The sequence below is a fragment of the Syngnathus scovelli genome, unplaced genomic scaffold, assembly GCF_024217435.2.
Source record: "Syngnathus scovelli strain Florida unplaced genomic scaffold, RoL_Ssco_1.2 HiC_scaffold_23, whole genome shotgun sequence".
NCBI classification, from domain to species: Eukaryota; Metazoa; Chordata; class Actinopteri; order Syngnathiformes; family Syngnathidae; genus Syngnathus; species Syngnathus scovelli.
Genome location: NW_026061323.1, coordinates 1,048,797 through 1,192,975, shown reverse-complemented (window position 1 = coordinate 1,192,975; position 144,179 = coordinate 1,048,797). Strand labels below are relative to the sequence as shown.

The following is a 144,179-nucleotide window of genomic DNA, read 5'->3' as shown; positions in this document are numbered from 1 at the left end:
AGCTCTTGGCAGCTAGAGAGTGCCGCGTTGACCACTGCGCATGAAGAAATAACCACCTGCAACGTTTGGTTTAGGTTTTGGGTGCATTTTTAATTTTATTGCTTAAATCGCATTTTCTCGACGAGCTGAGCACGTTTTCTGAAATGCGCTCCTCCCGTCACTCTGGATGGGTGTGCATAGTAAAAAGTGCTCTTGGCAGCTAGAGAGTGCCGCGTTGACCACTGCACATGAAGAAATGACCATCTGCAACGTTTGGTTTAGGTTTTGGGTGCATTTTTAATTTTATTGCTTAAATCGCATTTTCTCCACGAGCTGAGCACGTTTTCTGAAATGTGCTCCTCCCGTCACTCTGGTTGGGTGCGCATAGTAAAAAGTGCTCTTGGCAGCTAGAGAGTGCCGTGTTGACTGCTGCGCATGAAGAAATAACCACCTGCAACTTTTGGTTTAGGTTTTAGGTGCATTTTTAATTTTATTGCTTAAATCGCATTTTCTCGACGAGCTGAGCACGTTTTCTGAAATGCGCTCCTCCCGTCACTCTGGTTGGGTGCGCATAGTAAAAAGTGCTCTTTGCAGCTAGAGAGTTCCGCGTTGACCACTGCGCATGAAGAAATAACCACCTGCAACGTTTGGTTTAGGTTTTGGGTGCATTTTTAATTTTATTGCTTAAATCGCATTTTCTCGACGAGCTGAGCACGTTTTCTGAAATGTGCTCCTCCCGTCACTCTGGTTGGGTGCGCATAGTAAAAAGTGCTCTTGGCAGCTAGAGAGTGCCGCGTTGACCACTGCGCATGAAGAAATAACCACCTGCAACGTTTGGTTTAGGTTTTAGGTGCATTTTTTATTTTATTGCTTAAATCGCATTTTCTCGACGAGCTGAGCACGTTTTCTGAAATGTGCTCCTCCCGTCCCTCTGGTTGGGTGCGCATAGTAAAAAGTGCTCTTGGCAGCTAGAGAGTGCCGCGTTGACTGCTGCGCATGAAGAAATAACCACCTGCAACGTTTGGTTTAGGTTTTGGGTGCATTTTTAATTTTATTGCTTAAATCGCATTTTCTCGACGAGCTGAGCACGTTTTCTGGAATGTGCTCCTCCCGTCACTCTAGTTGGGTGTGTATAGTAAAAAGTGCTCTTGGCAGCTAGAGAGTGCCGCGTTGACCACTGCGCATGAAAAAATAACCACCTGCAACGTTTGGTTTAGGTTTTGGGTGCATTTTTAATTTTATTGCTTAAATCGCATTTTCTCGTCGAGCTGAGCACGTTTTCTGAAATGCGCTCCTCCCGTCACTCTGGTTGGGTGTGCATAGTAAAAAGTGCTCTTGGCAGCTAGAGAGTGCCGCGTTGACCACTGCGCATGAAGAAATGACCATCTGCAACGTTTGGTTTAGGTTTTGGGTGCATTTTTAATTTTATTGCTTAAATCGCATTTTCTCGACGAGCTGAGCACGTTTTCTGAAATGTGCTCCTCCCGTCACTCTGGTTGGGTGCGCATAGTAAAAAGTGCTCTTGGCAGCTAGAGAGTGCCGCGTTGACCACTGCGCATGAAGAAATAACCACCTGCAACGTTTGGTTTAGGTTTTGGGTGCATTTTTAATTTTATTGCTTAAATCGCATTTTCTCGACGAGCTGAGCACGTTTTCTGAAATGTGCTCCTCCCGTCACTCTGGTTGGGTGCGCATAGTAAAAAGTGCTCTTGGCAGCTAGAGAGTGCCGCGTTGACCACTGCGCATGAAGAAATAACCACCTGCAACGTTTGGTTTAGGTTTTAGGTGCATTTTTAATTTTATTGCTTAAATCGCATTTTCTCGACGAGCTGAGCACGTTTTCTGAAATGTGCTCCTCCCGTCACTCTGGTTGGGTGCGCATAGTAAAAAGTGTTCTTGGCAGCTAGAGAGTGCCGCGTTGACTGCTGCGCACGAAGAAATAACCACCTGCAACGTTCGGTTTAGGTTTTGGGTGCATTTTTAATTTTATTGCTTAAATCGCATGTTCTCGTCGAGCTGAGCACGTTTTCTGAAATGCGCTCCTCCCGTCACTCTTGTTGGGTGTGCATATTAAAAAGTGCTCTTGGCAGCTAGAGAGTGCCGCGTTGACTGCTGCGCACTAAGAAATAACCACCTGCAACGTTTGGTTTAGGTTTTGGGTGCATTTTTAATTTTATTGCTTAAATCGCATTTTCTCGACGAGCTGAGCACGTTTTCTGAAATGTGCTCCTCCCGTCACTCTGGTTGGGTGCGCATAGTAAAAAGTGCTCTTGGCAGCTAGAGAGTGCCGCGTTGACCACTGCGCATGAAGAAATGACCACCTGCAACGTTTGGTTTAGGTTTTGGGTGCATTTTTTATTTTATTGCTTAAATCGCATTTTCTCGACGAGCTGAGCACGTTTTCTGAAATGTGCTCCTCCCGTCACTCTGGTTGGGTGCGCATAGTAAAAAGTGCTCTTGGCAGCTAGAGAGTGCCGCGTTGACTGCTGCATATGAAGAAATAACCACCTGCAACGTTTGGTTTAGGTTTTGGGTGCATTTTTAATTTTATTGCTTAAATCGCATTTTCTCGACGAGCTGAGCACGTTTTCTGAAATGTGCTCCTCCCGTCACTCTGGTTGGGTGCGCATAGTAAAAAGTGCTCTTGGCAGCTAGAGAGTGCCGCGTTGACCACTGCGCATGAAGAAATAACCACCTGCAACGTTTGGTTTAGGTTTTGGGTGCATTTTTAATTTTATTGCTTAAATCGCATTTTCTCGACGAGCTGAGCACGTTTTCTGAAATGCGCTCCTCCCGTCACTCTGGTTGGGTGTGCATAGTAAAAAGTGCTCTTGGCAGCTAGAGAGTGCCGCGTTGACCACTGCACATGAAGAAATGACCATCTGCAACGTTTGGTTTAGGTTTTGGGTGCATTTTTAATTTTATTGCTTAAATCGCATTTTCTCGACGAGCTGAGCACGTTTTCTGGAATGTGCTCCTCCCGTCACTCTGGTTGGGTGTGTATAGTAAAAAGAGCTCTTGGCAGCTAGAGAGTGCCGCGTTGACCACTGCGCATGAAGAAATAACCACCTGCAACGTTTGGTTTAGGTTTTGGGTGCATTTTTAATTTTATTGCTTAAATCGCATTTTCTCGACGAGCTGAGCACGTTTTCTGAAATGCGCTCCTCCCGTCACTCTGGATGGGTGTGCATAGTAAAAAGTGCTCTTGGCAGCTAGAGAGTGCCGCGTTGACCACTGCACATGAAGAAATGACCATCTGCAACGTTTGGTTTAGGTTTTGGGTGCATTTTTAATTTTATTGCTTAAATCGCATTTTCTCCACGAGCTGAGCACGTTTTCTGAAATGTGCTCCTCCCGTCACTCTGGTTGGGTGCGCATAGTAAAAAGTGCTCTTGGCAGCTAGAGAGTGCCGTGTTGACTGCTGCGCATGAAGAAATAACCACCTGCAACTTTTGGTTTAGGTTTTAGGTGCATTTTTAATTTTATTGCTTAAATCGCATTTTCTCGACGAGCTGAGCACGTTTTCTGAAATGCGCTCCTCCCGTCACTCTGGTTGGGTGCGCATAGTAAAAAGTGCTCTTTGCAGCTAGAGAGTTCCGCGTTGACCACTGCGCATGAAGAAATAACCACCTGCAACGTTTGGTTTAGGTTTTGGGTGCATTTTTAATTTTATTGCTTAAATCGCATTGTCTGGACGAGCTGAGCACGTTTTCTGAAATGTGCTCCTCCCGTCACTCTGGTTGGGTGCGCATAGTAAAAAGTGCTCTTGGCAGCTAGAGAGTGCCGCGTTGACCACTGCGCATGAAGAAATGACCATCTGCAACGTTCGGTTTAGGTTTTAGGTGCATTTTTAATTTTATTGCTTAAATCGCATTTTCTCGACGAGCTGAGCACGTTTTCTGAAATGTGCTCCTCCCGTCACTCTGGTTGGGTGCGCATAGTAAAAAGTGCTCTTGGCAGCTAGAGAGTGCCGCGTTGACCACTGCGCATGAAGAAATAACCACCTGCAACGTTTGGTTTAGGTTTTAGGTGCATTTTTAATTTTATTGCTTAAATCGCATTTTCTCGACGGGCTGAGCACGTTTTCTGAAATGTGCTCCTCCCGTCACTCTGGTTGGGTGCGCATAGTAAAAAATGCCTTTGGCAGCTAGAGAGTGCCGCGTTGACCACTGCACATGTAGAAATAACCACCTGCAACGTTTGCTTTAGGTTTAGGGTGCATTTTTAATTGTATTGCTTAAATCGCATTTTCTCGACGAGCTGAGCACGTTTTCTGAAATGTGCTTCTCCCGTCACTCTGGTTGGGTGTGCATAGTAAAAAGTGCTCTTGGCAGCTAGAGAGTGCCGCGTTGACCACTGCGCATGAAGAAATGACCATCTGCAACGTTTGGTTTAGGTTTTGGGTGCATTTTTAATTTTATTGCTTAAATCGCATTTTCTCGACGAGCTGAGCACGTTTTCTGAAATGTGCTCCTCCCGTCACTCTGGTTGGGTGCGCATAGTAAAAAGTGCTCTTGGCAGCTAGAGAGTGCCGCGTTGACCACTGCGCATGAAGAAATAACCACCTGCAACGTTTGGTTTAGGTTTTAGGTGCATTTTTTATTTTATTGCTTAAATCGCATTTTCTCGACGAGCTGAGCACGTTTTCTGAAATGTGCTCCTCCCGTCCCTCTGGTTGGGTGCGCATAGTAAAAAGTGCTCTTGGCAGCTAGAGAGTGCCGCGTTGACTGCTGCGCATGAAGAAATAACCACCTGCAACGTTTGGTTTAGGTTTTGGGTGCATTTTTAATTTTATTGCTTAAATCGCATTTTCTCGACGAGCTGAGCACGTTTTCTGGAATGTGCTCCTCCCGTCACTCTAGTTGGGTGTGTATAGTAAAAAGTGCTCTTGGCAGCTAGAGAGTGCCGCGTTGACCACTGCGCATGAAAAAATAACCACCTGCAACGTTTGGTTTAGGTTTTGGGTGCATTTTTAATTTTATTGCTTAAATCGCATTTTCTCGTCGAGCTGAGCACGTTTTCTGAAATGCGCTCCTCCCGTCACTCTGGTTGGGTGTGCATAGTAAAAAGTGCTCTTGGCAGCTAGAGAGTGCCGCGTTGACCACTGCGCATGAAGAAATGACCATCTGCAACGTTTGGTTTAGGTTTTGGGTGCATTTTTAATTTTATTGCTTAAATCGCATTTTCTCGACGAGCTGAGCACGTTTTCTGAAATGTGCTCCTCCCGTCACTCTGGTTGGGTGCGCATAGTAAAAAGTGCTCTTGGCAGCTAGAGAGTGCCGCGTTGACCACTGCGCATGAAGAAATAACCACCTGCAACGTTTGGTTTAGGTTTTGGGTGCATTTTTAATTTTATTGCTTAAATCGCATTTTCTCGACGAGCTGAGCACGTTTTCTGAAATGTGCTCCTCCCGTCACTCTGGTTGGGTGCGCATAGTAAAAAGTGCTCTTGGCAGCTAGAGAGTGCCGCGTTGACCACTGCGCATGAAGAAATAACCACCTGCAACGTTTGGTTTAGGTTTTAGGTGCATTTTTAATTTTATTGCTTAAATCGCATTTTCTCGACGAGCTGAGCACGTTTTCTGAAATGTGCTCCTCCCGTCACTCTGGTTGGGTGCGCATAGTAAAAAGTGTTCTTGGCAGCTAGAGAGTGCCGCGTTGACTGCTGCGCACGAAGAAATAACCACCTGCAACGTTTGGTTTAGGTTTTGGGTGCATTTTTAATTTTATTGCTTAAATCGCATGTTCTCGTCGAGCTGAGCACGTTTTCTGAAATGCGCTCCTCCCGTCACTCTTGTTGGGTGTGCATATTAAAAAGTGCTCTTGGCAGCTAGAGAGTGCCGCGTTGACTGCTGCGCACTAAGAAATAACCACCTGCAACGTTTGGTTTAGGTTTTGGGTGCATTTTTAATTTTATTGCTTAAATCGCATTTTCTCGACGAGCTGAGCACGTTTTCTGAAATGTGCTCCTCCCGTCACTCTGGTTGGGTGCGCATAGTAAAAAGTGCTCTTGGCAGCTAGAGAGTGCCGCGTTGACCACTGCGCATGAAGAAATTACCATCTGCAACGTTTGGTTTAGGTTTTGGGTGCATTTTTAATTTTATTGCTTAAATCGCATTTTCTCGACGAGCTGAGCACGTTTTCTGAAATGTGCTCCTCCCGTCACTCTGGTTGGGTGCGCATAGTAAAAAGTGCTCTTGGCAGCTAGAGAGTGCCGCGTTGACCACTGCGCATGAAGAAATGACCATCTGCAACGTTTGGTTTAGGTTTTAGGTGCATTTTTAATTTTATTGCTTAAATCGCATTTTCTGGACGAGCTGAGCACGTTTTCTGAAATGTGCTCCTCCCGTCACTCTGGTTGGGTGCGCATAGTAAAAAGTGCTCTTGGCAGCTAGAGAGTGCCGCGTTGACCACTGCGCATGAAGAAATAACCACCTGCAACGTTTGGTTTAGGTTTTGGGTGCATTTTTAATTTTATTGCTTAAATCGCATTTACTCGACGAGCTGAGCACGTTTTCTGAAATGTGCTCCTCCCGTCACTCTGGTTGGGTGCGCATAGTAAAAAGTGCTCTTGGCAGCTAGAGAGTGCCGCGTTGACTGCTGCGCACGAAGAAATAACCACCTGCAACGTTTGGTTTAGGTTTTAATTGCATTTTTAATTGTATTGCTTAAATTGCATTTTCTCGACGAGCTGAGCACGTTTTCTGAAATGTGCTCCTCCCGTCACTCTGGTTGGGTGCGCATAGTAAAAAGTGCTCTTGGCAGCTAGAGAGTGCCGCGTTGACCACTGCGCATGAAGAAATAACCACCTGCAACGTTTGGTTTAGGTTTTAGGTGCATTTTTAATTTTATTGCTTAAATCGCATTTTCTCGATGAGCTGAGCACGTTTTCTGAAATGTGCTCCTCCCGTCACTCTGGTTGGGTGCGCATAGTAAAAAGTGCTCTTGGCAGCGAGAGAGTGCCGCGTTGACCACTGCGCATGAAGAAATAACCACCTGCAACGTTTGGTTTAGGTTTTAGGTGCATTTTTAATGTTATTGCTTAAATTGCATTTTCTCGACGAGCTGAGCACGTTTTCTGAAATGTGCTCCTCACGTCACTCTGGTTGGGTGCGCATAGTAAAAAGTGCTCTTGGCAGCTAGAGAGTGCCGCGTTGACCACTGCGCATGAAAAAATAACCACCTGCAACGTTTGGTTTAGGTTTTGGGTGCATTTTTAATTTTATTGCTTAAATCGCATTTTCTCGTCGAGCTGAGCACGTTTTCTGAAATGCGCTCCTCCCGTCACTCTGGTTGGATGTGCATAGTAAAAAGTGCTCTTGGCAGCTAGAGAGTGCCGCGTTGACCACTGCGCATGAAGAAATGACCATCTGCAACGTTTGGTTTAGGTTTTGGGTGCATTTTTAATTTTATTGCTTAAATCGCATTTTCTCGACGAGCTGAGCACGTTTTCTGAAATGTGCTCCTCCCGTCACTCTGGTTGGGTGCGCATAGTAAAAAGTGCTCTTGGCAGCTAGAGAGTGCCGCGTTGACCACTGCGCATGAAGAAATAACCACCTGCAACGTTTGGTTTAGGTTTTGGGTGCATTTTTAATTTTATTGCTTAAATCGCATTTTCTCGACGAGCTGAGCACGTTTTCTGAAATGTGCTCCTCCCGTCACTCTGGTTGGGTGCGCATAGTAAAAAGTGCTCTTGGCAGCTAGAGAGTGCCGCGTTGACCACTGCGCATGAAGAAATAACCACCTGCAACGTTTGGTTTAGGTTTTAGGTGCATTTTTAATTTTATTGCTTAAATCGCATTTTCTCGACGAGCTGAGCACGTTTTCTGAAATGTGCTCCTCCCGTCACTCTGGTTGGGTGCGCATAGTAAAAAGTTTTCTTGGCAGCTAGAGAGTGCCGCGTTGACTGCTGCGCACGAAGAAATAACCACCTGCAACGTTTGGTTTAGGTTTTGGGTGCATTTTTAATTTTATTGCTTAAATCGCATGTTCTCGTCGAGCTGAGCACGTTTTCTGAAATGCGCTCCTCCCGTCACTCTTGTTGGGTGTGCATATTAAAAAGTGCTCTTGGCAGCTAGAGAGTGCCGCGTTGACTGCTGCGCACTAAGAAATAACCACCTGCAACGTTTGGTTTAGGTTTTGGGTGCATTTTTAATTTTATTGCTTAAATCGCATTTTCTCGACGAGCTGAGCACGTTTTCTGAAATGTGCTCCTCCCGTCACTCTGGTTGGGTGCGCATAGTAAAAAGTGCTCTTGGCAGCTAGAGAGTGCCGCGTTGACCACTGCGCATGAAGAAATGACCATCTGCAACGTTTGGTTTAGGTTTTAGGTGCATTTTTAATTTTATTGCTTAAATCGCATTTTCTCGACGAGCTGAGCACGTTTTCTGAAATGTGCTCCTCCCGTCACTCTGGTTGGGTGCGCATAGTAAAAAGTGCTCTTGGCAGCTAGAGAGTGCCGCGTTGACCACTGCGCATGAAGAAATGACCATCTGCAACGTTTGGTTTAGGTTTTAGGTGCATTTTTAATTTTATTGCTTAAATCGCATTTTCTGGACGAGCTGAGCACGTTTTCTGAAATGTGCTCCTCCCGTCACTCTGGTTGGGTGCGCATAGTAAAAAGTGCTCTTGGCAGCTAGAGAGTGCCGCGTTGACCACTGCGCATGAAGAAATAACCACCTGCAACGTTTGGTTTAGGTTTTGGGTGCATTTTTAATTTTATTGCTTAAATCGCATTTACTCGACGAGCTGAGCACGTTTTCTGAAATGTGCTCCTCCCGTCACTCTGGTTGGGTGCGCATAGTAAAAAGTGCTCTTGGCAGCTAGAGAGTGCCGCGTTGACTGCTGCGCACGAAGAAATAACCACCTGCAACGTTTGGTTTAGGTTTTAATTGCATTTTTAATTGTATTGCTTAAATTGCATTTTCTCGACGAGCTGAGCACGTTTTCTGAAATGTGCTCCTCACGTCACTCTGGTTGGGTGCGCATAGTAAAAAGTGCTCTTGGCAGCTAGAGAGTGCCGCGTTGACCACTGCGCATTAAGAAATATCCACCTGCAACGTTTGGTTTAGGTTTTAGGTGCATTTTTTATTTTATTGCTTAAATCGCATTTTCTCGACGAGCTGAGCACGTTTTCTGAAATGTGCTCCTCCCGTCACTCTGGTTGGGGGCGCATAGTAAAAAGTGCTCTTGGCAGCTAGAGAGTGCCGCGTTGACTGCTGCATATGAAGAAATAACCACCTGCAACGTTTGGTTTAGGTTTTGGGTGCATTTTTAATTTTATTGCTTAAATCGCATTTTCTCGACGAGCTGAGCACGTTTTCTGAAATGTGCTCCTCCCGTCACTCTGGTTGGGTGCGCATAGTAAAAAGTGCTCTTGGCAGCTAGAGAGTGCCGCGTTGACCACTGCGCATGAAGAAATAACCACCTGCAACGTTTGGTTTAGGTTTTGGGTGCATTTTTAATTTTATTGCTTAAATCGCATTTTCTCGACGAGCTGAGCACGTTTTCTGAAATGCGCTCCTCCCGTCACTCTGGTTGGGTGTGCATAGTAAAAAGTGCTCTTGGCAGCTAGAGAGTGCCGCGTTGACCACTGCACATGAAGAAATGACCATCTGCAACGTTTGGTTTAGGTTTTGGGTGCATTTTTAATTTTATTGCTTAAATCGCATTTTCTCGACGAGCTGAGCACGTTTTCTGGAATGTGCTCCTCCCGTCACTCTGGTTGGGTGTGTATAGTAAAAAGAGCTCTTGGCAGCTAGAGAGTGCCGCGTTGACCACTGCGCATGAAGAAATAACCACCTGCAACGTTTGGTTTAGGTTTTGGGTGCATTTTTAATTTTATTGCTTAAATCGCATTTTCTCGACGAGCTGAGCACGTTTTCTGAAATGCGCTCCTCCCGTCACTCTGGATGGGTGTGCATAGTAAAAAGTGCTCTTGGCAGCTAGAGAGTGCCGCGTTGACCACTGCACATGAAGAAATGACCATCTGCAACGTTTGGTTTAGGTTTTGGGTGCATTTTTAATTTTATTGCTTAAATCGCATTTTCTCCACGAGCTGAGCACGTTTTCTGAAATGTGCTCCTCCCGTCACTCTGGTTGGGTGCGCATAGTAAAAAGTGCTCTTGGCAGCTAGAGAGTGCCGTGTTGACTGCTGCGCATGAAGAAATAACCACCTGCAACTTTTGGTTTAGGTTTTAGGTGCATTTTTAATTTTATTGCTTAAATCGCATTTTCTCGACGAGCTGAGCACGTTTTCTGAAATGCGCTCCTCCCGTCACTCTGGTTGGGTGCGCATAGTAAAAAGTGCTCTTGGCAGCTAGAGAGTTCCGCGTTGACCACTGCGCATGAAGAAATAACCAACTGCAACGTTTGGTTTAGGTTTTGGGTGCATTTTTAATTTTATTGCTTAAATCGCATTGTCTGGACGAGCTGAGCACGTTTTCTGAAATGTGCTCCTCCCGTCACTCTGGTTGGGTGCGCATAGTAAAAAGTGCTCTTGGCAGCTAGAGAGTGCCGCGTTGACCACTGCGCATGAAGAAATGACCATCTGCAACGTTCGGTTTAGGTTTTAGGTGCATTTTTAATTTTATTGCTTAAATCGCATTTTCTCGACGAGCTGAGCACGTTTTCTGAAATGTGCTCCTCCCGTCACTCTGGTTGGGTGCGCATAGTAAAAAGTGCTCTTGGCAGCTAGAGAGTGCCGCGTTGACCACTGCGTATGAAGAAATAACCACCTGCAACGTTTGGTTTAGGTTTTAGGTGCATTTTTAATTTTATTGCTTAAATCGCATTTTCTCGACGGGCTGAGCACGTTTTCTGAAATGTGCTCCTCCCGTCACTCTGGTTGGGTGCGCATAGTAAAAAATGCCTTTGGCAGCTAGAGAGTGCCGCGTTGACCACTGCGCATGAAGAAATAACCACCTGCAACGTTTGGTTTAGGTTTTAGGTGCATTTTTTAATTTTATTGCTTAAATCGGATTTTCTCGACGAGCTGAGCACGTTTTCTGAAATGTGCTCCTCCCGTCACTCTGGTTGGGCGCGCATAGTAAAAAGTGCTCTTGGCAGCTAGAGAGTGCCGCGTTGACCACTGCGCATGAAGAAACGACCATCTGCAACGTTTGGTTTAGGTTTTGGGTGCATTTTTAATTTTATTGCTTAAATCGCATTTACTCGACGAGCTGAGCACGTTTTCTGAAATGTGCTCCTCCCGTCACTCTCGTTGGGTGCGCATAGTAAAAAGTGCTCTTGGCAGCTAGAGAGTGCCGCGTTGACTGCTGCGCACGTAGAATTAACCACCTGCAACGTTTGGTTTAGGTTTTAGGTGCATTTTTAATTTTATTGCTTAAATCGCATTTTCTCGACGAGCTGAGCACGTTTTCTGAAATGTGCTCCTCCCGTCACTCTGGTTGGGTGCGCATAGTAAAAAGTGCTCTTGGCAGCTAGAGAGTGCCGCGTTGACCACTGCGCATGAAGAAATGACCATCTGCAACGTTTGGTTTAGGTTTTAGGTGCATTTTTAATTTTATTGCTTAAATCGCATTTTCTGGACGAGCTGAGCACGTTTTCTGAAATGTGCTCCTCCCGTCACTCTGGTTGGGTGCGCATAGTAAAAAGTGCTCTTGGCAGCTAGAGAGTGCCGCGTTGACCACTGCGCATGAAGAAATAACCACCTGCAACGTTTGGTTTAGGTTTTGGGTGCATTTTTAATTTTATTGCTTAAATCGCATTTACTCGACGAGCTGAGCACGTTTTCTGAAATGTGCTCCTCCCGTCACTCTGGTTGGGTGCGCATAGTAAAAAGTGCTCTTGGCAGCTAGAGAGTGCCGCGTTGACTGCTGCGCACGAAGAAATAACCACCTGCAACGTTTGGTTTAGGTTTTAATTGCATTTTTAATTGTATTGCTTAAATTGCATTTTCTCGACGAGCTGAGCACGTTTTCTGAAATGTGCTCCTCCCGTCACTCTGGTTGGGTGCGCATAGTAAAAAGTGCTCTTGGCAGCTAGAGAGTGCCGCGTTGACCACTGCGCATGAAGAAATAACCACCTGCAACGTTTGGTTTAGGTTTTAGGTGCATTTTTAATTTTATTGCTTAAATCGCATTTTCTCGATGAGCTGAGCACGTTTTCTGAAATGTGCTCCTCCCGTCACTCTGGTTGGGTGCGCATAGTAAAAAGTGCTCTTGGCAGCGAGAGAGTGCCGCGTTGACCACTGCGCATGAAGAAATAACCACCTGCAACGTTTGGTTTAGGTTTTAGGTGCATTTTTAATGTTATTGCTTAAATTGCATTTTCTCGACGAGCTGAGCACGTTTTCTGAAATGTGCTCCTCACGTCACTCTGGTTGGGTGCGCATAGTAAAAAGTGCTCTTGGCAGCTAGAGAGTGCCGCGTTGACCACTGCGCATGAAAAAATAACCACCTGCAACGTTTGGTTTAGGTTTTGGGTGCATTTTTAATTTTATTGCTTAAATCGCATTTTCTCGTCGAGCTGAGCACGTTTTCTGAAATGCGCTCCTCCCGTCACTCTGGTTGGATGTGCATAGTAAAAAGTGCTCTTGGCAGCTAGAGAGTGCCGCGTTGACCACTGCGCATGAAGAAATGACCATCTGCAACGTTTGGTTTAGGTTTTGGGTGCATTTTTAATTTTATTGCTTAAATCGCATTTTCTCGACGAGCTGAGCACGTTTTCTGAAATGTGCTCCTCCCGTCACTCTGGTTGGGTGCGCATAGTAAAAAGTGCTCTTGGCAGCTAGAGAGTGCCGCGTTGACCACTGCGCATGAAGAAATAACCACCTGCAACGTTTGGTTTAGGTTTTGGGTGCATTTTTAATTTTATTGCTTAAATCGCATTTTCTCGACGAGCTGAGCACGTTTTCTGAAATGTGCTCCTCCCGTCACTCTGGTTGGGTGCGCATAGTAAAAAGTGCTCTTGGCAGCTAGAGAGTGCCGCGTTGACCACTGCGCATGAAGAAATAACCACCTGCAACGTTTGGTTTAGGTTTTAGGTGCATTTTTAATTTTATTGCTTAAATCGCATTTTCTCGACGAGCTGAGCACGTTTTCTGAAATGTGCTCCTCCCGTCACTCTGGTTGGGTGCGCATAGTAAAAAGTTTTCTTGGCAGCTAGAGAGTGCCGCGTTGACTGCTGCGCACGAAGAAATAACCACCTGCAACGTTTGGTTTAGGTTTTGGGTGCATTTTTAATTTTATTGCTTAAATCGCATGTTCTCGTCGAGCTGAGCACGTTTTCTGAAATGCGCTCCTCCCGTCACTCTTGTTGGGTGTGCATATTAAAAAGTGCTCTTGGCAGCTAGAGAGTGCCGCGTTGACTGCTGCGCACTAAGAAATAACCACCTGCAACGTTTGGTTTAGGTTTTGGGTGCATTTTTAATTTTATTGCTTAAATCGCATTTTCTCGACGAGCTGAGCACGTTTTCTGAAATGTGCTCCTCCCGTCACTCTGGTTGGGTGCGCATAGTAAAAAGTGCTCTTGGCAGCTAGAGAGTGCCGCGTTGACCACTGCGCATGAAGAAATGACCATCTGCAACGTTTGGTTTAGGTTTTAGGTGCATTTTTAATTTTATTGCTTAAATCGCATTTTCTCGACGAGCTGAGCACGTTTTCTGAAATGTGCTCCTCCCGTCACTCTGGTTGGGTGCGCATAGTAAAAAGTGCTCTTGGCAGCTAGAGAGTGCCGCGTTGACCACTGCGCATGAAGAAATGACCATCTGCAACGTTTGGTTTAGGTTTTAGGTGCATTTTTAATTTTATTGCTTAAATCGCATTTTCTGGACGAGCTGAGCACGTTTTCTGAAATGTGCTCCTCCCGTCACTCTGGTTGGGTGCGCATAGTAAAAAGTGCTCTTGGCAGCTAGAGAGTGCCGCGTTGACCACTGCGCATGAAGAAATAACCACCTGCAACGTTTGGTTTAGGTTTTGGGTGCATTTTTAATTTTATTGCTTAAATCGCATTTACTCGACGAGCTGAGCACGTTTTCTGAAATGTGCTCCTCCCGTCACTCTGGTTGGGTGCGCATAGTAAAAAGTGCTCTTGGCAGCTAGAGAGTGCCGCGTTGACTGCTGCGCACGAAGAAATAACCACCTGCAACGTTTGGTTTAGGTTTTAATTGCATTTTTAATTGTATTGCTTAAATTGCATTTTCTCGACGAGCTGAGCACGTTTTCTGAAATGTGCTCCTCACGTCACTCTGGTTGGGTGCGCATAGTAAAAAGTGCTCTTGGCAGCTAGAGAGTGCCGCGTTGACCACTGCGCATTAAGAAATATCCACCTGCAACGTTTGGTTTAGGTTTTAGGTGCATTTTTTATTTTATTGCTTAAATCGCATTTTCTCGACGAGCTGAGCACGTTTTCTGAAATGTGCTCCTCCCGTCACTCTGGTTGGGGGCGCATAGTAAAAAGTGCTCTTGGCAGCTAGAGAGTGCCGCGTTGACTGCTGCATATGAAGAAATAACCACCTGCAACGTTTGGTTTAGGTTTTGGGTGCATTTTTAATTTTATTGCTTAAATCGCATTTTCTCGACGAGTTGAGCACGTTTTCTGAAATGTGCTCCTCCCGTCACTCTGGTTGGGTGCGCATAGTAAAAAGTGCTCTTGGCAGCTAGAGAGTGCCGCGTTGACCACTGCGCATGAAGAAATAACCACCTGCAACGTTTGGTTTAGGTTTTGGGTGCATTTTTAATTTTATTGCTTAAATCGCATTTTCTCGACGAGCTGAGCACGTTTTCTGAAATGCGCTCCTCCCGTCACTCTGGTTGGGTGTGCATAGTAAAAAGTGCTCTTGGCAGCTAGAGAGTGCCGCGTTGACCACTGCACATGAAGAAATGACCATCTGCAACGTTTGGTTTAGGTTTTGGGTGCATTTTTAATTTTATTGCTTAAATCGCATTTTCTCGACGAGCTGAGCACGTTTTCTGGAATGTGCTCCTCCCGTCACTCTGGTTGGGTGTGTATAGTAAAAAGAGCTCTTGGCAGCTAGAGAGTGCCGCGTTGACCACTGCGCATGAAGAAATAACCACCTGCAACGTTTGGTTTAGGTTTTGGGTGCATTTTTAATTTTATTGCTTAAATCGCATTTTCTCGACGAGCTGAGCACGTTTTCTGAAATGCGCTCCTCCCGTCACTCTGGATGGGTGTGCATAGTAAAAAGTGCTCTTGGCAGCTAGAGAGTGCCGCGTTGACCACTGCACATGAAGAAATGACCATCTGCAACGTTTGGTTTAGGTTTTGGGTGCATTTTTAATTTTATTGCTTAAATCGCATTTTCTCCACGAGCTGAGCACGTTTTCTGAAATGTGCTCCTCCCGTCACTCTGGTTGGGTGCGCATAGTAAAAAGTGCTCTTGGCAGCTAGAGAGTGCCGTGTTGACTGCTGCGCATGAAGAAATAACCACCTGCAACTTTTGGTTTAGGTTTTAGGTGCATTTTTAATTTTATTGCTTAAATCGCATTTTCTCGACGAGCTGAGCACGTTTTCTGAAATGCGCTCCTCCCGTCACTCTGGTTGGGTGCGCATAGTAAAAAGTGCTCTTGGCAGCTAGAGAGTTCCGCGTTGACCACTGCGCATGAAGAAATAACCAACTGCAACGTTTGGTTTAGGTTTTGGGTGCATTTTTAATTTTATTGCTTAAATCGCATTGTCTGGACGAGCTGAGCACGTTTTCTGAAATGTGCTCCTCCCGTCACTCTGGTTGGGTGCGCATAGTAAAAAGTGCTCTTGGCAGCTAGAGAGTGCCGCGTTGACCACTGCGCATGAAGAAATGACCATCTGCAACGTTCGGTTTAGGTTTTAGGTGCATTTTTAATTTTATTGCTTAAATCGCATTTTCTCGACGAGCTGAGCACGTTTTCTGAAATGTGCTCCTCCCGTCACTCTGGTTGGGTGCGCATAGTAAAAAGTGCTCTTGGCAGCTAGAGAGTGCCGCGTTGACCACTGCGTATGAAGAAATAACCACCTGCAACGTTTGGTTTAGGTTTTAGGTGCATTTTTAATTTTATTGCTTAAATCGCATTTTCTCGACGGGCTGAGCACGTTTTCTGAAATGTGCTCCTCCCGTCACTCTGGTTGGGTGCGCATAGTAAAAAATGCCTTTGGCAGCTAGAGAGTGCCGCGTTGACCACTGCGCATGAAGAAATAACCACCTGCAACGTTTGGTTTAGGTTTTAGGTGCATTTTTAATTTTATTGCTTAAATCGGATTTTCTCGACGAGCTGAGCACGTTTTCTGAAATGTGCTCCTCCCGTCACTCTGGTTGGGCGCGCATAGTAAAAAGTGCTCTTGGCAGCTAGAGAGTGCCGCGTTGACCACTGCGCATGAAGAAACGACCATCTGCAACGTTTGGTTTAGGTTTTGGGTGCATTTTTAATTTTATTGCTTAAATCGCATTTACTCGACGAGCTGAGCACGTTTTCTGAAATGTGCTCCTCCCGTCACTCTCGTTGGGTGCGCATAGTAAAAAGTGCTCTTGGCAGCTAGAGAGTGCCGCGTTGACTGCTGCGCACGTAGAATTAACCACCTGCAACGTTTGGTTTAGGTTTTAGGTGCATTTTTAATTTTATTGCTTAAATCGCATTTTCTCGACGAGCTGAGCACGTTTTCTGAAATGTGCTCCTCCCGTCACTCTGGTTGGGTGCGCATAGTAAAAAGTGCTCTTGGCAGCTAGAGAGTGCCGCGTTGACCACTGCGCATGAAGAAATAACCACCTGCAACGTTTGGTTCAGGTTTTAGGTGCATTTTAATTTTATTGCTTAAATCGCATTTTCTCGACGAGCTGATTACGTTTTCTGAAATGTGCTCCTCCCGTCACTCTGGTTGGGTGCGCATAGTAAAAAATGCTCTTGGCAGCTAGAGCGTGCCGCGTTGACCACTGCGCGTGAAGAAATAACCACCTGCAACGTTTGGTTTAGGTTTTGGGTGCATTTTTAATTTTATTGCTTAAATCGCATTTTCTCGACGAGCTGAGCACGTTTTCTGAAATGTGCTCCTCCCGTCACTCTGGTTGGGTGCGCATAGTAAAAGGTGCTCTTGGCAGCTAGAGAGTTCCGCGTTGACCACTGCACATGAAGAAATGACCATCTGCAGCGTTTGGTTTAGGTTGTAGGTGCATTTTTTATTTTATTGCTTAAATCGCATTTTCTCGACGAGCTGAGCACGTTTTCTGAAATGTGCTCCTCCCGTCACTCTGGTTGGGTCCGCATAGTAAAAAGTGCTCTTGGCAGCTAGAGAGTGCCGCGTTGACTGCTGCGCATGAAGAAATAACCACCTGCAACGTTTGGTTTAGGTTTTAGGTGCATTTTTAATTTTATTGCTTAAATCGCATTTTCTCGACGAGCTGAGCACGTTTTCTGAAATGCGCTCCTCCCGTCACTCTGGTTGGGTGCGCATAGTAAAAAGTGCTCTTGGCAGCTAGAGAGTGCCGCGTTGACCACTGCGCATTAAGAAATAACCACCTGCAACGTTTGGTTTAGGTTTTGGGTGCATTTTTAATTTTATTGCTTCAATCGCATTGTCTGGACGAGCTGAGCACGTTTTCTGAAATGTGCTCCTCCCGTCACTCTGGTTGGGTGTGCATAGTAAAAAGTGCTCTTGGCAGCTAGAGAGTGCCGCGTTGACCACTGCGCATGAAGAAATGACCATCTGCAACGTTTGGTTTAGGTTTTAGGTGCATTTTTAATTTTATTGCTTAAATCGCATTTTCTGGACGAGCTGAGCACGTTTTCTGAAATGTGCTCCTCCCGTCACTCTGGTTGGGTGCGCATAGTAAAAAGTGCTCTTGGCAGCTAGAGACTGCCGCGTTGACCACTGCGCATGAAGAAATAACCACCTGCAACGTTTGGTTTAGGTTTTGGGTGCATTTTTAATTTTATTGCTTAAATCGCATTTACTCGACGAGCTGAGCACGTTTTCTGAAATGTGCTCCTCCCGTCACTCTGGTTGGGTGCGCATAGTAAAAAAGTGCTCTTGGCAGCTAGAGAGTGCTCTTGGCAGCTAGAGAGTGCCGCGTTGATCACTGCGCATGAAGAAATAACCACCTGCAACGTTTGGTTTAGGTTTTGGGTGCATTTTTAATTTTATTGCTTAAATCGCATTTTCTCGACGAGCTGAGCACGTTTTCTGAAATGCGCTCCTCCCGTCACTCTGGTTGGGTGTGCATTGTAAAAAGTGCTCTTGGCAGCTAGAGAGTGCCGCGTTGACCACTGCACATGAAGAAATGACCATCTGCAACGTTTGGTTTAGGTTTTGGGTGCATTTTTAATTTTATTGCTTAAATCGCATTTTCTCGTCGAGCTTAGCACGTTTTCTAAAATGCGCTCCTCCCGTCACTCTGGTTGGGTGTGCATAGTAAAAAGTGCTCTTGGCAGCTAGAGAGTGCCGTGTTGACTGCTGCGCATGAAGAAATAACCACCTGCAACTTTTGGTTTAGGTTTTAGGTGCATTTTTAATTTTATTGCTTAAATCGCATTTTCTCGACGAGCTGAGCACGTTTTCTGAAATGCGCTCCTCCCGTCACTCTGGTTGGGTGCGCATAGTAAAAAGTGCTCTTGGCAGCTAGAGAGTGCCGCGTTGACCACTGCGCATGAAGAAATAACCACCTGCAACGTTTGGTTTAGGTTTTGGGTGCATTTTTAATTTTATTGCTTAAATTGCATTTACTCGACGAGCTGAGCACGTTTTCTGAAATGTGCTCCTCCCGTCACTCTGGTTGGGTGCGCATAGTAAAAAGTGCTCTTGGCAGCTAGAGAGTGCCGCGTTGACCACTGCGCATGAAGAAATAACCACCTGCAACGTTTGGTTTAGGTTTTAGGTGCATTTTTAATTTTATTGCTTAAATCGCATTTTCTCGACGAGCTGAGCACGTTTTCTGAAATGTGCTCCTCCCGTCACTCTGGTTGGGTGCGCATAGTAAAAAGTGCTCTTGGCAGCTAGAGAGTGCCGCGTTGACTGCTGCGCATGAAGAAATAACCACCTGCAACGTTTGGTTTAGGTTTTAGGTGCATTTTTAATTGTATTGCTTAAATCGCATTTTCTCGACGAGCTGAGCACGTTTTCTGAAATGTGCTCCTCCCGTCACTCTGGTTGGGTGCGCATAGTAAAAAATGCTCTTGGTAGCTAGAGAGTGCCGCGTTGACCACTGCGCATGAAGAAATGACCATCTGCAACGTTTGGTTTAGGTTTTAGGTGCATTTTTAATTTTATTGCTTAAATCGCATTTTCTGGACGAGCTGAGCACGTTTTCTGAAATGTGCTCCTCCCGTCACTCTGGTTGGGTGCGCATAGTAAAAAGTGCTCTTGGCAGCTAGAGACTGCCGCGTTGACCACTGCGCATGAAGAAATAACCACCTGCAACGTTTGGTTTAGGTTTTGGGTGCATTTTTAATTTTATTGCTTAAATCGCATTTACTCGACGAGCTGAGCACGTTTTCTGAAATGTGCTCCTCCCGTCACTCTGGTTGGGTGCGCATAGTAAAAAGTGCTCTTGGCAGCTAGAAAGTGCCGCGTTGACTGCTGCGCACGAAGAAATAACCACCTGCAACGTTTGGTTTAGGTTTTAGGTGCATTTTTAATTTTATTGCTTAAATCGCATTTTCTCGACGAGCTGAGCACGTTTTCTGAAATGTGCTCCTCCCGTCACTCTGGTTGGGTGCGCATAGTAAAAAGTGCTCTTGGCAGCGAGAGAGTGCCGCGTTGACCGCTGCGCATGAAGAAATAACCACCTGCAACGTTTGGTTTAGGTTTTAGGTGCATTTTTAATGTTATTGCTTAAATTGCATTTTCTCGACGAGCTGAGCACGTTTTGTGAAATGTGCTCCTCACGTCACTCTGGTTGGGTGCGCATAGTAAAAAGTGCTCTTGGCAGCTAGAGAGTGCCGCGTTGACCACTGCGCATGAAGAAATATCCACCTGCAACGTTTGGTTTAGGTTTTAGGTGCATTTTTTATTTTATTGCTTAAATCGCATTTTCTCGACGAGCTGAGCACGTTTTCTGAAATGTGCTCCTCCCGTCACTCTGGTTGGGTGCGCATAGTAAAAAGTGCTCTTGGCAGCTAGAGAGTGCCGCGTTGACTGCTGCATATGAAGAAATAACCACCTGCAACGTTTGGTTTAGGTTTTGGGTGCATTTTTAATTTTATTGCCTAAATCGCATTTTCTCGACGAGCTGAGCACGTTTTCTGAAATGTGCTCCTCCTGTCACTCTGGTTGGGTGCGCATAGTAAAAAGTGCTCTTGGCAGCTAGAGAGTGCCGCGTTGACCACTGCGCATGAAGAAATAACCACCTGCAACGTTTGGTTTAGGTTTTGGGTGCATTTTTAATTTTATTGCTTAAATCGCATTTTCTCGTCGAGCTGAGCACGTTTTCTAAAATGCGCTCCTCCCGTCACTCTGGTTGGGTGTGCATAGTAAAAAGTGCTCTTGGCAGCTAGAGAGTGCCGCGTTGACCACTGCGCATGAAGAAATGACCATCTGCAACGTTTGGTTTAGGTTTTATGTGCATTTTTAATTTTATTGCTTAAATCGCATTTTCTGGACGAGCTGAGCACGTTTTCTGAAATGTGCTCCTCCCGTCACTCTGGTTGGGTGCGCATAGTAAAAAGTGCTCTTGGCAGCTAGAGAGTGCCGCGTTGACCACTGCGCATGAAGAAATAACCACCTGCAACGTTTGGTTTAGGTTTTGGGTGCATTTTTAATTTTATTGCTTAAATCGCATTTTCTCGACGAGCTGAGCACGTTTTCTGAAATGTGCTCCTCCCGTCACTCTGGTTGGGTGCGAATAGTAAAAAGTGCTCTTGGCAGCTAGAGAGTGACGCCTTTGACCACTGCGCATTAAGAAATAACCACCTGCAACGTTTGGTTTAGGTTTTGGGTGCATTTTTAATTTTATTGCTTAAATCGCATTTTCTCGTCGAGCTGAGCACGTTTTCTGAAATGCGCTCCTCCCGTCTCTCTGGTTGGGTGCGCATAGTAAAAAGTGCTCTTGGCAGCTAGAGAGTGCCGCATTGACCACTGCGCATGAAGAAATAACCACCTGCAACGTTTGGTTTAGGTTTTGGGTGCATTTTTAATTTTATTGCTTAAATCGCATTTACTCGACGAGCTGAGCACGTTTTCTGAAATGTGCTCCTCCCGTCACTCTGGTTGGGTGCGCATAGTAAAAAGTGCTCTTGGCAGCTAGAGAGTGCCGCGTTGACTGCTGCGCACGAAGAAATAACCACCTGCAACGTTTGGTTTAGGTTTTAGGTGCATTTTTAATTTTATTGCTTAAATCGCATTTTCTCGACGAGCTGAGCACGTTTTCTAAAATGCGCTCCTCCCGTCACTCTGGTTGGGTGTGCATAGTAAAAAGTGCTCTTGGCAGCTAGAGAGTGCCGCGTTGACCACTGCGCATGAAGAAATGACCATCTGCAACGTTTGGTTTAGGTTTTAGGTGCATTTTTAATTTTATTGCTTAAATCGCATTTTCTGGACGAGCTGAGCACGTTTTCTGAAATGTGCTCCTCCCGTCACTCTGGTTGGGTGCGCATAGTAAAAAGTGCTCTTGGCAGCTAGAGAGTGCCGCGTTGACCACTGCGCATGAAGAAATAACCACCTGCAACGTTTGGTTTAGGTTTTGGGTGCATTTTTAATTTTATTGCTTAAATTGCATTTACTCGACGAGCTGAGCACGTTTTCTGAAATGTGCTCCTCCCGTCACTCTGGTTGGGTGCGCATAGTAAAAAGTGCTCTTGGCAGCTAGAGAGTGCCGCGTTGACCACTGCGCATGAAGAAATAACCTCCTGCAACGTTTGGTTTAGGTTTTGGGTGCATTTTTAATTTTATTGCTTAAATCGCATTTTCTCGACGAGCTGAGCACGTTTTCTAAAATGCGCTCCTCCCGTCACTCTGGTTGGGTGTGCATAGTAAAAAGTGCTCTTGGCAGCTAGAGAGTGCCGCGTTGACCACTGCGCATGAAGAAATGACCATCTGCAACGTTTGGTTTAGGTTTTAGGTGCATTTTTAATTTTATTGCTTAAATCGCATTTTCTGGACGAGCTGAGCACGTTTTCTGAAATGTGCTCCTCCCGTCACTCTGGTTGGGTGCGCATAGTAAAAAGTGCTCTTGGCAGCTAGAGAGTGCCGCGTTGACCACTGCGCATGAAGAAATAACCACCTGCAACGTTTGGTTTAGGTTTTGGGTGCATTTTTAATTTCATTGCTTAAATCGCATTTTCTCAACGAGCTGAGCACGTTTTCTGAAATGAGCTCCTCCCGTCACTCTGGTTGGGTGCGCATCGTAAAAAGTGCTCTTGGCAGCTAGAGAGTGCCGCGTTGACCACTGCGCATGAAGAAATGACCATCTGCAACGTTTGGTTTAGGTTTTGGGTGCATTTTTAATTTTATTGCTTAAATCCCATTTTCTCGACGAGCTGAGCACGTTTTCTGGAATGTGCTCCTCCCGTCACTCTGGTTGGGTGCGCATAGTAAAAAGTGCTCTTGGCAGCTAGAGAGTGCCGCGTTGACCACTGCGCATGAAGAAATAACCACCTGCAACGTTTGGTTTAGGTTTTGGGTGCATTTTTAATTTTATTGCTTAAATCGCAATTTCTCGACGAGCTGAGCACGTTTTCTGAAATGCGCTCCTCCCGTCACTCTGGTTGGGTGTGCATAATAAAAAGTGCTCTTGGCAGCTAGACAGTGCCGCGTTGACCACTGCACATGAAGAAATGACCATCTGCAACATTTGGTTTAGGTTTTGGGTCCATTTTTAATTTTATTACTTAAATCGCATTTTCTCGACGAGCTGAGCACGTTTTCTGAAATGTGCTCCTCCCGTCACTCTGGTTGGATGCGCATAGTAAAGAGTGCTCTTGGCAGCTAGAGAGTGCCGTGTTGACTGCTGTGCATGAAGAAATAACCACCTGCAACTTTTGGTTTAGGTTTTAGGTGCATTTTTAATTTTATTGCTTAAGTCGCATTTTCTCGACGAGCTGAGCACGTTTTCTGAAATGCGCTCCTCCCGTCACTCTGGTTGGGTGCGCATAGTAAAAAGTGCTCTTGGCAGCTAGAGAGTGCCGCGTTGACCACTGCGCATGAAGAAATAACCACCTGCAACGTTTGGTTTAGGTTTTGGGTGCATTTTTAATTTTATTGCTTAAATCGCATTGTCTGGACGAGCTGAGCACGTTTTCTGAAATGTGCTCCTCCCGTCACTCTGGTTGGGTGTGCATAGTAAAAAGTGCTCTTGGCAGCTAGAGATTGCCGCGTTGACCACTGCGCATGAAGAAATGACCATCTGCAACGTTTGGTTTAGGTTTTAGGTGCATTTTTAATTTTATTGCTTAAATCGCATTTTCTGGACGAGCTGAGCACGTTTTCTGAAATGTGCTCCTCCCGTCACTCTGGGTGGGTGCGCATAGTAAAAAGTGCTCTTGGCAGCTAGAGAGTGCCGCGTTGACCACTGCGCATGAAGAAATAACCACCTGCAACGTTTGGTTTAGGTTTTGGGTGCATTTTTAATTTTATTGCTTAAATCGCATTTTCTCGACGAGCTGAGCACGTTTTCTGAAATGTGCTCCTCCCGTCACTCTGGTTGGGTGCGCATAGTAAAAAGTGCTCTTGGCAGCTAGAGAGTGCCGCGTTGACCACTGCGCATGAAGAAATTACCACCTGCTACGTTTGGTTTAGGTTTTGGGTGCATTTTTAATTTTATTGCTTAAATCGCATTTTCTCGACGAGCTGAGCACGTTTTCTGGAATGTGCTCCTCCCGTCACTCTGGTTGGGTGCGCATAGTAAAAAGTGCTCTTGGAAGCTAGAGAGTGCCGCGTTGACTGCTGCGCACGAAGAAATAACCACCTGCAACGTTTGGTTTAGGTTTTAGGTGCATTTTTAATTTTATTGCTTAAATCGCATTTTCTCGACGAGCTGAGCACGTTTTCTGAAATGTTTAGGTTTTAGGTGCATTTTTAATTTTATTGCTTAAATCGCATTTTCTCGACGAGCTGAGCACATTTTCTGAAATGTGCTCCTCCCGTCACTCTGGTTGGGTGCGCATAGTAAAAAGTGCTCTTGGCAGCTAGAGAGTGCCGCGTTGACCACTGCGCATGAAGAAATAACCACCTGCAACGTTTGGTTTAGGTTTTAGGTGCATTTTTAATTTTATTGCTTAAATCGCATTTTCTCGACGAGCTGAACACGTTTTCTGAAATGTGCTCCTCCCGTCACTCTGGTTGGGTGCGCATAGTAAAAAGTGCTCTTGGCAGCTAGAGAGTGCCGCGTTGACCACTGCGCATGAAGAAATAACCACCTGCAACGTTTGGTTTAGGTTTTAGGTGCATTTTTAATTTTATTGCTTAAATCGCATTTTCTCGACGAGTTAATCACGTTTTCTGAAATGTGCTCCTCCTGTCACTCTGGTTGGGTGCGCATAGTAAAAAGTGCTCTTGGCAGCTAGAGAGTGCCGCATTGACCACTGCGCTTGAAGAAATAACCACCTGCAACGTTTGGTTTAGGTTTTAGGTGCATTTTTAATTTTATTGCTTAAATCGCATTTTCTCGACGAGCTGAGCACATTTTCTGAAATGTGCTCCTGCCGTCACTCTGGTTGGGTGCGCATAGTAAAAAGTGCTCTTGGCAGCTAGAGAGTGCCGCGTTGACCACTGCGCATGAAGAAATAACCACCTGCAACGTTTGGTTTAGGTTTTGGGTGCATTTTTAATTTTATTGCTTAAATCGCATTTTCTCGACGAGCTGAGCACGTTTTCTGAAATGTGCTCCTCCCGTCACTCTGGTTGGGTGTGCATAGTATAAAGTGCTCGTGGCAGCTAGAGAGTGCCGCGTTTACCACTGCGCATGAAGAAATAACCACCTTCAACGTTTGGTTTAGGTTTTAGGTGCATTTTTAATTTTATTGCTTAAATCGCATTTTCTCGACGAGCTGAGCACGTTTTCTGAAATGTGCTCCTCCCGTCACTCTGGTTGGGTGCGCATAGTAAAAAGCGCTCTTGGCAGCTAGAGAGTGCCGCGTTGACCACTGCGCATGAAGAAATAACCACCTGCAACGTTTGGTTTAGGTTTTAGGTCCATTTTAATTTTATTGCTTAAATCGCATTTTCTCGACGAGCTGAGCACGTTTTCTGAAATGTGCTCCTCCCTTCACTCTGGTTGGGTGCGCATAGTAAAAAGTGTTCTTGGCAGCTAGAGAGTGCCGCGTTGACGACTGTGCATGAAGAAATAACCACCTGCACCGTTTGGTTTAGGTTTTAGGTGCATTTTTAATTTTATTGCTTAAATCGCATTTTCTGGACGAGCTGAGCACGTTTTCTGAAATGTGCTCCTCCCGTCACTCTGGTTGGGTGTGCATAGTAAAAAGTGCTCTTGGCAGCTAGAGAGTGCCGCGTTGACTACTGCGCATGAAGTAATAACCACCTGCAACATTTGGTTTAGGTTTTAGGTGCATTTTTAATTTTATTGCTTAAATGGCATTTTCTCGACGAGCTGAGCACGTTTTCTGAAATGTGCTCCTCCCGTCACTCTGGTTGGGTGCGCATAGTAAAAAGCGCTCTTGGCAGCTAGAGAGTACCGCGTTGACCACTGCGCATGAAGAAATAACCACCTGCAACGTTTGGTTTAGGTTTTAGGTGCATTTTTAATTGTATTGCTTAAATCGCATTTTCTCGACGAGCTGAGCACGATTTCTGAAATGTGCTCCACCCGTCACTCTGGTTGGGTGTGCATAGTAAAAAGTGCTCTTGGCAGCTAGAGAGTGCCGCGTTGAACACTGCGCATGAAGGAATGACCATCTGCAACGTTTGGTTTAGGTTTTAGGTGCATTTTTAATTTTATTGCTTAAATCACATTTTCTCGACGAGCTGAGCACGTTTTCTGAAATGTGGTCCTCCCGTCACTCTGGTTGGGTGCGCATAGTAAAAGTGCTCTTGGCAGCTAGAGAGTGCCCCGTTGACCACTGCGCATGAAGAAATAAGCACCTGCAACGTTTGGTTTAGGTTTTAGGTGCATTTTTAATTTTATTGCTTTAATCGCATTTTCTCGACGAGCTGAGCACGTTTTCTGAAATGTGCTCCTCCCGTCACTCTGGTTGGGTGCGCATAGTAAAAAGTGCTCTTGGCAGCTAGAGAGTGCCGCGTTGACCACTGCGCATGACGAAATAACCACCTGCAACGTTTGGTTTAGGTTTTGGGTGCATTTTTAATTATATTGCTTAAATCGCATTTTCTCGTCGAGCTGAGCACGTTTTCTGAAATGTGCTCCTCCCGTCACTCTGGTTGGGTGCGCATAGTAAAAAGTGCTCTTGGCAGCTAGAGAGTGCCGCGTTGACCATTGCGTATGAAGAAATGACCATCTGCAACGTTTGGTTTAGGTTTTGGGTGCATTTTTAATTTTATTGCTTAAATCGCATTTTCTCGACGAGCTGAGCACGTTTTCTGAAATGTGCTCCTCGCGTCACTCTGGTTGGGTGCGCATAGTAAAAAGTGCTCTTGGCAGCTAGAGAGTGCCGCGTTGACCACTGCGCATGAAGAAATAACCACCTGCAACGTTTGGTTTAGGTTTTAGGTGCATTTTTAATTGTATTGCTTAAATCGCATTTTCTAGACGAGCTGAGCACGTTTTCTGAAATGTGCTCCTCCCGTCACTCTGGTTGGGTGTGCATAGTAAAAAGTGCACTTGGCAGCTAGAGAGTGCCGCGTTGACCACTGCGCATGAAGAAATAACCACCTGCAACGTTTGGTTTAGGTTTTGGGTGCATTTTTAATTTTATTGCTTAAATTGCATTTTCTGGACGAGCTGAGCACGTTTTCTGAAATGTGCTCCTCCCGTCACTCTGGTTGGGTGTGCATAGTAAAAAGTGCTCTTGGCAGCTAGAGAGTGCCGCGTTGACCACTGTGCATGAAGAAATGACCATCTGCAACGTTTGGTTTAGGTTTTATGTGCATTTTTAATTTCAGTGCTTAAATCGCATTTTCTCGACGAGCTGAGCACGTTTTCTGAAATGTGCTCCTCCCGTCACTCTGGTTGGGTGCGCATAGTAAAAAGTGCTCTTGGCAGATAGAGAGTGCCGCGTTGACCACTGCGCATGAAGAAATAACCACCTGCAACGTTTGGTTTAGGTTTTAGGTGCATTTTTAATTTTATTGCTTAAATCACATTTTCTCGAAGAGCTGAGCACGTTTTCTGAAATGTGCTCCTCCCGTCACTCTGGTTGGGTGCGCATATTAAAAAGTGCTCTTGGCAGCTAGAGAGTGCCGCGTTGACCACTGCACATGAAGAAATGACCATCTGCAACGTTTGGTTTAGGTTTTAGGTGCATTTTTATTTTATTGCTTAAATCGCATTTTCTCGACGAGCTGAGCACGTTTTCTGAAATGTGCTCCTCCCGTCACTCTGGTTGGGTGAGCATAGTAAAAAGTGCTCTTGGCAGCTAGAGAGTGCCGCGTTGACCACTGCGCATGAAGAAATGACCATCTGCAACGTTTGGTTTAGGTTTTAGGTGCATTTTTAATTTTATTGCTTAAATCGCATTTTCTGGACGAGCTGAGCACGTTTTCTGAAATGTGCTCCTCCCGTCACTCTGGTTGGGTGCGCATAGTAAAAAGTGCTCTTGGCAGCTAGAGAGTGCCGCGTTGACCACTGCGCATGAAGAAATAACCACCTGCAACGTTTGGTTTAGGTTTTAGGTGCATTTTTAATTTTATTGCTTAAATCGCATTTTCTCGACGAGCTGAGCACGTTTTCTTAAATGTGCTCCTCCCGTCACTCTGGTTGGGTGCGCATAGTAAAAAGTGCTCTTGGCAGCTAGAGAGTGCCGCGTTGACCACTGCGCATGAAGAAATAACCACCTGCAACGTTTGGTTTAGGTTTTGGGTGCATTTTTAATTTTATTGCTTAAATCGCATTTTCTCGACGAGCTGAGCACGTTTTCTGAAATGTGCTCCTCCCGTCACTCTGGTTGGGTGTGCATAGTAAAAAGTGCTCTTGGCAGCTAGAGAGTGCCGCGTTGACAACTGCGCATGAAGAAATGACCATCTGCAACGTTTGGTTTAGGTTTTAGGTGCATTTTTAATTTTATTGCTTAAATCGCATTTTCTCGACGAGCTGAGCACGTTTTCTGAAATGTGCTCCTCCCGTCACTCTGGTTGGGTGTGCATAGTAAAAAGTGCTCTTGGCAGCTAGAGAGTGCCGCGTTGACCACTGTGCATGAGGAAATAACCATCTGCAACGTTTGGTTTAGGTTTTAGGTGCATTTTTAATTTTATTGCTTAAATCGCGTTTTCTTGTCGAGCTGAGCACGTTTTCTGAAATGTGCTCCTCCCGTCACTCTGGTTGGGTGCGGATAGTAAAAAGTGCTCTTGGCAGCTAGAGAGTGCCGCGTTGACCACTGCGCATGAAGAAATAACCACCTGCAACCTTTGGTTTAGGTTTTAGGTGCATTTTTAATTGTATTGCTTAAATCGCATTTTCTCGACGAGCTGAGCGCGTTTTCTGAAATGTGCTCCTCCCGTCACTCTGGTTGGGTGCGCATAGTAAAAAGTGCTCTTGGCAGCTAGAGAGTGCCGCGTTGACCACTGCGCATGAAGAAATAACCACCTGCAACGTTTGGTTTAGGTTTTAGGTGCATTTTTAATTTTATTGCTTAAATCGTATTTTCTCGACGAGCTGATCACGTTTTCTGAAATGTGCTCCTCCCGTCACGCTGGTTGGGTGCGCATAGTAAAAAGTGCTCTTGGCAGCTAGAGAGTGCCGCGTTGACCACTGCGCATGAAGAAATGACCATCTGCAACGTTTGGTTTAGGTTTTAGGTGCATTTTTAATTTTATTGCTTAAATCGCATTTTCTCGACGAGCTGAGCACGTTTTCTGAAATGTGCTCCTCCCGTAACTCTGGTTGGGTGCGCATAGTAAAAAGTGCTCTTGGCAGCTAGAGAGTGCCGCGTTGACCACTGCGCATGAAGAAATAACCACCTGCAACGTTTGGTTTAGGTTTTAGGTGCATTTTTTATTTTATTGCTTAAATCGCATTTTCTCGACGAGCTGAGCACGTTTTCTGAAATGTGCTTCTCCCGTCACTCTGGTTGGGTGTGCATAGTAAAAAGTGCTCTTGGCAGCTAGAGAGTGCCGCGTTGACCACTGTGCATGAAGAAATAACCACCTGCAACGTTTGGTTTAGGTTTTAGGTGCATTTTTAATTTTATTGCTTAAATCGCATTTTCTCGACGAGCTGAGCACGTTTTCTGAAATGTGCTCCTCCCGTCACTCTGGTTGGGTGCGCATAGTAAAAAGTGCTCTTGGCAGCTAGAGAGTGCCGCGTTGACCACTGCGCATGAAGAAATGACCATCTGCAACGTTTGGTTTAGGTTTTAGGTGCATTTTTAATTTTATTGCTTAAATCGCATTTTCTCGACGAGCTGAGCACGTTTTCTGAAATGTGCTCCTCCCTTAACTCTGGTTGGGTGCGCATAGTAAAAAGTGCTCTTGGCAGCTAGAGAGTGCCGCTTTGACCACTGCGCATGAGGAAATAACCACCTGCAACGTTTGGTTTAGGTTTTAGGTGCATTTTTAATTTTATTGCTTAAATCGCATTTTCTCGACGAGCTGAGCACGTTTTCTGAAATGTGCTCCTCCCGTCACTCTGGTTGGGTGCGCATAGTAAAAAGAGCTCTTGGCAGCTAGAGAGTGCCGCGTTGACTGCTGCGCATGAAGAAATAACCACCTGCAACGTTTGGTTTAGGTTTTAGGTGCATTTTTAATTTTATTGCCTAAATCGCATTTTCTCGACGACCTGAGCACGTTTTCTGAAATGTGCTCCTCCCGTCACTCTGGTTGGGTGCGCATAGTCAAAAGTGCTCTTGGCAGCTAGAGAGTGCCGCGTTGACCACTGCGCATGACGAAATAACCACCTGCAACGTTTGGTTTAGGTTTTGGGTGCATTTTTAATTTTATTGCTTAAATCGCATTTTCTGGACGAGCTGAGCACGTTTTCTGAAATGTGCTCCTCCCGTCACTCTGGTTGGGTGTGCATAGTAAAAAGTGCTCTTGGCAGCTAGAGAGTGCCGCGTTGACCACTGCGCATGAAGAAATAACCACCTGCGACGTTTGTTTTAGGTTTTATGTGCATTTTTAATTTTATTGCTTAAACCGCATTTTCTCGACGAGCTGAGCACGTTTTCTGAAATGTGCTCCTCCCGTCACTCTGATTGGGTGCACTTATCAAAAAGTGCTCTTGGCAGCTAGAGAGTGCCGCGTTGGCCACTGCAGATGAAGAAATAACCACCTGCAACGTTTGGTTTAGGTTTTAGGTGCATTTTTAATTTTATTGCTTAAATCGCATTTTCTCGACGAGCTGAGCACGTTTTCTGAAATGTGCTCCTCCCGTCACGCTGGTTGGGTGCGCATAGTAAAAAGTGCTCTTGGCAGCTAGAGAGTGCCGCGTTGACCACTGCACATGAAGAAATAACCACCTGCAACGTTTGGTTTAGGTTTTAGGTGCATTTTTAATTTTATTGCTTTAATCGCATTTTCTCGACGAGCTGAGCACGTTTTCTGAAATGTGCTCCTCCCCTCACTCTGGTTGGGTGCGCATAGTAAAAAGCGCTCTTGGCAGCTAGAGAGTGCCGCGTTGACCACTGCGCATGAAGAAATACCGTATTTGCCGGTGTACAGGTCGACTCGGTGTATAACTCGACCCCTAAAATTCGACGGAAATTTACGATTTTATGATATATCCTTTGTATAAGTCGAGCTCAATTGTTGCATTATATTAAACTTCAAAATTCAATATGCGAAATTTATTGACGAAATGTGTTCAAATTCCGGGAGGTCGTGCGCATGCGGCTGTTTATAAGCACCGCGGAGGAGATCGCGGCCGGCGAGCTCGCGCACGCCGCCCGGCACCAACGGGAGGCCGGAAATAGCTCCAAGCCGAGCGGATCGGCACTTTATAAGCACCTCGGAGGAGATCGCGGCGCCTCATTCGACTTCCAGCGGCCGGCGAGCTTGCGCACCCGCCCGGCACATCCGGGAGGCCGTGCGCACGCGCCAAGTGGCCGAAAATAGCCCCCGCCGAGCGGATCGGCTGTTTATAAGCACCGCGGAGGAGATCGCGGCGCCTCATTCGACTTCCAGCGGCCGGCGAGCTCGCGCACCCGCCCGGCACATCCGGGAGGCCGTGCGCACGCGCCAAGTGGCCGAAAATAGCCCCCGCCGAGCGGATCGGCTGTTTATAAGCACCGCGGAGGAGATCGCAGCGCCTCATTCGACTTCCAGCGGGCCGCGCACTCGCGCACCCGCCCGGCACATCCGGGAGGCCGTGCGCACGCGCCAAGTGGCCGAAAATAGCCCCCGCCGAGCGGATCGGCTGTTTATAAGCACCGCGGAGGAGATCGCGGCGCCTCATTCGACTTCCAGCGGGCCGCGCACTCGCGCACCCGCCCGGCACATCCGGGAGGCCGTGCGCACGCGCCAAGTGGCCGAAAATAGCCCCCGCCGAGCGGATCGGCTGTTTATAAGCACCGCGGAGGAGATCGCGGCGCCTCATTCGACTTCCAGCGGGCCGCGCACTCGCGAACGCCGCCCGGTTCAAATTTTCTAAGTGCAACGCACAATGAGATGCATGAGAAACGGCCTTGGTTACCATCACATTTGAAGCGATGAATACGAAGTTAAATTTTATGACTCGGTGTATAAGTCGAGGTCGATTTTTTTCGGTCGATTTTGGATCGAAAAAGGTCGACCGATACACCGGAAATACGGTAACCACCTGCAACGTTTGGTTTAGGTTTTAGGTGCATTTTTAATTTTATTGCTTAAATCGCATTTTCTCGACGAGCTGAGCACGTTTTCTGAAATGTGCTCCTCCCGTCACTCTGATTGGGTACGCATAGTAAAAAGTGCTCTTGGCAGCTAGAGAGTGCCGCGTTGACCACTGCGCATGAAGAGATAACCACCTGCAACGTTTGGTTTAGGTTTTAGGTGCATTCTTAATTTTATTGCTTAAATCGCATTTTCTCGACGAGCTGAGCACGTTTTCTGAAATGTGCTCCTCCCGTCACTCTGGTTGGGTGCGCATAGTAAAAAGTGCTCTTGGCAGCTAGAGAGTGCCGCGTTGACCACTGCGCATGAAGAAATAACCACCTGCAACGTTTGGTTTAGGTTTTGGGTGCATTTTTAATTTTATTGCTTAAATCGCATTTTCTCGTCGAGCTGAGCACGTTTTCTAAAATGTGCTCCTCCCGTCACTCTGGTTGGGTGCGCATAGTAAAAAGTGCTCTTGGCAGCTAGAGAGTGCCGCGTTGACCACTGCGCATGAAGAAATGACCATCTGCAACGTTTGGTTTAGGTTTTGGGTGCATTTTTTATTTTATTGCTTAAATCGCATTTTCTCGTCGAGCTGAGCACGTTTTCTGAAATGTGCTCCTCCCGTCACTCTGGTTGGGTCTGCATAGTAAAAACTGCTCTTGGCAGCTAGAGAGTGCCGCGTTGACCACTGCGCATGAAGAAATGACCATCTGCAACGTTTGGTTTAGGTTTTGGGTGCATTTTTAATTTTATTGCTTAAATCGCATTTTCTCGACGAGCTGAGCACGTTTTCTGAAATGTGCTCCTCCCGTCACTCTGGTTGGGTGTGCATGGTAAAAAGTGCTCTTGGCAGCTAGAGAGTGCCGCGTTGACCACTGCGCATGAAGAAATGACCATCTGCAACGTTTGGTTTAGGTTTTAGGTGCATTTTTAATTTTATTGCTTAAATCACATTTTCTCGACGAGCTGAGCACGTTTTCTGAAATGTGCTCCTCCCGTCACTCTGGTTGGGTGCGCATAGTAAAAAGTGCTCTTGGCAGCTAGAGAGTGCCGCGTTGACCACTGCGCATGAAGAAATGACCATCTGCAACGTTTGGTTTAGGTTTTGGGTGCATTTTTAATTTTATTGCTTAAATCGCATTTTCTCGACGAGATGAGCACGTTTTCTGAAATGTGCTCCTCCCGTCACTCTGGTTGGGTGCGCATAGTAAAAAGTGCTCTTGGCAGCTAGAGAGTGCCGCGTTGACCACTGCGCATGAAGAAATAACCACCTGCAACGTTTGGTTTAGGTTTTAGGTGCATTTTTAATTTTATTGCTTAAATTGCATTTTCTCGACGAGCTGAGCACGTTTTCTGAAATGTGCTCCTCCCGTCACTCTGGTTGGGTGCGCATAGTAAAAAGTGCTCTTGGCAGCTAGAGAGTGCCGCATTGACCACTGCGCATGAAGAAATAACCACCTGCAACGTTTGGTTTAGGTTTTGGTGCATTTTTAATTTTATTGCTTAAATCGCATTTTCTCGGCGAGCTGAGCACGTTTTCTGAAATGTGCTCCTCCCGTCACTCTGGTTGGGTGCGCATAGTAAAAAGTGCTCTTGGCAGCTAGAGAGTGCCGCGTTGACCACTGCGCATGAAGAAATAACCACCTGCAACGTTTGGTTTAGGTTTTAGGTGCATTTTTAATTTTATTGCTTAAATCGCATTTTCTCGACGAGCTGAGCACGTTTTCTGAAATGTGCTTCTCCCGTCACTCTGGTTGGGTGTACATAGTAAAAAGTGCTCTTGGCAGCTAGAGAGTGCCGCGTTGACCACTGCGTTATGTGCTGTCTGTATCTGGGGAGTTCGTGGGCGAGGTTCGCCCTGTTAAGATCACCCAGAACAATGATTAGTGAATTTGGTAGAAGTTTCTCCATGTCTGTCACCTGGTCAGCCAGCATCTGCGTGGCTTCAATCGCACGTGCGTGTGGTGGGATGTAAACAGCTGCCATGACGATCGAGGAGAACTCCCGTGGTGAATAGAACGGCCGGCAGTTTATGAAAAGTGTTTCTAGGAGTGTGCTGCAAAACTCTTTCAACACCATGACATCGGTACACCAACGTTCATTAATGTAGAAACAGAGACCACCTCCCTTTGATTTTCCGGAGAGCTCCGCGCTGCGATCTACACGCGTTAGCCGAAACCCAGCTAACTCCATGGCGTGGTGGGGGGTTCGTTCGCTAAGCCACGTTTCAACAAAACACAGCCTGGCGGATCTGCTGAAGTCCGTGTTCCTTGAAGTGAGGAGCAGCAGTTCGTCCATCTTGTTCGCCAGGGAGCGGACATTCGCCAGATGAATTGACGGTATGGCAGAATGGAACCCTCTCTGCCTCAGCTTTACGAGGGCTCCGGCACGTTTTCCGCGTCGCCGCCGTCGCGCTAGCTTGTATAGCACCGCCGCTCCGGCTAAAATCTCTCTCTAAAACAGTCTGAATCAGAGAGAACAGGAGAGAAAATACCAGAAGAAGACTGACCGATGTTTAACAGTGCTTCTCTAGTAAAAGTGATCCGGGATGGACAGCAGAATACACAGAAAACACACAAAATAAGACAAAGAAACAGAGCGACTCACCGTGGCAGCTATCCGCGGCGCCATCAGATGACTACACATAACTATGTGGCATAAAGACACACCTAGTCCTGAGCACAACTACGAGAACATGCTTGAGGCTGCTACACCTGCCACTTTGACGGCATCTTTCCTTCTGCATGATGGTGAAAGCCGTGCTTGTGTAGTTATACAAACGGCTCCCCCTGCTGTTCAGAGGTTGCACATGTCTCCCACTCCGCTCCACATCTCTCTCTACAGGCCTCACACCGCAACGTGGCAAAGTTTGGGATTTATGGCTGGTGATGCCTTGGCAGCTTCTGACTGGACTCAGGTTAATCTTGACTCCTTTTATAGTCCTTCCACCAAGCTTTTCAAACAAAATATGACTCGAGACTTCTCATTCATTAGTGGAATCCACGCTGATCCTGGTGTTGAGCAAACACCCTCATTTTGAGATTTTGTGTTGAAGTCAGATGACGAGCACATCCTCGCTGAGGTCCCAAGTCATCTTTGGTCTGCGGGTCCTTCTGACGTTGGTTTAGTGAAAGGTGCGCTTCCTGTTGTCATAAGACCTAAAACTGAATACCGCCCTTGTGTGAGGCAGTATCCTTTAAAATCTGATGCCTTACAGGGGATCGCACCTGTTATTTCTGATTTATTAAAAGCGGGTGTCATTGTTCCTTGCCCGGATTCTCCTTGCAATACTCAGATTTTCCCTGTGAAGAAGGCACCCCCTTCTGTGGGGTGGAGAATGGTGCAAGACTTGCAAGCTGTAAACAATGCTGTTATTCAGAGAGCACCTTGTGTCCCTGACCCGCATACCTTGTTGAATTCGTTGACACCTGATGCGAAATTCTTCACAGTGATTGACATTAGCAATGCTTTTTTTCTCTGTCCCTATTGCAGAAGAAAGTCAGTTTTGGTTTGCATTTACATATGCTGGCTCAAGGTACACCTTTACAAGGTTACCACAAGGGTATTGTGAAAGCCCGACAATTTACTCACAGGTGATGGCGGCCAGCATGGCTAAATTTGTCCCGCCAATGGGAAGTCAAATCTTGCTCTATGTTGATGACATTTTGATAGCATCTCCTAATTTTGCCTCTTGCCAGAAAGACACGCTTGCAATGCTGCATCACTTGGCAAGTGAAGGCCACAAGGTCAGCAAGAACAAGCTTCAACTGTGGTCCACTGAAATTAAGTATCTAGGCCACAATCTAAGTTCCCAAGGTCGATCCATAGTTGAGAGCAGAAAAGCCTCTATTTTACAAGCTCCTAAGCCACTAACAAAGAAGCAAATGATGTCTTTTTTTGGGTCTCACAGGTTATTGTAGAAGCTGGATACTGAATTATGCCCAAATTGTTGCTCCTCTGTCCAGATTGATGTATGTGGAAGACATCTCAATGTCCACTCACTTAAAATGGACTCCTGAAGCTGAGGATGCTTTTGTTTTGATCAAACAGACTTTGGTCTCCAGCTCCACTCTAGCCTTGCCCAACTATGAAAAGATATTTGTCCAAACTGTTGACTGCAAAGGTCATTACAAACTGGACAGTGTTGCATGTGGTCTCCCTCCATGCGTGAGGGCCGTGGTGGCGGCCTCCATGGCTGTGGAGAGCAGTGCTGGTGATGTGTTGTTTCATCCTTTGACGCTGAAGGTTCATCATGCTTCCTCAGCTCTTCTGCTACAGACTAATATGACCTTTCTGTCGCCTGCGCGTCATCTTTCTTGTATGGCTACGTTGCTGTCTCAGCCGCATCTGACCATTGAAAGGTGCACGACACTCAATCCTGCCACTCTCATTCCCCTTCCTGACGGCGGCGAATTCCATGATTGTGTCGATGCTGCCCAACAGATTGCAAAGGCTCGGCCTGATTTGGAAGATACGCCTCTGCCAGATGGTCATGTGGTTTTTGTTGATGGGTCTTCTAAGAAAAATGAATGTGGTGTGACCCTTACTGGGTCTGCCATTGTTACTGCCGACGTGGTTTTGGAGGCTGCTAAACTGCCATCCAATATGTCTGCACAGGCCGCTGAGCTCATTGCTTTGACTGGGGCCTGCAAATTGTTTGCAAACAAATCCGTCACTATCTGGACTGATAGTCAGTAGGCTTTTGCTACAGTGCACGTTTTTGCTCAGCAGTGTAGAAACCGTGGCATGATAACTTCTACGGGGGGGCCCGTCACCCATTCCACAATTCTAACTCAACTTTTGGATGCTGTCCAGCTACCCTTAAAGGTAGGGGTTTGCAAATGTGCTGCTCACACTGCAAGCTCTGATCCTGTTTCTCTCTGTAATGCTTTTGCTGACAAATCCGCTAAGGCCGCTGCAGAGGGCCTGCTCCATGTCCTCTCGTCTCTCACAGCTCATGATTCGATGTCACACATCTCCCCTGATGTGTTGCTTGACATGCAGTCTCAGAGCCCCTCCCAGGAACGGCTCTCTTGGGAAAAACGGGGTGCAACTAAAAACACTGTTGGTCTTTTTGTGTGACCTTTGGGCAAACCTGTCTTGCCTCGTAACTTGTTCAAATGGGCTGCTATTTCGAGTCATGGGGTCACCCATGTCTCGACGGGGGGTATGGTGAAACAAGTTGAAGCTATTTATACAACATACGGCTTTGCAGCTTTTCCACAACAATTTTGCAGAGCGTGTTTGATCTGTGCTAAACATAACCCACAAGGCAATTTAAGACCTCAGAGAGGGAAATTCCCGACTCCATTGTATCCGTTTCAGACAATACATATGGATTATATCCAATTACATAAATGTGAAGGGAAAGAATATTGTTTGGTCATAATAGACGCATTTTCTAAATGGGTAGAAACATTTCCTACCAAACATGCTGATGCACTCACAGTGGCAAAAGCCTTATGCAAAGACATCATTCCAAGATACGGTATTCCAGAAACAATTTACAGCGACAATGGTCCACATTTTGTAAATCAAATAGTGCATAACATTGGGAGAATGTTCCACATAAATCTAAAGAACCATTGTTCCTACAGGCCACAATCAGCTGGCCTTGTTGAGAGATCTAACGCGACTATAAAAAACAGATTAAAGAAATGTATGGAAGAAACCAAACGACCATGGACTCAGTGCTTAGACCTGGTCAAAATGTACATAAATATTACAAGTACAACAGGGCTAACTCCCTATGAAACTATGTTTGGAAGACCTTACAGGCTTCCTCAGTTCAAGAACACATGGGAGATCCCCGAGGAAGCCACGTTTGTTTTTGTTTTGTTTTGTTTTGTTTATTTATTTCGAACATTTAAAGAAATACAAGAAAGAAAGTAACAATACTGAAAATAATAACTCCATAGTACAATAGAGAAGAAAGAAAAGAAAAAAAAACATTGCGTTATAAATTTTCACTTTATCATAAAAAAATCTTATTGTTCAAAAGGGAGTAGAAGGAAGCCTAGGCTTATCTAGCTCTACCCCTTGTAACCACGTTTGCTTGATTCCGTCAAGATTTGTCCATTTTCAGATTTGTTAAAGATATACATATATATATATATATACATATACACATACATACATATAGATATTATACATACACACACTTATACATACATACACCTCCTTTAAATAAATACAAAAGCAGTTTAAACACCTCACAGCATGCTACGGTATCCCATCAGTATTTTGCCTTTATACATTTTTTTAAACTGAGGTAATGAACTACAATTCTTTAGTTCGTCACTGCTGGCGTTCCATAATTCCACACCTTTAACTGTTATACAATGCAACTTTAAAGTTGTTCTCACCAAATCTCTTTTAAACATAAGTGTTCCTCTTAAATCATAGGTACTTTCCCTCCACTCAAACAACCTCTGGATACTGTTTGGTAATTGATTATTTTTTATTTTGTACATGAGTTGGATGGTTTTAAAATCGACTAGATCATTGTATTTCAGTGCATTCAGTTTTACAAAAAGAGGGTTAGATGGTTCTCTGTAAAAAACATTATTTACAAGTCATATAGCTTTTTTTTGTAGAATGTAGATTGGATCTGTGTTTGTTTTGTATGTGTTGCCCCACACCTCCACACAGTACATAATGTATGGGAGTATGAAGGAGCAGTACAAGGAATATAATGATGTTTGGTTTATAAGATCTTTTACTTTATACAATACTGCCAGTGATTTTGAGATCTTTGATTTGATATACGTTATATGTGGTTTCCAACTTAATTTTTTATCTATTAGCACTCCAAGAAATTTTACTTCATTCACTCTTTCTATTTCTATATTATTTATTGTAAGAATTTTGTCTGTGTTTGTCGGACGGTTTCCAAATATAATATACCTTGTTTTACTTAAATTCAATGTAAGTTTATTTGTGTCAAACCAACTCTGTAATTTTTCCATTTCAATACCCACAATATCCAGTAGTTGGTCCAGGTCGTCCCCACTACAGAGCAGATTCGTGTCATCTGCAAAAACGACGGCCTTGAGTAATCTGGAGACCTTGCACATATCATTAACATACAAAATAAATAACAAGGGGCCTAATATTGAGCCCTGAGGAACCCCACACTTTACCTGCTTTAACTTTGATTTGAAGTCCATTAATTGCACATATTGATTCCTGTTTGATAAATGACTGTTTAACCAAGTGAGTGGCATACCTTGTATGCCATATCTCTCAAGTTTTGTTAACAGTATTTTATGATTTACAGTATCAAAAGCTTTCTTAAGATCTAAGAAGACACCTACAGCATATCGTTTATTTTCAATAGCTGTTGTTATTTCAGCTACGAAATCTAACAAAGCCATTGTGGTGGTTCTATTTTTCCGAAATCCATACTGTTGGTCACACAGAATATTTTGTTTTGTGATGAAATCATCAAGCCTTTTATAAAATATTTTTTCTAGTATTTTGGAGAATTGTGGGAGTAAAGATATTGGCCTGTAATTTGAGAATATGTGTTTGTCCCCAGCTTTATATATCGGAATAATTTTAGCTGTTTTCATTTCACTCGGAAAAACACCATTTGTCAGTGATTGGTTGCAAATATGTGTTAGGGGTTTCACCACACTTTCAATAATATTTTTAACAAGTGACATATCTATTCCATTACAATCAGTTGACTTTTTACCTTTAAATCCTCTAACGATTTCTATTATTTCCGTCTCATCCGTTCCCCTTAGAACCATACTTTTGGCTATGGGTACATCCTTAATTAGGTCACTTGTACTCCCTTTTTTTGGTACTTTTTCCGCCAAAGTAGGCCCAATACCAACATAGTAATCATTAAACTCCTCTGCAATCATTGCAAGTTCATTTATAGTTATATTGTTACTGTTTACAAAGTAAGAAGGATATCCTGGCTTTTCAGTTCTGTTTTTAATAATTTCATTTAACACTTTCCATGTTGTTATTGTGTTACTCTTGTTTTCCTCCAGTTTCTTGCTATAGTAGTTCCTTTTACTGTTTCTCATTATTTTGATCAATTTGTTTTTATAGGTCTTATATTTCAATTCAGCTTCTTTTGTTCTTATCTTTAGGAAATCTTTGTATAACAGGTTTTTTTTCTTGCAGGCGTTTAAGATTCCCTTTGTCAGCCATGGTTTTTCCACTGAGTTGTGTTTGACCGCTTTCCTTACAAGAGGACAGTTTTTATCATAAAGTTCAGATATAATGGCCATGAATGTGTTGTAGGCTTCATTTACATCACCCACATATACCTTTTTCCAGTCTTGTTTTAGAAGATCACTTTTGAATGAGTTAATTGAATTACCAGAGTTCATTCTACACATTTTAAAAGCTATAGCATCCTTTTTTTCCCTTGTACAGTTCTGGATCACCGCAAACACTGGCAGATGGTCACTTGAATCATTTATTATCAGTCCAGTTTTTACTTTCTTTTCAATCACATTTGTAAATATATTATCAATTATAGTGGCACTGTGAGATGTGATTCTAGTCGGACGAGTTATTGCAGGGTAAAGACTCATACTGTACATTAAGTTAATGAATTCTGTTATTGGAGTCAGCTGAAGTGGGTTCAGTAGATCTATATTATAATCACCACAGACATAGACCATTTTCGTATTGATTTTTCTTTCATACATTCTTGATAATAGTTCACTAAATGCCTCAATACTTGAACCTGGACATCTGTATACACAGCTTACCAAAATGTTTTTTGATGATTCCATTTCTATTTCAACAGTAATACATTCCATGAGATTATCTATTGCTTGAGACATATTTCTTACTATCTTACACTTACAGTTTTTGTCTATGAATAGAGCAACCCCTCCGCATCTTTTTCCCATCCTATTTAATGTATAACTCTCATACCCCTCTATGTCAATCTTTTCAGCCTGATCTTCCTTTAACCAGGTTTCAGATATTGCAATAACTGTTAGAGATTTGCTCACTCCAACTTATTTTGCAAGAACCAAACAGGAGACAAGCAAGTTCTTTTAGACACCTGCAGGTGGAGAGTCCATTCGTCGCTCTCTGAACAGCGATTATCGAATGAAGTCTGAAAAGTCTCCTTCCTGCAAGGGCATATTTATTAGGAGGAACAGAGTGGGGGTGAGAGTGGGGGTCAGAGTAGACAAATGGCCGAAGCCCCTGGCTGATCAAAGCACAGCAGGGGGTCCTTCACGATGTTGTGTAAACAAAACAACTTTGATTGCTTCCTCTGCAGCTAGTCAATCAGTTCAAAAGATCTTAGCACTTTGTTCTACTACTTTTGTTAAGACAGGACAGGCGAGGGTAATTATTACAGGTTACATTCCAACATAATCCTACGATAAAGATAACCTGGAAAACCCTAACAATAACAGTAAACGGATTATTCATATCTTTTAAACATTGTTTGATCTTAGAGATGTTTGCTTTCAAGCTCCTACTATTAAAATGTATAATTGACATTGCCCTATTTGTTGCTACATTCTCGCTAAATTGCTCTACAGTATAGTATTTACAGTTCGTTTGATTGTAGTTGATAAAGAAGTTATTCACAGGATCAATATTGTTCTCTATATCAAATCCCTTATGATCAGTGTAATCAAATGTTTTCAAATCAAGTTCTTCATTTTCAGCTATTAGTGCTTGTTTGTTAAACAGACCAGTTGGAAAGGAAAGGCATTTGTCAGTACTGTTCATGATAGGTTGATAAGTTCACCAGGTTTTTTACCTTCCATGATATAAAAGTATCACAACATGAGGTTCTAAGTAATGATGTACAGGTTACTGATCTCCTTCATACCGCTTAAGTTGCTCTATGGCACTAATGCAGAAACCATGAGAACTCTCTGCTGCTCCAACAGGTTTGATGAATACCTTACAACCTGCAGTCCAAGTGGACTGTATTTTACCGTTTTTCTTAAGAGCTCTTGCTTTTTAGCTATTTCACCATTTTTCTTGGTGAGGTGTTCATTCATGTATATGTTCGTGCCTTTTAATTTCCTACCTTGTTTGAGTAGATTTATCTTACTTTTCCTATTTGTAAAGCGGACAATTATAGGTGGTATCTTGCTATCTAGACTCCTCGTTGGCAGAGTGTGGCATGCCTCAATATTGATAGTGTCAATGATGATGTCTTTGCTGTGGAGGAAAGATTTTACCTGCTCCTCGGTTGTCTCCTCATGTTCAGGATAGTCCTCTGAAGCAAGGCCTTTCACAGCCTGCTGGTAGCTTCGTGGTTTAATCTTTAAACCTGTGATGATGACATCGCTCATTCTGGAATACTGCTCCAAGTTGTCTAATCTATTTTCCAGGGTGACTATTTTCTTATTTTGTTCAGTATTTAATTGTTTGAGCCGCTTCACCTCTCCCATCAGCTCTGTAATAATGGCCTGTTGCTTCATTATGGTTTCAAGAGTTGAAGACATCACTTCCATTGATAGCTTCAGTTCCTCCATGTCCTTCTGGAGCAATTTCATGGCCATCCTGACTATCAACCTATACCTGATGGTAGCTTTCTTCCTGGGGCTGGAGATGCTATCCCACACAACCCGGTGTCAGATGACCTCCTAGGGCGGCTGGTGGTGCCAACTCACTGGAGCTAGTGGTGGCTATCCTCCTGAGCCTGGTGATGGTAGTCTGCTGAGCCTGGTGGTGGTTGTCCTCTAGGGGTTGGTGGTACTAGCTTACTGAGCCTGATGTTAGCTCTCTTCCAGGGGCTGGTTGTGCTAGCACACTGGGCCAGATGGTAGCTCTCCTCCTGGGGCTGATGGTGTTAGCCTCCTGGAGGTCCGGTGTAGACCGCAGGTCCGGCGTTACTGGCACGCAGTCACCGACGGTCACAGGTCCAGCGTTGCTGGGACGAAGTGCAGCACCGACAGCGGGTCCAGCGTTGTTGGCTCGAGGTCCGGCAACGGCAGCGAATCCGGCGACGTTGGAGTGGGACACTAATGTGACCGCGAGTCCAATTGCGCCGGGAGGATTCCCAGTGGCGGCCGCGGATCTGGCGGCCGCGGATCTGGCGTGGTTTGATAGTATTTCGCTTTAGAGTTGAAAATGACCGTGTTGACGAGCGCGGTGCGAGCTAGCTAGCAGCTTAGCATTCAACGGAACCACGTTAGCTGATTACATGAGAAAAATGTTGGAACGTCAAAAGAATCTAACCAATAACACTGGTGATGAACCCATTTCTCCGCAGGAAGACCCCAAAGTGGTACCGGGAGACTGGGTTTTGATCAAGAGTATCAAGAGGAAGAATTGGCATTCACCCAAGTCGGAAGGTCCCTTTTTGGTACTACTCACGACACCTAATGCTTTGAAAATAGCCGAACGCAACACGTGGATTCATTTATCTCATTGTAAAAAGGTGATCTCTGCAGACCCAACCTAAGTACAGAAGGTGAGCAAAGTCTGGTAATAGTGCCTGATCCTGGTGCCAAGATCCAGGGTTGACACGAAAGCTAGCAGAAGCCAATTTCCAAGACACCAACCCGAAGCTCAGGGTGTTGACTCTGAGGAGATCAAAAAACATGAGCATTAGAGAGTCATTTAGTGAGTACTTTAATCAGGCTGTGGCCTGTGCAAAGTCTGCCATGTGTTTTTGGTTGCTTTTGTTGGTTTGTGTTACCATTGTATTTTTTTCGGGGGTTATTTTATTTGGAGGGATAGAGTACCATGAGCCTCGAACATTGTTCTCTCAGGCAAATACCAACAATTCTAATCAATATGGCTCATGGGGAAAATTGCTAGACATAAGCGCGACACTAAATCCCCTTTTGATCAGGTTGTTTGTGTTCCAGAAGCCGTCCGTGTTCCAACTTGCGTACCATGGCTTTTGTCTTGGGCTTATAATAACTCATTAATGTTTACTGTGGCTCCTAATACATCTTCTTCTATTATTTTACCTATGAAAAGTTTGAAAGGGTTTCGTAATGGTCACCCCACTACTGGAGATAAATGGCTCGGGTATTGGTGGTATTTAACTGGCCACCCGGTTAGCACCGGCTGGGGCACCCTTGTCACCACACAAATGCGAGAGTATTGGCCCTCTGGTTCCAGTGAAGAGGCTGTGTTCTTTGCTAAACGAGTGACTTTGAAAAATCAGGGCACGAGCCTCCTTTTGACTCTTACACTCCCTGATGGTCAAATTCGTCCTCCAAATGCCACCTTGTTTAACACTTCTTGTTGGGGTTTTCAACTGTGGGCTTGGTCCTCTGGAATCGATCCTCGCTTTCCTATTGCTATTTGCCTTAATAAAACAATGTCGGTCGCAGACCGTCCCGTTACAAATAATTACACCCTGTCAGCAGGAGCAAAAATCACAAGTATGCTCCTCACTGATGTAGACAGCTATTTTGTGGCCTCCACAGGGATAAGCGGTCAAACCAACAACTGGCTTCTTATGGCTGAGCAGGCCGCAAAGATGGCTAACACCAGTTGCATTGCATGCATGGGTCCAAGACAGGTATGGGCAAACTACGGCCCGCGGGCCACATCCGGCCCGCGGGACCGTTTAATCCGGCCCGCCAACCCTAAATAAATTGTATTATTAAACTTTTTTTTTCGGTCATTTTGCCTGCAATGACTGCGTTTCCCCAGTAGATGGGGAACCACTCGCCTGCGCATTTACTACCGGAAGCCGTGTCAGAAAGCTCGGTGCACACTCACAAGTGCGTGTACGTACTCAGTAGTACGGAAATGGCGCACTCGCGCTCTATTTGTAGCAGTGCCGAATTTAGAGCGTGGGCTGTGACGACAGCATTCTTGTAATTTGTGCGCCGAGTTTTCGGATACAGTTTTACGCTAAAGCCACCCACAAACCTTCCCCTGGAATCCTTCCATTAAAATGAGTCGCCCAAGGAAAAGCAAGGTGGACACTGAGTGCCGAGTGTTTAAAAAGAGTGGCCAATTTGGCTCGACGTACGCGACGTGACGTTCAGCCACATGAGCATCAACATCAAATGAACACTGAAAATGAAGGGGAGGCTCTCAAGTTTGTTGTAAAAAAATGCATTTTGAATATGATCTGTACAAATAGCAGGGATTGAAACTAGCGACCATTCTCATTTTCAAACAATGCAGGATGCTCAAGGACATTGATGCACCACCTGTTTGTGACTAATCTTAACCTTTAAAGTTCTTAAGGCTTACTTTAAGGAAGTGTTTTCCGTTTCCTCACTTCTGTTACCAGGTGTTTGTGAGTTAAAACTCTGCTCTGATTTTCAGATACCCCTCACCGTGTTGCCGTTTTGATTGCTTTATTTGGATGTATGCTTTCACCGATTCTTCAAGATGATATATTTGGTCAGAATGTTTGCCGTTTGATGTGATCTCATAAGATAAACATACATCTTTCATTTATCTGACCTGCAGGCACTGAAGTGATGGAGACTGTTATTCATAATAACAGTGTCATATTTTATGAGAATCACTGATAGCAGTTTTTTAGGGATGTTTTTTTTTTAATGCTGTTAATAAATGCATTTGTTTTCAAAAAACCTTTTTTGAATATCCATGCTTTACTACCTACTAAAGGCCAAAACCTTTTATGCAATGACCTTTACAGGTGGTTTATATTACTTCACACAAACACTACATCCATCTGCTCCTGGTTCGGCCCCCCGGTCAAAATTTAGAACCCAATTCGGCCCGCAAGTCAAAAAGTTTGCCCACCCCTGGTCCAAGACCTCTTTTGAAAATCATACCTGCAAATATAGTTCCTAAGTGTGCTGTTGCTTTAATGTTAAACCCATCCATTTCACCCACTCATGATTGTTTTAAATGGGATAAGGTTTACCCTGTTGCCTCTATGACAAAATCTAAACCCCTTTTTTCGTCCGATGTAGCTAAGGGTAATTTTACATGCATTAGATTACCTGGTACCGGTGAGAAGCTCGGCGCCCTACCTACTCCATGGTGTGGGTCCATGGCCAATGTCACTGCCCCTTTTTTGCCCATTGCTCGTAGTGATATTTGGTTTTGGTGTAATAGTAACAAACTTTATGATAGGTTGCCTTTCAACAGCTCCGGAATTTGCGCTTTGGTAACCCTATTGCTACCTGTTCATTTTATACCGATGTCCTCTTATGATCTAACATCTTTTGCTAAGTCCGTAGTGCCCATATTCTGGCCGAGAACGAAACGAAACGCCGAATGGCGGGGCACAGTTAATCCAACCTACATCGACGCCATTGGTGTTCCTAGAGGAGTACCGGATGAGTATAAGCTGGTGAATCAGATAGCAGCTGGTTTTGAATCCGCCCTGTGTTGGTGGTGTACTCTTAACAAAAATGTTGACAGGATTAACTACATCCACTACAACGTGCAGAGGCTTGGAAACTGGACCGAGGCGAGTTTCAAGGCGGTCCACTCCCAACTGGCCGCTACTTCCCTCATGGCTTTCCAGAATCGAATGGCCCTTGAAGGAGAGTCCAGAGCTCTATTCGAACATCGCTGTACGCATAGCGACGAATGGACTCTCCACCTGCAGGTGTCTAAAAGGACTTACTTGTCTCCCGTGTAGTTCTTGCAAAATAAGTTGGAGTGAGCAAATCTCTAACAATGTCTGCACATGGCATTTTGTCCTTGCACTCTTTTATCATGGTGTCTTGTCTGTGACTTCTTATTTCACATAGCATTTTTTCCTTGCACTCCTTTTGATTCTCATGACGTCTTGTCTATGACTTCTTTTTGTTTATAGAATCTCGTTTCTTTTCTCATGAGACAAACCCCACGCTTCCCCCCACCTCAGGGGCTAGTATCACATTGTGGGTAGGGCATTCCTAAATAAAAGAGTGAGGAGCGCAATCAGACCTTTAGTGTATTTCGGGACTGCTGTAAGTGTGAATGCACTCCTCGCGAGAAAAGACTCAACATTCTGCCTCACTGGTTTTGTCTGCTGATCCTTTTTCTGATTTTGAACCTAACAGAAACCTTGAACCACAGATGGGAGGATCCACCTTTCATTATCACCAGGCTGCAATGGATGCAGAGAAGGCACATAAAGTACATACTAATATAAAAAAAAATCTAAGAAAAAGTTTATGTCCAATTCAAAGCGAAGAGCTGCAGGAGGTGCCCTCGATTGTCCTGGCAGTGTCTTTGAGGGGGTAATCCGCTGCAGTTCCCTCATCTTGATTGGTCCACGAGAATCCAGACAGCCGCTGTCAGCTTGGGTGTCACCTAACCACCTCCCCAGCCAGGGAGGGGTGGGGGGGATGGGGGGGATGGGGGGGGAGGGAGCGAAAACACAAACTCCAGCCGAATCAGGCACTACAGGTTAATCAAAGGCCATATCATGGAAATGTGTCTTTAAACGTGTCTTAAATGTTTCTACTGAGGTAGCAGTTCTAATATCCATTGGTAGGGCATTCCAAAGCTCTGGAGCCCGAATAGAAAATGCTTCAGAACCTGCAGCCATTTTTTTGGCCCTCTGGGTCACTAAAAGACTAGCGTTTTGCAAGAGAAGGTTACGAGACGGAACGTAAGGAACAACTAGGTCGACGAGATATGACGGCGCTAAGCCATGCAATAATCTATAGGTGAATAGAAGAACCTTGAAGTCACATCTTAAATGGACCGGGAGCCAATGTAAGTTGGCTAATATTGGGGTAATGTGATCAGATTTTCTTGTCCGTGAGAGCAGACTTGCAGCAGCATTTTGTACTAACTGTAGACTTTTGATACTGGATTTAGTAAGACCAGAGAATAATGCGTTACAGTAGTCCAGGCCCGACGTAATAAACGCATGTATAATAGTTTCCGCATCACCGGTCGAGAGGATCGGACAAATCTTCGCAATATTACGAAGGTGAAAAAGCGCAATTCTAGTTATGTTCTTAATGTGCTTTCGAAAGGAGAGCGTTTGGTCAAATATTATCCCGAGATCAGTTACAGTATCGCTCTGAGTGATAGTACGGTTATCCATAGTTAGAGTGGTTTTCCTTAAATAAGTGGTGATAACGAGCTGGACCAATTATCAACATCTAAGTTTTATCTGGGTTAAGACGAAGGAAATTGAGAGACATCTATTGCTTGATCTCCGCAAGGCACGCCTCAAGATTACAACAGTCCCGCGGATTTGTCATCAATAACGGCATATATAATTGAGTGTCATCCGTTAACATTGAAAATTAATATTATATTTACGTATTATGTCCCCAAGCGGAATCATATACATATTAAATAGAATTGGTCCGAGTACCGATCCCTGCGGGACACCACACGTAACATTATAGAGCTCAGAGGTCGCATTGCCATGGACCACTCGGTGCGATAGGAATAGAACCAGCGTAGTGCTGACCCTGAAATACCAACACAGCTTTTAAGGCGCTCTAATAAAATATCAAAGTCAACAGTGTCAGAGGCAGCACTAAGATCGAGTAATAACAATACCAATGAAGTGTTTGAATCCATAGCTATGAGGGGATCATTAGTCACTTTAGAAAGTGCTGTCTCGGTGGAATGATTCGCTCTAAAACCAGACTGAAAAGATTCATATCGATTATTGGCGGCCATGTAATCAAGAAGTTTTGCTATGAATGGGAGATTGGAAACTGGCCTATAATTACTGAGACAGTCCGGGTCGAGATTTGGTCGCTTAAGTAGCGGTTTAATGACAGTGGTTTTAAAGGCTGTTGGCACTATACCAGAGGCGACAGACAGATTAATTATATTTAAGACGGACGGTCCTAAAATTTGAAATAATTCTTTAAATAGTTTGGCTGGAAGCGGGTCGAGTAAACATGTTGTTTGTTTAGCCCCACTAACCAATTGTGTAAGCCTTTCAAGGGACACGCTTTTAAAATTTGAGAGGGTTATTACATGGTCGTCAGCGCCGGTAATCGGCAGTCTCGACTGAGCGATTGGAACGGTCATCTTGATCTCGTCCCTAATGGATTAAATCTTTTGAGCGAAAAATTTCATGAACTCGTCAGCTGAGTGGAAGGAGCTATCGGAGGTCGGCTGGCGTAGTGTTAGCTTTGCCACTGTATCATATAAGTATTCAGGATTGTTTTTATTGAGATTAATAACTTGCGAGAAATAATTAGTTTTTTCTAAGATAAGCGCATCTTTATATTTCAGGAGGCTGTCACGCCATGCCTGATGGAAAACCTCAAGTTTGGTTACACACCATTTGCGCTCATGCTTTCTACATAAATGCTTAAGCGTATGTGTTTCATCTGTGAACCATGGAGTAGGCTTTCTACAGTGAGTTTTCAGACGCATAATGAGATACTTAACACCCCTCAGGCCGCAAGATGTGCACCGCCCTTTCCGGTCGACATATTTTGTAGTTTTTTAGCCAAGGTAGCGTTTACTTTTTTGTTGTTGTTGTTGCTTTATTCAAACAAGGTAGCGTTTACTTGCGCCGCAAACTTTTTGATTGATTAAAAGATATCAACGGCAGAAGACTTGTCCATACATGACACAATAAAATAAATCCCCTCACAATATTTATGAACGACTTGTAAACAAGTACTGCAGTCACGCTATGACGTAAGCTAATGCCAGTGCGAGCGAGAAGCTAACGAATGCTTTTATCACATTGTGTTCCCCAAGAATAATACAAAATAAACCCACAAGAAGTGAAAACATACAGCGCACAGCTTCAAAATCAGCAGACAGACTGATGCTAATGCTTTGAAAACGAGTGCAGACACAATATTATTAAAGTGAAATACAGTTTATTATTTTTGTGTCATCTCAAACTTACCGCTTTACTGTGTCCATCGTTTTCATACATTAAAGGAACTGAACCATCAATGAAATGAAGTCTTTCAGCAAATCCTTCTCCATACTGACAAAAGATTTCTGAAACACTCCTAAACAAGCAAGACTTTGCCCACAGACGTCAAAGTCAAAGTCAAAGTCAAAGTCAGCTTTATTGTCAATTTCTCCACATGCCAAAGACACACAAAGAAACCGAAATTTCGTTCCCCCCTATCCCACGGTGACAAGACATGGCTCACAACAGACAAACAAGTAAACAAGTATAACAAAAGCGTGCTGAATAAATAATGAATAAATAAATAAATAGGAGGAGCAGAAAAAAAAAAAAGGAGCAAGTGCGCGTACAGCAGACATTCCCGAAAATAGCGCAACAGTGCCGCACGCTACGCAGAAGGGGGTAGCGAGTTCAGGGCCCTAACAGCCTGGAGAAAGAAGCTGTTGGCGAGTCTGGTGGTGCGGGAGCGCAGGCTCCTGTACCTCTTCCCAGAGGGCAGAAGGTCAAACAAAGAGTGAGCCGGGTGACTCACATCTCTGGCAATCGAGGTTGCCTTGCGGGCGACATGGGAGGTGTAAATGTCCTTCAGGGAGGGTAGCGAAGCACCAATAATCTTACCAGCCGTATTCACTATGCGCTGCAGGGCCTTCAAGTTCTGTTCAGTGCAGTTACCACCCCAGACAGCGATGCAACTGGTGAGGACGCTCTCAATGGTGCCACGGTAAAATGTAGACAGGACTGCCTGAGGAGCACATGCACGCCTGAGCTTCCGCAGGAAGTACAAGCGGCGCTGAGCTTTCTTTGCCAGTGACGAGGTGTTTTCGGACCAGGAGAGGTCCTCACTGATGTGCACCCCCAGGAACTTGGTGCAGCTCACCCTCTCCACCACAGCACCGTCGATGATCAGCGGCAGGTGTGTTGTGTGACCCTTCCGGAAGTCAACAATCATTTCCTTGGTCTTATTGACGTTCAGCAGGAGGTTGTTGTCCCTGCACCACGTGGTCAGAAGGTCAACTTCCGACCTGTACCGAGTCTCGTCGCCCTTCGTGATGAGACCCACCAGAGTCGTGTCGTCAGCAAACTTCACTATGCGGTTGTCGCTGTAGGTCGCAGTGCAGTCATGCGTCAGCAGGGTGAAGAGCAATGGACTGAGCACGCAGCCCTGGGGGGCTCCCGTGCTCAGCGTGATGCTGGCGGAGATTTTGTCGCCAACACGCACCACCTGAGGCCTCTGACAGAGGAAGTCCAGTATCCAGTTGCAGAGGGAGGTACTGAGGCCCAGCTCGTCGAGTTTGCAGATGAGTCGCTGCGGCACAATGGTGTTGAAGGCAGAGCTGAAGTCCACAAACAGCAACCTCACATATGAGTCCTTTCTCTCCAGGTGGGTGAGGGCCGAGTGGAGGGCAGAGCAGATGGCATCCTCAGAGGACCGCTTGGCACGGTACGCAAACTGGAAAGGGTCAATGGTGGGGGGGAGAACGGACTTGATGTGCTCCATGACCAGCCGCTCAAAGCACTTCATGATGATGGGCGTCAGTGCCACAGGGCGGTAGTCATTGAAGCAGGACGGTGCAGGTTTCTTTGGCACAGGAACGATGGTGGCAGCCTTGAAACACGAGAACACTGTTTGAAAAATTATAATTGACCAGCCACTTCTTTGAGGTTCTGATGTTGTGCAATGATTTATGTGGATGTCATGCATCCAACAACAGAACATTTTGATCTCTCCACTTCGGCATCCGAGAGTTGTTTGGACTACAAAAGTCTCACTGAGTAATAAACAAAGTGGATTCATCTTAAACATGACGGATTTGTGAATCTGCAATGTTTATTACTTGGATTTCCGTTTGGCAACACCCATGACCTTGTTTGGTTTGTCCCGCCACAACGGATGTGATGTAATAGATATAAAAAACGTCATAGAAAACGGAGAAATCTGAACAGAGTAAAAAATAGCCCTCCAAAACGATCGTAACAGTATCTCTGCAGCAACTGGAGGGATAATATTACACTTTTCTACACTCCTGGATACTCCAGATACACAAGAAAATGATTTTAAAAGCAAAAAAAGAGATTTTCCATGATATTTGTGCTTTAATATTATTTTTTATTGATAGCTTGAGTCATAAGTATCCAATGAAATAACTCACTTACTTTTCAGTCAGAGTAGGCAAAGATTTAGAGAATACATACTTCAGCAGTTCCAAATCATAACGAATGACCAGAAGTGCTCAATAGATTTACATAGTCAAAGCAATAAAATGAGTGTAAATAAAGGATCTTTTGTGGTGATTTCTGTGTGCGCGCTTCTCCGTAGCTGATTGCCTTCCTCTTACAGTCCTGCTGATTGGTTGCTGCAAGGACACTAACAGCTTTGTCATTGGCTGCTGCTAGGAGATGCAAACTTCAAATCTGCTGCCGTCAGTGTGAAGCAAGGCCCAAATGACAGCTGTCACATATCCGTCCTTGCAGCTGTCATCTCGATTTTTTCTGCTGTAGCTATAGCGCTTGTTTGTTTAGTTGATTAGTGGTCAGAGATTATTTTCTCTGATTTGGTGAGCGAACAGTTTTCTGTTATTAACACTATTGCAGTAAGTAGTTCAATTATTTTTGTTCCCTGTTTTTTGTTAGTGTAGGAGGATAGGTTTAGTTAAAGGAAAACTTTAATCATTCAGCCATTTCCAGCAGTAAAAGCTTTCTCTAAAATGAATTTGATCTCTAATATTTCTCATGTACAATAAAACGTTTAAAAACGTATTTTGCCATTTGCTGTCGACTAAATCGACCAATCATGGCTCGTTTGATGTTCTCAAGCTGAGCTGTGATTGGTCACATATCTGACCCCTCAGGAACTGTGATGTCATCAATTTTAGCAACAGGTGCCCCCTGAGATGGCTCAACACAGAGGGACTTTGCGGCTTAATTCATATTCCACACATCAGAAAATTGCCTTTAGATGAGTGGCGCACGTAGAACCTATTATTGTAAAGTAATAACTATTATTTCTTTTATTAGGTTATAACATGGTATTTTGAGTGATTCGATTTTAACTGAGTGTAAATGTTAAAATGGACAGTTTAGAATAACCACTGCAAAGGCGATAGGCCCACTGAAAACATACATACGTACATATATTATACGTCGTTAGTATAATTGTACACAATTCCATTCATAAAACTGTATTGAAGTATTGAATTATTTTTTTTATAAATGTACATTGAATGCATATATTTTAATTGTTACCCCCGAGCTTGATACGAATGAGATTGTTTATTATAAATTGAAGATGTCAAAGTTATTTAAAAATAGAAAAAATATACATTCATAAATGGCACATTAAGATGACAATCCAAGAAGAGTTTAAGTTCTAGCTCCTGCAATAATAATAACCATAAAAAATGTTAATGATTGTCAAGTAAATTCAAAAAGACAAAAACGCGGGTGCCCGCGGAGTAGGAAACCGTGAACGCGCACGCACACCGCTTAGCATACTACCTACGTACGCTTTGGTGCTACGTGCATGTTGTGGAGAGCGAGAAGCCGCTCTCTCACTCTTGACACGTATCAGGTTGTTGAATGGACGGACATTTGTTGGCAGCTCGCACTTTTAATCTTTTATTTTGTTCATCTTTTTAAGAACACAAAACGCCAGTATGTTGTCGACAGCAAGCCAGGTCTTCAGAACATTTTCCACCTCCTCTGTGAGTAAAAGCTGCTTTTGTTGCATTCATACAAACTTGCCACTGACACATATTCATTGACTGATGCGAAATCGCTTAGGCTTAGAAAGACTTGAATATTTCCCATATTAATCCATAGCTGTACGGATTTGTCTCTACTGTGTTGCACACTGCAAAACGTAGAGGAGTTGCATCAGCACGTTTTTTTTTTTTTTTTTTTTTTATAATCACGGAGGGTAGTGATGCGACCGTCCATGACTTACAAAGAATATTCGAAATCGTGGAATTACTGCCTGATCCTGTTTAACGAGTGCTTCTATTATTTGAGATTTTAGGTAATTCTAATATAATCAGTGAATAGTGGCTGTGAACCATTTGCAACATGCTATACGATACCGGCTGCCTCGTGCACTTGACAGAGCCAACTCGCAGCCCCTTTTCTCTTTACACGTGTCTGGAACAGATGGGGAGGGTGAAGGCGTCATCGTCAGTCAGCCAGTAGCTTTTCTCGGCTCTTATTCTGGCCAATGGCAAATGCTTTATGATAAGTGTTTATGATAACACAACTGGTAAGGCAAACATCTTGCTTCTTGGAATTGCCATCGAGGGAACCCAATGTATGGAACAGAGTGGCAAACGCAACTGCATCCAATGTTCATTCCCATGAAGCTAAAGGTGGAAGGAAAACTGTTGTCTGGTAATAAAGAGCACAATACATAGAATATAAAGAGCACAATACATAGAATGCTTTATATTTTCAGTGACACATGTAATTAAGTAAATGTGTTTAACAAAAATTTCATGATTTATTTCATTATTTTAACTCTATTTTAAAGCTGTCAAATTCATCTTTTTTTTTTTTACCTCAGAACAGTCCAAATCCTCTGTCAGCCTCTCAACAGTAATTGTTCATTAATTTTAGTAGTAATCCCGAAGTATAAACATATTATCTTTTGTGTTTAATCAAAACAAGGCAATTTCAACATTTGCTTAACTACGGAGAACATGAACTGAATCAGTCTTATAAAGTTTGGTGAGTACAGCATTAGTCCCTCTTATCACAAAAATACAAGATTTTTTACATTAAATAATACAATTGTTTTGTGATACACCTACATGCAAAATAAAATCATATTCAATTATTCGATTAATCGATTGAAAAATCGATAGAATAATTGCTGATAAAATATTGCATTGTGACAGCCCTAACACATTTATCCGTCCATCCATCCATCCATCCATCCATCCATCCATCCATCCATCCATCCATCCATCCATCCATCCATCCATCCATCCATCCATCCATCCATCCATCCATCCATCCATCCATCCATCCATCCATCCCCACCCACTATACGTGCATTATATACATGTATATCTGCAATATACCATATTTTCCGGACTATAAGTCGCTCCGGAGTATGTCGCACCAGCCATAAAATGCCCCAAAAAGTGACAAAAAAAACATATATAAATCGCTCCGGAGTATAAGTCGCATTTTGGGGGGCAATTTATTTGACAAAATCCCACACCAAAAACAGTCATGAACGAGCAACAACAGGCTAAACCAGGGGTGGGCAAACTTTTGGACTTGCGGGCCAAATTGGGTTCTAAATATTGACCGGGGGGCCGAACCAGGAGCAGATGGATGTAGTGTTTGTATGAAGTAATATAAACGACCTGTAAAGGTCATTGCATAAAAGATTTGGGCCTTTAGTAGGTAGTAAAGCATGGATATTCAAAAAAAGTTTTTTGAAAACAAATGCATTTATTTACAGCATTTAAAAAAAAACATCCCTAAAAAACTGCTATCAGTGATTCTCATAAAATACGACACTGTTATTATGAATAACAGTCTCCATCACTTCAGTGCCTGCAAGTCAGATTAATGAAAGATGTATGTTTATCTTATGAGATCACATCAAACGGCAAACATTCTGACCAAATATATCATCTTGAAGAATCGGTGAAAGCATACATCCAAATAAAGTGATCAAAACGGCAACACGGTGAAGGGTATTTGAAAATCAGAGCAGAGTTTTATCTCACAAACACCTGGTAACAGAGGTGAGGAAACGGGAAACACTTCCTTAAAGTAAGCCTTAAGAACTTTAAAGGTTAAGATTAGTCACAAACAGGTGGTGCATCAATGTCCTTGAGCATCCTGCATTGTTTGAAAATGAGAATGGTCGCTAGTTTCAATCCCTGCTATTTGTACAGCTCATATTCAAATTTTTTTACAACAAACCTGAAAGCCTCCCCTTCATTTTCAGTGGGAACAGTGTTGGTCTCCCTTTTTTTGCTAGTGTGTCATAGTCTGGAGTAAAATTTGTTGTGGCAATTCTTAGGAGAGATCCGAGGTGTTGGTCCGTTTACCTAGATCTGTGACGGGTTGATGTCAAAGTCAAAGTCAAAGTCAGCTTTATTGTCAATTTCTCCACATGCCAAAGACACACAAAGAAACCGAAATTTCGTTCCCCCATCCCACGGTGACAAGACATGGCTCACAACAGACAAACAAGTAAACAAGTATAACAAAAGCGTGCTGAATAAATAATGAATAAATAACACAACAATAAATAAATAAATAAGAGGAGCAGAAAAAAAAGGAGCAAGTGCGCGTACAGCAGACATTCCCGAAAATAGCGCAACAGTGCCGCACGCTACGTAGAAGGGGGTAGCGAGTTCAGGGCCCTAACAGCCTGGAGAAAGAAGCTGTTGGCGAGTCTGGTGGTGCAGGAGCGCAGGCTCCTGTACCTCTTCCCAGAGGGCAGAAGGTCAAACAAAGAGTGAGCCGGGTGACTCACATCTCTGGCAATCGAGGTTGCCTTGCGGGCGAGATGGGAGGTGTAAATGTCCTTCGGGGAGGGGAGCGAAGCACCAATAATCTTACCAGCCGTATTCACTATGCGCTGCAGGGCCTTCAAGTTCTGTTCAGTGCAGTTACCACCCCAGACAGCGATGCAACTGGTGAGGACGCTCTCAATGGTGCCATGGTAGAATGTAGACAGGACTGCCTGAGGAGCACATGCACGCCTGAGCTTCCGCAGGAAGTACAGGCGGCGCTGAGCTTTCTTTGCCAGTGACGAGGTGTTTTCGGACCAGGAGAGGTCCTCACTGATGTGCACCCCCAGGAACTTGGTGCAGCTCACCCTCTCCACCACAGCACCGTCGATGATCAGCGGCAGGTGTGTTGTGTGACCCTTCCGGAAGTCAACAATGATTTCCTTGGTCTTATTGATGTTCATGTGGCTGAACGTCACGTCGCGTACGTCGAGCCAAATTGGCCACTCTTTTTAAACACTCGGCACTCAGTGTCCACCTTGCTTTTCCTTGGGCGACTCATTTTAATGGAAGGATTCCAGGAGAAGGTTTGTGGGTGGCTTTAGCGTAAAACTGTATCCGAAAGCTCAGCGCGCAAATTACAAGAATGCTGTCGTCACAGCCCATGCTTTAAATTCGGCACTGATACAAATAGAGCGCGAGTGCGCTATTTCCGTACTACTGAGTACGTACACGCACTTGTGAGTGTGCACCGAGCTTTCTGACAAGGCTTCCGGTAGTAAATGCGCAGGCGAGTGGTTCCCATCTACTGGGGAAACGCAGTCATTGCAGGCAAAATGACCGGAAAAAAAAAAAAAGTTTAATAATACAATTTATTTAGGGTTGGCGGGCTGGATTAAACGGTCCCGTGGGCCGGATGTGGCCCGCGGGCCGTAGTTTGCCCATACCTGGGCTAAACGATAGCAACAACAGGCTAAACGATAGGTATGCTAACGTGACAAACACAAACAAAGAGCTGAGAACGGGCCTGACGTAGCATATAGAGTGATTAAGGACAACTTATTACATGAATAACATGTTTATAAAACCATCGATGTCACTCCAATTCATTAAATTCACCGATCGTTTGATACGATAGCAACAGGCTAAACGATAGGTATGCTAACGTGACAAACACAAATGAGGAGCTGAGAACAGGCCTGACGTAACATATAGAGTGATTTAGGACAACTATTACATAAATAACATGTTTATAAAACCATCAGTGTCACTCCAATTCATTAAATTCATCGATCGTTCGATACGATAGCAACAGGCTAAACGATAGGTATGCTAACGTGACAAACACAAACGAAGAGCTGAGAATGGGCCTGACGTAACATATAGAGTTATTAAAGAAAACGATTACATGAATAACACATTTATAAAATCATCTGTGTCACTCCAATTCATTTAATCCACTGATCGTTCTTTGTCAACAATGGGTGCGCGCGGCTGAGGGCGCTTGCACTTCAAAATATTCCACAGGCTCATATAACGATAGATAAACTATATTTCAAATAACTATAATATAAGCAATAATATTATCAAACCATCCGTGCACTTTAAATCCATCGATCAAATTCCTCGTCCTTTGTCAACATCGCCGCGCGTGCGCCCTGACGTCGGCTTCATCTTTATTCCACAGATCTAGTATATAACTAGTATATTGTAGCGTTAACAAAGTACAAGGATAGACGTGGGTTTGGTAAACGGCTCTTTATTAAACAAAACAAATTTCCAAGCGTGTAGCGGCGTGGACTTCCAGACACGAGAGCTCCATGGCATAGGACCAGGCGTGCGTAATGGTCCGAGCCCCATGCACCGTTCGCGGACAGCCACTCGGCCGAGCGCCGGCCCCCGACTCAGTAGAGTAGGACTGGGCGTGCGTAAAAGCCATAATAGTTTTTCAAACCTTCTCTGTCACTCCAAATCCTTAATTCCTTCAAACTCTTTGTCCTCTGTGTCACTTAGAAATGATCACCGCTAATGATGCCGGTAGTCCTTTGGTGGGTACGTTTGTCCTTTATGTAAACAACCGCCGCGCTGCGCCGTGCCACTGACGTCACTTGAAATAGTAATCCCTTGATACATCACGGTTCTCCAAACTTTCTTTCTGCTGCTCGATTACTGTTTTCAGCTGCATATTTTACAACTTCAAGTTTGTAATCTGAAAAATATGAGTTTCTTTTTGGTGCCATTTGTCTTAAGCCCACCCAGTTGATGAGTCACGGCCAACGGTGAAATTTAGAGCGCCCTCATCCAGTTTCGTCTGAAAATATAATTTTTTTTCACATGTAGTTTTTTGTTATGTTTATTTGGTTGTTTTATCAAAGTTAAAGTCTGCTTTATTGTCGATTTTTCTCATGTACCAAGACACACAAAGAGATAGAAATTGCGTTCCCACTATCCCACGGTGAGATAGTACGCATATGTATACAAGCAACACAAAAAAAAAAACAAGAAGGCACAAACAATGAATAAATAAGAGTGTTGAATAAATGATAAATAAACAAATAATAATAAATAATAATAATAAATATAAGAGGAGCAAAAATGGAGCAAGTGTACATACAAACAAATAATAATAATAAATATAAGAGGAGCAAAACTGGAGCAAGTGTACATACAGCAGACAGTGGACTTGGATATGGTGCTTTAAAGTGTTAATTGCTTTATTTGATGTTTTCTCTATTTTTTAAGTTTTGAATATGTTCAACATAAAGATATAAAAGCATGTGAAGTGATCAACTATACTAAAATAACATGGGAAGTGGTCAACTATACTTGTAAGTAAGTGATGTCTTGATAATCAAGTAAAAATTTGTGAAAAAAAAACATATATAAGTCGCTCCTGAGTATAAGTCGACCCCCCCACCCAAACTATGAAAAAAAAAACGCGACTTATAGTCCGGAAATTACGGTATGTGTGTGTGGGGGTCGGTTACAATTTGTACAATGCCTGAAATTAATTTATTTTCTCCTCCTATTACAGAATCACTTCCAGAATAAGCTCAGGCTAGCTATAATTGGCCAGAGCTTGTTTGGCAAGGAAGTGTACAGCAACCTGAGGAAACAGGGTCACAAGGTGGTTGGTGTGTTTACTGTACCTGATCAAAACGGCAAGGCTGATCCTCTTGGTAAGTAAGGAACTTATTTGTTTTCATTTTGTGTAGACAAGTAAAAAGAAAATGCATACACTAATGTTTTTTGTTTTTACAAAGTAGTACTTTTGACACACGTGTCTTAAAGTTGTCAAGCCAAATCAACTAGAATAGAATAAAATACAAATAGGGAAAAAAAATCCACCCACGGCCCGGTGAGTTTTAACAAAGCCAAATCAATGAAGGGACACATTGGGCTCCCAAATCCCACATATTGGGAATTAATCAATCAGAGCGAAGCTGTTGTCCAGATAAGATTAAGACAAAGACACTATTGGATAAAAGCTTATTTACATGTTGAATATGTTTGTATTTTTTTCAAATGACAAACCAGATCTTACAAAATCTTAGCCATTTCTGCTGTCATTGCCACCAAATGGCATTAAATTAAAATATTAGTATAAATGTTCCTGATATTGTCTCTTTGTAGAAATGTTTTAATTACTTAATAAAATGGCTGTAAAATGTCCCCTCCGCGAGTCGTCACCTTATCGTGGTGGAGGGGTTTGGGTGCCCCTATGATCCTAGGAGCCATGTTGTCGGGGGCTTCATGCCCCTGGCAGGGTCACCCATGGCAAACGGGTCCTAGGTGAGGGGTCAGACAAAGCACGGCTCACCCAAGCCCCTTATGATGAAAAACATAAATGGACTTTGTTTTCCCTCGCCCGGACGCGGGTCACCGGGGCCTCCCTCTGGAGCCAGGCCTGGAGGCGGGGCTCGAAGGCGAGCGTCTGGTGGCCGGGCCTTCGCCCATGGGGCCCGGCCGGGCATAGCCCGAAATGGAAACGTGGGTCCCCCTTTCCATGGGCTCACCACCTGTGGGGGGGGGGGGGGGGGGGGCCGAAGGGGTCGGGTGCAATGTGAGCTGGGCGGCAGCCAAAGGCAGGGACCTTGGCGGTCTAATCCCCGGCTGCAGAAGCTGGCTCTTGGGACATGGAATGTCACCTCTCTGGCTGGAAAGGAGCCCGAGCTGGTGTGCGAGGCAGAAAGATTCCGACTAGATATAGTCGGACTAGCCTCCACGCACAGTTTGGGTTCCGGTACAAGCCCTCTCGAGAGGGGCTGGACTCTCTTCCACTCTGGAGTTGCCCACGGTGAGAGGCGTCGAGCAGGTGTGGGTATACTTATTGCCCCCCGGCTGGGCGCCTGCACATTGGGGTTCACCCCGGTGAACGAGAGGGTAGCCTCCCTCCGCCTTCGGGTGGGGGGACGGGTCCTGACTGTTGTTTGTGTCTATGCACCAAGCGGCAGCTCAGAGTACCCACCCTTCTTGGGGTCCCTGGAGGAAGTGCTGGAGAGCGCTCCTTCTGGGGACTCCATCGTTCTACAGGGTGACTTCAATGCTCACGTGGGCAATGACAGTGAGACCTGGAAGGGCGTGATTGGGAGGAACGGCCCCCCTGATCTGAACCCGAGCGGTGTTCTATTGTTGGACTTCTGTGCTCGACACGGATTTTCAATAATGAACACCATGTTCAAACATAAGGGTGTCCATGTGTGCACTTGGCACCAGGACACCCTAGGCCGCAGTTCGATGATCGACTTTGTAGTCGTGTCATCGGATTTGCGGCCGCATGTTTTGGACACTCGGGTGAAGAGAGGGGCGGAGCTGTCAACTGATCACCACCTGGTGGTGGGTTGGCTCCGATGGTGGGGGAAGATGCCGGTCCGACCTGGCAGACCCAAACGCTCTGTGAGGGTCTGCTGGGAACGTCTGGCAGAATCTCCTGTCAGGAAGAGCTTCAACTCCCACCTCCGGCAGAGCTTTTCCCACGTCCCGGGAGAGGCGGGGGACATTGAGTCTGAGTGGACCATGTTCCGCGCCTCCATTGTTGAGGCAGCCGACCGGAGCTGTGGCCGTAAGGTCGTTGGTGCCTGTCATGGCGGCAATCCCTGAACCCGCTGGTGGACACCGGCAGTAAGGGATGCCGTCAAGCTGAAGAAGGAGTCCTATCGGGCCGTTTTGGCCTGCGGGACTCCGGAGGCAGCTGACAGGTACCGGATGGCCAAGCGGAACGCGGCTTCGGCGGTTGCTGAGGCAAAAACCCGGGCGTGGGAGGAGTTCGGTGAGGCCATGGAGAATGACTTTCGGACGGCTTCGAGAAAATTCTGGTCCACCATCCGGCGTCTCAGGAGGGGGAAGCAGTGCAACGTCAACACTGTTTACAGTGGGGATGGCGTGCTGCTGACCTCGACTCGGGACGTCGTGAGTCGGTGGGGAGAATACTTCGAAGACCTCCTCAATTCCACTTACACGCCTTCCATTGAGGAAGCAGGGCCTGGAGACTCTGAGGCGGATTCTTCAATCTCTGGGGTCGAAGTCACTGAGGTAGTTAAAAAACTCCTCGGTGGCAAGGCCCCGGGGGTGGATGAGATCCGCCCGGAGTTCTTAAAGGCTCTGGATGTTGTAGGGCTGTCATGGCTGACACGCCTCTACAACGTTGCGTGGACATCGGGGACAGTGCCTCTGGATTGGCAGACTGGGGTGGTGGTTCCCCTCTTCAAGAAGGGGGACCGGAGGGTGTGTTCCAATTACAGGGGAATCACACTCCTCAGCCTCCCTGGTAAGGTCTATTCAGGGGTGCTGGAGAGGAGGGTCCGTCGGGAGGTCGAACCTCGGATTCAGGAGGAGCAGTGTGGCTTTCGTCCTGGCCGTGGAACAGTGGACCAGCTCTACACCCTCGGCAGGATCCTCGAGGGTGCATGGGAGTTCGCCCAACCAGTCCACATGTGTCTTGTGGACTTGGAGAAGGCGTTCGACCGTGTCCCTCGGGAGGTTCTGTGGAGGGTGCTTCGGGAGTACGGGGTGCCGAGCCAACTGATAAGGGCGGTTCGGTCCCTGTATCACCGATGCCAGAGTCTGGTCCGCATTTCCGGCAGTAAGTCGGATTCATTCCCAGTGAGGGTTGGACTCCGCCAAGGCTGCCCTTTGTCACTGATTCTGTTCATAATTTTTATGGACAATTTCTAGGCGCAGCCGAGGCGTTGAGGGGGTCCGGTTTGGGGACCTCAGCATCGCGTCTCTGCTTTTTGCAGATGACGTGGTGCTGTTGGCTTCTTCAGGCCGTGATCTCGCTGGAACGGTTCGCAGCCGAGTCTGAAGCGGTCGGGATGAGGGTCAGCACCTCCAAATCCGAGTCCATGGTCCTCGATCGGAAAAGGGTGGAATGCCCTCTCCGGATCGGGGATGAGATCCTGCCCCAAGTGGAGGAGTTCAAGTATCTTGGAGTCTTGTTCACGAGTGAGGGGAGGATGGAGCGTGAGATCGACAGGCGGATTGGTGCAGCGTCTGCAGTAATGCGGACCCTGTACCGGTCCGTTGTGGTGAAGAGAGAGCTGAGCCAAAAGGCAAAGCTCTCAATTTACCGGTCGATTTACGCTCCTACCCTCACCTATGGTCACGAGCTATGGGTCGTGACCGAAAGAACGAGATCTCGGATACAAGCGGCCGAAATGAGTTTTCTCCGCAGGATGTCCGGGCTCTCCCTTAGAGATAGGGTGAGAAGCTCGGTCATCCGGGAGAGACTCGGAGTAGAGTCGCTACTCCTCCACGTTGAGAGGAGCCAGATGACGTGGCTCGTGCATCTTATCAGGATGCCTCCTGGACGCTTCCCTGGGGAGGTGTTCCGGGCATGTCCCACCGGTAGGAGACCCCGGGGACGACCCAGGACGCGCTGGAGAGACTATGTCTCTCAGCTGGCCTGGGAACGCCTTGGGATCCCCCGGGATGAGCTGGATGAAGTGGCTGGGGAGAGGGAAGTCTGGGAGTCCCTCCTAAAGCTGCTGCCCCCGCGACCCGACCCCGGATGAGCGGAAGAAGATGGATGGATGGATGGATGGAAAATGGCTGTGCGCATGGACACAGCTCTTTTGTCATGTAACCAAGGCTGAATTGTGGTCTTGTACTACTTCTTATTGAACAAATTGGGTAATTTTCGTTGTACACTCAATAATGAATACATGAAAGGTTTAAGAATTAGAAATAAAATACCGAAACTCTTGAAATTCTTGACAAAATACGTAGATAAAAAGACACGCTACTATAATTCGTGGACGTAAAGGCACTATGGATCGAGATATTTCTATCAAACCTTTTGCTGGCCACCGTCTTAAAAAGGCTTAAAGGTCTTTATGGATATATCTGATAAATATGGAATATGTGAAAGACTATGGCTTGGCTACATCCTCTCTAAAGCATAGCATTTAATAGCCTAGCTTTAACTAGCCTCCATTACTTTTCCCATAGCTTGATTTATTTCTCTAGTTCCTCACAACTTGAACATTGCCTTTGTTGTTCTTCAGTACCTTCACTGACTGAACTGGTCGTTCTTGTTTACGAAGCCTAAGCTTTTTCAGTACTCTCTGTGGCCCAAACTTCACAAACTTGCCAGAGAAAACGTTGTTACATATTCTTAGAATTATTGTAAATTTTCCACTGTCAGTCAAAAGTGAGCAATTACGGCAAATACATCTCGACATTTACATCTTCATTACATTTTCATTCGCAAAAATCCATTAACACCATTAAATTTGTTTTCAAAAAGTTCTATAATCATTGTTTAACTAGAAATGTATAGCCAGACCTTTGTTTACAAAAAGTAGAACTATATTGCAGAGCATTTCTACTTTGTCCATTTGTCTTATTTCGTTGTCAGTAGGAATGAACAAGCAGCGATACCGGGTATCGGTGCAGATACCAGCCTTATTTTAAGGTACTTGCAACGTTTGTGACCATCAGAAACTACAAATGGGAAAAGTAGAAAATGTTTCCATTAACGTCATGTAATTCCAAGAAAAATTGTTATACTGGGACATATAGGTGTTTATGTGTCATTTTTTAAAATCATTTTTGGGGAGGAAGATTTAATGTATGAAAAATACTAGTGGTATCGGTGCGTGGTATTGACCTGTAACTATTCAATAGGATACTTGTGCTGTATGGGATTAAAAAATGGTATTGAATACTTTCGGGTTCATAGATTGACTGACGGAAGCTTAAATGCTCATGTAATTCTGAAGGTTGGCCTGTTCCATCGATGCCATGTTAACAGAAAAAAAGTGTAGGAGCTACGTTTATTTCTTTGAAGGTGCCAAGGTCATGTGGTTTTTACCTCTCAGTTACTCGGACACTCAAAACACTTACACACTTATTGACAAATATTATCCTCACAATTTGAGTTCTTGTTTATTTATTGAAGTAATCTTCTGAGTTTAAAGTAGTATAAAGTATCAACTTATCACAATGGACTATGTCATCTGTTGACCCACTGTATGTTTTGACAGCGCTCTGCGTGTTGAGGTCATGTCATGCACATTGACTGCTCTCAAAAAGGATTTTTGTGTCCTGTTTTTCCAACTATTGGTGAGCAGTGGTCATGTCCTTCTGACTAACCTGTCATTATCCCCCCTTACCCTCAAATGTTTGTAAAGATAAGTGTGGCGTGAGTTGGAGCACTGGCCATTGGAAAATTGTAACTGAACGATTAAAGGTTTAGCGATTAACTTGGTAAGCAGCCCTAAAAATGCGATTAATACTGCGGCACCCTGACTTATGTCTTGAATTTGTTTGGTTGCCAATCTCATGAAGTCAGTTTGTAACTTGGAATTGTGAGATGCACCGAAATGCTTGAACCAGTATTATTTATTGAATACGTAACATTTGTTTTAATGTTTTTTAACAGTACTTTTAACTTGAAAACAAACTCAAATGTGTGGTTGCAAATATATACTGATAATAAACTGATAATAAACAGCCACTTATTACGAAAATATAATTTTTTGCTTTTTTTATGCAACAGTTTCCTCACACTTTTAATTTTCAAATTATTAATGATAATTAATAATAATTGTATTTAATATTTTATTTTGGCAATTGATCAATAATTCCGATTTAAAACATGTTTGATTTCCATCCTTTATTTAAACAACAGGACTTAATTTTAAACAAAAATCAGTTATGATTCCATTCCATCCATCCATCCATCCATCCATCCATCCATCCATCCATCCATCCATCCATCCATCCATCCATCCATCCATCCATCCATCCATCCATCCATCCATCCATCCATCCATCCATCCATCCATCCATCCATCCATCCATCCATCCATCCATCCATCCATCCATCCATCCATCTTCTTCCGCATATCCGGGGTCGGGTTGCAGGGGCAGCAGCTTTTGGAGGGACTCCCAGACTTCCCTCTCCCCAGCCACTTTGTCCAGCGCATCCCAAGGCGTTCCCAGGCCAGCTGAGAGACATAGTCTCGCCAGCGCGTCCTGGGTCCTCCCCGGGACGTGCCCGGAACATCTCCCCAGGGAGGCGTCCAGGAGGCATCCTGATGAAATGTCCGAGCCACCTCATCTGGCTCCTCTCAACATCGGCTCCACTCCGAGTCTCTCCCGGATGACCGAGCTTCTCACCCTATCTCTAAGGGAGAGCCCGGACACCCTGCAGAGGAAACTCATTTTGGCCGCTTGTATCCAGGATCTTGTTCTTTCGGTCACGACCCATAGCTCGTGACCATAGGTGAGGGTAGGAGTGTAGATCGACCGGTAAATTGAGAGCTTTGCCTTTTGGCTCAGCTCTCTCTTCACCACGATGGACCAGTACAGAGACCGCATTACAGCCGATGCGGCACCGATCCGCCTGTCGATCTCGCGCTCCATCCTGCCCTTGCTCGTGAACAAGACCCCAAGATACTTGAACTCCTCCACTTGGGGCAGGATCTCATCCCCAATCTGGAGAGGGCATTCCACCCTTTTCCGACTGAGGACCATGGACTCAGATTTGGAGGTGCTGACCCTCACCCCGGCCGCTTCACACTCGGCTGCGAACCACTCAATTGAGAGCTGGAGATTATGGCTTGAAGAAGCCAATAGCACCATGTCGTCTGCCAAAAGCAGGGATGCAATGCTGTGGTACCCAAACCGCACACCCTCAACGCCTTGACTGCGCAATTCTATCCATAAAAGTTATGAACAGAATCGGTGACAAAGTGCAGCCTTGGCGGAGTCCAACCCTCACTGGGAACGAATCCAACTTACTGCCGGAAATGCGGACCAAACTCTGGCATCGATGATACAGGGACCGAACCGTCTTTATCAGTTGATTCGGCACCCCGGCCTCCTGAAGCACCCTCCACAGAACTTCCCGAGTGACACGGTCGAACGCCTTCTCCAACTCCACAAAACACATGTGGACTGGTTAAGCAAACTCCCATGCACCCTCGAGGACATTTATTGCCAAAAATGTTGATCATTGATTCCCAAAGTAAATGTTTTACTTTGATTCAACACAAAGCTCATCAGCTTTCAAGCAGGGCTACATAAATTGGGTATTTATTGTTGAGAAGTTGAATTTTTGACCCTTTGGATAATTTTAAATTAAAGATTCAAACCATTCATAGATTATCAAAAATAATTACTGATTGATGTGATAAGCAATTCCTTGTCGATTAATCGATGCGTAGGTAGGAAGGTAGGAAGGAAGGTGGGAAATTCAGGTGCCAGCAGTTAAATACAGAAATACACAGATAAACAGATCGACAATACTAATTTTAAAACACTGATACAAAAAGGCAAAGGCAGCATTGCAAAGTACAAAAAAAAAAAATACACAAAACAACAAAATATTAAAAAAATGTGCCAAAGCATTTGCAACTGCTGTTTTGATTTCCTCAAGTGATGAGGTAAAGAAGTTCTTCGGAATATTTCAATCATGATCTGACAAATGCACCAAAGCGACTGAGTAAAACAATTTTCCATCCATCCATCCATTTTCTGAACCGCTTAGTCCCCACGGGGGTCGCGGGCGTGCTGGAGCCTATCCCAGCCGTCATCGGGCAGTAGGCGGGGGACACCCTGAACTGGTTGCCAGCCAATCGCAGGGCACACAGAGACAAACAACCATTCGCACTCGCACTCACACCTAGGGACAATTTGGAGTGATCAATCGGCCTACCAAGCATGTTTTTGGGATGTGGGAGGAAACCGGAGTGCCCGGAGAAAACCCACGCGGGCTCGGGGAGATCATGCAAACTCCGCACAGGGAGGGCCGGAGGTGGAATCGAACCCGCACCCTCCTAACTGTGAGGCCGACGTGCTACCCAGTGCGCCACCGAGTCGCCCTAAAACAATTTTCATAAAAGGTAATTAAAACGATAGTGTCAATTTGGGAAATTTACTCCCGTCACTTGCTTTTTCAGCCTTGGCAGCAGAGAAGGATGGCACACCAGTGTTCAAGTTTCCACGGTGGCGAGTGAAAGGAAAACCCATCCCAGAAGTAGTCGAGGCCTACATGGCGGTGGATGCTGAAATCAATGTGATGCCTTTCTGCTCTCAGTTCATCCCCATGAACATCATCGATTATCCCAAGCATGGCTCCATCATTTACCACCCCTCCATCCTTCCACTCCACAGAGGAGCCTCAGCCATCAACTGGTAATAGTCTTTTGTGACCATTGGGCAGCAGTCCATCACTGTCTTTCCCTGTTTTCACTTACTATTTAAATTAACTTCCTGTATTCATGTTAACCAATGAAAAACGGCAATAAAAAAAAACACAAACACATTTACCGTTTTTTTCGGACTAAAAGTCGCTCCGGAATATACGTCGCATTAGCCATAAAATGCACAATAAAGTGAAAAAAAAACATACAAGTCGCTCCGGAGTATAAGTCGCATTTTGGGGGGAATTTATTCGACAAAATCCAACACCAAACACAGACATGAACGAGCAACAACAGGCTAAACGATAGGTATGCTAACGTGACATAAACACAAACGAAGAGCTGAGAACGGGCCTGACGTAACATTGACAGTTATCCAAATAACTATAACATAAATAACACCTTTATCAAACCATCCGTGTCACTCCAAATCATTAAATCCATCGATCGTCCTTTATGTCAACAATGCCGGGTGCGCGCCGCTGACGGCAGTTGCACTTCAAATTATTCCACAGGCCCATATAACGATATATAAATTATATATCAAATAACTATTATATAAGCAATAATATTATCAAACCATCTGTGTCACTCCAAATCATTAAATCCATCGATCGTCCTTTATGTCAACAATGCGGTATGCGCGCCGCGCCGCTGACGGCGGTTGCACTTCAAATTATTCCACAGGCCCATATAACAATATATAAATTATATATCAAATAACTACTATATAAGCAATAATATTATCAAACCATCTGTGTCACTCCAAATCGTTAAATCCATTGATCGTCCTTTATGTCAACAATGTCGGGTGCGCGCCGCTGACGGCGGTTACACTTCCAAAATATTCCACAGGCCCATATAATTATAAACAACTTTTTTATCAAACCATCTGTGTCACTCCAAGTCATTAAATCCCGTGATCGAATCCTTTGTCCTTTATGTAAAACACCGCCGCATATGTGCCGCAGTTGCATTTCAGATTACAGTAATCCCTTGCTACATCATGCTTCGTTTATCGCGGTTTCACTCCATCGCGGAGTTTTGAATTTTGAAAATTTGTGAATAATTTCACATATAAATCGCTCCTGAGCAAAACTCCCCCCCCCCCCAAACTATGAAAAAAAACGCGACTTATAGTCCGAAAAATACAGTAAAAAGGTTTTATTTTTATCGGTATTCATGGATTTTCACTTCATGTACTGCGTTCCTGGTGGCAACATCTTGTTGTGAAGCTGTTTTTCTCAGCTGGAACTTTGAGATAATCACCAACATTTCCGCTGATAATTCAGAGGACCGTCAGCGAAGCGAAAACATTGGGCAAAGACTACTTCCAGACCATGTTGTTGGCGCAATGTGTTGAGGACGCTGCGAATAAAGTTGCATAGGTGTTCGCATACAGAAGTCCACCATGGAGCTAAGAGTTGAAGGGTGTGTTGATAGCGTGGTGTGTGTTCTTTCTATTCCTCGTTTTCCAAGTATATTCAGTAAAGTTTTTTGCGTCACACCTCCTTCTCCTTTCTTTTGGCACCACAATACGATTGTTTTTATGCCGGTCGTATCATTTTATTTTGTTGAATTCATCCGCCACACCTTAAAAGCCGACACCACATTCACTCAGTGTTCAGATCAGCTCCCTAACACTATTGAAGACGTCATGCTATATGATTGGCTGAAAAGACTTTGGTTGGTCTGTTTTGCGGAAATGGAATTGGAGTTCAAACGTGGACGATTTTTGCAAAGAAAACTTCTAAAAACCATGTGCAGTCTGTTATTATTTGATTTATTAATACTTTGGACATTTGATTTGATTTGTATTTTCTAGAGTTGTTTTGAGAAGTTTTCGTTGCAAAAATCGTGACGTCATCAAACACCGGTCCGTGAAAATATTGTCTGACAAAAGTTCAGTCCGTGGTGCTAAAAAGGTCGGGGATCGCTGATCTACATGATCCCAGTCATTTATTCTGAATTTCACCTCTCTCAAAAGAAATTAATAGTACATGCAAATGTGCTCTGTGATGGCATGATGGCAGAAGTAAGTTATTTACAAATGTGACAGTGTTTAAGCAACTTGTGTTGTTGTGTGTAAATATTTGAATGGAAAACAATAAATGTAAAATAATCAAAAAAATGAAAGTAACTTATCATTCTTATTGATCAAATCTGCATCAATGGGATAACATAAAAGTCAATACAGCACTGCTTCAAGGGCTAGAGATATCCCTTTTTTTTCAATTAGAACGGAATTTGATAGAATGTATAAAGTGAACACATTTGCCGCATTGGAAATTAAAATGGACACCGATTACTAAGAATAAAGCTGAAATGAAATGCCAGTTTATCGATCGGGTCCCGCACGAAGCCAAACTGGCGGCGCCATTACTGTGACGTCACAAGTTGTACATCTGGATATCAACAAACCCAAACAACATGGCAGATGATAGCGACAGCTCCGTTTCTAGCGGCAATATTAGCATCATTTTATCCGATTCAGAAACGTCTTTTGACGCAGAATATGATGAATCTAGCAGTTCACTTGGGCTGAGCTGAGCACATTTTCTGAATTGTGCCCCTCCCGTCACTCTGGTTAGGTTGGCATAGTAAAAAGTGCTCTTGGGGGCTTTAGAGTGCCGAGTTGATCTTGGCACATGAAGACATGACCACCTGCAGCGTTTGGTTTAGATTTTAGGCACATTTTTTATTTTATTTCTTAAATCGCATTTTTTCGACGAGCTGAGCACGTTTTCTGAATTGTGCCCCTCCCGTCACGCTTCGACATACTTTTCAAAGTCAAAGTCTCAAAGTCTCCTTTATTGTCAATTCCTCCGCATGTCAAGACACACAAAGAGATCGAAATTACGTTTCTCACTATCCCAGGGTGACAAGACAGCGTTCACAACGCACATACAAGTAAACAACACAGGAAAAATAAAACAAGAAGATGAACAATAAGAGTGATAGCACGCTAACCGCTCCCGATGCACAGCAGAGTCCGGAAAGATGACAGTCAACCAGGCCACTGTGAACACGAGCACACAGCAGGCACGCACTGTCCGGTTCGTGGATCCTAACAGGCGAACTCAACCCATCTTGTTGTCCCGCGAACGAATGTACGCCAGGATAATGGAAGGCACGGCTAGGCAAGCTGGGTTGGCCGCAAACCTGGCCCGACGTCTCCGCGCTGGCCCCTCTTCTCTTTTTGTTTACATTCACTGAAGCTAAACGCGTACAACTTGAGACGTCATGAGACGTCACTTCCGGCTAGCGGCTCGGTGCAGTCAAACTCGTCTGTGCGGCAAATTTAAATGATATTTTTCAGAGCAACAGCTTCCTTTTCGTTGTTTCGAGCGTCAATTTATATTTATAAGCCCATAAGCTAACTAAAACCGATTTATACATATACGGTGTCTCTAGCCCTTTAAATGTTTTGAAGTTGCTTGAAGTCGCAACAAGCATCAGTCTGGTGCTTGCAACCAAAACTACTTTCTAAAATTAAACCAAGGAATCAAAGAAATTTTTATTATATTCCCAAAAGAGGCATACCAACTTCTACATCAATTTTATCTCCACCAATCACTTGTATAAAGTAATTTGTAATTTCCTTTTCTGCCCTTTGTGTCCTCAGGACCTTGATCCACGGTGATGAAAAAGCTGGCTTCACGGTATTTTGGGCCGATGATGGTCTGGATACCGGACCAATCTTGCTGCAGAGGGAGTGTGCTGTTGAACCCAATGACACTGTAGACACACTCTACAACCGGTTCCTCTTTCCGGAAGGCATCAAAGCAATGGTAACCATTGAAAGGTCATTGTGATCTTTCTACTGTTACGTTTTCAAAACACCGATTCCCAAAAAGGTGCGGCGCACATTTTATTTCTGTTTTACGCAGTTCCCGCAGACTATATAGTAAACCAACATTCGTTACCTGATGTGAAGCTAATGCATCAGCTAATAAGGAAGGCACATCACCAGCAGGGTCTTGTTTGGTTTTGATTTGGACTTTGTTTTTCATGTCCCTTTTGGTAAGTGTCATCTTTTGCTTATGTTCCTTTTCTTTGGCGTATGCCTCATTAGGTTATTGTTTCCACCTGTCTTGTTAGCCCCGCCCCTTGGATCTTCCAATCAGCTCCCTCAGCCAGATGCGCCTTGTCCAGGTGTTTGTCAGCTTGTCTGTATTTAGTTCCCTGCTCTCTGTTCAGTCCTTGTTGGTTTCAAGTTTGTTTATGCTGTTGATTATTTTGATACAGTCAAATCTCTACATGTGAATTTAATTCGTTCTGGGACCTACTTTGTATGTTGAAATAGTTGTATGTTGGAACAAATAGTTCCTCAAGAATGCACTGTAATTTGTTTAATTCGTTTCACACCCAAAAAACAACGATAACACCTTAATAAATACTTAATATAATATAAACATAGTAATAAAATGAATGCGTTATATCAGAGAGATGTAAAAAACAACAACAATAAAAAGGGGTTTTTATTGTCACTGTAGAGACACAGATGCGTACATACGTTCCGTAACTTACTGTAACTTACAGTATGTGAACTTCAAACTAACTTAGCTTATTTTTTATATATGGCAATTATTTATATGGCATATATTTTTTTATATATTTTTACCATTTTTCATTTTTTATCTGACTTACATAACGTTAGCTTATGACTAACTTAGCATTTTCATTTTTATTATATATTTTTTACGTTTTCTTTTTAAATTTAATCTTCACCCTCCTCACATCCACTCAATTCAGGCTGTCATTTCTTGGCTTCACTTTCCTCCTCACCATCACTCGACCGCTTTGGAGATTTCCCCCAAAAAAAAAAAAAAAAAGGCGTTCCATCTTTCCAAGGTAGGGCTGCGACGTTTAGAGATGATGGTGATCCCCTTGGATGGCTTGACCGCTTTGAGAGCTTCCTTCTGCTTAATCGTCGTCGCTCGATCGTCAAAATTGTTGACATGTTCCGGCCATATTGTTTCGCAAGATCACTCAAGCACTCCGCGCTCACGTTTTTTTTTTATTTCTTGTTTTAATTTTAAGGAAATCATCACCTTCTCCCTTTTTCACCATTACTACTTTGCGTTAGCCTTCTTGGGAAATGATAACGTGACGCTGACGTCATCCCAACCCGCTGCCATCAAACGGGCTAACCTTGATGATGTCGTATGTTGGGAATTACTTCAGATGTTGAGTCAAATATTGAAAAATTCAACAATCGCATGTAGAGTTTTTGACTGTACTTTTTATCTGTTTTGGATTCCTGGTAACTTTTTTTTGTAATTATCCCAGTGAGTTGTTCTGCTCTTTGTTTCATTAATATTAAATTACCCCTTGCATGTACTCCAGCCTCACTTTCCTGCATTTGGGTTCTCAATCCTGCTCCACTTGACAAAAACAATGACGCAATCCCATTGAACTTTTCACTCTGGTCATTAATGCACAACTTACAGTGGGAAAGGTTTTGAAATGAACACTCATTAACTACCGACTCCAATGCTGTATTTCAACTATTAGGTTTAGCAAACAAACGACACCTTTCGTGATTACGAAACTCAGGGTCATGTCCATCATTTCCAGGCATCAGCCAATAATTAACTGCAAATAAAAAACAACAACCAGGGATTGTATGGTGGTGGCTGTTTATTTACATCAAAATAATAATCAAACTGCAGCAATATATTTTGGTGTTCCTGAGTAGCGTATTTTACAATTGTAAAAAAACAACGAAAAGTCAAAATTTACATAGCCAGGACTGTACAAAAGTTAAGTAAAACAGACTTAACTTAGGGTTACGGTTAGCTTTCATGTCAGCTTTCTTAGATTGTTTGGAAAGCCCACATTGTGTACATATTTGTGGTTAATAAGGTTAAATGGATTGATTATTTTAATTTTTGTCTGTCTGAAGTTGAATTGTCGTCCTGTTTTTTATACTTTGTAGATGAGCCACAAAGGTTGAGTATATTACAAACAATTTGACAAATATTCAATTACAAGCATCTGCCTACCTTCGCTTTCCCACACGCAATTAATAAATTTCTGGATTTTAAGATTGCGATTGCTTGAAATCTGTATAAAATAGATGCATATGTTGTTAAAGTAATTAATTGCAGTCTGTTTTACAAAATAGGTTGAGGCAGTGCAGCTTGTTGCTGATGGCAAGGCCCCACGAATCCCACAGCCAGAGGAAGGTGCAAGTTATGAAGGCATACAGAAGAAAGCCAATGCCAAGGTGAGGTGTTACATAGCAGCTGTCTATGTATTGGAAACTTTGAACACAATCCTAACCGGAAGTCTGCAAGAAACTTTGTTGAAATCTAAACAACTGAAGCACAAAAAGTCATATGTTCTTCATTTTGGTTCTGACTTTTTGTTGTGGTACGGTGGTGGAGAGATTAGCTCGTCCGCCTCTATGTGTAATGTTCTTTGTCTGGATTTAAGTACTTTTATTTTCTCCATCAGCTCAATCTGGCTCAGTCAGCTGAGGCAATTCACAACTGGATACGTGGCCATGACAAAATTCCTGGTGCCTGGACTGTTATTGATGGCAAGGTGGGTCCGCAAAACGAACAGAAACGGAAAATGCTGATAAGCATTCAGTATATGGAGAGGGGGGAGATATGGCAGAAAAATTCCCGGAAACATTAGAAAAGTCTGGTCTGGCACCTGGGGCAGCAAGCATATTTCAGGGGTGTCAGTGCCCTTGTGACACTCCGGTTTCCTCCCACATCCCAAAGACTTTCTTGGTAGGCTAATTGAGCACTCCAAATTGTCCTTAGGTGTGAGTGTGAGTGTGAATGGTTGTTCGCCTCTGTGCCCTGCGATTGGCTGGCAACCGGTTCAGGGTGTCCCCCCTGATGACTGCTGGGATGGACCTCCGTGGGGATAAGCGGTATAGAAAATGGATGGATAGTTTGTTCATTAAGATGCAAAAAAACTTATGGCCAGCAGATGGCAGTATTAGATCTCTTGTCGCTAGAAATTCGACCATTTCAACTAAGTTTCTCAAAAGGTTATGCTGTTGCTAATTACTAAAAATAGAATAAGGTAACAAAATTTTTCTGTGATGAAAGAAGAGTTGATTCTCTCATTCTGTAGTTTCTGTATTTACATCTCCTTACAACAATATTCTGTGAGCCTTGAAAGATCAAACAAAAACCAAACAAAAATTGCCCTTTTTATGGTTTTCCTTGAAAGAGTCGAAATTGAAATTACCTGTGAATAATGGATGAAACAGTGATTTTATTTTATTGGTTTCTGAGTCTAACAAACTGAGGAAATAAAAGTAATCCTGTTCATGGTCTTTCTTTATTCATTTGTTGACATTCAGTTTGTAAAAATCCACTAATAAAGCAAGGCTTATTTTGATTCTTGAAAATCATATCACTAAATACACATTTTGCTTTGAAGTCAATTTGAGGTCAATTTGAGGTCAATTACATATTTCTCTAACCCCCCCAGTGTGTCACTCTATATGGATCATCAATCTTACAAGGGTCAGTGCCGGCTGGCCAGCCACTGGACATCGAAGGAGCTTCCAGTCAAAGTCTGGTGACAGAAAATGGGCTTGTCATACATGGCAAAGATGGAAAAGCAGTGAGTACTCCTCTCTTACAGAATTACTGGTATGCCAGCTCGTTAACAAAGAAGACAAGACAACCAGCTCAGTGGCCTAATAGTAGAGTGTCCGCCCTGAGACTGGAAAGTTGTGGGTTCAAACCCCGGCCGGGTCATACCAAAGACTATAAAAATGGGACCCATTGCCTCCCTGCTTGGCACTCAGCATTAAGGGTTGGAATTGGGGGGTTGGATCACCAAATGGTTCCAGAGCGCGACATCGCTGCTGCTCACTGCTCCCCTCTCCCCCAGGGGATGGATCAAAATCACATGGGGATGGGTTAAATACAGAGGACAAATTTCAATGTGTGTGACATTGGGACTTTGATCATTGGGACTTTAAGAGTTCCTTGGTACTGATGTTTACTGTGAGCTTAGCTTTCATTTACATCACAGCCATACCGTAGAACTGGTGAGACAAACGAGCATAACATAAACGTAGACAAAACATACACATCAAATACAAAAGTAAAACATGCGTACCACTTTGGCCTACAAGTGAACAAACTTGTACTTTACTTGAACTACTTAACTTCTTAACTTTGCGGTAACACGCACGAGGTCGGGCTGTTTCTTATCACGCTGTTTCATTACGTCAGACTCCCGATTCTTTAGCCGGAAACAGGAAGCGCCCTTGAAGTTACTTTTGGTTTCTCTTGCAACTTTATATTAACAATACACTGCTACAAATTACATACAAATAACAAGAAAAGAAAAACAAATTCACACAAAAATAAGTTGGGCACCTTGTAAAACATTCAACTATTGCTAGAGCTACAAGAGCTTTTGCTTAGTGGCGAAACATATAGACTTCGGCAGTTACAACTGGCATTCTATAAGATTTTACGCTTGCTCATGCTGATCTGGCTGCAAATAGCAGAGAAAAACCCCAAAGCAAAATAAAAACAATGAAAAACTACAATTTATGCTTTTTTTTTTTTTTTTTTGCTAGGTTCTCGTTAAGAATCTTCAGTTTGAAGATGGAAAAATGATACCTGCTTCAAAGTACTTCTCCACTGGTGAAACTAAAAGTGTGGAATTAACTGATGGCGAAAAAGAAATAGTAAATGAGATGAGGGTAAGTTCATTTCCTGCAAACCAATATTAGCACGCATGTTGTTGTTTTTCAACCTTTTTTTTTCCCCACTGATCCACCACTGTGTTGTGAATCCAAATGAGGTGGCCTTGAATTTTTTTTTTTTTTTTTTTTATGACAGAACATCTGGAAGGGCATTCTCAGTAATGTCCCAGCTATTGAGGACACGACGGACTTTTTCAAGTCCGGAGCTGCGTCCATGGATGTGGTCAGGTAAGGAGATTAGAAGAGCAACATGTTTGGTACTCATCTGTTAATGAAACAATAACCAAAATAGCTTACGTAACTTTAAACTTCAAGTCTTTAATTTTTGAGGTATTCCAATATTTTACCCGTCTATACGCCTAACGTTGAAATCGCTGCATGAATTGCTGCACTGGACTCTGTTTTATAAGGATTTTCTGAAAAATAGTGAAGTCGTTTTTACTCTTGAAAGGCCAATAAATAACTTGAAGCTGATATTAAGCAGTGGTTCCTCTGTCCAGGTTGGTGGAGGAGGTCAAGCAGCGAGCTGGTGTCCTCCTGCAGAATGAGGACATTTACATGGCAAGCACCTTTCAGGACTTCATCCAGATGTTTGTCCGTATATTGAGAGGTGAAGAACAGGAGGATGAACTGATCATTGATCACGTAAGTCAATCTATATATTTTTTTTCAATTAACAAAAGGTTTCAGTCTGTAATTATCGAAATAATAAACGAGCAGTTCAAAAGATTCATCCACGTCGGGATACTGGAATATTGGAATTGGATATTATTTGTAAATGGAACAATAAACTAGAAAATTAATACTAAAGTAATATAGATAATTATATTATCAATATTAATCGACAACAAAACGATGATCAAAATAATTGCCTTGTATTTAAAAAAAATCGAGTAATTTTTTTTTACAATTTTTAACTAAATATCTAACAAAAAGGTCTTATTTCACCTTCTCAAAAGTAATAATTATTTAATTATTTCATGAACGCAGACTGATTGATCTTTTTGGGTTTGATCACAATAAGACATTTGCAAACATCTGGCTAACAATTACCATCAATCCTTTGTATGTGATACTGCTTAACTGTTTTTAATCACTAAATAATACTAAATAAACAAAAATAATTGGTTAATAAATAGCAAATGGGGAAAAAAACTTTCAATACGCTGAAATAATACTGGATTTCATTCATCAATGGAATAATCAATAAAATAATCAATTCTAAAAATAGTCAATAGTGACAGCCCTTCTTTTTACATATGTTAAAACCTGCATCTCTTCTTAAGGTTTCTACATTTTCCACAAAATTGGATTCTGAATTTTCCTTCCCCAATTGGTGAGTTTGGATGATGGAATGTCATCAATGATTGACCACTGTGGTCCTGTGAAACCCTTTGTGACTTGTTTGCGAGTAGGAGTCAGAACTATATAAATAATATGAACTTGTTCCTTGTTTGGTACGCTCAAACATGGCGAATAAAAACTCTTGAATCTTGAAAAAAATCTTGAATCTTGACTTGAAGCGCAAATGAAGTCACCCCATTAGTCTGAACACCATTTTCTGGATATTACGTTTGTAAAATACATATGAATCATGCAGAAAAATCCACCCGTTTATCCATTTTAGGAGGCTGCCATTTTGTGTTGTGCTCCCACTTGCTGTTGACTGAAAATGATATCACAGGGGTGTCCAAACTTTTTGCAAAGCGGGCCAGATTTGGTTAGATGAAATTGTATAAGGGCCGAATATTTGCACCGACATTCCTCGAACCATTACCATTGTAAATGAACTTGTAAATATGTAACTTTATCCTTTGCTATCTGCAGATAGGTTGATATTGCAAATGAGAATCACCATCATCATCATCATCATGGGTTTAAAGTCCGCTTTCCAGGCGCCGCTGGGTTGGACTGGATTCTCGATATGGCTTTCTTCCACAGGGAACGGTCCATGGCCATCTCGTGGTTGATGCCGAGTGCCTATGTCGGCTGCCACGGTCGTCTGCCAGGTCTTTTTAGGCCGGGCCCTGGGTCTTGTTCCCTTTACGTTATACGACATGACTTTCTTCACCCAGTCGTTCTCGTCCTTCCTCACTACATGTCCGTACCGTTGCAGTCTGCCTCTCCTCACCACATCCACTATGGCCTCCACTCCCATCTTCTTTCTCAGCTCTGCACTGGTCTTTTCCTCCCTCATTGACACACCACATATCCATCTGATCATCCTCATTTCTGCTCTGTTTAGTTTGTCTTCATGTTCTGTTTTCAGGGCCCATGCCTCACTTCCGTACGTCAAACCACTTCTGACGCAGGCTGAGTACACTTGGCCTCTCATCTTCAGGGATGGGGCCTTAGATGTTAAGAAGGGCATGAGTTCCCTGAATTTCTTCCACCCGCTTCTCACCCTTGTGGTCACTGCTAGGTCCACCCCCCCCCATCAGCGTTAAGCATGTCTCCAAGGTAGCAGAAGTTGTCCACCATCTCGTACATCTCCCCATCTACTACAAGCCCCTCTTGCTCAGCTGGGTCTGCTTGGGCGACTTCTCCCCTGCACCGCTTGCATTGGAAGGTCTCACTTACAGCTAGTAGGCTGCCTTTTACTCCGCTGCATCTCCGGTGTACCCATCTCTGACAACCCTTGCACCAAATAGAGTTAGCTTGCACTCCCTTCCCGCAAACTCCACATGGCCATGCTCCTGGCTGCGGTATCACTCCCAGGCCAGCACCACCGACCATGACCTTTGATTTTGCTGCATTCACCTTCATTCCTTTCACTTCCAGGCATGTCTTCCAGGCCGCTAGCTTCCTCGCTAGGTCTTCTCGACTGTGAGCCATTAATACCAGGTCATCCGCGTAGAGCAGCTCCCATGGTAGTCCACCGCTCACTTCCACATCCATCACGATAGCAAACAGTAATGGGCTGAGCACTGATCCCTGGTACACCCCTACCCTTACTTCAAACCCATTACTGTCGCCAACTCCTGTTCTAACAGCTGTGCATGCTCTGCAGTAGAGAGCCATCACAGCCTTAACCAGTCCCTCTTCCACGCCCGACTTCCTTAGGGCCCACCTCACCACCTCCCTTGGCACCCTGTCGACCGCTTTTTCCAGGTCAACAAAAGCGAAGTACAACCTCTTCCTCTTCTCCTGGTGTTTCTCTTGCATCTGTCGGGTGACAAAAATTGCGTCTGTTGTACCTTTACCAGGCATGAAGCCATACTGCATCTCGTCCACCTCTACCCGTGACCTCACCCTCCTTTCTAACACCCTCTCTAACAGCTTCATTCCATGCTCCAGCAGCTTTATTGCCCTGTATGACCCGCATGCGAGTGGGTCCCCCCTCCCTTTGAATAGAGGCACCAGGACGCTTTTTGTCCAGTCCTCCGGAATGTGCCCCTCAGCGATTACACTGTTACACAGGTCAGTCATCCACTGCACACCGACGTCACCCGCTGCCTTTAGCATCTCTGCCACCACTCCAGATGGTCCAGCTGCCTTTCCATCCTTCATGGCCTTCATGACTTTCCCCACTTCTGTTTGTGTGATCGGGCAACATTCACCCTCCGCTTCGTCGCATCCCACATCTCCATCCCAGTCATTCTCCACATTCAGCAACTTCTCCATGTACCTTCGCCATACTTCCTTCACTCCTCTGTTGTCTGTCACGATGTTGCCATCCTCATCCTTCACACAGTTTGCAGCGGTCACATCACGCCTCTCCTTAACCATTTGCTTCGCTATCTTGAAGAAGCTCTTTTGTCTTCTCACTCTCCAATTCACTTGCAAATTATTTCCTCTTGGTCTCATGGGCCTCCCACACTGCTGTCCGTGACGGCCTCTTTGCCTCTACATACGTTGCTCGGTCTGCCTCCCTTTTAGATTTCTTCCATACTTTATGGCACCTCCTCTTCTCATTCACCCCTCTTTCGACGCTATCATTCCACCACCATGTCTCTCTTTGTCTTGCTTTACCCTTTGACCATCCGCACACCTCCTCTGTAGCTCCAAGCAGAGCCTTCTTCATTGCCTGCCACTTGCCATCCACACCACCCGACTCCATCATCTCCTCCACTTCTTCTGCTATTTGCTCAATCTTCTCCCTGAACTCATTTTTATTCCCTGCGCTGTGTAGCTTCCACACCTTCAACTTGGGAGGATAATTGTTAGCCCCCACCTTCGTGATTCGCAGAGTTAGGTCTCCGATGACTAGGCGATGCTGAGACACACACTCTTCTCCGGGGATTGCCTTGTCATCCCTGACCAGGATGCGGTCCTCTTTTCTCACCATGATGTAATCTATTGTGCTCTTGCAGCCACCCGAACTGTATGTTACTAATTTGGCTTTGTCCTTCTTGAAAAGCATGTTGCACAGCACCAGCTCCAGTGCGTCACCGAACTCTAGGATCCTCTCTCCCTCTGCGTTCCGCATGCCATACCCCTGTCTCCCATGTACCCCCTCAAAGCCATCTGACTCCCTCCCCACGTGTCCATTCAGATCACCTCCCAGAATTATAACCTCATTCTGGGGGATCCCTGACAGCACCATGATGGCCTTGTCCCAGAACGCATCCTTCTCGTCCTGACTTATGCCAACTTGAGGGGCATAGATTGAAATTACGTTTGTCAGGCGCTTACCAACGATCAACTTCACAAAGATGATCCGCTCATTTACCCTGCTAATGCTTAGCAGTTGATCTATCCACTTTTCGGCGATAAGTACTCCGACACCACCAGTCCCTTCATTGCAGCCTTGCCAGAAGAACTTGTACCTTCTGCCGATTGCACCCAGCATCCTTGCACTTCCACCCTTCCATCTCGACTCCTGGACACAGTAGACATCCACCCTTCTCCTGTGTAGAGCCTCAACCACCTCCCCCGATCGGCGCAACATGCTACCGATGTTCCATGTAGCCACCCTAACACGTGCCTCCTGCCCGTCTCTATTCCGGTTCAGGCCTCCCCGCAGTCCATCGGGCTGAGGGCCGTCATATAATCTACCTGCGGTTTGCCCTCCTTCTCCATCATTTTTTTTTTGTCGTAGGCTGATGAAAATGCCCACGGAGTACTTAAGGCTGTACCCCGCCTCTCCTGTGTTTGTCTAGCCATACTGTGAATATTTTGGAGCAAAACTTTTTACAGTCGGATGCCCTTCCTGACACCAACCCAAGGGGAAATTGATTTTCTGTAGGGGTTGACTCCCTTAGCCCATTCCTCTCCCGAGGAGCCCACTAGGCAGTGGTACTATTTAACCCATAGTTGGGGGCTGGTTCGTGGGCACCAGGGCGTGTCCACACACCGGTGGGCCTGCGTGCCGCACGTCTAGGGGCCAAACCTCCTCCGAGTCCCTTGTAGTTTAGCCTGGGTCCGTGTTGGTACCCAGTTACCATGTGTTGCCGCATGGAGGCACTACATAGGGCTTGCTGTTAGAGAGGCTATGTACTGGCAGGGAGAGACTTACGCACTCGGCTCTCCCGTTCGCATACTGCTAGCCAGCGGTAAGGGTTGACAGTGAGAAGTGACATGCACTGGGCACTCCACCAACACACTAGACCAGGTATGGGCAAACTACGGCCCGCGGGCCACATCCGGCCCACGGGACCGTTTAATCCGGCCCGCCAACCCTAAATAAATTGTATTATTAAACATTTTTTTCGGTCATTTTGCCTGCAATGACTGCACTTCCCCAGTAGATGGGGAACCACTTGCCTGCGCATTTACTACTGGAAGCCGTGTCAGAAAGCTCGGTGCACACTCACAAATGCGTGTACGTACTCAGTAGTACAGAAATGGCGCACTCGCGCTCTATTTGCATCAGTGCCGAATTTACAGCGTGGGCTGTGACGACAAGATTCTTGTAATTTGCGCGCCGAGCTTTCGGATACAGTTTTACGCTAAAGCCACCCACAAACCTTCCCCTGGAATCCTTCCATTAAAATGAGTCGCCCAAGGAAAAGCAAGGTGGACACTGAGTGCCGAGTGTTTAAAAAGAGTGGCCAATTTGGCTCGACGTACGCGACGTGACGTTCAGCCACATGAACATCAACCCGTCACAGATCTAGGTAAACGGACCAACACCTCGGATCTCTCCTAAGAATTGCCACAACAAATTTTACTCCAGACTATGACACACTAGCAAAAAAAAGGGAGACCAACAACACTGTTCCCACTGAAAATGAAGGGGAGGCTTTCAAGTTTGTTGTAAAAAAATGCATTTTGAATATGATCTGTACAAATAGCAGGGATTGAAACTAGCGACCATTCTCATTTTCAAACAATGCAGGATGCTCAAGGACATTGATACACCACCTGTTTGTGACTAATCTTAACCTTTAAAGTTCTTAAGGCTTACTTTAAGGAAGTGTTTCCCGTTTCCTCACCTCTGTTACCAGGTGTTTGTGAGTTAAAACTCTGCTCTGATTTTCAGATACTCCTCACCGTGTTGCCGTTTTGATTACTTTATTTGGATGTATGCTTTCACCGATTCTTCAAGATGATATATTTGGTCAGAATGTTTGCCGTTTGATGTGACCTCATAAGATAAACATCTTTCATTAATCTGACCTGCAGGCACTGAAGTGATGGAGACTGTTATTCATAATAACAGTGTCGTATTTTATGAGAATCACTGATAGCAGTTTTTTAGGGATTATTTTTTTCAATGCTGTTAATAAATGCATTTGTTTTCAAAAAACTTTTTGGGAATATCCATGCTTTACTACCTACTAAAGGCCAAAACCTTTTATGCAATGCCCCCCTGTCAAAATTTAGAACCCAATTCGGCCCGCAAGTCAAAAAGTTTGTTTGCCCACCCCTGCACTAGACGCATCACAACAACCCAACTTGGTCTTATGAAATCAGACACACTAGAATCTATTGTCAATTGCACTACCAGAAAAATTAAAAATTAAAATAATAATACATTAAATACAAATGAACAATTTTATGAAAGTTAAATGCTTTTCTATTATTGTATTAAGTTTGTTTTATTATTGTTGTTATTGTTGTATTAACGAGAAGGGTGATATTGGTTTTTCGACTGCAGTAGACAGGCCAAGTTGCATCAAGTCAGATTTTTAATCCAAATTAAATCCTTCTCCATTTTATCTTTTTCACTTCAACTTCATACGCAACAAATTACTTCATAATCACAAAATAATAATCCATAGTCGTTTTGTTGTCTGCGATCACTGTGAGTGGGCGACGCAGCCGCGTAGTAGTGTGTAAAGTTTGTGCGAAGTAGACCGCTCACACCAGTAGTCCGTGTTTTTTTTTTTTTTTTTTGCCTTTCCCTGTGCTTGCAGCGTCTCTGATTTTAGCGTCGCCTTAGTTAGCGGCTGTAGCTAACAGCCAGCGAACATGGAGTGCAAACTTGTTTTGCTGCTGGTGTGCAGGACAGCAATCGAAAAATGTTCCCCGGACATTTTTTTAGGTCTCAAAAGTAGGTCACCCTAATATGACCAAACCCAGAAAGCAGATGAGCCACGACAGTTGTAGAGTTGAAATGTAAACATTCAGTTGGCAGTAGTTCATCAAGACTGACCAGAACTGATTGAAATCACTGTCTAACAGATGCAGTACAGGCCACCAGAGTTGAGAAAATCCCACAGAATAAAGTTTTCATTTCCCAATGACCTGATGTTTGCTAGAGTTGGGGGGCATGGCTTGAGGCAGTTCCCCAGAAAGCCAACGGGGATGTTTGCGGCAGGTCTGAAGTTCCATCAAATGGATTTAGGAACCACGAGGGCATAACAAGGTGAAGAACTCTCTGAGGTAAAACAAGAGTTTGCACTCCATTTACGCTGGCTGTTAGCTACAGCCGTTAACTTGTTTGTTGGTCTGTTCTGTTTACATTTGGAAGCAAATTTGGCAGCCTATTTGGCACTTAGCTGTCAACAGAAAACTAAACTACATCACAGTTGCTCAGGGATCAGATAATGACCAATCATGGCTCACCTGTTTTCTAAATTTGGTCATGTGACCCAAGCTGAGTCGTGATTTGCAAAACAAAAGCTAATGAAAGTATTTCTTGTACCTGCTGAACCTCATATCAGGACAGTTATCATGTGTATCTTTGTAAAGCACAGTTGTTATCCCAATAATTAATTAATTAAATTCAATTAGTACTAGCTATAAACATTCCTTTTGGCAGTTCAATAAAGCTCAATAAATCTCGACACCAGGTGCTTATTATCGAGCCTCCATTTGTAGAATCAGCAATTTTTACAGTTGGGGTTTGTGGTTGATTTATGATTGATATTATAAGCCTGTTTTTTTTTTTTTTAATCAGGTAACCAAGGAAATTAACAGCATGACTGTGAAAATGCCACACCAGTGTTTTATCAACGGCTCATTTGTAGATGCTGAAAATGGCAAGACCTACGAGACCATTAATCCAACTGATGGATCTGTAAGACATCTGAGGAAAAAATAATCATCGGTTCTTTTTCCATTCAAAGTACTACATGGACTGATTCTGCTTGTCATAATTTTTGACTAGGTAATCTGTAAGGTGTCTTATGCTTCAGTGGGGGATGTGGACCAGGCCGTGGCAGCTGCTAAAGCAGCATTTTATACTGGGCCCTGGGGCAAGATGAACCCAAGAGACAGAGGAAATCTACTTTATAAGTAAGTAGTCCCTAAAGGATGAATAGTGTGTCCTGATAGTTTTTAAGAAAACCATGACTAATGTGACGACTGACACAGTGAAACACTACACATTTAAAAACAAATAATGTGGCCTGAAACAGTATGCAGGAGTGGAATATTGAGTTTATTAATGGTGATTAGATGATGATAATAGAAATGTATTTTCTGAGGATGCAGATTTTATAAAAACATTGTCCATGTATTTTTATTTCTTTTAAATAAGAGCAAGATATACCGTTTGTTTCATAGTTTTGGGGGGGGGGGGGGGGCGACTTATACTCAGGAGCGATACTCAGGAGCGACTTATATTCACGAGCGACTTACATATGAAATTTTTCACACATTTTTACTTGATCATTAACATATTACTTACGTACTTACTAGTATAGTTGATCAATTCGCATGTTCTTTTCACTTTAAACCGCATGAGGGCGCACTATGGCTGTGGAGTAATTGGAGCCTCACTGACAATGAGTTCGATTAACTGACTTCCGGAGTCGGGAGATTTAATGATTTAGACTGACACAGATAGTTCGATAAACTTGTTATTTATGTTATAATTATTTGACATATAGGTTATTTAGAGTAGCAACGTGTATGTTGTTAGACTTCAGTAGTTTCCGATTGTCTCGCAAGGCCGTGAAGGCAGCAGGGGGGGGGGGGGAAGAGCGATCCAGGGCGCTTGCGTGTGTTGGCTCATATGTCGAGCTCTTGTTATGTGAAATAAAGAGCTGGTTACCAATTCCACGTCTTGCCTGGTACTTTGGTAACGCTACAATATAGTTATATACGTAGATCTGTGGAATAATTGGAGCCGCAACTGACAACGAGGCTGACGTCAGCGGGGCACGTAGGTCTGGAACAACAACTGTATTTTTCTTTGGGTTTTTTTGACACAGAGGATGAATATTCCGATGGATTTAATTATTTGGAGTGATACGGGTGGTTCGTTAAAATTGTTGTCCATATTACATTTATTTGATATGTCTAGTCTGACGTCAGCAGCGCACGTAGTTCCGGCGTCAACAGCTGTTTTTTTTTGTTTTTGTTTTTTTATTGACACAGGATGAATATTCCGATGGATTTAATGATTTAGAGTGTCACGGGTGGTTCGTTAAAACTGTTGTTTATATTACATTTATTTGATATATCTAGTCTGACGTGGGCGGCACACGTAGTTCCTTTCGCCGTCAACAGCTGTGTGTGTGTGTGTGTTTTTTAAGTGACACAAGATGAAGATTCCGATGGATTTAAAGATTTGGAGTGACACAGATGGTTCGATAAAATCGTTGTTTATATTATTAGTATTTGCTATAGTTTATATATTGTTATATGGGCCTGTGGAATAATTTGAACTTCAACTGACGACGAGTCCAACGTCAGCGGCGCACCGCACATGACAAAATCGATCGATAGATTTCATGATTTGGAGTAACACAGATGGTTTGATAAACATGTTATTTATGTTATAGTTATTTGAATAACTGTTAATGTTACATCAGGCCTGTTCCCAGCTCCTTGTTTGTGTTCATGTCACGTTAGCATACCGTGCCTGTTATTGCTGGTTCATGTCTGTTCTTGGTGTTGGATTTTGGATTTTGGATAAATTTCCCCCAAAATGCGACTTAAACTCCGGTGCGACTTACTATATATGTTTTTTTCCTCTATATTGTGCATTTTATGGCTGATGTGACTTGTACTCCGGACTGATTTTTAGTCCGAAAAATACGTTAATTCAAAATGTTGTGCTTTTTGGTTGGCCTAAAAGACTAGCAGACTTGATGGAGCAACACCAGGAGGAGTTGGCCACCATTGAGGCAATCGACTCCGGAGCTGTGTACACGCTGGCCCTCAAGACTCATGTGGGCATGTCCATCCAGACATTTCGCTACTTTGCTGGCTGGTGTGACAAGATACAGGTAAAAAGGATGGCCATCAAGGCCTATTTAACTTGAAATAGGGCAAATCAGGACGTCTGAAGCGTCACACTAATTCTGACGTGGGAACTAAACTTTGACAGAACACTTGGGGAATTTCTACTCATATTAGCTTATTGGTTTAAAACAGTCAGCCAATCTGAGAAAAGGGTTTCCACGAGTCGCAGACGAAATTAAACGGGTGAGGATATATGTTAAGAAATAATGACGTCATGAACTGTTTAACTTTAATTTGAAGTCATTTTTTCAGATTCTCTATAGATGATATTACACCAAAGAAAATCTCCCAAAAAGCCACTTTTTTCCTACACCCCAAATATGAATTTGGCCATAACCCATAATTAGATTTTCTGAAATTATTGGTGCATTGTACTCAAGCTGAAGGCTATTCCAACCAAAGTCACCCTTTTTTTTTTTTTTTAAGCTGGTTAACATTTTAACTTTATCACATTCGGTAACTATTTGGGTTGCTACTTTTGGGTTGAAGACAGAACATTATGAGGTAAACATTTATATATTTATTTTTTGGGTTTTGTCAGGATCTTCGATTGTTATCAATTAGCTCCAGTACTTTCAAGGATGTTCATCTCAAATACCTTGAAATAATGATCCTGGTATCGGCCCGACAGCCTCGATATTAATACCTGTTTTCGTTACTCGGCTAGCCCATCCCTGCTTTTATTTGTTGTTGTAAATATTGACTGTTTTGCTCTTTTGGAGGTTTACACACTAATTTGCACTGGTGTAAAGACTACAACATTTATTTGTGAGGAGGTTAAGGAGTTTCCCGCAACACAGGCATACAGGTTAGAAATATTGGCCAATGATGTCATCATTTTAACTCACTGCTCTCTCTCTGTCTCTCTAGAGGTCACCTGATTTGACCTAGGAAAACCTTTAACTTGACCTGGCAACGACTTGGCACTTGCTTGTGACGCAAACATTCTGACTCAAGACAGAGCCCATATTCGAAGTATACGATGCAATGAATACAATTCTGTTTGCAGGGCAAGACAATTCCCATCAACCAGGCCAGGCCCAACCATAACCTCACCTTCACTAAAAAAGAACCAATCGGGTAAGTTTGACATGGTTTTAGAAAAAACTTTGCCCTTGAATTTTTTATTCTTGTTTAGTTCTTAATTTTTTTCCCCTGTATCAGTGTTTGCGCTATTGTCATCCCTTGGAACTACCCACTCATGATGTTGGCATGGAAAAGTGCTGCCTGCCTTGCAGCTGGTAACACGCTTGTTCTTAAACCGGCACAGGTGATCATACACAGCATGAATATGATTAACAATGTCATGTCTTTTCTTAAAAACCCGCTCAAGTATGCTTGAGCCACATGTTAATCAGTTTTGTATCTCAGGCCTATATTACGTGTCTCACTTATTCAGGTCACACCACTGACCGCATTAAAATTTGCTGAGTTGTCAGTAAAAGCCGGTATTCCAAAAGGAGTTATCAACATCTTACCTGGTTCAGGTAATAGACACGTCATAAAACATCACGTTATATTATTTCAAGTGACTGTTTGGAATCTTACAAACTCAAACAAATTGCTCTCCTTTAGGAGGAATGGTGGGACAGCGCTTGGCTGATCACCCAGATATTCGCAAACTGGGTTTCACTGGTTCAACACCTATTGGCAAACAAATCATGAAAAGGTGAGACTTAAAGATCTTCTCCTTTACTTAACATGCCTGGACTGCCGTTGACGTTTAAATATTATACTTTCCCTCTAAAGTTGTGCACTCAGTAATTTAAAGAAAGTTTCTCTGGAGCTGGGAGGGAAATCTCCTCTCATCATCTTTAGCGACTGCGACATGGACAAGGCTGTTCGCATGGTAAGACAATCACATTTTGTAGGTTTTGCTATTTTTTTGTCTTGGTGTTTGAAATGGAAAGCTGCTAGTTTTGTAATATCTTGCTATTACAATAGAGGGCGTTCTTTCTTTCCATTTTTGGTCAAGAGACGTGTGGGTTGTCAAACAAAATGTTTTATGGTCAATCTCAAAACTCCTGCATTTCGGTCCACGGGATTAGATCTTGAGAAAGTGAATTTTGATTTTCTACCACATACGACCCAATAGTTGAAACATCATTGCGTGAATAGTTCAATTCATGCTACTTGTGAACTCAGGTTAAGTGAGCACACCTTTACAGAAGAGGATTAGGGCCAGTGAAGAAAAAAAAAAACGAGGGGTGACAGGATTCTGATTTTTTTCTCAGAATTCCGACTTTAAAGTATAAATAAAGAATAAAGTCAGAATTGTGAGAATAAAGTCAGAATTCCGACTTTAAAGTCAGAATTCTGAGAATAAAGTCAGAATTCTGACTTTAAAGTCAGACAGTGGGAATTCTGACTTTAAAGTCAGAATTCTGACTTTACTCTCGGAATTCTGACCTTAAAGTTGGAATTCTGACTTTATTCTCAAAATTTTGACTTTAAAGTCAGAATTCTGAGAATAGTCAGAATTCTGACTTTAAAGTCAGAATTCCCACTTTCTGACTTTAAAGGCAGAATGCTGACTTTATTCTCAGAATTCCGACTTTAAAGTCATAATTCTGACTTTATTCTCAGTATTCTGAGAATAAAGTCAGAAATCTGAGAATAAAGTCAGAATTCCGACTCTGACTTCCTTCCTTCCTTCCTTCCTTCCTTCCTTCCTTCCTTCCTTCCTTCCTTCCTTCCTTCCTTCCTTCCTCCATATACAGCAAATATAAGGGAAATGGCCTCATACTGTAAACTAGAAAATGCAATTTCTGGTGAAATTGCGTGTGAAGGCAAAGACTTGGAATCACTTCTTGGGGAATGATGCCGAATGATGTTGAAACGAGTTGAATTACTTGAGAAATGTGGAAAATAGAAGTGTATAACGAAATTTTTGTGAATTTGTGGTAAAAATTTGTAATTGTTGGTAAGTGGGAAGTTGCGGAATAAGTACGAAAATGATGAAGAGTTGAAAGTTGGAACGGATTGAATCGGTTGAAAAATGTAGAAATAGAGTTGAAAAATGACATTTTTGAGAATTTGGCGTAAATTTCAAAATTGAAAATTTTGAACTTTTGGTAAGTGAAAAATTGCAGAATAGGTAGGAAAAAGATGAACAGTTGAATGTTGGAACGGGTTGAATCGGTTAAAAATGTGGAAGTTAGAGCAAACGTTGAATGCCCCATAGAGAATGAATGGGAATTTTAAAAAAAAATTGCACCAACATTTTTTCAAATTTGGAACAAAACTAAAACTACAAATTGAAGATGTTCACTTTGGAGTTCAAAAGTTGAAACTGGTTGAATCGGTCAAAAATTGTAAAAGTTAGAGGAAATGTTATATTTAGGTCACTTCTGGTTTCATTTAGGGCACTATTTGTTGAACTAAGGTAACTTCAGGTTTATTTGGGTCACTTTCAGTTCGATTAGGGGCACTTCCGGTTTAGCTGAGGTAACTTCCGCTTTATTTGGGGTCACTTCCGGTTTAAAAAGGTCATTTCTGGTTCATTTGGTCACTTCCGGTTTATTTGGCCACTTCCGGTTTGATTTGGGGTCACTTCCGGTTTACCTGAGGTCACTTTCGGTTCATTTGGGGTCACTTCCGGTTTGATTTGGGGCACTAACGCATTGGGGCACTTCAGGGTCAATCCAAGATGGCCGCCATACTGGAACTGGGGGTCAAGGGTTGAATTGTGAAAGCAAAGTGGAAGTGGGGGTGAAGGGGGTGAATATGGTAAGCATAAGGTGAACAAAGTGAATAAAGTTGGAATGGGTTGAATCGGTTGAAAAATGTAGAAATTAGAAAGGAAAAACTAAATTTTTGAAAAATTTGGTGTTAATTTCGAAATTGAAATTTTGCAAAACTTTGTGCAAATTTTAAAAGTGAAAACGTGAATTTTTTTAATTTGGCAAATTTGGGAATGTCCCCAATAGGATTTCAATGTGTTGAATTAAGTGAATTTCAAACTGGAACAACGTAAATATGAAATGTTGAATCTGCCATTAAGAATGAATGGGGAAGAATTTGCCGGAAATTTGTGAATTTTGTGAAAACGGAAAATTTTTTGAACGAAAAAAATGTAAGCAGCCGTCCGTGTCATGAACATTTGGAATAAGTGAAAAGTGGAACGGAGTGAATCGGTTAAAGTATGTGGAAGTAGTTAAGCGTCAAATAAGTGAGCGGAATAAGTAGAATAATAATAACTAGAATTTGCAATTCCTGAAGAAATTGCGTGTGAAGGTGAAGAGGTTGAATAAATACTTGGGGAATGTTGCAGAATGATGTTGAAAAGAGTTGAATCGGTTGAAAAATGTAGAAATTACAAGGGAAAAAGGAAATTTGGGAAAATTGGGTGTGAATTTCAAAACTGAAAATTTGGAATTTTGGGTACGTGGGAAGTTGTGGAATAGGTAGGAAAATGATGAACAGCTGAAAGGTGGAATGGGTTGAATAAGTTGAAAAATGTAGAAATTAGAGTAGAAAAACAAAATTGTAGAGAATTTTTGTTAAGTGGGAAGTTGTGGAATAGGAAGGCAAAAGAGGAACAGTTGAAAGTTGGAACGAGTTGAATCGGTTAAAAAATGTAGAAGTTAGAGCAAATCTTGATTCCTAATAGAGAATGAATGGGAATTAAAAGAAAAAAAAATGCACCAAAATTTTTTGAAATTTGGAACAAAAGGAAAAAAAACGGCTTCAGGAGGTTGACTTTTGGGGTTAAAATGTTGAAATGGGTTTAATAGGGCAAAATTTGCAAAATTTAGCGCAAATGTAGGTATTTATGGCACTTAATGTTGAAATATGGTCACTTCCTGTTTGATTTGGGTCACTTCCGGTCTATTTGGGTCACTTCCGGTTTGATTAGAGGCACTTCCGGTCTAGCTGAGTTCACTTCCGGTTTATTTGGGGTCACTTCCGGTTTAAAAAGGTCACTTCCAGTTTAAAAAGGTCACTTCCGGTTTGATTTGGGGTCACTTCCGGTTTGATTTAGGATCACTTCCGGTTTACCTCAGGTCACCTCCGGTTCATTCGGGGTCAATTCCGGTTTCATTTGGGGCACTTCTAGTTCATTCCGGGTTCATTGGGGCACTTCAGGGTCAATCCAAGATGGCCGCCGCTCTGGAAGTGGGGGTCAAGGGTTGAATTGTGAAAGCATAGTGGGGGTGAAGGGGGTGAATATGGTAAGCATAAGGTGAACAAAGTGAATAAAGTTGGAATGGGTTGAATCGGTTGAAAAATGTAGAAATTAGAAGGGAAAAACTAAATTTTTGGAAAATTTGGTGTGAATTTCAAAATTGAAAATTTGGAAATTTTGGTAAGTGGGAAGGTGTGGAATAGGTAGGCAAAAGATGAACAATTGAAAGTTGGAACGAGTTGAATCGGTGGAAAAATGTAGAAATTAGAAGTGAAAAACTAAATTTTGTGAAATTTTGCAAAATTTTGTGCAAATTTTAAAAGTAAAAACGTGAAATTTTTGAATTTGGCAAGTTTGGGAATGTCCCCAATGTGATTTGAATGTGTTGAATTAAGTGAATTTTAAACTGGAGCAACGTAAATGTGAAATGTTGAATCTGCCATTAAGAATGAATGGGGAAGAATTTGCCGGAATTTTGTGAATTTTGCGAAAACGGAAAGTTTTTTGAACGAAAAAAATGTAAGCACCCGTGTCATGAATATTTGGAATCAGTGAAAAGTGGAATGGAGTGAATCGGTTGAAGTATGTGGAAGTAGTTAACGGACAAAAAAGTGAGCGGAATAAGTAGAATAATAACTAGAATTTGCAATTCCTGAAGAAATTGCGTGTGAAGGTGAAGAGGTTGAATAAATACTTGGGGAATGTTGCAGAATGATGTTGAAAAGAGTTGAATCGGTTGAAAAATGTAGAAATTACAAGGGAAAAAGGAAATTTGGGAAAATTGGGTGTGAATTACAAAATTGAAAATTTGGAATTTTGGGTAAGTGGGAAGTTGTGGAATAGGTAGGAAAATGATGAACAGTTGAAAGGTCGAATGGGTTGAATAAGTTGAAAAATGTAGAAATTAGATTAAAAAAACAAAATTGTAGAGAATTTTTGGTAAGTGGGTAGTTGTGGAATAGGAAGGCAAAAGAAGAACAGTTCAAAGTTGGAACGAGTTGAATCGGTTAAAAAATGTAGAAGTTAGAGCAAATCTTGAATCCTAATAGAGAATGAATGGGAATTAAAAGAAAAAAAATTGCACCAACATTTTTTGAAATTTGGAACAAAAGGAAAAAAAACAGCTTTAGGAGGTTCACTTTTGGGGTTAAAATGTTGAAATGGGTTTAATCGGGCAAAATTTGCAAAAGTTAGCGCAAATGTAGGTATTTAGGGCACTTAATGTTGAAATATGGTCACTTCTGGTTTGATTTAGGTCACTTCCGGTCTATTTGGGTCACTTCCGGTTTGATAAGAGGCACTTCCTGTCTAGCTGAGGTCACTTCCGGTTTAAAAAGGTCACTTCCTGTTTAAAAAGGTCACTTCCGGTTTGATTTGGGCTCACTTCCGGTTTGATTTTGGGTCACTTCCGGTTTACCTAAGGTCACTTCTGGTTTACCTAAGGTCACTTCCGGTTTGATTTGAGATACTTCTGGTTCATTCTGGGTTCATTGGGGGCACTTCAAGGTCAATCCAAGATGGCCGCCACACTGGAAGTGGGGGTCAAGGGGGTGAATATGGTAAGCATAAGGTGAACAAAGTGAATAAAGTTGGAATGGGTTGAATCGGTTCAAAAATGTATAAATTACAGTAGAAAAACAAAATTGCAGAGAATTTTTGGTAAGTGGGAAGTTGTGGAATAGGAAGGCAAAAGATGAACAGTTGAAAGTTGGAACGAGTTGAATCGGTTAAAAAATGTAGAAGTTTGAGCGAATCTTGAATCCTAATAGAGAATGAATGGGAATTAAAAGAAAAAAAATTGCGCCAAAATTTTTGGAAATTTGGAACAAAAGGAAAAAAACGGCTTCAGGAGGTTCACTTTTGGGGTTAAAATGTTGAAACGGGTTTAATCGGCCAAACTTTGTAAAAGTTAGCCCAAATGTAGGTATTTAAGGCACCTAATGTTGAAATATGGTCACTTCCGGTTAGATTTGGGTCACTTCCGGTCTATTTGGGTCACTTCCGGTTTGATTAGAGGCACTTCCGGTCTACCTGAGATCACTTCCGGTTTATTTTGGGTCACTTCCGGTTTAAAAAGGTCACTTCCGGTTTGATTTGGGGTCACTTCCGGTTTGATTTGGGGTCACTTCCGGTTTACCTTAGGTCACTTCCGGTTCATTTTGGGTCAATTCCGGTTTGATTTGGGGCACTTCCGGTTCATTCCGAGTTCATTGGGGCACTTCAGGGTCAATCCAAGATGGCCGCCACACTGGAACTGGGGGTCAAGGGGGTGAATATGGTAAGCATAAGGTGAACAAAGTGAATAAAGTTGGAATGGGTTGAATCGGTTGAAAAATGTAGAAATTAGAGTAGCAAAATTGTAGAGAATTGTTGGTAAGTGGGAAGTTGTGGAAGGCAAAAGATGAACAGTTGAAAGTTGGAACGAGTTGAATTGGTTAAAAAATGTAGAAGTTAGAGCAAATCTTGAATCCTGATAGAGAATGAATGGGAATTAAAAGAAAAAAAATGCGCCAAAAATTTTTGAAATTTGGAACAAAAGGTAAAGAAATGGCTTCAGGAGGCTCACTTTTGGGGTTAAAATGTTGAAACGGGTTTAATCGTACAAAAAATGCAAAAGTTAACGCCAATGTAGGTATTTAGGGCAATTAATGTTGAAATAAGGTCACTTCCGGTTTGATTTGGGTCACTTCCGGTCTATTTGGGTCACTTCCGGTTTGGTGAGAGGAACTTTTGGTCAAGCTGAGGTCACTTCCGGTTTATTTGGGGGTCACTTCCGGTTTAAAAAGGTCACTTCCGGTTTATTTGGGGTCACTTCCGGTTTAAAAAAGGTCACTTCCAGTTCAAAAAAGTCACTTCCGGTTTGATTTGGGGTCACTTCCGGTTTGATCTGAGGTCACTTCCGGTTCATTGTGAAAGTATAGTGTTATTCTACACCATTCTCTATTATTATCATTATTATTATTACTATTATTATTATTATTATTATTATTATCAGTGTGAAGGTGAAGACCTTCACACTATTGTTATTGCTGTCCTTTATTAATGTGAAGGTGAAGACCTTCACACTATTTTTATTGCTGTCCTTTATTATTAGTATGAAGGTGAAGACCTTCACACTATTGTTATTGCTGTCCTTTATTATTATTAGTGTGATAATAACAATATTAATTCTTTAACAATAATAGAGAATGGTGTAGAACAGGTATGGGCAAACTACGGATACTGTGGGTATTGAAATGGAAAAATTACAGAGTTGGTTTGACACAAATAAACATACATTAAATTTAAGTAAAACAAGGTATATTATATTTGGAAACCGTCCGACTAACACAGAAAAAATTCTTACAATAAATAATATAGAAATAGAAAGAGTAAATGAAGTAAAATTTCTTGGAGTGCTTATAGATGAAAAATTAAATTGGAAACCACATATAATGTATATCAAATCAAAGATTTCAAAATCACTAGCAGTATTATATAAAGTAAAAGACCTTATAAATCAGTCATCATTATATTCCTTGTACTGCTCCTTCATACTCCCATACATTATGTACTGTGTAGAGTATGGGGCAACACATACGAAACCAACACAGATCCAATCTTCATTCTTCAACTTCTTCATTCGACTTGTAAATAATGCTGATTATAGAGAACCATCTAACCCATCCATCCATCCATCCATCCATCCATCCATCCATCCATCCATCCATCCATCCATCCATCCATCCATCCATCCATCCATCCATCCATCCATCCATCCATCTTCCGCTTATCCGTGGTCGGGTCGCGGGGGCAGCAGCTTTAGGAGGGACTCCCAGACTTCCCTCTCCCCAGCCACTTCATCCAGCTCATCCCGGGGGATCCCAAGGCGTTCCCAGGCCAGCTGAGAGACATAGTCTCTCCAGCGCGTCCTGGGTCGTCCCCGGGGTCTCCTACCGGTGGGACATGCCCGGAACACCTCCCCATGGAGGCGTCCAGGAGGCATCCTGATAAGATGCCCAAGCCACCTCATCTGGCTCCTCTCAACGTGGAGGAGTAGCGACTCTACTCCGAGTCTCTCCCGGATGACAAAGCTTCTCACCCTATCTCTAAGGGAGAGCCCGGATATCCTGCGGAGAAAACTCATTTCGGCCGCTTGTATCCAAGATCTCGTTCTTTCGGTCACGACCCATAGCTCGTGACCATAGGTGAGGGTAGGAGCGTAAATCGACTGGTAAATTGAGAGCTTTGCCTTTTGGCTCAGCTCTCTCTTCACCACAACGGACCGGTACAGGGTCCGCATTACTGCCGACGCTGCACCGATCCGCCTGTCGATCTCACACTCCATCCTCCCCTCACTCGTGAACAAGACTCCAAGATACTTGAACTCCTCCACTTGGGGCAGGATCTCATCCCCGATCCGGAGAGGGCATTCCACCCTTTTCCGATCGAGGACCATGGACTCGGATTTGGAGGTGCTGACCCTCATCCCGACCGCTTCAGACTCGGCTGCGAACCGTTCCAGCGAGAGCTGGAGATCACGGCCTGAAGAAGCCAACAGCACCACGTCATCTGCAAAAAGCAGAGACGCGATGCTGAGGTCCCCAAACCGGACCCCCTCAACGCCTCGGCTGCGCCTAGAAATTCTGTCCATAAAAATTATGAACAGAATCGGTGACAAAGGGCAGCCTTGGCGGAGTCCAACCCTCACTGGGAACGAATCCGACTTACTGCCGGAAATGCGGACCAGACTCTGGCATCGGTGATACAGGGACCGAACCGCCCTTATCAGTTGGCTCGGCACCCCGTACTCCCGAAGCACCCTCCACAGAACCTCCCGAGGGACACGGTTGAACGCCTTCTCCAAGTCCACAAAACACATGTGGACTGGTTGGGCGAACTCCCATGCACCCTCAAGGATCCTGCCGAGGGTGTAGAGCTGGTCCACTGTTCCACGGCCAGGACGAAAGCCACACTGCTCCTCCTGAATCCGAGGTTCGACCTCCCGACGGACCCTCCTCTCCAGCACCCCTGAATAGACTTTACCAGGGAGGCTGAGGAGTGTGATTCCCCTGTAATTGGAACACACCCTCCGGTCCCCCTTCTTGAAGAGGGGAACCACCACCCCAGTCTGCCAATCCAGAGGCACTGTCCCCGATGTCCACGCAACGTTGTAGAGGCGTGTCAGCCATGACAGCCCCACAACATCCAGAGCCTTTAAGAACTCCGGGCGGATCTCATCCACCACCGGGGCCTTGCCACCAAGGAGTTTTTTAACTACCTCAGTGACTTCGACCCCAGAGATTGGAGAATCCGCCTCAGAGTCTCCAGGCCCTGCTTCCTCAATGGAAGGCGTGTAGGTGGAATTGAGGAGGTCTTCGAAGTATTCTCCCCACCGACTCACGACGTCCCCTAGTCGAGGTCAGCAGCACGCCATCCCCACTGTAAACAGAGTTGACGTTGCACTGCTTCCCCCTCCTGAGACGCCGGATGGTGGACCAGAATTTCCTCGAAGCCGTCCGGAAGTCATTCTCCATGAACTCGCCAAACTCCTACCACGCCCGGGTTTTTGCCTCAGCAACCGCCGAAGCCGCGTTCCGCTTGGAAATCAGCTGCCTCCGGAGTCCCGCAGGCCAAAACGGCCCGATAGGACTCCTTCTTCAGCTTGACGGCATCCCTTACCGCCGGTGTCCACCAGCGGGTTCGGGGATTGCCGCCACGACAGGCACCAACGACCTTACGGCCACAGCTCCGGTCGGCCGCCTCAACAATGGAGGCGCGGAACATGGTCCACTCAGACTCAATGTCCCCCGCCTCCCCCGGGACGTGGGAAAAGCTCTGCCGGAGGTGGGAGTTGAAGCTCTTCCTGACAGGAGATTCTGCCAGACGTTCCCAGCAGACCCTCACAGACCGTTTGGGTCTGCCAGGTCGGACCGGCATCTTCCCCCACCATCGGAGCCAACCCACCACCAGGTGGTGATCGGTTGACAGCTCCGCCCCTCTCTTCACCCGAGTGTCCAAAACATGCGGCCGCAAATCCGATAACACGACTACAAAGTCGGTCTTCGAACTGCGGCCTAGGGTGTCCTGGTGCCAAGTGCACACATGGACATCCTTATGTTTGAACATGGTGTTCATTATTGAAAATCCGTGTCGAGCACAGAAGTCCAACAATAGAACACCGCTCGGGTTCAGATCAGGGGGGCCGTTCCTCCCAATCACGCCCTTCCAGGTCTCACTGTCATTGCCCACGTGAGCATTGAAGTCACCCAGTAGAACGATAGAGTCCCCAGGAGGAGCGCTCTCCAGCACTTCCTCCAGGGACCCCAAGAAGGGTGGGTACTCTGAGCTGCCGTTTGGTGCATAGACACAAACAACAGTCAGGACCTGTCCCCCCACCCGAAGGCGGAGGGAGGCTACCCTCTCGTTCACCGGGGTGAACCCCAATGTGCAGGCGCCCAGCCGGGGGGCAATAAGTATACCCACACCTGCTCGACGCCTCTCACCGTGGGCAACTCCAGAGTGGAAGAGAGTCCAGCCCCTCTCGAGAGGGATTGTACCGGAACCCAAACTGTGCGTGGAGGCTAGTCCGACTATATCTAGTCGGAATCTTTCTGCCTCGCACACCAGCTCGGGCTCCTTTCCAGCCAGAGAGGTGACATTCCATGTCCCAAGAGCCAGCTTCTGCAGCCGGGAATCAGACCGCCAAGGTTCCTGCCTTTGGCTGCCGCCCAGCTCACATTGCACCCGACCCCTTCGGCCCCTCCCACAGGTGGTGAGCCCATGGGAAGGGGGACCCACGTTTCAATTTCGGGCTATGCCCGGCCAGGCCCCATGGGCGAAGGCCCGGCCACCAGACGCTCGCCTTCGAGCCCCGCCTCCAGGCCTGGCTCCAGAGGGAGGCCCCGGTGACCCGTGTCCGGGCGAGGGAAAACAAAATCCATTTATGTTTTTCATCATAAGGGGCTTGGGTGAGCCGTGCTTTGTCTGACCCCTCACCTAGGACCCGTTTGCCATTGGTGACCCTACCAGGGGCACGAAGCCCCCGACAACATGGCTCCTAGGATCATAGGGGCACGCAAACACCTCCACCACGGTAAGGTGACGACTTGGTATGATGTAATTGGATTACATGCGATGCTTGCTTCCATCGACAGAAATGTGACAAAGTAGTTGAAACTTGGGAACTTATCATGCTGCAGTTGGTATTGAGTGGCCCTACGATTTCATCTGGTGCATAACCAGTCTGGCAGCTTGGCACTGAGCTTCTGATTTTCGATCCCATCATTAAGTATATTTAGTCTGTCACTTTTTGTCATTGCCGAGTCGCAACTACGCAAGAAGTCCACAAAATTCCTCAAATCGCCACTCTCCTTAGAGCAGGGGTGCTCAAACTTTTTCAGCTTACGAGCTACTTTTAAAATGACCAAGTCACAAAGATCTAACCCACTACAATAAATAAATAAATAAATAATATAGTGCGTGTATTTTTCCAACGCACTTAGAAAATGACTGGGAGAAAAAAGTCCAACTCCCATTCCGTATGAAAGTGATACGTTTTTGGCTTCTTACTAGGTCCAGCAACCCCTCATTTTTGATGGTCATAAACTTTCTTTTGTTTAAAAGAAAAACGTGAGTGCATGTGTTGATTAGCTTATAAACTTTGGCGGTTTGTGTGTGCGCGGCCGTTAAACATGCTGCGGTGAGGGGTTGCAGTCACTGTCTATTGCGCATGTGCGGTGCACTGGTATTGCCTCCCGACAGGCCTACCTGTATGTCAATCAAGCGATGGGCTGGATTCTAGCATACAGCATTTTTCAGCATTTTTTTTTTTTTAACGTCATGCGATCTACCAGTAGTAGCTTGGCGATCGACTGGTCGATCGACGTATTGAGCACCCCTGCCTTAGAGGCTATCTTAGGCCAGGAATGTAGTTTGTCTCTGAAAGCCATGGCAATGACGAAGGGCTTACCATATCGTTCGTGGAGCAGATCCCATGCTGCTTTATACGCATCATCAGAGTCACTCATGAAGTAGCCTTCTATGGCTTCTTTAGCTCCACCCCCAACATACTTCTGAAGGAAGAAAAGTTTCTCTGCGGTTGGGACCATAGCGCGACGACTGTTAGCCGAGAAGAACGTGTCAACTGAGTGGGAATTAACAGAACCAAACTTTGCTGATTTTGTTTCCCCTCTGTCAAAGAGGCCTTAGACCAGGTATGGGCAAACTACGGCCCGCGGGCCACATCCGGCCCACGAGACCATTTAATCCGGCCCGCAACCCTAAATAAATTGTATAATTAAACTTTTTTTTTTCGGTCATTTTGCCTCCAATGACTGCCAGTAGATGGGGAACCACTCGCCTGCGCATTTACTACCGGAAGCCGTGTCAGAAAGCTCGGTGCACACTCAATAGTACGTGTACGTACTCAGTAGTACGGAAATGGCGCACTCGCGCTCTATTTGTATCAGTGCCGAATTTAGAGCGTGGGCTGTGACGACAAGATTCTTGTAATTTGCACGCCGAGCTTTCGGATACAGTTTTACGCTAAAGCCACCCACAAACCTTCCCCTGGAATCCTTCCATTAAAATGAGTCGCCCAAGGAAAAGCAAGGTGGACACTGAGTGCCGAGTGTTTAAAAAGAGTGGCCAATTTGGCTCGACGTACGCCACGTGACGTTCAGCCACATGATCATCAACATCAACCCGTCACAGATCTAGGTAAACGGACCAACACCTCGGATCTCTCCTAAGAATTGCAACAACAAAATTTACTCCAGACTATGACACACTAGCAAAAAAAGGGAGACCAACAACACTGTTCCCACTGAAAATGAAGAATGAATGAATGGCTTTCAAGTTTGCTGTAAAAAAATGCATTTTGAATATGATCTGTACAAATAGCAGGGATTGAAACTAGCGACATTCTCATTTTCAAACAATGCAGGATGCTCAAGGACATTGATGCACCACCTGTTTGTGACTAATCTTAACCTGTAAAGTTCTTAAGGCTTACTTTAAGGAAGTGTTTTCCGTTTCCTCACCTCTGTTACCAGGTGTTTGTGAGTTAAAACTCTGCTCTGATTTTCAGATACCCCTCACCGTGTTGCCGTTTTGATTACTTTATTTGGATGTATGCTTTCACCGATTCTTATCCATGCTTTACTACCTACTAAAGGCCAAAACCTTTCATGCAATGACCTTCACAGGTCGTTTATATTACTTCACACAAACACTACATCCATCTGCTCCTGGTTCGGCCCCCCGGTCAAAATTTAGAACCCAATTCGGCCCGCAAGTCAAAAAGTTTTCCCACCCCTGGTGTAGAATAAGATATGTGAAGGCCATCGCCTTCACACAAAGGACAGCAATAACAATAGTGTGAAGGTGAATACCTTCACACTATTGTTATTGCTGTCCTTTATTTGAGTGACGGTGAAGACCTTCACACTATTGTTATTCCTGTCCTTTATTATTATCAATGTGAAGGTGAAGACCTTCACACTATTGTTATTGCTGTCCTTTATTAGTGTGAAGGTGAAGACCTTCACACTATTGTTATTGCTGGACTTTATTGTGTGAAGGCGATGGCCTTCACATATGTTATTCTACACCATTCTCTATTATTATTAAAAATTCCAAACTTTCAAATTTGAAATTCAAACAAATTCTCCAAAATTCCATTTTTCAACTCTAATTTCTACATTTTTCAACCGATTCAACTCGTTTCAACATCATTCTGCAACATTCCCCAAGTATTTATTCAACTTCTTTAGCTTCACACGCAATTTCTTCAGGAATTGCAAATTCTAGGTATTAGTGTGAAGGTGAAGACCTTCACCCTATTGTTATTGCTGACCTTTATTATTATCAATGTGAAGGTGAAGACCTTCACACTATTGTTATTGCTGTCCTTTATTAGTGTGAAGGTGAAGACCTTCACACTATTGTTATTGCTGTCCTTTATTAGTGTGAAGGTGAAAACCTTCACACTATTGTTATGGCTGTCCTTTATTATTATTACACATACTTCAACCGATTCACTCCATTCCACTTTTCACTTATTCCAAATATTCATGACACGGCTGCTTACATTTTTTTCATTCAAAAAATTTCCGTTTTCAATAAATTGACAAATTTCCGGCAAATTCTTCCCCATTCATTCTTAATGGCAGATTCAACATTTCACATTTACGTTGTTCCAGTTTGAAATTACCTTATTTCAACACATTCAAATCACATTGGGGACATTCCCAAACTTGCCAAATTAAAAACTTTCACGTTTTCACTTTTGAAATTTGCACACAATTTTGCAAAACTTCACTAAATTTAGTTTTTCACTTCTAATTTCTACATTTTTCCACCGATTCAACTCGTTCCAACTTTCAACTGTTCATCTTTTGCCTACCTATTCCACACCTTGCCACTTACCAAAATTTCGAAATTTTCAATTTTGAAATTCACACCAAATTTTCTAAAATGTAGTTTTTCCCTTCTAATTTCTACATTTTTCAACCGATTCAACCCATTCCAACTTTATTCACTTTGTTCACCTTATGCTTACCATATTCACCCCCTTCACCCCCACTTCCACTATGCTTTCACAATTCAACCCTTGACCCCCACTTCCAGTGTGGCGGCCATCTTGTATTGACAAGGAAGTGCCCCGATGAAGCCAGAATGAACCGGAAGTGCCCCAAATCAAACCGGAAGTGACCTTAGGTAAACAGGAAGTGACCTCAGGTGAACCGGAAGCGACCCAAATCAAACCGGAAGTGACCCAAAATAAACCAGAAGTGACGTTTTAAACCGGAAGTGACACCAAATAAACCGGAAGTGACCTCAGCTAAACCGGAAGTGACCTATATTAAACTGGAAGTGACCCAAATAAACCGGAAGTGACCCGAATCAAACCAAAAGTGACCTTATTTCAACACAAAGTGCCCCAAATAGCTACATTTGCGCTAACTTTTGCAATTTTTGTCCAAATAAACCCGTTTCAATATTTTAACCCCAAAACTGAACCTCCCGAAGCCGTATATTTTGTTTCGTTCCAAATTTAAAAAAAAATTGCCGCAATTGCTTTTTCTTTAAAATTCCCATTCATTCTCTATGGTGATTCAACATTTGCACTAACTTCTACATTTATTAACCGATTCAACCTGTTCCAACTTTCAACTGTTCATCTTTTGCCTACCTATTCCACAACTTCCCACTTACCAAAAATTCCAAATTTTCAAATTTGAAATTCAACCTAATTCTCTTCAATTTTGTTTTTCTACTCTAATTTCTACATTTTTCAACTTATTCAACTCATTCCAACTTTCAACTGTTCATCTTTTGCCTACCTATTCCACAACGTCCCTAATTCTCTTCAATTTTGTTTTTCTACTCTAATTTCCACATTTTTCAACTTATTCAACTCATTTCAACTTTCAACTGTTCATCTTTTGCCTACCTATTCCACAACGTCCCACTTACCAAATATTCCAAATTTGAAATTCAACCAAATTCTCCAAAATTTCACTTTTATACTCTAATTTCTAAATTTTTCAACTGATTCAACGCATTTCAACTTTCAACTGTTCATCATTTTCCTACCTATTCCCACTTACCAAAATTTCCACATTTTTAATTTTGAAATTCACACCCAATTTTCCAAAATGTCCTTTTTTCCCTTCTAATTTCTACATTTTTCAACCGATTCAACTCGTTTCAACATCATTTGCAGCATTCCCCAAGTGTTTATTCAAATTCTTCACCTTCACACGCAATTTCTTCAGGAATTGCAAATTCTAGTAATAATAATAGTGAATGGTGTAGAATAACATATTATACCATCGCCTTCACACAATAATAACAATCCATCCATCCATCCATCCATCCATCCATCTTCTTCCGCTTATCTGGGGTCGGGTCGCGGAGGCAGCAGCTTTAGGAGGGACTCCCAGACTTCCCTCTCCCCAGCCACTTCATCCAGCTCATCCCGGGGGATCCCAAGGCGTACCCAGGCCAGCTGAGAGACATAGTCTCTCCAGCGTGTCCTGTGTCGTCCCCGCGGTCTCCTACCGGTCGGACATGCCCGGAACACCTCCCCAGGGAGGCGTCCAGGAGGCATCCCACCTCATCTGGCTCCTCTCAACGTGGAGGAGTAGCGACTCTACTCCGAGTCTCTCCCGGATGACCGAGCTTCTCACCCTATCTCTAAGGGAGAGCCCGGACATCCTGCAGAGAAAACTCGTTTCGAACGCTTGTATCTGGGATCTCGTTCTTTCGGTTACGACCCGTAAATCGACCGGTAAATTGAGAGCTTTGCCTTTTGGCTCAGCTCTCTTCACCACAACGGACCGGTACAGGGTCCGCATTACTGCCGACGCTGCACCGATCCGCCTGTCGATCTCACGCTCCATCCTCACCTCACTCGTGAACAAGACTCGGCACCCCGTACTCCCGAAGCACCCTCCACAGAACCTCCCGAGGGACACAGTCGAACGCCTTCTCCAAGTCCACAAAACATATGTGAACTGGTTGGGCGAACTCCCATGCACCCTCAAGGATCCTGCTGAGGGTGTAGAGCTGTTCCACTGTTCCACGGCCAGGACGAAAGCCACACTGCTCCTCCTGAATCCAAGGTTCGACCTACCGACGGACCCTCCTCTCCAGGCTGAGGAGTGTGATTCCCCTGTAATTGGAACACACCCTCCGGTCTCCCTTCTTAAAGAGGGGAACCACCACCCCAGTCTGCCAATCCAGAGGCACTGTCCCCGATGTCCACGCAATGTTGTAGACGTGTGTCAGCCATGACAGCCCCACAACATCCAGAGCCCTTAAGAACTCCGGTGGATCTCATCCAGCCCCGGGGCCTTACCACAAAGGAGTTTTTTTTAACTACCTCGGTGACTTTGACCCCAGAGATTGGAGAATCTGCCTCAGAGTCTCCAGGCCCTGTTTCCTCAATAGATGGCGTGTAGGTGGAATTGAGGAGGTCTTCGAAGTATTCTCCCCACCGACTCACGACGTCCCGAGTCGAGGTCAGCAGCACGCCATCCTCACTGTAAACAGTGTTGACATTGCACTGCTTCCCCCTCCTGAGACGCCGTTTGGTGGGCCAGAATTTCCTCGAAGCCGTCCGGAAGTCATTTTCCATGGCCTCACCAAACTCCTCCCACAGCAACCGCCAAAGCCGCGTTCCACTTGGCCATCCGGTACCTGTCAGCTGCCTCCGAAGTCCCGCAGGCCAAAACGGCCCGATAGGACTCCTTCTTTAGCTTGACGGCATCCCTTACTGCTGGTGTCCACCAGCGGGTTCAGGGATTGCCGCCACGACAGGCACCAACGACCTTACGGCCACAGCTTTGGTCGGCCGCCTCAACAATGGAGGCGCGGAACATGGTCCACTCAGACTCAATGTTCCCCAACTCCCCCGGGACGGGGGAAAAGCTCTGCCGGAGGTGCGAGTTGTAGCTCTTCCTGACAGGAGATTCTGCCAGACGTTCCCAGCAGACCCTCACAGAGCGTTTGGGTCTGCCAGGTCGGACCGGCATCTTCCCCCACCCTCGGAGCCAACCCACCACCGGGTGGTGATCAGTTGACAGCTCCGCCCCTCTCTTCACCCGAGTGTCCAAAACATGCGGCCGCAAATCCGATGACACGACTACAAAGTCGATCATCGAACTGCGGCCTAGGGTGTCCTGGTGCCAAGTGCACACATGACATCCTTATGTTTGAACATGGTGTTCATTATTGAAAATCCGTGTCGAGCACAGAATAATAGAACATCGCTCGGGTTCATATTGGGGGGGGGGGGGCGTTCCTCCCAATCACGCCCTTCCAGGTCTCACTGTTATTGCCCACGTGAGCATTGAAGTAACCCAGTAGAACGATGGAGTCCCCAGAAGGAGCGCTCTCCAGCACTTCCTCCAGGGACTCCAAGAAGTGTGGGTAGTCTGAGCTGCCGTTTGGTGCATAAACAAACAACAGTCAGGACCCGTCCCCCCACCCAAATGCGGAGGGAGGCTACCCTCTGGTTCACCGGGGTGCACCCCAATGTGCAGGCGCCCAGCCGGTGTGCAATAAGTATACCCTCACCTGCTCGACGCCTCTCACCGTGGGCAACTCCAGAGTGGAAGAGAGTCCAGCCCCTATCAAGAGGGCTTGTACTGGAACCCAAACTGTGCGTGGAGGCTAGTCCGACTATATCTAGTCGGAATTTTTCTGCCTCGCACACCAGCTCGGGCTCCTTTCCAGCCAGAGAAGTGACATTCCATGTCCCAAGAGCCAGCTTCTGCAGCCGGGAATCAGACCGCCAAGGTCCCTGCCTTTGGCCGCCGCCCAGCTCACACTGCAACCGACCCTTTTGGCCCCTCCCACAGGTGGTGAGCCCATGGGAAGGGGGACCCACGTTTCCTTTTCGGGCTGTGCCCGGCCGGGCCCCATGGGCGAAGGCCCGGCCACCAGACACTCGCCTTTGAGCCCCGCCTCCAGGCCTGGCACCAGAGGGGGGCCCCGGTGATCCGCGTCCGGGCGAGGGAAAACGAAGTCCATTTATTTTACTCATCATAAGGGGCTTCTGTGAGCCGTGCTTTGTCTGGCCCCTCACCTATGACCCGTTTGCCATGGGCATGAAGCCCCCGACAACATGGTTCTTAGGATCATAGGGGCACGCAAACCCCTCCCCCACGATAAGGTGACGACTCACGGAGGTGACAATAATAACAATAATAATAAAAATAATAGAGAATGGAGTAGAATAACTTACGTGTGAAGGCCATCACCGTCACACAATAAAGGACACGAATAACAACAGTGTGAAGGTCTTCACCTTCACATTAATAATAATAATAAAGGACAGGAATAACAATAGTTTGAAGGTCTTAACCTTCACACTAATAATAATAATAAAGGACAGGAATAACAATAGTGTGAAGGTCTTCACTTTCACACTAATAATAATAATAATAAAGGACAGGAATAACAATAGTGTGAAGGTCTTCAACTTCACACTAATAAAGTAGAATAACAATGCCTTCGCCTTCACCCAATAATAAAGCAGAATAACATTGTGTGAAGGCCTTCGCCTTCACATAATAATAATAATAATAATAATAATAATAAAGTAGAATAACATATGTGTGAAAGCCTTCGCCTTCACACAATAAAGGACAGGAATAACAATAGTGTGAAGGTCTTCACCTTCACACTAATAAAGGACAGGAATAACAATAGTGTGAAGGTGAAGACCTTCACCTTCACACTAATAATAATAATAATAAAGGACAGGAATAACACACTAATAATAATAATAATAAAGGACAAGAATAACAATAGTGTGAAGGTCTTCACCTTCACACTAATAATAATAATGAAGGACAGGAATAACAATAGTGTGAAGGTCTTCACCTTCACACTAATGAAGGTCTTCGCCTTCACACACTAATAATAATAAAATAGAATAACAATGTGTGAAGGCCTTCGCCTTCACACAATAATAATAAAGGACAGGAATAACAATAGTGTGAAGGTCTTCACCTTCACACTAATAATAATAAAGGACAGGAATAACAATAGTGTGAAGGTCTTCACCTTCACACTAATAATAATAATAGAGAACGGTGTAGAATAACATGTGTGAAGGCCATCGCCTTCACACAATGAGACTTTTGGAGGAAAAGTAATTAGCCATTTGCAGTCTCTTTATGAATGCCATTGAATTGAATAATTGTTCATGTGATCAATAAATTCTGCTTCTCCCCATACCAAGTTTCTCAATTCAAGATTTGCTGTGATACTAAATAATAAATCTGAGGGTTTAATAAAATGTTTTTTTTTATTTGTTACTCTTGTCATTATAGGGTATGAGCTCAGTGTATTTCAACAAAGGGGAAAATTGCATTGCCGCTGGGCGCCTTTTTGTGGAGGAATCAATTCATGATGAATTCATTGGCCGCGTGGTGAGTTTTGTCAAGTGGAAAGGCTGTCATAGTCTTAGCGAAGTCCTTCCATTTTGAGTAGCACTTCATATTGCATTGTTATGATTCAACAAACTCTCTCCCTTCCCTTCACTAAGGTGGCGGAGTTAAAGAAGATGAAAATTGGAGACCCGCTAGATCGATCCACAGATCATGGGCCACAGAATCACAAAGCACACTTGGACAAGCTGCTGGAGTACTGTGATGTTGGAATAAAAGAAGGAGCTACTTTGGTATACGGTGGCAAACAAGTGGACAGGCCAGGTAAAATAAAAACAAATCAACATGATGCAAAACGTCCGATTTATGTAAGATACTAATGATTCGTATAACAAACATTTGTTATAATGAATGACAGAAAATGTGCAGTAAAAGAATTTCTCTAGAAAGCTTGCAAAAAATAAAAATATTAATTAATTTCATGAAATGTAAAACAAACTAAAAGGATGTATAAGAAATACAAAAACAGACCAAAACAAAGATATAAATATGATATTTAGGCGAGTTGGCGTGTTCATGAGTTGATTGAAAATCTCTAAAATCGAGAATCATAGATTAACTGTCATTGAACCATCCATCCATCCATTTTCTGGACCGCTTTGTCCCCACGGGGGTCGCGGGCGTGCTGGAGCCTATCCCAGCCGTCATCGGGCAGTAGGTTGGGGACACCCTGAACTGGTTGCCAGCCAATCGCAGGGCACACAGAGACGAACAACCATCCGCACTCGCACTCACAACTAGGGCCAAGTTGGAGTGCTCAATCAGCCTCCCAAGCATGTTTTTGGGATGTGGGAGGAAACCGGAGTGCTCAGAGAAAACCCACACGGACACGGGGAGAACATGCAAACCATTCACCTGTATTTGCAACAAATCCTTTATGACGGGTATGTTTCCTGATAAAATAAAAAAAGTGATTAAATTTTCTTTAAATGGTGAAAAGCAAATTGTGTCAAATTACAGACCCGTTTCTTTGTTACCTTAAATGAATTTCTAACTTACGACTAAATAGGATATGATAAATATGATTGACTACATTCTACCGTGGCACCATTGAGAGCGTCCTCGCGAGTTATATTGCTGTCTGGGGTGGTGCCTGCTCTGAATACAACATGAAGGCCCTGCAGCACATAGTGAACACGGCTGGTAAAATTATTGGTGCTTCACTCCCCTCCCTGAAGGACATTTACACCTCCCATCTCACCCGCAAGGCGGCCACGATTGTGAGTGGTGAGTCACCCCGCTCACTCTTTGTTTGATCTTCTACCCTCTGGGAAGAGGTACAGGAGCCTGCGCTCCCGCACCACCAGACTCACCAACAGCTTCATTTTCCTGGCTGTTAGGATCCTGAACTCTCTTCCCCCTTCTGCATAGCGTCCTGTACTTTTGCGCTATATTCTGTCTGCTGTATGCACACTTGCTCCATTTTTGCTCCTCTTATTCATTGTGTTATTTGTTTATTTATTATTTATTCATCACTCTTACTTATTCATTGTTTGTGCCTTCTTGTTTTTATTTTTTGTGTTGTTTACTTGTATGTATATTGTGTACTATGTCTTGTCACTGCGGGATAGTGGGGACGTAATTTTGATTTCTTTGTGTCTTGGCATGTGAAGAAATTGACAATAAAGCAGACTTTGACTTTGACTAAATGACCACCAATATGGCTTCAGAAACAAGCGATCAACATTTCTGCCAGTGATGGAATTTGTAGAAAATATAGCTACAGCAATACATAGAGTATATGTTAAAAAGAAAATTGAATCACAACTGAAAAGAATAACCTGTGGTATTCCACAGGGTTCGGTATTGGGACCCAATTCATTTATATTTTATTTAATGTCTCAAATATATTAAAATGTTTTAATGTTTGCTCATGATACATAATATTTTTTTTTATTACTTCATGATAATTTATTTTGCACAGGTGATAACAACTAGTATCTGCAAGGGTTACTTCAATTTTGTTGTATCTCCGGTTTGTTTGTTATTGTAGAATGACAATAAAAGCTTTCTATTCTATTCTCAAAACAGTACAAAGGAAATTAATCATGTTCCAAAATTGTTTGATGTTAATGAATTATTATCATTAAATTTCATATCATTAATTGAAAATAAAATTACTAAATTGATGGTGCTTGGTGGTATGCAGGTTAATCGTGATATAAAACTAAATGTAAATGGTATATAACTGAAAGAGTCACTGAAACTATGTTTTAGGAGTGTATCAATCATAAATTGTGTTGGCAGCCACAGATGGAAAATCATACACCAAATGAAAATTAGCTCAATTCTTTCTAAACTAAAAGATTTGTTAAGTAACACATCTTACTCTTCTTTTGACTGCAGACACAATTATTAAACTAGTAGCTATTAGAAAAACTAATTTAGGTTGGTTACAAACTGACTAACTTTTATTCTTTATTATTTTTTTAATTTTTGTTAATCTAATTATCATTTTTGACCTCTTTTCTCATAAAGAACAAAAGCCTACCTGTTTGTATTTTCCTACACAAAGACCATAAATTAACCATTTTGATGGGTGCAATCGCGCTCTTGTGTTATAAAATGGGAACTACATTTTTTATTTTATTTTTTTTTCCGGACAGGTTTCTTCATGGAGCCCACCGTGTTCACTGATGTGGAAGACCATATGTTCATTGCCAAAGAGGAATCCTTTGGACCTGTCATGGTCGTGTCCAAATTTAAAGATGGGTTAGTAATCAAAATGCCCTTTTGCTTGTCCTGTGTTAAAATGTTTTATTTTGTATAATTACAGGGATGTGGATGGTGTGCTACAGCGAGCCAATGACACCGAGTATGGCTTGGCTTCGGGTGTGTTTACACGTGACATAAGCAAAGCCATGTATGTGAGTGAACACTTGGAAGCTGGAACAGTATTCATCAACACCTACAACAAGACTGACGTTGCTTCACCTTTTGGAGGCTTCAAGCAGTCTGGCTTTGGCAAAGACCTAGGTAAGTTATAGCAGGCAAATGACTTTATTATTAACTATTTTTATTCCTATTGTTTATTATTAAAATTATTGTTATTATTATTACTATTATTATTCTTATATTTTAATCTGCCCACTCTTGTCCTCTATCTCCTTCCACATTTTTCACCCAATTCACTCGATTCCAATTTCAAAATATTCAGACAATTTATGTAATTCGGGAATCATTTTTTCTCATTTCAAAATTTTCACAATTTCACATTTTTTAGATCCCAAACAATTCTCATTCTTTTCAAACAACACATCATTCCTGTTTCAAAATATAAACATTTAGTTCATTCAAATGACCTTGGGGACAAAGTATGTATAACGTTCCCATAATTTGCACAACCAGACATTTCAAAATGTTAACAGTAATTTTATTAATTTAATTTTTTTTGCTGAAAATTTAATATATTCACACATTTTACATTATTCACCTCTGTGTCTTCATTTATTCACTAATTCACACAATTTTAACGTCAACATATTCCAATTATCCATTTTATTAACAGTAATTTTCTTAATTTAAATTGTTTTGCTGAAAATGTTATATATTCACATATTTTACATTATTCACCACTGTCTTCATTTATTCACCAATTCACACAATTTTAACCTCAACATATTCCAAGAATCCATTTTATTCACGATGACCAACTACTTTTCTCATTGCAAAATTAAGAAAAAATAAATCAAGAGGTCACCATTTATTCCCAATGGCACAGTCAACATTTTGCATTTGCATTTAAAGTATTTGGCTCATTCAATTCACCATAAGAATTTTCAACATGCTCAAAATTGTCATGTAGCAGAAATTCTGCATTTCCCTTTTAAATATCCATATAAAATTGAAATACATACTAGGATATGTTGTCTTTCTCCTCTAATTTCAAAAATTTTTGTGATTTGAATCACTCCAAATTTGTTATTCTATAGCTTATGCCTACCGATTCAAGAACTTTACTCAAAAATTCAACATTTTGTCCATTAAAATATTTCTCATTTTTTGTAATTTCAAACATTTTTTTGACTGACTAACTAATCCAACATTAAACTATTGAGTTTCTCCAGACTAATGCCAAATATCCCCACTTATCCCAAATTTAAAAAAAAAAAATACTCCTACAATACTCACACAAAATTTACAAAGAAATTTTCCAACTCTCAGCCTTCAAGCACATTTTTCTCAGAAATTCCATTCTCAAGTTAGTCAAAAGTAAAAAAAAAATGTCATCCAACAACATTTAATGTGTGTGCAAATGTTCAAACGCATTTAAAAGTCTTCAAATTGTAAGTTATTTGACCAGTTATATTTCCCTGGCTTATCCTGCTCCTTTAGGTTTATGCTATGGTATTATGATTTCAATAAGTACTTTGTGCTGGTATAAATCAGAACGTTGGTGTCGTGATAACTCCAATCGGGTCGCTCTCTCATTCGCAGGAGAGGATGCTCTCATGGAATACCTCAAGACCAAAGCAGTGACTGTGGAATATTGAGACACTTTTTAAACAGAATGCCAACCACAACTTAACAGGAAGGGATTTACTGCTACTAGACGGCCAGTACAATTCAGAATCACGTCTTTGAGAAAATCATCATTCAATTAAAACGACGTAATCTAGTTACAATGGTTATCTCTTTCATAGGTATGTATTTTAACTATAACTTGTATTAGGTTCATGCCCTTTTATCCAGACTGACAGCTAAATTTTATTTTTATATTCTCCAACTCCAATCATTGGGTCGACGCACAAACACATAAAATCAGATTTGAGCAAGAGTGATTCCAAACATCACAGGGACGCAGATGCTTCTTCACTGCAGACATTCTAATCTCTTGGATATTTTTTGTGTAGGATATAGAATCGACTCCAAAAGTGTTGAAACGTGGTCAGTTCATTTGTTTTGTTGTATACTGAGCCCGTTTGGGTTTCAGATCAGAGGAGGAATATGAGTTTAGGAAAAGGCTGCTTTGCTTATCCTTGCCAACACACCCACGGAGAGATGGAGTCAGAAAAGAGCATCCTAAAATGCTTTATAGTTGGTTGCTTGACAAAATGTCCAACCTTCAAGGATGTAGATTGAGATCATCATGTTCTCATGCAGCTGTCCCATTCAACCACGTTCCCTTCTTTCTAACGGTTGAGTTCCATGAGTCGTGCATTGGCTTGTGGATGCGCTTCCATAACTCCCAAAGTTCACCTTGTATCAGCCAGAAACCCTGAAAATAATACCTAGCAGACTTATCCATTGTTTTCCCGATAGCTTGAGTCCAATTTTAGCAAGACTATGCGTGGAGCATATACAATTGACTGAGTAGAGTCTGTGTACAGAAGTCAAATCGAAATGAAATAAATAAAAACAAAGAAACTGACCTTGTTGTGCCAATATTTTTGCTCCAAATTGTATGCTGCCTAACAGTGAAATAGAAGAAACAAATGACCGCCACGCTTTGCTTTGAGTTGCTACTTTGTGGATGTGGCCAAACCTCTCACTGCAGGACTGTTTTGAGTACTGCTCAAACCAGCCACTATTTCATTTCATTTTAGTTTTTAATCAGTCAATCCCGCATACACAAACAGACACACGCAGTGACGAAAGATAACACAAAGACGTGTGCAATATATGTTAATGCGAGTTTAGGAAGTTAAAACCTTTTGCACACTTATTTCAGGAAACGGTGCTCTGACCAGTGCATCTTATGTTCTTACGGATATATGGTTTATTTTTTAGCTACCCTAAAAAAATGTAATGGCATCAAAGGCCAGTTCCATCTATGTTATGTTGAAGAACTGACATGCACAGTAACATGTAACTACCAGCGTTACTGATGGTGTAGTGAGGCTAAAAAATGAATAAAACTATTGCCACACTCAACACTTTGTGTTTGTTTTTTTGTTTCCTCCAAAAAGTCCCCACAAAGACACACCAGACTGTAATTTGGCTGTATAAAGATGTAGGTGAGTCATTGAGACATCGGTTGTTGACATTTGCGGAAGTCGTCCTTATTTTTTCAGTGTCAGATCCCTCCCAGTCTTGTCTTGCTTGCTACGCCAATGGTCAAAACCATGACATGAAACAAAGGCAAAGCGCCTCGGGATAGAAATTCATCTTATTTGAATATCATCAATTGGAGACAGTCACTGTGAATTATGAGGATTGTTTGTTTATTGAACATATAAAACAAAATTAGAAAATATTGTCATAGAAAGTTAAAATAAAATAATTTATGTTAACATTCAAATGGGTTAGGAAAAAGTTGAAAACGTATTACGTCCCACCCTGTGCTCTCTGTATATTTTGACAATATAAACTATACAAATACTATACTATCTGTATGACATAGTAATACACTTTCAATGGTTTTCACAATGGTTTATTACTCCTTACGTAGGTCCTGGCAAAAATGATGCACACGTAACAATGTTTCCAAACAATGTTCGTATAACCGATTTATAGCCGACACAACCCAATAATCAATTGTTATTTTTGAACTAAATTCGCGCCAAATTGGACGGGCTAAACACAACCCAATTATCAGTTGTTATTTTTTTGACAAAATTTGGACCACATTGGACAGGCTTTCAAACACAAAATCATGGTTTTCAACGACAATTTTCTTTTTAAAGATTACTTATCTTATCATGTTAATAAATTCTTTCGTTTTAAGTTTTACTCATTCAGTTGTAGTTTATATAAAGTTCAACAGCGATGCTTTAGTCTGAATTCCTCGTTTTGATAGCATCACAGGTCCCTCTTTTATACTTTGTCTGAGCTGCGGCTCAGAGCAACCCATTTTGGTGCAGTCCCTTTAAATGCAAATGAGATACTTCACACCACACTACCTCCAGGCCGCAAGATGTGTACCTCCCTTTCCGGTCGGACATATTTGTAGTTTTTTAACCAAAGTAGCGTTTACTTGCGCCGCAAACTTTTTGACTGATTAAAAGATGTCAACGGCAGAAGACTCGTCCATACGTACATACATACTAACACGTAACAAAATAAGTCCCCTCACAATATTTAGAGCACATTTTGTAAACAAGCACTGCAGTCAAGTTAACCAGTAAGCTAATGCTAGCGTTAGCAAGAAGCTAATGAATGCATTTAACGCAATGTGTTCCCCAAGAATAATACAGCACATTTGATGCAATTCATCTGATACAACTACTCCAAATACACCCACAAGAAGTGAAAACATAGAGCGCACAGCTCTAAAATCAGCAGAAAGACTGACGCTAATGCTATGAAAACGAATGCATTGTAGACACGCAATTATATGAAAGTGAAATACAGTTTATTATTTTTGTGTCATCTCAAGCTTACTACTTTGCTGTCCGTCGTTTCCATAAATTGAACGAACCAAACCATCAACAAAACAAAGTGTTTCGGTGAATCCTTCTCGATACTGACGAGATTTCTGAAACACTCGTCCTTGAACAAGCAGGACATTGCCCACAGATTTGGGAACACTGCTTGAAAATTTAAATTTAACCAGGCACTTCTTTGAGGTTCTGATGCTGGGGGACGGTGCAATGAGTTGTGTGGATTGTTGCATCCAACAACGGAATATTTTGATCTCCGCACTTCGGCATTCTTGAGTTGTTTGGACTACAAAAGTCTCTCTGAGTAATGAACATGGCTATTTTGCCAAACCGTTTGGCCACACCATTTACCTTGTTTGGTAGTCATGGCCCAACGTATGTGATGTAATAGATAAAAATACATAATAGAAAACGGAGAAAACTGAAGGGAGAAACCGATCAGAAAAGTATCTCTGCAGCAACTGGAGGGATAGAGTCCACTTTTCTACAATCTTGGAGACTCCAAGTACACAATAAAATGAATATAAAAGCAAAAAAGTGGAACCAAACACATTTTAAAATCATAAACACGATCTAACATGTGGCAGAATTTTTTGAAAGATTTAATGGTGGGGTGCATAAGAGTTTGTTCTGCCATCCTGAAACTAAAACATTAAAACTAAAGAAATGGCAGCAACAGTGAATCAAAAATAAAAAGGTAGACGTTTTTCGTACACCCAAACTAAGCTGGTACCGTGAGGAGAGCAGTCAGTGGCAGAAATGTCGATACAGTGCTGTCTGTTGTGCTCACCAAGATATGAGAGGATTAAAATTAAGACTCGATCCTGCTTTACAAGACTAGCGCTTCAACTAACTATGAGGTCTTAGCACGCTAACCGCTTCGCTAACAGCCAAGCTATATGACTTTGCTTGCTAGCTGAATAATAGCATGGGAATTACACTTTTTATCAATTGTTTTGACGCAGGCATCAACACAAAATCTACATTTTCAAACCAATTTTTATTGATTGTTTTGATGCAGCCATCAACTAGAAATCTACATTTTCAAAACAGTTAACACAGAGGCCTAAACATTGTGGTTTTGCAAAAGGCTCAAACTGTGCTAAAACATTTAAAATATGTATCAAAAGCAAATTTTGCCTTCAAACAACTCAACTTTGAGACAATTGTATGAGCACCACCAACATCAATCATTACTTACTTAATGATAAGCCTTTGTCCCTGCCTGGACATAAGGCTTCGACGATCTGCTTCCATCTGGACCTTTCTTTGGCAACATGCTGTGCCTCGCCCCAGGTTAGGTTCATCTCCTTCAGTTCAACTGAACCTAACCTAACTGTAAGACGCATGTGTTCTTGAGTTGGCTTTGCTTCCTTTTCCCAGGTGGAGTCCATCGTGCGATCTTGGGGATGCGGTCTTGGTCCATCCTGAGAACGTGCCTGAGCCATTGGAGTCGACGGCATTCGATCTCTCGCGCCACACTGTTGCAGTTGGTCTTCTATAGCTGTTCATGGGGTATTTTCTCGGGCCAGAAGATTTGACAGAGTTTCCTGAGGCAGCCATTGAGGAAAGCTTTGACTTTTTTCATATTGTAAGATTTTTCTCGCCAGCATTCCGAGCCGTACAACAATACAAATTTTACATTACTGTTGTAAAATCGGACCTTTGTTCTTAAGCTATATTGCTTGGACTTCCAGATGATGTGTAGCCTAGCAAAAGCACCCTGTGCCATTCAGAGTCTTGCGCTAATGTCCTTTTGTGCAGAGTTGTCCTTACTGACGAGACTTCCCAGGTAGGTAAAGTCCTCAACATAGTCGAGAGCATGTCCATTCACTGTGATGGGTACATTGGAGTGGCATTAATGCACATTATTTGGGTTTTGGACGCATTTATGTTCAGGCCTACCTGTTGAGCGAATTTGTTCAGTCAGTCAGTTTTCTCCTGCAGAGGATGTGCTTTGTTCCAAGGATAGCAAGATCATCGGCAAAGTCGAGATCTTCAACTTTGTCTCTCAGTTGTGTTCCGCATTACCCAGTCTATGACAATCAGGAAGAGAATGGGGGAAATAATACAACCTTGCCACACACCTGACTCCACAATGAACCGTGAAGATAGCTCACCAACAACAATGACGCTGCATCGAACGTGACAGTAGAACATCCCTATGAGAGTGACCAGTTTTGGAGGAACTTCACAGGCCCCAACGATCTTCCATAGGGTGTCACGATGTAGGCTGTCAAAGGCTTTACGAAAGTCGATGAAGTTGATGTGCAGAAGTGTGTTCCATTCTACACACTGCTCGATAACATTCCTCAGACCGAAGATCTGGTTTATGCAGCCCCTTCCTCTTCTGAACCCTGCTTGTTCCTGTTGTAGCTTGTAAGTTGGGTGACCAGATTTGGGTTTCTGAAACAGAGGACACCCTTTTTCCGCGAGGGGGGTGCGCTGTCGGTGAGAGCACCAAAGTGTCAAGAGTGTGCAAATGCACACTCTTGACACATGACCGTATAAAAAGTTTGCATCATATTTTCTATGGTAATTTGAGCTCAGACACACGTGTCGTGTTAGAATAGGCCTCTTTGGCACATGTGATTAGCGAGGTAGCTTGAGCTATGCTGTTATCTTGCTGTGACCTTTCTCTTACTTTAACTGGCTTTCCCTTCTCTATGACACTCTTTGCACAAACATATGAGTTGATCTCAGGACTGCAAGGTCACACGTTATCACGCAGGCTAGGCAGAAGGAGGGCGGCCAAGAGTACTATAAGAATAGGGGGGTGTTAGACCTTCTTCCGCATTCTTGCAGAGAAGGCTCCATAGCTGTGTATCTTTCTGGCATACATTAAATAAACCTTGAAGCCAGTCTCCTGCTAATTACCATTAGCATAGCGAACATTAAAGATAAAGACATTGGATATAATCTAACAAAAGGTAGTGATGGATGTCGTCTGTTGAGGCTCAAGGTACATTTGAAACAAATTCTGGTGGAAAATGCTTGCTTGTGGTTGGATAAAGTTTCCGAAAATCTACGGCAACTCGTCAAGTGCAAATCGACACAACACACACACACACACACCATCCATCCATCCATCTTCTTCCGCTTATCCGGGGTCGGGTCGCGGGGGCAGCAGCTTTAGGAGGGACTCCCAGACTTCCCTCTCCCCAGCCACTTCATCCAGCTCATCCCGGGGGATCCCAAGGCGTTCCCAGGCCAGCTGAGAGACATAGTCTCTCCAGCGCGTCCTGGGTCGTCCCCGGGGTCTCCTACCGGTGGGACATGCCCGGAACACCTCCCCAGGGAGGCGTCCAGGAGGCATCCTGATAAGATGCCCGAGCCACCTCATCTGGCTCCTCTCAACGTGGAGGAGTAGCGACTCTACTCCGAGTCCCTCCCGGATGACCGAGCTTCTCACCCTATCTCTAAGGGAGAGCCCTGACATCCTGCGGAGAAAACTCATTTCGGCCGCTTGTATCCGAGATCTCGTTCTTTCGGTCACGACCCATAGCTCGTGACCATAGGTGAGGGTAGGAGCGTAAATCGACCGGTAAATTGAGAGCTTTGCCTTTTGGCTCAGCTCTCTCTTCACCACAACGGACCGGTACAGGGTCCGCATTACTGCCGACGCTGCACCGATCCGCCTGTCGATCTCACGCTCCATCCTCCCCTCACTCGTGAACAAGACTCCAAGATACTTGAACTCCTCCACTTGGGGCAGGATCTCATCCCCGATCCGGAGAGGGCATTCCACCCTTTTCCGATCGAGGACCATGGACTCGGATTTGGAGGTGCTGACCCTCATCCCGACCGCTTCACACTCGGCTGCGAACCGTTCCAGCGAGAGCTGGAGATCACGGCCTGAAGAAGCCAACAGCACCACGTCATCTGCAAAAAGCAGGGACGCGATGCTGAGGTCCCCAAACCGGACCCCCTCAACGCCTCGGCTGCGCCTAGAAATTCTGTCCATAAAAATTATGAACAGAATCGGTGACAAAGGGCAGCCTTGGCGGAGTCCAACCCTCACTGGGAACGAATCCGACTTACTGCCGGAAATGCGGACCAGACTCTGGCATCGGTGATACAGGGACCGAACCGCCCTTATCAGTTGGCTCGGCACCCCGTACTCCCGAAGCACTCTCCACAGAACCTCCCGAGGGACACGGTCGAACGCCTTCTCCAAGTCCACAAAACACATGTGGACTGGTTGGGCGAACTCCCATGCACCCTCGAGGATCCTGCCGAGGGTGTAGAGCTGGTCCACTGTTCCACGGCCAGGACGAAAGCCACACTGCTCCTCCTGAATCCGAGGTTCGACCTCCCGACGGACCCTCCTCTCCAGCACCCCTGAATAGACCTTACCAGGGAGGCTGAGGAGTGTGATTCCCCTGTAATTGGAACACACCCTCCGGTCCCCCTTCTTAAAGAGGGGAACCACCACCCCAGTCTGCCAATCCAGAGGCACTGTCCCCGATGTCCACGCAACGTTGTAGAGGCGTGTCAGCCATGACAGCCCCACAACATCCAGAGCCTTTAGGAACTCTGGGCGGATCTCATCCACCCCCGGGGCCTTGCCACCGAGGAGTTTTTTTAACTACCTCAGTGACTTCGACCCCAGAGATTGGAGAACCCGTCTCAGAGTCTCCAGGCCCTGCTTCCTCAATGGAAGGCGTGTAGGTGGAATTGAGGAGGTCTTCGAAGTATTCTCCCCACCGACTCACGACGTCCCGAGTCGAGGTCAGCAGCACGCCATCCCCACTGTAAACAGTGTTGACGTTGCACTGCTTCCCCCTCCTGAGACGCCGGATGGTGGACCAGAATTTCCTCGAAGCCGTCCGAAAGTCATTCTCCATGGCCTCACCGAACTCCTCCCACGCCCGGGTTTTTGCCTCAGCAACCGCCGAAGCCGCGTTCCGCTTGGCCATCCGGTACCTGTCAGCTGCCTCCGGAGTCCCGCAGGCCAAAACGGCCCGATAGGACTCCTTCTTCAGCTTGACGGCATCCCTTACCGCCGGTGTCCACCAGCGGGTTCGGGGATTCCCGCCACGACAGGCACCAACGACCTTACGGCCACAGCTCCGGTCGGCCGCCTCAACAATGGAGGCGCGGAACATGGTCCACTCAGACTCAATGTCCCCCGCCTCCCCCGGGACGTGGGAAAAGCTCTGCCGGAGGTGGGAGTTGAAACTCTTCCTGACAGGAGATTCTGCCAGACGTTCCCAGCAGACCCTCACAGAGCGTTTGGGTCTGCCAGGTCGGACCGGCATCTTCCCCCACCATCGGAGCCAACCCACCACCAGGTGGTGATCAGTTGACAGCTCCGCCCATCTCTTCACCCGAGTGTCCAAAACATGCGGCCGCAAATCCGATGACACGACTACAAAGTCGATCATCGAACTGCGGCCTAGGGTGTCCTGGTGCCAAGTGCACACATGGACACCCTTATGCTTGAACATGGTGTTCATTATTGAAAATCCATGTCGAGCACAGAAGTCCAACAATAGAACACCGCTCGGGTTCAGATCGGGGGGGCCGTTCCTCCCAATCACGCCCTTCCAGGTCTCACTGTCATTGCCCACGTGAGCATTGAAGTCACCCAGTAGAACGATGGAGTCCCCAGAAGGAGCGCTCTCCAGCACTTCCTCTAGGGACCCCAAGAAGGGTGGGTACTCTGAGCTGCTGTTTGGTGCATAGACACAAACAACAGTCAGGACCCGTCCCCCCACCCGAAGGCGGAGGGAGGCTACCCTCTCGTTCACCGGGGTGAACCCCAATGTGCAGGCGCCCAGCCGGGGGGCAATAAGTATACCCACACCTGCTCGACGCCTCTCACCGTGGGCAACTCCAGAGTGGAAGAGAGTCCAGCCCCTCTCGAGAGGGCTTGTACCGGAACCCAAACTGTGCGTGGAGGCTAGTCCGACTATATCTAGTCGGAATTTTTCTGCCTCGCACACCAGCTCGGGCTCCTTTCCAGCCAGAGAGGTGACATTCCATGTCCCAAGAGCCAGCTTCTGCAGCCGGGGATCAGACCGCCAAGGTCCCTGCCTTTGGCTGCCGCCCAGCACACATTGCACCCGACCCCTTTGGCCCCTCCCACAGGTGGTGAGCCCATGGGAAGGGGGACCCACGTTTCCTTTTCGGGCTATGCCCGGCCGGGCCCCATGGGCGAAGGCCCGGCCACCAGACGCTCGCCTTCGAGCCCCGCCTCCAGTTGTCATAAGGGGCTTCTGTGAGCCGTGCTTTGTCTGGCCCCTCACCTAGGACCCGTTTGCCATGGGTGACCCTACCAGGGGCATAAAGCCCCCGACAACATGGCTCCTAGGATCATAAGGGCACGCAAACCCCTCCACCACGATAAGGTGACGACTCACGGACAAAACACACACACAAATAAATATTGTATTACAGGACAGAAGCCATTGTAACCGAGAAGAACATAGAAACTAAAACCATAAATTATTTAAAAGAGCTTTCCCGTTAGATTTGTGTGGTGAATTGTTTTCGGTGGTCGGCCGGTCTTCAAAAACACGCGGTGGAAGGTGGCTCGGGGAAGGAAAACTTCAGTGACACATGGCTGATTGGGAAAATATTTTATTCAACCGATCGATATCAGAGTGAAGTGCCTCACGCCCAGAAAAAAATGTTGTGTGCTCCCGAGTGTCAGGTTTATTCTCTGACTGAATATCTGTATAAAAGAAAAGGATCAGCAGACAAAACAAGTGAGGCAGAATATTGAGTTTTTCTCGCGAGGATTTACAGCAATCTGACTACACTAAAAATCTGTTTGCACTCTTCGCTCTTTTTATTTGGAATGCCCTACCCACAATGTGAGACTAGCCCCTAAGGCGGTGGGGAGAAGGCGTGGACTTTGTCTCATTAGAGAAGAAACGAGATTGATGTGAACCAAGAAGTCACAGACAAGATGTCATGAGAAACAAAACGAATGAATGCTATGTGAAACAAGAAGGCACAGACAAGATGCCACGAGAAAAGAATGCAAGGACAAAGTGCCATGTGCAGACATCAACAGAATAGTTTGAGCTATCAACAACTTTCTTGGATCCCAGAGGTATGGAAGGTCAGGAAGTCCCAGACAGCATCGTTCGACGTGTTGTTTTTCACATTCCGTATGGACGTCTGCAAGGCGAAGCAGCAAGCATTCTGTGCAATAATCTTATTAAAAGGTACTCATTAGAGAACGCATGATAACATATATATACAATTTATCTAACACCGAGTCTTCCAGATTCCGAGCTTTATACCCCGCGCTTCCTCCCTTTGGGTAGGGTGACCAGATGCCCTCTGTTTCCTGGACATGTCCTACTTTTGAAACCTAAAAAAATGTCCGGGGGGAATTTCAAAATTGTTCAGGATTTTGTTCGATTGTCGTCGCACACTCCAGCAGTACTCCTCTGCCACTCTAGCGTTCCTCCCCGCCGTTCAAACGCTCTCACCAACAGCAACCCCCCCCCCCCGCCCACGCCGGACAAGGACAATCCAGTGGTCTAACCACTAACCCTAACCCTAATTCCCCCCCCCCGGTGCCCACTTTGGTGCTCTCACCGACAGTGCACCCCCCTCGCAGAGAAAGGGTGTCCTCTGTTTCAGAAACCCAAATCTGGTCACCCTACCTTTGGGGGTCCGCATAAAGGCTGCTGGGTGACCTATGACCCACCAGTCTGCCTTGCTGACTCTACACGGTCTACTTTTTGTTCCTTCCTGATTGCCACCAGCTGTATCTCTACCTTCTGGCCCACACGAACTTGACCAGGTCACAACTAATGCCTATAAGTGAAATATCCACAGAATAAGAGCAGAATAAAAATATACTACATTTGTTTGCAAGTGTTTTTGTACGCGTTGCAATTTTATTCTCGTGTTGTCAATTTACTGCAAAGTTTGGCCAAAAGAAGATACCATAAATTAAATGTGTCAAACTCAAGGCCCAGGGGTCAGATACGGCCCGCCACATAATTTTATGTGGCCCGCGAAGACAAAATGTGCATCAAAGTCATGTGTCATTACTAGAATTGCAAATTGTCTTCACTTTTAAATATATCTTTTTTTATATATATATTTGACCAGTTTTTACTAGTCTGATTTGAAAATGAGTTATTTGTCAGTTTGCATTGTAGCTGCTACTGTCACGGTCGGGTGGAGCATGGAGCAGGACGACCAAGTGCGGCTTGGACCAGGGTTTATTGGTGAACTCAAAAGGCAAACTGACATGACTTAACAAACAATAACTTGACTGACTGACCGGGACGTGAAACAAGAAGACAGCAGGACATGACGGCATCAAGACAGTACGACAACCCCGAACGACAGCAACCAATGATCCGACAGGGAGTGAGGGGCAGACAGGACTTTTATACACGACAGGTAATGAGAGGCAGGTGGGAACAATCACACTGATCATGGGCACGCAGGAGGGGAGGGGCGAGCACACAGACAGAAACCAAGACAACAGACACATAGTGGAGCAGTTGGGGACGAGACGTGACAGCTACGGTATATAATATGTGGTGCTCATACATTTATTAAGGTTGACAGTCATAATGGCCCTCCAAAATAAACTATGACTACAATGCAGCCCGCAAAAAGAATGAGTTTGACACCCCTGCCATAAATTGTTAGCTACTGCTGGACCTTGCCAAAGCTCACTGTTACAAGCATGGCATCTGTTAAGAAAGGAGATGGAGAGATTTGGGGCAGAGATTACATCAAAAGATCCAGTTACGGTCGGACAAAAGATGCTTTTTAGATATCCTTTTCGAGACAGATCTGGCGTGAAGAATATTGCGGTTAAATTGTAAAACTAATGATGGGATGGTCGATACTCTCGGTTACACTCCAACACAATAGGTGGCGGTAATGCGCCTTCCAGCTGATGCATTTCCCCCCTCAAGCTCTGTCAGATTCTCTCCAAGTTGCTTTCCGATTTTCTTGTAGCCCATCCCAGCCTTGTGCAGATCAACAATCTTGTCCCTGATGTCCGTAGAAAGCTCTTTGGTCTTGCCCATGGTGGTGATGTTGGATGCTGGTTGTTCGAGTGTTGACAGGTATCTTTTATACAGGTAACGAGGTGAGGCAGGTGTATTTGATGTAGATAATTGGTTGGGATTGGGGCTGTGTCTTAAAGAAACTGGCTTGTAGGAGCCAGAATACTTGCTGTTTGTCCAGCGGTTCAAATACTTGTTTTTTCTCATCAGACGGTTATCAATTTTTATAAATTCGTATGATGTGAATTTCTGGAATTTTCTTTGGGATTCTGTCTCTCACTGTTAGAATGTACATACATATGATTAAAATAGTAGATCGTTGCATTCTTTGTAAGTGGGCAAACCTGCAAAATTAGCAAGGGGTCAAATACTTATTTCCCCCACTGTACATAAAGACAGAAGGTAAATTAAGCCACTGTGGTTGATCACAAGCAAACAGCCTCTTTGCTCCATTATTAGGTAGTGACGACAAATCGTCTTATGATGGTTAATGAGGAGTCCGGCAGTGATATGACATGCCACTGTCACGGAACAGAGACAGGACGATCAAGTGCGCACGATCCTTTATTGAAAAGGGGGAAAGGAGAAGTGGAACGCTGGACTTGTGGTCCGGCGTGGCTGAGCAGCAGAGCACAGCGCGTAGTCATAGCCGGGGGCAGGCAGGTTGTCGAGACAGGCGGCGATCAGGAGGGTGGTCAAAGGACGAGCAAGTAGTCGGGGCAGGCGGCGATCAAGGCGTGGTCGGTCAGTTTACACAAGCAGCTGGCAACAGAGATTGTTCAGGGACAAAAAAGGAGTCGTGTCACGGGCAGGGTAAGTAGACGAACTGACAACAGGGACTCAACTTCCGCCCACGTCGCCGTTGGCTCTCGATCGTCGCTCTTCGCTCTTCGGACACAAAGTATGGCAGCGGACCAAGAGGTTTGTACGGCTTCGTGCACCAACTGCACCCTTCTCTTAGAGAGGTTGTCTCTGCTAGAGGGACGTGTCCGCCAGTTAGAGCAGAATAGTGCGATAACAGTAGTTGTGGCGAACGCAGACACGGGCTGACTACAGCTACCCCGGTTAGCATTAGCCCCAAGCGGCTTGCTAATCGCGATGAGCCAGGTAAGACGCATAGCCGTCCAAAGTCATCTCGGTCTACTAGCTCTCGCACTTTGGTCATAGGTGACTCCATTACCCGAAACATTGCGCTTAAAAATCCAGCCACGGTAATGTGTATTCCTGGGGGCAGAGCACCCGACATAGAAGCTAATCTTAGGGAGCTGACTCGCAATAGGCCTAGTCAACAGCGTAGTTCCACCAACACTAGCTACTCGGACATAGTGATACACAACGCCTCCAATGATGTTAGGATGAGACAATCAGAGATCACAAAGAAAAACATAGCGAGGACTTGTGATCTTGCCAGAAAGATGAGTCGGCATCGAGTATTTGTCTCTGGCCCCCTGCCAGGGAGAGGCACTGATGAGAGGTTTAGTAGATTAGTTTCCCTTAATCGATGGACGGCTGGGTTCTGTAAAAAGCAGGGACTGTATTTTATAAATAACTGGTCCTCCTTCTGGGGCCGCCCCGACCTGCTGAGGAAGGACGGCCTTCACCCTAACCGTGAAGGCGCCTTCACTCTTTCTAGGAATATAGATTACCACTCATGACAGGTCACTTTAGAGCAGGCCAGGGCACAGGTGATTAGACCACCTGTGAGGATGGGTTTGGAGTCTGTTAAGTTAAAGTTAACTAGCGCTAGGCTAGACTGTCAGCATACACATAGCTCCTCGTGTAGACTAGAGCGCGACAGTTTGAATAGTGCTACAGTACACATGAACGCACTTTCTACTGGGGTAGTAGACAAATCCAATCACTCCGCCCCGACCGGTCTTCCTGATGAAACGGTGCCTGTTTTAGATAACTTCACATGTGTAACAAATATTCACCATCAAATTCCCATGGTCGTTTCATCCAACCGCGCTAATAAACTTTTGAGGTGATGTCAGGCCTAGAGAACACAATTTTACTCGCATCCCGTTTAAAAATCCTTCGATAGATACGCACCCTGATCGACCGATTACACTTAAACTCGGTTTTATGAATATTAGATCGCTTCATACGAAAGCAGTTCTCGTTAATGACCTTATTACGGAACATAATCTAAACGTTTTTGGCCTTTGCGAGACCTGATTAAAACCTAATGAACTGCTGCCGCTTAACGAGGCCTCGCCTCCAAATTTTGTGAGCTCGCATGTGGGGCGTCATCGAAAAAAGGGTGGGGGTGTCACCCTCATCACAAATTCTGAGCTTAGATTTAGGCCTCGTTCGATTAAAGTATTTAAAACATTTGAAGTTCTCACTGTCCGATCCACCGCTTTACCGTCATTTTATCTTGCTGTTATTTACCATCCACCCGGGGCCTACTCTGGCTTCCTGGATGAATTTTCAGAATTCGTGGCTGATCTAGTGACAAATGCGGATAATATAATTATCATGGGCGATTTCAACATCCACATGAATTTACCGTCAGAGCGACTTACTTCGGCGTTTCAGACTTTAACTGATACGTTTTGTTTACGTAAGCCGTACAGGCAGCAACGCATAAGAATGGAGGAAATACCTTAGATCTGGTATTATCTCGAGGACTTGCAACCTCAAATATAGCAGTACTGCCATACACCACTGTTTTGTCTGATCATTACTTAATAAAATTTGAAATTTTAGTTCCTTGTCAAAGACAAGAGAGCAATCAGAATGATAGCAGCCGTAATTTTAACTCCATGACTGCAACTGCGCTATCTGAGTTACTGTCACCGGCAACCGCCATATTTCCCGCATACATATCGGCCCTATTAATAATCTTACAAATGAATTCAATAAGACATTGTTAAATGCCATCGACTCTGTGGCGCCGCTACGTCTGAAAACTTGCTGTAGATTGCCTACTCCGTGGTTCACAGATGAAACACGTACGCTTAAGCAATTATGTAGAAAGCATGAGCGCAGATGGCGTTTAACCAAACTTGAGGTTTTCCATCAGGCACGGCAGGACAGACTCCTGAAATATAAAAATGCGCTTATCTTAACAAAAACTCGTTATTTTTCACAAGTCATTAATCTCAATAAAAACAATCCTGAATACCCATTTGATACAGTGGCAAAGCTAACACTACGCCAGCCGACCCCCGATAGCTCCTTCCACTCAGTTGACGAGTTCATGAAATGTTTTGCTCAAAAGATTGAATCCATTAGGGACGAGACCAAGAATACCATTCCAATCGCTCAGTCGAGACCGCCGTTTACCAGCGCTGATGATCATGGAATAACCCTCTCAAATTTTAAAAGTGTGTCCCTTGAAAGGCTTACACAATTGGTTAGTGCGGCTAAACAAACAACATGTTTACTCGACCTGCTTCCAGCCAACCTACTTAAAGAATTATTTCAAATTTTAGGACCGTCCGTCTTAAATATAATCAATCTGCCTGTCTCCTCTGGGATAGTGCCAACAGCCTTTAAAACCGCTTGTCACGCCCGTGCCACTTCGCTCAGCCACACCCCTTTCGTTACCGTAATGTCTGTCACCTGCTTCCTCTTGTTACCCTGTGTATATAAGCCCTGCCCGTGTGTTTCTCCCTGTCGGTGTCTACTGTTGTGTCCATTCCTGTTCGTGCCCAGTGCTCCTGTTCTTGTCATCTGGTTTTCCCTCGGTCTGTCTGAAGGCTCACGGTCAGAATTTTAACCTTGTCCAAGGGGACTTCATGTCGGTCAGTCTGTCTGTTTTGCTGGCCGTGAGTCTCCCTCCCGTCTGTGTCGTCGGTTCCCCACCTGCCTCCCTTCCAACTCCTTTTCCCTGCAATAAATCCTGGTTCAAGCTGCATTTGGTCGCCCTGGCTCAACTCATTCCTGACACCGCTATCATTAAACCGTTACTTAAGCGACCAAATCTTGACCTCAGCAGCTTATTGATTACATGGTCGCCAATAATCGATATGACTCTTTTCAGTCTGGTTTTAGAGCTAATCATTCCACTGAGACAACACTTGCTAACGTGACTAATGATCTCCTCATAGCTATGGATTCAAACACTTCATCTGTATTGTTACTACTCGATCTTAGTGCTGCCTTCGACACTGTAGACTTCGATATTTTATTAGGGCATCTTAAAAGTTGTGTTGGTATTTCAGGGTCAGCACTAGGCTGGTGCTATTCCTATCTATCAGACAGGACGCACCGAGTGGTCCATGGCAATACGTCCTCTGAGCTCTACAATGTTACGTGTGGTGTCCCACAGGGATCGATACTCGGACCAATTTTATTTAATATTTATATTTATTTTACAGCTCAGTGGCCTAGTAGTAGAGTGTCCGCCCTGAGACTGGAAGGTTGTGGGTTCAAACCCCGGCCGGGTCATACCAAAGACTATAAAAATGGGACCCATTGCCTCCCTGCTTGGCACTCAGCATTAAGGGTTGGAATTGGGGGGTTAGATCACCAAATGATTCCCGAGCGCGGCACCGCTGCTGCTCACTGCTCCCCTCTCCCCCAGGGGATGGATTAAAATCACATGGGGATGGGTTAAATGCAGAGGACAAATTTCACCACACCCAGATGTGTGTGTGACGATGATCATTGGGAAAAAAGAAAAAAAAAAAAAAAATATGATTCCACTTGGTGGCGGCTCGGTGGCGCACTGGGTAGCACGTCGGCCTCACAGTTAGGAGGGTGCGGGTTCGATTCCACCTCCGGCCCTCCCTGTGCGGAGTTTGCATGTTCTCCCCGAGCCCGCGTGGGTTTTCTCCGGGCACTCCGGTTTCCTCCCACATCCCAAAAACATGCTTGGTAGGCCGATTGACCACTCCAAATTGTCCCTAGGTGTGAGTGCGAGTGCGAATGGTTGTTTGTCTCTGTGTGCCCTGCGATTGGCTGGCAACCGGTTCAGGGTGTCCCCCGCCTACTGCCCGATGACGGCTGGGATAGGCTCCAGCACGCCCGCGACCCCCGTGGGGACTAAGCGGTTCAGAAAATGGATGGATGGATGGATGATTCCACTTGGGGACATAATACGTAAATATAATATTAGTTTTCAATGCTACGCGGATGACACCCAATTATATATGCCCTTATCGATGACAGATCCGCAGGATTGTTGTAATCTTGAGGCGTGCCTTGCGGAGATCAAGCAATGGATGTCTCTTAACTTCTTTCGTCTTAACCCGCATCAAACTGAGATGTTGATAATTGGTCCAACTCGTTATCAACACTTATTTAAGGAAACCACTATAACTATAGATAACCGTATTATCACTCAGAGCGATACTGTAACTAATCTCGGGGTAATATTTGACTAAACGCTCTCCTTTCAAAAGCACATTAAGAATATAACCAGAATTATGTTTTTTTTCACCTTCGTAATATTGCTAAGATTCGTCCGATCCTCTTGACCGGTGATGCGGAACTATTATACATGCGTTTGTCACTTCGCGCCTGGGCTACTGTAATGTATTATTTTCTGGTCTTCCTAAATTCCGCATCAAAAGTCTACAGTTAGTACAAAATGCTGCTGCGAGGCTGCTCTCATGGACAAGAACATTTGACCACATTACCCCAATATTAGTCAATTTACATTGGCTCCCGGTCCATTTAAGATGTGACTTCAAGGTTCTTCTATTAACCTATAAATCACTGCACGGCTTAGCGCCTTCATATCTCGTCTACCTAGTTGTTCCTTATGTTCCGTCTCGTAACCATTGTTCGCAAAACGCTAGTCTTTTAGTGACACCAAGAAAATGTCTGCAGGGTCTAGAGCATTTTCTATTCGGGCTCCAGAGCTTTGGAATGCCCTACCAATGGATATTAGAACTGCTACCTCAGTAGAAACATTCAAGACACGTTTAAAGACACATTTCTATGATTTAATTAACCTGTAGTGGCCGATTCAGCTGGAGTTTGTTTTCGCTCCCTCTCCCCACCACCCCACCCCTCCCCCCACCCCACCCCCGGCTGGGGAGCTGGTTAGGTGGCACCCAAGCTGACAGTGGCTATCTGGATTCTCGTGGACCAATTCAGGATGAGGGAACTGCAGCTCAACCTTCTCGAAGACACTGCCAGGACAATCGAGGGCACCTCCGGCAGCTCTTCGCTTTGACTTGGACATCCACTTTTTCATTGATTTTCATATTATGTATTATTTGTGCCCTCTCTGCATCCATTGCAACCTGGTGATCCTTCCATCTGTGGTCCCTTCTCAAGGTTTCTCATTTTCCCCTGGTAGGTTTTATTTTAGTTTTTCCTTGCACTTTTGGGAGCTTAAGATCAGGGGATGCTTTGAGAATAATTGTCAATTTTTGTCTATGTGAAGCCCTTTGAGACTGCTTGTGACTTAGGGCTATACAATTAAACTTGAATTGACTTGACTTGACTTAACCAGTTTGTTTCTAAAGAAATGATTCAGTCTCTGACGATAAACACAAATGAGTACAGCTTTCAAACAAAGGGTGTTAGAGATTTGCTCACTCCAACTTATTTTGCAAGAACCACACGGGAGACAAGTAAGTCCTTTTAGACACCTGCAGGTGGAGAGTCCATTCGTCGCTGTGCGTACAGCGATGTTCGAAAAGAGCTCTGAACTCTCCTTCCTGCAAGAGGATATTTATTAAGAGAAACAGAGTGTGGGTTGAGAGTTGACAGGTTTGGTGAACCCCCGGCCTCTGGTAAGATCAGAGCAGGGGGTGTTTTACGATGTTGTGGGAAACAGAACAACTTTGATTGCTTCCTCTGCAGCTGGTCAATCAAGCAGAGGAAGCAACCACTTCATTTTACTGCATTGTGAGAGCAAGACAAGATTGGTTAATCATTATAGTCTACATTCCAACATAATCCTACGATAAAGATAACCTGGAAAACCCTAACAAAGGGAACATGTGTGAATACCAATTCCAAGGAAATTGAGAACATGTTGGGCATGTACCTGAAGATGGGCCAAGTACAAATGGCTGGTACCCATATGTACTGGGAGGAAGACACACGACACCCTCCTGTTGCTGACCTGATGCCACGGAACAGATTCCAGTCTTTGTTGACAGCCTTACATTTCGTCAACAACTTGACAGTACCAGAGACTGGAAAGAAGGACAAACTGTGCAAGACCAGACCTTGGCTTGATTCATTCAGAGAAAACTGCCTGCGGGTGATACCAGAAGAGCACAACTCTGTGGATGAGATGATGATTCCTTTCAAGGGGAGATTCAGCAGCATCAAACAGTAAATTTTTTTTTTTTCAAAGTCAAAGTCAAAGTCTCCTTTATTGTCAATAGCTCCGCATGTCAAGACACACAAAGCGATCGAAATTACGTTTCTCACTATCCCAGGGTAACAAGACAGAGTTCACAACGCACATACAAGTAAACAACACAGGAAAAATAAAACAAGAAGATGAACAATAAGAGTGATAGCACGCTAGCCGCTCCCGATCCACAGCAGAGTCCGGAAAGATGACAGTCAACCAGGCCACTGTGAACACGAGCACACAGCAGGCACGCACTGTCCGGTTCGTGGAACTTATCAGGCGAACGCAACCCATCTTGTCGTCCCGCGAACGAACGTACGCCAGTAGAATGGAAGGCACGGCTGGGCGAGGTGGGGTGGCCGCAAGCCTGGCCCGATGTCTCCGCGCTGGCCCCTCTCCCGCTGCCTCGCAGACCCGCTGCCGACGCATCCCAACAATGCTCCAGGACGGAGCAGTCCGAGCTCACGACGCAGTCCAACCGGGGGAGGAAGAGCAGGCCAGTCCGGCGTCGCTCCATGACGAAGCAGTCCGAGCGCCCTTAATCTCTCCGCACCAAAGTCCAGAACGCCATAAAACCCACTTCCGCCGATGTTGAGCAGAACATGCCCGCCGCACTAGTAGCACGACGTACATGCGAGGCAAGCCACACCCATGGGTCTTCAAAGTATGGGTGAGAACTGGAGTCTGTGGTGTGATGTTTGACTTTGATATCTACCAAGGGAGCAACAATGGACTGCGAGCCAAATCAGAACTCGGCTTGTCTGGTGATGTTGTGACAAAGCTAGCTTCAACACTGCCAGAAGGTCACAACTACAAGTTCTGTGCTGACAACTTCTTCACCTCTGTTCCACTGGTAGAGAAGCTCCTTGATCGAGGAATACATTACATCGGAACAGGCAGGCAGGTGCGCCTACCCAACTGCAACCTTGAAGACGACAAGAGTTTGAAGAAGAAGGGGAGAGGAGCCTTTGACCACAGAGTGGAGGTGAAACACAACATCTCTGCCGAAAAATGGTATGACTACCGAGCGGTCACACTTATGTCGTCCTTTGCTGGAACTGAGCCTGTGGAGAAGATCCAACGCTGGGACAAAGTCAACAAGACCTACATAGAAGTTGAAAGGCCTCACATCGTGGGCATCGACAACAAATACATGGGAGGTGTGGATTTGCTGGATTCATTCACAGCCAAATACAAGTTCCCGGTGAAATCTCACCGTTGGTACATGTACATCTTCTGGCACACCATCACCCTTGCTGCGGTCAACGCCTGGCTCATCCACAAGCGGGACTGCAAGGCTCTCGGGGTCTCTCCGAAAGAGACACTGAACCTGAGACTGTTCCAGGCACAGCTAGCATCCTCTCTCATTCTGAAGGACACAATCAAGACTCCATCTGCAGGCAGTGGCAGCTCAGTGACACACACTGTGACAGCAGGCCCTTTGACTGCTCAGAAGAGACCATCCTCTGGTAATGAGAATCCAACCAGCGTCCCACCCAAGAAAACATGTCCACACCCACCACCGGATGTGCGTATGGACCTTCTTGGTCATTTCCCAATGAAGACGAAGAAGAGAGGGCACTGCAGACACTGCCCTACAGGATACACCGACACACAGTGCTTCAAGTGTGATGTCCGTCTTTGCTTCAAAGACGACAGGAACTGTTTCTGGGATTATCACTGGAAGGAAGAAGAAGAACATTGATATTTGAAGTAGTGTTAGCCTTGATTCTGCATGCACCTAGTATACTGAGCGTGACTTACAAGCCAGTGTATCTAGCCTGTTTGCATTGCGCATGTAATCCTGTTTTTATTTTGCTTTATAAAAAATATCAACAAAAAAATATGATGAATGTCATTATTCAGGTTACATACTGTGTAAATGAACTTAGCTGTTAGGCTTGATAGATTAGTTTGGTCCTATGCTTATGTTGGAATGTAACCTGTAATAATTAACACAGCTTGTCCTGTCATGACAAAGTGGTAGAACAAAGTGCTGGGATCCTTTGAACTGGTTAACCAACTGCAGAGGAAGCAATAAGAGTTGTTCGGTTTACACAACATCGTAAAACACCCCCTGCTGTGATCCCCCTAGTGCAGGGGTGTCCAAGTCCAGTCCTCGAGGGCCGCATTCCTCCATGTTTTCCAAGTTTCCCTCGTTAAACACACCTGTGCAGGAGCCTGATCATTGAATCAACCCGTCCTGGATTGGCCTGAAAGTAGAGTTTGTGTGGTTGAGTGTGACTGGTAGGATAAATTGACTAAAAGGCAATTTTGTTGAAAGGTCAATTTAAACCTGCATTGAGGATCCTCAAAAAGAAAAAAAAGAAAAAAAAAATTGGAAAGACCTAAAATGCCAAATTAAGATGGGAAATAAAAAACACGGTAAATCTCTGGCTCTTGAAGGAGATGAGAAGTACATGGCGAGTAGATTTTTTAATTGTATGCAATACATGCCAAAGTGGAAGAAAAAGTATGGAGTAGAAGGAAAGTTGAAAGTTGAAATGTGGAATGTAGTGGTAGACATTTTGGAGGAGAGTGTGGCTGGGAAGCCAAAGGGATTGAGAAAGGAAAGAAAAGAGAGAATTGCAATGTGCTAGAGTGTGGTTGAAAGCTTCACAACAGAGAAGAGAACAAATTCAAAAGACAAAAAATAGAAAGATGAAGAGTGATGAGGCCGCCATTCAATTAAGATTTGAAAAATAATTCAGGGTGCATAGTGGCATCCCATTCAATGATGCAGCTGAGAGTGCTTATCAACAACAGCTTAAAAATGCGCTCCTCACTGGTTTCCCGCCTGAATTAGACAACTGGGTGAGGAAACACTTGGTGGAAGTGGACCCTGCTTGTGTTACAACAACCATGCAGTGGGCCAGAGACGCTGACAAAGTGATCAAGAAAGGCAACAATTGTGATGTATTTCATCTAGATGATGCTGATAATGATCTAGATGAAGATACAACAGTCTTCTTCCAAAGTTCCCAACGGGGCAGAGGAAGAGGTGGCCAACATGGTCACAGGCCACCATTCAATTCAAAACCCCCATCAGATTCAGACAACTGTTGGTACTGTGGGAAACCAGGACACTTGACAAGAGTGTGTCGTTGTGTAAAACAAAACCAATCAAAGGGTGGAGGAAGAGGCAGAGAAAAAGTCCAATTTTCAGCATGACTAGCTTCCTCCCCTTTGACCGCTCATGCTCCTACTTTTGGTTTAGAACATTTTTTAGATTATTAGAACTCCTGTACATACAAGAAGTATGGCAATGCTGATTGTATGCCCAATGACAAATGACCAGGGATCAAATTATGTTTGCACACTAAAGTTAAAATTTGCAAATCAAGTGGTAAAGAAATACAACTTGCTTCTAAAAGATAAAAAGAAAAAATTTGAATGTGCTGTCCTCGCATGTGCGGGCGGGGAACCAGCTTCATGATCAACTGCAAGAATTGGCCAGCTTGTGATGAGTCATTGATGACCCCCCCCCCCACCCTGTGCCCGAGAGCTGCGCATATGTGTGCCCATGTGTTAGACTGATAAAATTGGCTAAGCTTGTGTGCAAAGACATTTGCTAGACTGTGGTCTATCCAATTTGCACCGAAAGAGAGGAAAAGAAAGAAATCTGTTTGTGGGTAAAACTGGTTCACACGAGCGCTCATTAGTGTCTCACCTTGAAGACAAATTCGAAAGAAAGAGAGAACATGTTTTCAGGAATTGGATGAAGCAAAATTGTGGATTTAACACATTACAAAACTAAATTTAAGAGAAATAATTGATTAGTTGTGTTATAAGAGTATACAAACTTCTATATTTGAGTTAAATCCGAGAGATTGAGTTGGTTAGTTTGAAAAATGAAAAAAAAAGATTCTGATTGATTCACCAGCTGTTTTTTTTTGTGTTGAGTTTTTTTTGGGGGATTGGTGGATTGTTCTATCAGGAACCTTAGGAAAAATTAGGATAAAGATTGTGTTGAGAATGATATATGAATGTTGTGTGGAGAGCTTGGCTAAATTGAGACCAATGGGATGAAAAGACTCCTCTTTGGAGACTGTGTGTGAGATGCAAATGAGCAAGGATGACTGATTTCCTGAATGAACAGAAAATACAGGTTGAATGGTTGGAGTTGTTGGAGACTACTATGGGAAATTAGTAGAACACCTTTGAAGAAAGAGTGATTTTGTGCAAGTTAAATGCTAAGAAGACAAAAACAAAGTTGCTTTTGGATTGATAATTTACTAGAGAAAAAAAAAACTGGGGAACCAGTGGCACATGCAGGAGATATTTGAATTGGGAAACTGAGAAGCGTTTTGGAAAGAAAGTCAAATTAAACGATAGAATCATATTTAGTAAAGAACACATCCTCCCAAAATAATTGTCTTAGTGATACTGGACAAGGTGTGAGACATGGGCGTCGCCAAGCCTCAGAAGGAGGGAGAGAATGTGGTACAGAGAGTGGAAGATAAAAGAAATACAACACTTTACTACATATAGATTCTCTAATACATATGGTGTCGTACCATTTCAGTTAGAATTTTTTTTCTCAAACCTTTGCTGTAAACAATTGGAAGATGATTGAAAAGTGACTAAAGAAGCTATGAGGAAGTGGTGTAGGTGTTTGGAAGGGCATGCGCTTATGCGCTTCCCTGGCTAATCAACATTTGTTTGACTGATCAAAGGAACCATTTACTACAGGACTTAACATCCAATCCCCCAGCCCAAATCCAACCAAAATCAGAAAATCTCCTTTAAAACAGGAGGCAATGAATGGGATAGCCCCTGTCATAAACGGTCTTTGGTCAGGAGGAATCATTAGGAAGTGCTCAAACTCTTCTTGCAATCACACCTATTTGCCCAGTTCAAAAGGGCAATAAAATTGATTGGTGAATGATACAAGATTTGCAAAAAGCAGACAAGAACAGTCCTTGGCAGATAGCATGATCAGAGCACACAAACTGAAAGAGGTGTCAAATGCAAATTTACTGCCGCCTGATCTTTCTTCCCCACAGGTCAACAACCGCTCCAAGCCAGGAGACTGGGACAACATAAAGGTCGTCAAAAAGGACGAACTGGGCCAGCCATGGTGGGAGGGACCATTCCAAGTCTTGCTGACTACCCCCACTGTACTGAACATTGCTGGAAGGCTCAGCTGGATTCACCTCAGCCACTGGACGTTACAGAGAGTGCTGTACCCCATTTTCGGAGTGGGGGGAAGTCTGGCTACAAAGGGGCCTCGTCGTTTAGGGCGGGGCGTCTCAATGTTGGTGAAGAATGGAATCTATAAGCTCCCCACTCTGACTAGGCAATGGGAAATATTGGTGTCTCTGCCATCCGAGTAGCAACGGGGCTCCACATGCCAGGTGGATTCTCTGCTGCGCTGTGGCTGGAGCGTGCTATGGTCTATGGGCGCACCTGAACAGACCATATGACAATGTCAACCGAGGAAAAAGATGGTTACATGATGGGAACTTTGAGGACTGGTCATGGGACCACAGAAACCCATGTGAAACCAACACTTGGTACCAGTATGTAAAGTTCACTGTGAGATTACACACACACAGGAGGGATGCTATGTGTGTTCCAAACTACCCCCCCCCCCTTCCTCCACGCAAGTTCACCTGGAGGCCAGAGCAATGAATGTCACTGAAGCGAAATGCATGGCATCTATGGGAGGAGTTGTATTTTAACACCGTGTTGTCACAGTCAGTGATGCTACCCCTAGCGCCTTGGACTCACAAAAAAGAACCTGTGATCAAACTCTTTTGGATTAATCTCAATGTGACTGTTGAAGGATGACAGATGCCACAAGTGGCCTAAAGAAAAAGGCTACCTGGAATGGACTACACGTGTTTCATCCAAGGGAATAAAACCCACAAATGCATTGACGACGACTGCTCTCCAGGAGGAAACTGGATGGGATCTTTTTGGACACACCGCTGTGTGTCAGGATAAGAGAGCCATTTCAGGTGGTGAGGGCTCTCCAACCAACATGGCTGCACCATCAAACGGAACCTACTTCATACAGAATGGCTGGTGGCTTTGTGGTCATAAGGTTTATCCGATGCTGCTCGCCAACTGGACACGAGTGGGTGACCGACCACACCTACACGATACAACATCATCAGCTGACGACAGCACACAACTCTTCTGGACATCGACGCAGGGCTGTTGCGACCTTTGAACCACATGATCCCGTCTGGGGTGCGACTGTTCCAGACGACCATAAAGTATGGTCCGTCGGAGACAAAGTTGCTCATGCGCTTTTCCCTTGGATCGGAGTTGGAAAACAATCACTATTCATTGAGACACTGAACTATCGTTTTCAATCCTTTGTGAATCTCTTGCTGCAAGTCAATGATGGACAAAATAGAGTCAGGCTATTAGACTAATGGTCTTGCAAAACAGGATGGTTCTCGACTTGATGACTGCAGAACAAGGAGGCGTGTGCCACATTATTGGGACTTCCTGTTGCACATACATTCCAGGAGTTAATGACACACACATCAACGTCACCATGAACTCACTGAAGAACTTACAGCAGGCCATGTCAAAAGACAAAGTCCCATGTCAATGGGATTTCTTTTCATGGCTGTTCTCTGGCGCTTAGTGGCAATTGCTATTGAAACGTGTGATGCCTGTGATTTTTGTGCTGGTATTATTGTGCTTGTTTACGACCTGTGTTATCCCGTGTTTGAAGTCTGCTGTGACAAGGGTTGTGTCTTCTAGCGTAGCACAGGTGCAAATACAACTTCTCAGGCATGTTGGATGTGATGACTATAATGTGCTGCAAAACGTAGATTGCGTAGATGCTGTTTAGCCAAGCCCCCAAACAGCTGAATAATCGAGCGATTTTTGTCTTGAACTGTTGTTATTGCTAACATTCTGGTCGCCTAAGGCAGAGGTCTAATCTATTGTTAGATTGAAATCAAAGAAACCCGAGAGTTGAGTAACTACTTTCTCAAGACCCAGGATCTCCTTGATCGCGCCCGTTTCAGCGGCTCTCCTTTCCTATTAAGATTGTTGCTTTTGTTATCCGCTCGGAATAGTTTAGCTGTCTTTGTTAAGACCGCAGGAACTCGTTTATTTTCACTAGCGTACACTCACACTAGCTGAGCTCAAATTAACGGTTCCGAACCAGATTATGACACTCCCTGATATCAAGGATTAAAGCTGTCTTCATTTAAAAAAGAATTGAATGGTTTAAAGTATGACTATGATAGAGAAACAAAAGAGATTTAAAGCATAAATGATCAAAATAATCATTGATCGAAATTAAATTATTTTAAAGTAGAAATTTAATGAATAAGCAAGAAAAAGAATTACAAGTTTCAATTGTTCAAACAACTACCAATAATTTCCACTCACCATTCTCAATAGAGCAAAATTTATTCAGTCTCGAAATTATCTCGATTGAAAACTAGGAAATATAGTAAAAAAGGGTAAGAGGCTAGAGGTCTAAGATGCGGTTTGGTGGAAAGGTCGAGTGATCAGTTCTCCTTGTTCCAAAATCCGAATTCTGTTTAAAAGAACAGGCTGGCCTAAAGAATGGAGATGACGACGCCCTAAAAATGGCTCCTCTCTCCTGCACTGAGGTCTGCATCCCCTAGCCTTTCTTTGAGCTTAAAATTTGACTAATTCCAATTTGAAGATAATATAAATTTATCTTAACAGACCTTGGGTTAATCTCAGAAAGAACGAAATGTATCTTTGTCTAATCGGCGTTCTCGACCCACGGCAGTGGAGAGCCCGCTAGACGAGAGAGAGCGATGCTCTTTGTCCGAACGAACCTTTTATACCAGTTCAGTTCGTGGGTACTATGCCTGCTTGGTCACGTACCAGTTTTTTTTCATGACATCATACATTGGCCTCAGATGACCCAAATGCTTCCAGAATAGACTGCACCTGCATCTCGGCCGGTCTCACCCGGATTCAACCAGATGAGGTGACCATGTTCTCACGGAAGTAACAATTTTCTCAGGGATGCTTCATCCTGTTTCCCACTCCCAAATCTTGTCGACTGTCCATCAACGTGACATTTGCAAATGTTTTTTCTCTGACTTGTGTTCCGTCAAACAGCATTTTGTTTAGGCTTCAACTGGACGAACGTGACCGAGGTCATGCTCATGTGTGGGATCTCAGTGTTCCACCACTTAGTATCACCATTAACCTCCTGCCTCCTTGTCTTCGCTCACATTTATACATTCATCTGTAAATGGAACATCAATATTACATACATGTTTGATACTGATTAAACATTGTGACAATAATAACCCATACTTTCACAATAATCAATTTAACACATAATCATAACTATGATCGTGTATTCTCTTAGTTAGCAGGTTACAACACTAAAGCAGCTTCAAAACTTATTTTGACAAGCTGGTGACCTCTAGGTCAAGCTTAAGCATGGGATTGCAGTCTTCCACCCACGGTATCACTGTCAACCCCTCGTCCTTACTCAACTCTTAATACATTCATGTGTAAATGAAATATCAGTGCTATAATGCTGCTCAAGTTGCTACAAACTATACAATATTGCAAAACAGAATAAAATAAAGTATATTGCAGTTTACTCTAACTGTGATTAACATGTCTCATTCTCATTACCTAACAATGAACATGGGCTTCCCTAGTTAGCAAGTTAAAATATTCATACAGTTTCACAGTATATTATAGAAAAACAAAATAATATAACATAATCCAAAATTGTGTGTTGCTGTGCTTCAGAACAAGTCTTCATCTAATCGATGACTTTTTAAACTATGAATTTACTATGTTAGGTCAATCTGACTTTGGCACCATCTTCTGGTGAGATTCGGAACGGGAATGGAGGTTTACTGGTTCAACCAACAAATTCCCCTTTACCAATTTAACAATAGTTAATTTTGAAGGACTAACTTTTAAGTAACCCCTACTTAGGCCCCCTTCTTCAGGTCTTCCATGTCAAGCTTTGAATTTGGAATTTCATCTTAGCCAATTTGTCTGCGCCAAATCCAATACACACCCACGCACCATCTTTTAACATCCTATCCAGCATGTAACTCGTTACCCCCTTCTTGGGTTTAGGACCAGGCGGCAAAACCGCCTTGCCCCGCACCATGGTCGGGAGCTACATTGGAATCTCCCTCTCAGAGTCAAAAAGGTTCCACTGCGCGGGTGTAAAAGTCATTGGGCACAGGCCGATGTGCAGGGCTAACAGCCACACACCGGCCGCAATGCCAGTGGGACGTGACGCATCGAGACCCGTTCGGGTGGCGCCAAGCCATGTGAACCAGAGGCCAGATCGTGCGATGGGTGTCACCATGTCTGAAAACGAGAACAAAATATGGTTTTGGTGGGCCATTGGACGTCTCGAGTAGTGTTGCTGACGTCATCAGGTCAGTGACCTAGTGGTAGAGTGTCCGCCCTGAGACTGGAAGGTCGTGGGTTCAAACCCCGGCCGGGTCATACCAAAGACTATAAAAATGGGACCCATTGCCTCCCTGCTTGGCACTCAGAATTAAGGGTTGGAATTGGGGGGTTAGCTCACCAAATGATTCCCGAGCGCGGCACCGCTGATACTCACTGCTCCCCTCTCCCCCAGGGGATGGATCAAAATCACACGGGGATGGGTTAAATGCAGAGGACAAATTTCACCACACCCAGATGTGTGTGTGACGATCATTGGGACTTTAACTTAACTTTTAACAGCCGACCCATCCAAGTTTGCTCTCCTCGCTTGACATAGAGACCATCAGGGGCGAGCCATATATGGCCTGTAAGGGATGTGGTAAAGCAACAGCTCCCCACAAACGCCCTTCCGACTGTCCAGGCGAATTTTGCTAAATTCAATCCACAAAGAATGCACCTGGGTGCATTCAAAACACAATTTACTGTCTGAAACACAAGAGACACATAAGATTCAAGATTCAAGAGTTTTTTATTCGCCATGTTTGAGCGTGCCAAACAAGGAATTTGACTTCGGTAAATCACAGCCTCTGTTCAACATTTAGGTGACTAACAACAACACTCAGGACATGTGAAGAACGAAAGATATTCTCAAACACCCCCTGATCTTAAACTCCCAAGAGGGCAAGGAAAAACTCAAAACTCCAGCTAGGGGAAATGAGAAACCTTGAGAAGAGACCACAGATGGGAGGGTCCCTCTTCTAGGATGACCAGGCTGCAATGGATGCAGAGAGGACACATAGTACAAACAGTGTAGACAAAAAAGGTGTGGCAAGCGGGATGTTATTGCACAGTAATGACTCTGAGACTCTAAGAGTGGTGTGAGTTCATCAGAGCGTCAGCCTGGGGGAAGAAGCTGTCTCTGTGTCTGCTGGTTTTAGTGTACAGAGCTCTATAACGGCGTCCGGAGGGGAGTAGTTCAAACAGGCTGCAACCTGGGTGCGAAGGGTCTGTTGAGATGTTACTTGCATGTTTCCTGGTCCTGGACAGGTACAAGTCTTGGATAGATGGGAGGTTGATTCCATAAGTTAGGAACATAGAATGGTCGAACCATCCTCATTAGGCAGGCTTCTCGGAGCCTTGTTAAGGAAACGTTTACTGTTCAAAAAAGTCATAACTTAACACAACCAACTCCAGCACGGTTCCCATCCTGGATAAGTTCCATTCTAAGTGGAGTTTGTCATTGGAGGGGATGTAATTTCCTCCGGTACTTCTCTACTTATTTTTCAATAACCGCTGCTTTTGGTCTCGGGTAATGGGGCACACGAGGCATTACTGTACCCTCGTGCCTGGTCCTCCCCCTTCTTGAGGAACAAATTACTTCAAACTAATTCATCCTCAAATTCACATTTGCAAATCACACGTATGTCAGATTAACAAAGTTTGCACGCTCCTACATTACCATTGCTGGGGAGTCGCTCCCCCATTTCAACGTTGCTGGGCCAAACCCGGGGCTGAAGGGAAAACCCAATTTACTACTCGCCATGGTTTGCTATTGTTACCGTCTTACATAGTATTACACAGTTGGACGAGCGGTGTTCAAGTGACCAGACGTCGATGGGATCGCCGCTCTTGAAGACGTCTCGACCCTGCCCCCAGGGCGGTGCAACTTCACCATAGGCCAAGACGCAGCATCAGGATGAGTAGGCAGGAACACTCACTTCGCTCTCGTCTTTGTGGAGAGCACAGGTGTCAATCCAGTCCTCCACACCTGGCTCAGTCAAAGCACACTTTGACTGGGAGCTTGTCCGGGTTTGCTCCGGCTCCTTCCCAGGCATCCTGCATCATGGTCAGAACAATGACATCATAAAACCTACTCCTGACCAATAAGTAGGTACCAGGTTGCGTGTCAAACAAACGACACATGTTTCTTCGGCCTTTCTCCGATAAAAAGAATCACGGCGCTTAGGCGTATGGCTCTTCTCACTAAATCCAGGGCTCAAATGGAATGGAAATAATTACGCCCTAAAAATGGTTTCTCTCTCCTGCACCGCGGTCTGCATCTCCTCGCCTGTCTTTGAGTTTAAAATCTGACTACCGTATTTTTCGCACCAAAAGGCGCACTGGATTATAGGGTGCACCCTCATTTTTTTTCTTAGTTTAGTTTAGTTTATTCACGTGATATCCAAGACATACAACATGATACAACAAACAGCATTACAGTCGGATGCATGAAAGGTCACCCCAAGCAAGCTATTTAAAGCTTTTAATAGGGGGCCCGGTTTCCCATAAGTATCAGATATTGGCCAGATATCCTTACAATATGGATGTTAGAAAAATTGTATATATATGTTATCATGCGTTCTCTAATGAGTACTTATTCACAATATTACTGTTCAGTATGCTTGCTGCTTTGCCTTGCTTATTCTTATCTTGTACAACAGAACAGAAGGATTACGGCTGGGTCAGGGGCGAGATGACGGTTGTGTCAAACAAGATGCTGCTGACAGCTCAGCGTCCACCAGAACAGATCGTGAAAACAACACGTCAAACAATGCGTTATGAACCTTCTGATCTTTGTTAAAGAACGACACTTTCTCTTTTTATCTCTCAGAATATCGCTTAAACTGTTTTGCTGATATAGCCATATCTGCACGCAACACTTTGTGCGTTACTTTTTGTTTCTTACGAGATGAAGCCACAATCTCTTTCCCCCCCCCCCCCTTAAGGGCTAATCGTCTCACACTGTGGGTAGGGCATTCCAAATAAAAAGAGCGAGGAGTGTAAAACAGATTTTTAGTGTAGTCGGATTGCTGTAAGTCTGATTGCACTCCTCGCGAGAAAAGACTCAATATTCTGCCTCACTTGTTTTTTGTCTGCTGACCCTTTTCTCTTATTCAGATATTCAGTTAGCACTTTGAACCTAACAGATTTTTGGGGGCTCGTTCCGGGGTCTCAATAGACCTATTTCGGGATTCCAGCTGACTTTTCGACCCAGGACAAGTCCTTGGCCAAGGCATATAGAGGAAACCCTTTTCACGGGGCTGACTCGATCAGTCGGCTGGACGCCGGAGTGGTTGACGAGATCATCCGAGGAGAAGGCCCAGCAGACTGTGAGTACGGATCTTGATTCTGTTAAAAGTAATGAAAGTGCAGTGACAAGAGGTCACTTAAAACCTTGACAATTCTAGACCCTATCAAGTG

At 44.1% G+C, this 144,179-nt stretch overlaps 2 protein-coding genes across 3 annotated transcripts; both read left to right on the top strand.

Moving 5' to 3' along the window:
• Positions 1-53,015: 53,015 nt before the first annotated feature.
• LOC125992619 (mitochondrial 10-formyltetrahydrofolate dehydrogenase) lies at positions 53,016-113,874 on the top strand. Of its 2 annotated transcripts, none has more exons than XM_049761719.2 (23): positions 53,016-53,232; positions 59,030-59,174; positions 67,404-67,638; positions 71,272-71,437; positions 73,777-73,878; positions 74,109-74,198; positions 75,108-75,242; positions 76,216-76,341; positions 76,481-76,572; positions 76,845-76,989; positions 84,632-84,751; positions 84,842-84,969; positions 86,759-86,909; positions 87,935-88,005; positions 88,090-88,195; positions 88,325-88,412; positions 88,501-88,594; positions 88,675-88,774; positions 107,884-107,982; positions 108,099-108,264; positions 110,607-110,712; positions 110,777-110,976; positions 112,438-113,874. In XM_049761719.2, the coding sequence occupies exons 1-23, from the start codon at positions 53,185-53,187 to the stop codon at positions 112,491-112,493; spliced, it is 2,769 nt and encodes a 922-aa protein (XP_049617676.1). In that variant the 5' UTR covers positions 53,016-53,184; the 3' UTR covers positions 112,494-113,874. The 2 variants fall into 2 exon arrangements, with proteins under 2 accessions (XP_049617676.1, XP_049617677.1); XM_049761720.2 differs by lacking the exon at positions 53,016-53,232 and adding an exon at positions 53,770-53,908.
• Positions 113,875-130,587: 16,713 nt separating this feature from the next.
• LOC137839863 (piggyBac transposable element-derived protein 3-like) lies at positions 130,588-143,939 on the top strand. Its single transcript, XM_068649695.1, has one exon. It carries the CDS (start codon positions 132,223-132,225, stop codon positions 133,294-133,296), a length of 1,074 nt encoding a protein of 357 aa, XP_068505796.1. The 5' UTR covers positions 130,588-132,222; the 3' UTR covers positions 133,297-143,939.
• The last annotated feature ends 240 nt before the right edge of the window (positions 143,940-144,179 follow it).

What these genes read in the sequence shown, in the direction of transcription:
- LOC137839863 (XM_068649695.1), top strand. Translation starts at nt 132,223, where the DNA reads ATGCGAGGCAAGCCACACCCATGGGTCTTCAAAGTATGGGTGAGAACT.
- LOC125992619 (XM_049761719.2), top strand. Translation starts at nt 53,185, where the DNA reads ATGTTGTCGACAGCAAGCCAGGTCTTCAGAACATTTTCCACCTCCTCT. An exon ending in ATGGCAAAGATGGAAAAGCA is followed by an intron (nt 75,243 to 76,215) that starts GTGAGTACTCCT and finishes TTTTTTTGCTAG; the next exon opens with GTTCTCGTTAAGAATCTTCA. An exon ending in TTGTTCTTAAACCGGCACAG is followed by an intron (nt 88,196 to 88,324) that starts GTGATCATACAC and finishes TCACTTATTCAG; the next exon opens with GTCACACCACTGACCGCATT.